The sequence below is a fragment of the Felis catus genome, chromosome D1, assembly GCF_018350175.1.
Source record: "Felis catus isolate Fca126 chromosome D1, F.catus_Fca126_mat1.0, whole genome shotgun sequence".
NCBI lineage: Eukaryota > Metazoa > Chordata > Mammalia > Carnivora > Felidae > Felis > Felis catus.
Window position 1 is genome coordinate 1426377 of NC_058377.1, and position 144179 is coordinate 1570555.

Consider the following 144179-nt stretch of genomic DNA (forward strand, 5'->3'; position numbering starts at 1 on the left):
CAATGGGCTTCTGGGATAGTAACCATCTGTACACCAGGTGCTGAGATTCTGTGCCTTCTTTATCTTTTGTTTTCTCACTGGTGTTCAACCCACCATCCTGTGGGTTTATCGCCAAGTTCCAATCTGGTTCCCAGGTCCTGCTTTCCTTCCCCCATCCCCCAAACTAGACTCGCTTCCTGTAATGCAAATGGACTCTGAATTTCCAAGGCAAGAGAAATCAAGCCAGTTCTTGAACATCATCCTGGGATTCAGCGTCACGTCACCTTTAGGGCTGGGCTTGTCTTAACATGGGTACAAGTCTGCCCCCCGGTGCTTGGCCTCCGCTTGGTGTTAAAAAACACGAGCGAATGGCTTGTGGGCACACAAGCACACTCCAGTCCTTCTGGAAAAAGATTGCTTGGGGAAATTATGGAAGGGGGCAATAGCAGGTGTGAGGTCCCCCATTGTCCGTTATAATGTCGGATAGCACAGGGGAATTTAGAAAGGCCAGATGTCAGATGTAGATGCAAGAACCTTGGCCTTCTGGCTGTGAGAGTTTTAAATTGTAGGATTGAGGAAGAATCAGCCTCCTTTCTGTGGTCGTGCGGTATGATAGAGCACAACGTCTAGTTCAGAGCGGAGTCTAAACTCAATAAGATATGGCCATCTGGGCTGGGTTATTGTCGGTTACTCTAAACAAAATAAGAACATGATCTTTGGACCAGGAAGAAAGGAAATCAGGTCCTGACTCTGCTACTTGCTCTGTGACCACGGCAGAGTCCCTGAGCTGCTCTCAACTTGCGTTTCTGCATGAGGGAAACATGGCCCCGACCCAACGGTCCTTACAAAGACCAAATGGATGCTTCACATCAAGCCCTGGGCAGTGCCTGGAAAATCCAGGCCTTCAGCAAATGAATAGTTGCTTGGTTCCAGTTCCCCAAACCAGCAAAGACACGCAGAAGGATGTGAATCGGGTCTGGTAGGACAAGGAACATGTATATTGTTTCCCTCCCTCCCAGCCCAACTTCGAAGCATTATCTGTACGTAGTGCTTCCACTTTCTCACCTGTGCAAGCCTCTTTGTGGTGGATGGACACAGATTTCTGCCTCAGTGTCTCCCCCGACCCCACTCCTGCGGCACCGTGGCTGGGTGAGATGGCTCTTCTTCACCACGGTGACCGTTACGGGATGACCCCACCATTACAAAAGATCCAAACAGGGGCGGCTCAGCAGTGTGGTTTGTGGTCAGCGCTTGCTTAATGGGGGGAGGTCTGACGCCTGGGGAGCTACCACAGGCGTCACCCCCCCACCCTGAGGAGCACCAGGGTGAAGGTGCGGCTCACCCGCCGGCCAGCAGGGGGACCAGAGTGCGGGGAGGGAGCTGGGGCCACAATCGCAGCGAAGCCACCATCTCCACGACCACTGTGCTTTTAAGTAATGTGAGTCCTCAAGCTCGTTTATTTTTACTTTCATTGTTTTACTTCTTAACATTTTTCCCGAGTTGTCGCGAGGTACGATTGACAAATAAAAATGCTGTATATTTAAGGTATATATACAGCACGGTGCTTGCACATTTGTACACATCATGAAAGGATCACTACGGTCAAGCTAATTAACACATCCACCACCTCACAGAGTCACCTTTTATTGTGGGTTTGTGTGGTGAGAACAGTGAGGATCTACCTTCAGCAAATTTCAAGTCTACAATACAGAGTTAGTAGCCGTGGTCACCACGTGGTACCTCATCTCTCCGGAACCTATTCGTCTCACATAACCGAAATTTTCTATCCCATCACCAAAATCTCCCTATTTCCTCCACCCCCTTGGTCCCTGGCAATCACCATTCTTCTCTCTGCTTTTATGAGGTTGACAATTATTTTTTTTTTTCTGATTTCACATCTAAGTAAGATTATGCGGTGTTTGTGTTTTTCTGTCCGGCGGATTTCACTTAGCATAATGTCCTTGAGTTTCATCCGTGTTGTCGTAAATGGCAGAATCTCCTTTTTTTTTTTTTAGGGCTTAATAATATTCCATTGTGGGGGTGCCTGGGTGGCTCAGTGAGTTGAGCAGCAACTCAGTTCGTTGATTTTTGCACTTTGACTCTGATTTCAGCTCAGGTCATGATCCCAGGGTTGTGAGATTGAGCCTCGCGTCGGGCTCCATGCTGAGCCCTCCCTCTTTCCCTCTCCCTCTGCCCCTCTCCCTGACTTGTGCACATGCTCTCTCTCTTTCTCTCAAACAAAATAGAAACTAAAAAAAAAAATAGTATCCCATTGTGTATACATACGACATTTTCTTTATCCAATCATCCATCAGAGGACACGTAGGCTATTTCTGTGCTGGCCATCGTGACTCATGCTGCAAGGACGGTGGGAATTCAGGTATCTCTTTGAAATATTGATTTCATTCCTCGGGATACACACCCGGAAGTGGATTTGCTGCACTGTAGTGTGGTAGCATAGTAGAGATGGTAAGGTAGTTCTATTTTGAACTTCTTGAGGAGCCTCCACACTGTTTTCCGCAGCAGCTGCACCCGTTTGCACCCCCACCAACGCTGCACAACGGATTCCCTTTCTTCACACCCTCACCAACACTTTTCTTTTGTCTTTTTGATAAACTCTCTTATTTTTTTTTCAACATTTATTTATTTTTGGGACAGAGAGAGACAGAGCATGAACGGGGGAGGGGCAGAGAGAGAGGGAGACACAGAATCGGAAACAGGCTCCAGGCTCTGAGCCATCAGCCCAGAGCCTGACGCGGGGCTCGAACTCCCGGACTGCGAGATCGTGACCTGGCTGAAGTCGGACGCTTAACCGACTGCGCCACCCAGGCGCCCCAGAAACTCTCTTATTTTTAAGCCAGTCGGCAGTTACTGCTACCTGTAACCCAAGGCATCCCAACCTGCCAATGTTTGTGCCCTTTCAGCCAGCATTCTGCTTCATCGCTGCACCCACACTGCTGGAGTAGATGGGGTACAGCGACCTGCAGGGTGGAGACCCCCCCCCCCACCAGGCCCCCTGCTCCTCCTTCTCTTCGCAGGCTTTGGAGGCTGACTTTTTCACCAGATGCACAAGTACATGTATGGGAAGGACAGTAAAATATTGAAAATAACCTACTGATACGTCCCCAGCCGAAAATAATCTTCGAGTCCACATAATTTTATTTGATGCATTTTCTATTTTTGATTTCAAACAAATTATATTCAAATATATTTTTCAAATGGATACTTTATATATCATTAAATTATTTTCCTTATAGAATATTTCTATTTATGTCAGCTATATTTATTTTCTTCACTTTTGATGACGTTGTATTTTTAAATTTCATTTCTTCGATGTATGCATTTATTGAAGTATTGATTTAGTCACCGAGAGGGGACTGAATACACAAATTACGTGTTTATGTCATAGACGGCGGCCAGCGAGAGGATGAAACATGTACTTGTGTGGAATGGTTGCCAAGATGCGTTAAGTGAAAATAGCAAACAGCAGTGCGAATTTGCACGCCACCATTTTAGTTTCAAGAGACAGTGGTGATGTTTGCGTCTCTACAAAACAGCTCTGAAAGCTGCATGTACGTGCCTGTGGTTATTTGCATGCGCTCTTTCTTGCTGGACTATAATCTCGATGAGGGCAGGGGCCGGGTCAGAATAGCTCTCCATGGTGGCCTCTGAGAAAATGCACTAGCTGTCGGTGATGGGTGTGAGAAAGGTTAACTGCAGTTTTCTACCTTTTGGAATTGTGTTGTGACCACATAGGACCCTGCAAAAAAAAAAAAAAAAAAAAAAAAAAAAAAAAAAGGAAAAGAAAAGAAAAAAGAAAAAAACTTAGTAAATTCAGGTGATTTTGAGATAAAGAAATGCTCAATTCCTAGCAAAATGCAATCTCACATGTAGTCTCTTTTGTATTCATGGTTTTAAGGAGGATCTAAATGCTGACAATCCGTATATTTATACCTCCCCCTTTTTTTTTAACATGAAATTTATTGTCACATTGGTTTCCATACGACACCCAGTGCTCATCCCAACAGGTGCCCTCCTCAGTGCCCATCACCCACTTTCCCCTCTCCCCCACCCCCCCCCCCATCAACCCTCGGTTTATTCTCAGCTTTTATGAGTCTCTTATGGTTTGCCTCCTTCCCTCTCTGTAACTTTTTTTCCCCCTTCCCCTCCCCCATGGCCTTCTGTCAAGTTTCTCAGGATCCACAGAAGAGTGAAAACATATGGGATCTTTCTCTGTATGACTTATTTCACTTAGCATAACACTGTCCAGTTCCATCCATGTTGCTACAAATGGGTAGATTTCATTCTTTCGCATTGCCAAGTAGTATTCCATTGTATATATAAACCACATCTTTTTTATCCATTCGTCAGTTGATGGACATTTAGTCTCTTTCCATAATTTGGCCATTACTTAAAGTGCTGCTATAAACACTGGGTACAAGTGCCCTGTGCATCAGCACTCCTGTATCCCTTGGGTCAATTCCTAGCAGTGCTCTTGCTGGGTCATAGGGTAGATCTATTTTTAATTTGAGATACAATCGACATACAACATTGTACTCATTTTAGGTGCGTGAGGTGAAGACTCCATACATGTCCATGTTACAAAATGGTCACCACCGTGGGTGTGGTCCACACCCATCACCTCCCACAGTCACTGTGCCTCCTCTTTCCAATGTAGACTCCTTATGTCATGGCCTACCTGGGTATCTAACAGACATTTCAAAACTTGGAAAACCTAAGCAACTCTTCCCAATTCTTACCTTTTCCTCACGAAGCTGTGCGTCTCCAAGTCGTCCCCCACCTCAGCAAAGCTGCCGCCACCTGTGACATTTGTCCTTAGGCTCTAGGAGGCCATCTGGGAATTACTTCTCTTCTCAGCCCCATCGTGAAGTCCTGCTCTCTTCCGTATTCTTGTCTGACCCTGCAGTGTGACCGCTTCAGTCCCAGCCACGATCCCCTCACCCGGTTTCACACCTCCCTCAAAACCTCCCCAGTGCCATTCCCTCAAACGTTCAAAGCAGCCCAAAGCAGAGTAGATCTCCCTATTATTCTGTCAAAGACACCGATGGTTTTCCTTTATGACACTTATTACATTGATGGTTGCATGTACCTTTGTGGCTATCTGCCTATATTTTTTCTTGCCGGATTATAATCTTGATGAGGGCAGGGCTGTGTCCATTTTCTGAGATCCCGATGCCTACAACCCAGCACAGTGCCTGGCACACGGAATATGATCGACAAATTATTCCCCAATGAGCAAGTTAAAGTGTGAGTATGCTCTTACTGTGTGGTTGCCCAGACATGCCACTTAGGGGCAATAAATCTACCTCAGGATAAGCATTTGCCCGTGGACTTCTCGCACAGACAGCCACAAAATGAGTACAAGAGGATACTTTCATGTGTGGGCGGACAGGAGCAGACCACCAGGTCAGGCAAAGGGGCTCCACGGAGGGAACAGATACGTCAAAGGAAAAGATGAAGAGCGGGTGTGTTGGATTTTCCCCACCTGAAAAACAAAGTGCACGAACGAGGTGACTTGTGCTAACTGTAGGATCCCACTTCACAATTTTCTCTAGAGCCTTCCCTGCAAGATCACTTCCCTAGATCCTTCTCCTGGGGTATAGCAGGAACACATACGACGTCTGGGGGGTGGACATAGGGACACCTCTTCGTCCCACACCAGGGGAGGACAAGGGGCACATTGTCTTCAGTTCGGGATGGGCTCATGGTGAGGCTGCCGCCATGGAGACCCTAGTACTGACACCACTGGCCAAGGATCTCAGGCTGCCTTCTGTTTCGCCCCTACCCCACCCAAGATTGGGGGGACGACTCATTCTCGAAGCAAACGAAACAATAAAGCAACTGGCTGATCGTCTTTATTAAATAACAAGCAAACAGTCTATATACAGTCAGTCGTCTCGCACACGAGTGCTCTCCCTTCCCCTGGGGAAGCTGCTCCGTGTGACCCGAGTGCACGCCGAGCAGCCTGCTCAAAGGGCCCGTCATAGGTGAGGCTGACCGGCCAGACACGCAGCTTATACTCAGGTGAAGAATCATCGGCCTCGCTTCAAATGCCCACGTGGTGCTTCTAGACACGTCAACAGTTCAACCAGCTGTTGGTCTTCAACACGTGTGTCACTTTCTTTGCGTTGGGGTCAAACTCCAACTGCGAAGAGCCACTGAAGAAATAGTAAAACCCTGGAAATGCAGACAAGGGAGATAAGGGGATATCTGTTCAAAAACAGAAGTTGGCAACACGCAGAACTCAGAATAGTAGATGATGAAAATTACAGAGCGTTTATGGAGTTTCAATATGTGTCAGGGACGATGCTAAGCGTTTTAGATGATTGTTTTTTCACTGATTTCTGCAACAATCCTATGAGGGAAGTGTATCTAAGTCCATTCTATAGATGAGCAGGTGAAGGCTCACAGTCTGCTTGCCCGAGGTCACCCCTGGGGGGGCTGGAGACGGCACCCCATTCCAGCACAGTCTGGCAGTAAAGCCAGGTTCAGGCCATCAGGTTATTCTGCTCTGATCAGACAAAACTCTCTGCTTCTGTGGAAACTGTGATCTCTTTACTTTCGTTTTTCCTGACAGCCCTCCTCCCCTCTCCTCGCTTCATAGCCTGAGGGTCACGTGTGGCCCCAGAGAAGCACAGAAACTCTTTCCAAACACCACAGGACCCTTTACGGCTCTTCCATCATGGTGCTTGGGTTGCCTTTCGAGAAGGATCACCGGCCACCAGCCATCTCTCTTTGATTAGGGGAAAAAAAATGTATCTTTTTAAAAAACTTTGTGCACACGCCAAAGCAATGACAGTAAGGCCTTGGTTTGTGAGCATAATTTGTTCCAGAATCATGCTTGTAATCCAAAGCAGTCGTACATCAAACCGAACCGCAAGGACCATTGGCTCAGTTGCGATCATATGACATTCGGCATCATGTACTACTCGTATTGCAAGACATCACTCATGTATCAGGTTAAAATGTACTAGAAATGTTTGCTTGTCTTGCGGAATACGCACAGAACAAGTGACTCACAATCCAAGGTTTTACTGTATTTGCAAGTGAGCCCTGTGGGCAATGGCTGACTACTCAGGAAAATCTCCCAACAGGATGGAGGGGAGGAGAAAGCCAGCCAGTTAAGAAACTTGGCCGCACTCCCGAGGGGTTTTATAACGACATGGGAATCTGAAAGACAACAGCTCTAGAGGTGAGGAAGTGACCCTCAAGCACTTTGGTTTTATCCACACGGACAAAATATAGGGATTTGTGTTGATTATTGTTCTGATTCAAATCAACGTACTATATAAAGTCGTCATAGAAGTGGTACAGAACTGCTAATTGAAATCTAGCGGAGGGAGGTGGAAACTGGTTAAAGGAAACCCGTCATCACAAATCAATCCAGCTGCCCCCTTCCCTCTGACACCAAGTGGCCCGTTGCCAACGGAGCAAGTACCCTCTTACCAAATGCTTCAAAAGCAGCATCAACCTTCGAGTCAACCCCTGGAAAGTCGTCTGCTATTTTCTTGGGAAAGTCTGGCTCCATGGACTGTATCTTCTCATCAAATCTGCATCCAGTCAGAAAAACACAGCTCAGCATTGCACGGAGGCCACGTTACCCACATTCTTAAGTCATGTTTGGTTTCATGCGGAATTCTAGTAAACTTTCTAAGTACTGCAAATAAATGTCAAACGTGTTTAGCACTACAGAAATATGGGACTTGAATGGAACTGCACACTTAGTTCTTAGAGCTGTGTCTCCACCAGGACCAGAGTCAACAGCCCGATCTGGAAGATGTTTGTTACCGTATTTCTTAAGCCTGGACAGAAAGAACCTTAATCGTCTTTCAACCACAAAGACACGAAGGTATGTACGAACAGGTACATACAGCGAATCGGCTCATTTATCTCAAATACACATCTCAAGTTCTCCAGCATGCTTGACTCCTATACGTCCTCCCCACCCTGCACATCTGGATTTCCTACGGCAGCCTGTTAGGAAAAGGCAGAGTGGCGAGAAGGAAATCACAGCGAATGTGTTTTGGACTCAGTGGCTGGACCTTGGTTGGGCTGCCCAGTTGTGTGGGCGGTCGGCCCAGGAATCAGCCTCTGTGTGAGTCCTGGGTTCTATCCATAAAACTTAAACAGGCAGCACTAATGAGGGGTGGAGCTTCAGGGAAGCCCTTCACAATCATAGGGTAAATTTGGGAAGATGAGACAAACACCCAGGGAGGCAATGAGTCCACAGGAAAGGAATGCTAAACTGTGGCCTGGGTTCTTGAGGCTTCTTTTTTTTTTTTTAATTTTTTTTTTCAACGTTTTATTTTTATTTTTGGGACAGGGAGAGACAGAGCATGAACGGGGGAGGGTCAGAGAGAGAGGGAGACACAGAATCGGAAACAGGCTCCAGGCTCCGAGCCATCAGCCCAGAGCCTGACGCGGGGCTCGAACTCACGGACCGCGAGATCATGACCTGGCTGAAGTCGGACGCTTAACCGACTGCGCCACCCAGGCGCCCCTCTTGAGGCTTCTTTCAAACCCATCTGGGTTTGGAGTCCGGCAGGAAAGGTCCATGGGGGCGGTGCGGGGACTCGAGCCAGGACTTTAGGGTGAGTGGGCTGGGGGGAGGGGCGGAGGAGAGAAGAGGCCGTCCAGGCGGGTGGGGCAACAGCAGAGGGAAGGTCCAGCCTGTGGCACAAGGGCTCAAGGTAGGAGCGCTTAAGAAATGCCGATTACCAGGCGCTGCTGCGTTGGAAAGTAGGCGTGTATCCGTCCTCCTCGGTGAGACGGAAGCAGGGCTGAGAGTGAGGTGGGGGTCCCTCAGGGAAAGAACCTAACGTCCCTAATCAGGCTCCATACAGAGTCATTCCAACCGCGTCTTACCGCCAGTATTTGTCCTCTACAAAGAAGTACGTTTTCTCCTTTTCCTTATCAAAAAGAGCAGCATCTATTTTCGTTACACTCGGAGGAAAACCCAGGGTGTGGATGCCTTTCGGATAACCTGCTTGGACCTCGGTTCCTCTGATGGCCCAGAACTGATTTCCTGTTAAGAAAAATAACTCACGGAATTACTTCATTATTTCTACATTATTTACCTAGTTACTTATAAACGCATTGAATTTGTAAAAGTTAAGCCTTTGAGTTTTAGAAATACTTGTTAGCGCCTTTGGTTTTCCTAGTAAAAATGTCATCCCCGGCTCAAAGTGGGCATTGAACAACAATGTGTGGATTGAATGAATGAACACAAATCAAAGAAGGGAATTTACCGCTCTGAGCCACGTATGTTGCTATGTTCATTTCTATCGTTTGTAAAACATAAAGAAAATAACATCCCTTCCCTTCTTCATTACCTGAGAGCAACAATGTAGACACAATTTGTGATAGTAGAGAAAATCAAAGTCCTATTCAATTTTCCTGTGGAAGGGTTTATTTCAACCAGTTAGAGAAATTATCGTATGATAATTACCTTTGAAAGTGAAAACGATATCCTTGCGAGTCTCTTCGTATGCGGCATCCAAGCCCGAAGGTAGAGAAGGCCAAAACGAGGAGATCAAATAAAACCCAGGTTCAGGCGTCCTGAGGGATTTGCGCCAAAAATGTCTGCAATATGAAGAAAAAGAAAGGAAAACTGAAACCCAGACCTTCGCCTGTAGCACATTTTTCTCATTGACCTGCCTCACCCATCTTCCCGCATTCTCTCATCCTCTGGCTGGATGACAGGCAGAAATTAGGTGTACTTCCAATGGGAAAATATGTTTTCTTTCTCCCGGGAAGTCTGCACCAGACCTCCTGGCAAAGAAAAGTGATCCTGCGGCGAAATTAATTAGCCAAGTGTAACCTCTAAATACCTACAATTCACGCACACTGCTGTGTGTGCGACAACATGGCTTACATTTTCTTTTTTCTTTTTCTTTTTTTTAATGTTTATGTATTTTTGAGAGAGAGAGAGAGAGAGAGAGAGAGAGAGAGAGAGAGACAGCACGAGCAGGGGAGGGGCAGAGAGAGAGGGAGACACAGAATCCGAAACAGGCTCCAGGCTCTGAGCTGTCAGCACAAAGCCTGACTTGGGGCTCGAACCCACGAACCGTAAGATCATGACCTGAACCAAAGCCAGACACTTAACCAACTGAGCCATCCAGGCGCCCCGTGGTCTACATTTCTGAAAAGACAGACCGGTGTGTGCATGTGCGTGTCGGTGTCTGTAAGTATTTTTTGGTATATGCATGGAAACCTTCTGGAAGGAAATACAGGGGTCCTTGAGTATGGGGATACCCTAGGGAACCCAGATTAGTGTGGTGAGGGAGACGTGCTTTCTACTTTCTGCCTGTTTGTGCAGCTTGAATGTTCTCTTAAGTGCATGTGTATCCGGCAGACAGGAAATTATTGATTCAATGTAACACTCTCCTGACTCCGTTTTTAAAGGAGGTAAAGATAAAGTTGCGATTCTGAAGTTGGACTTTTGAAAAGCAAGCGTGACTTAGAGGAACAACAAGGAGAGGACAAGAATGTACGTCAAAAGAATAGATAGGGAAAGAGAATCTTCTAGTCTGACCTGTCTTTAAAGAACAGGATTTCTCCCCTCAGAGAGCTGACGGCATCGAAGGACAAAGCAGGATCGCACGTGGCTGGTGTCCCAGGTTCTGGAGGCACAGATTCCGTGGGCACCGCGGGGCCATCAGGGGATGACGTAGGGGGAGGTCCTAAAGGAAACAGATGTGGGGATCGAACATGAGGCGAAATGGGATGCTTCCGTCGATTTCTATGCTTTGCAAACACTCCCTGAGTGCGTTGAGACGAATTGCAAATGCTTTATGCAGCATTTTAAAGCTTTCCCGAAGACCGTGGCTGCAAAGCTCCAATGCCTCCTTTCTCCAGCATCACTCACCATACAGGGACTGGATGCCGTTCACATCATCTTGGGCAAGGCGGAAGCGGGTCAGGTCTGTGCGTGGGTTGTAGACGGGATACATCAAAGCTGTGGGGTCGGCCGAGTGATAGAGACCCAGGGAATGGCCGAGTTCATGAGCAGCAACGAGGAATAAGTTGGTCCCTATTTAAGAAATCATAAATAATAGTTCCTAATCCCTTAAGCACATGTACATCACACAAGTCAGCTGTATTTTATTGGCTTACTTACTGGAAGCACAGAGGGCCTTCTTTGCCTTGTTTTCTGGTTGACTGATCGATTGATAACACACTTAACGGAAAGCCTAGCGTTTTTTAATGCTTCTCATTCTTGAAATCAGTCTTCGAGACAAAACATCCAGTGTGTCCACCTACTGCCCTCTCCCACCTCAGAAGCCTATTTACTTCATGAAAACAAGGTCCTCTTTCTCGTACTCCGGAAGGGAACCGACCCACTTATTTAGCACATTCATAAATATTTCTCTTCATTTGTCAATGAAAAGCTAAACACTGTCTCAACGTATTAATGTTTGCCAGTTATAGTCTCAGTTAAAGGAATCACAATTTATTCAACTCAAATCTGAAACCCTAAACAATCATACTTTTGTATGCAGACTGTTGCCTGCATAATTTTTCAACCCCAGGATTATTATTAAGTACACATTGGGTCTGGAAATATTAGTAATGATAATTGTCATAGGGCTTGTTAAGATTGGTCTAAAACATAGCATGCCTAATCATGCCCAGCATTTGTCACAAAAGAGACTTTGACCACACGAACACTAGCTGCATTCATATTTTCTTTTTCTGCGTATTATTAAAAAAAAAACCCAGGATGCTGACATTGGAAATCGTTGGGTAATTACGTTTGACACACGAAGTTTACTTTTGCGAGCATTATCTGTGTAACTTGTGATCCTACTAAAGTCCTCATTTGTGACTTTGCAGGAAGAAGTTGTTAATTCGATCAAACCAAAGAAATTTATCCAGCACTAACCTCACATTTGTACTCCCTATAGATATTCTGTTTGCATTTTGATTATAAATCCCAGAAACTTTCAGAGGTTAGTATTATTTGTTTTAGCCAGTTGTTTGAAAACGTTGGAAGTCAGTCCTCAAAGTATACACCTATGAACTGAGAAATACTGTCCCACCTAAAAAAAATTGGACATTGTATTTGGGGGCTAGAGTCTCCCTTCAGAACAAGTCCCTAAAAACTCCTCTTAACCTAGAGAGAGTAAAAGTCTGATTTACTAGAAAAACCTAAACGGGGACCTCAGTTTCTGGAATTTAACTCCCATCTCCATTTTGAAGAGTATAGAAGACATTTCCCCCAATTTGGATATAAGCACTATCGAGGGCCCATGTTAGCACAGAGGCAAGGCAACACGTGGTCCCTTGGATATCTGCAATTCAACGCAATGAGAAAATACTCTTAAGGATGGTCCTAAGGTCATACTAGAAGCATCGTCCTCAAAGAAGTACTTTAACGATGCCTCCGTAGCGTGCTTACCAAGACAGAGAATAAACTTTTTGGACATCTGAAAGTGTTTTCAATAATGATCAAAACAAAAATACATTCTATTTCTTGAGCCATTTGGGAAATCTAGAACACACCACTTCTCGAAGATTTGTAGCCTCTCAGAATTTTCTAAATCTAAAAAAAACAACAAAAATAACCCACCCAAATCATTCTGAGAGATGTGTGACTCACCTGATGTATCCTTTGTCCACTGCTCATCATCGTCAAAGTGAGCGTCTCCATTAATGCCGGGCCCCGGCGCATAGGCATGACCCAAAATATTTCCAGGTCCATCAAAAGGGATAAAGTCTCCATGATCTGATGGAGAAAGTGTTTTTATTTGAAAGACAGGTAATTAAAACACCTTTGGAGTCTTCCTATCCCCACCCCCCACAACAGCACTAAATAAATGGATGCATTTCATATAGTTTTTGGTTTTTACCTCTAACTGCAAAAAAGATCATTATGTCAGCCTCTCCTTCGTAAATCTTGGAGAAAGTAAGTGGTGTCACCTCCTCCCAGGCTTTCAGAGCCTTCTCAAAGGCAGAGTCAACAGCCTCTCTCGGCAAATCCAGTGTATAATTCACAATCCTTTAAGAAAAAAATTGAAGAGATTATTTTCTCCTGAGATGGTACTTGGTAAAATCGCATTGTGATGTGAACACCTCTTTGGACCCGTTACCTGTAGGTGAGGTGAGTTTTCCTCCACTTTGGCAGGCCAGGGAAGGTGGTGAACTGGCCCACGTCGGGAACGCCGCACCGGGGCCTGCGTATCATCGCCAGAGTGTCAGGGTCCAGCTTCCCCGTCACCTCCAACCCGAGGAACTTCTGCATTTCTCGGATTTTTTTAACGACAGGTCCGCTGTCCCTTCTTCTGACGAACTGTTTCACATCCTTTGCGAGGTCGTAGTAGTTCTCCAGGTATTGCTAGTGGGGTAGTAAGTATAGTCATGATTTTTAGCCTTTCGTGCTAAATTGCAGCTGCAGCCCTCATCTAGTTCTGGTATTCCTCCAGTGGCTAAAATCAGAAAAAGTGTCATATTCCATTCCATTCTTCAATTACAGATTCTTCCTTGCGTCTGTTTTGTCTCTGTAACCAACTAACATCTGGAGCTTAGTCTACTCCCCAAGCAATGACAATGGCGTGGAAGCTGAGACCAATATCTAATGAACTTAAGGCAGAAACACAAAGCCAAAAGGCTTCTTTGGGCATATTTGTGTTTCAGTTACACTTATTCAAGCCCTTCAACTTTCTACTTTGTGCTTCCCCCGGGGACCTGACTTACGAGAGAAAGTTGGACAGATCTCTGGGTCCGAACACAACACTAGCCATGTAAATACCTAGCTTAACTTCCCCTGGATTAAAATACCTAAAGAAGTTCCATCACAAGATGCATTTAATTACACCCTCCTCTCGTACTCCTGCCCCTCGAGCCCCAGTGTTGCTGCTCCCAGGGGGTCAGGATCTTAGGCAAATACCTAAAGTTTCTGGCCTCTGTTTGCTCCTGCATGAAAGGAGACACAGTAGGCTGGGGAGACCCCTCCACATCCCACACTTCCTAACCCCCTGTCCCTGAACTTCTCCTCCACAGTGAGCCCGAAGCATCCCGTGTGTTTATGAATGGAAAGCAGGGGTGGTGTTCCCACTCGGCCCTGCCAATGCCTGTGGGAGATGCGTCCATCAATTACCTGAAGGAGGTCCATGTTGCTGTCCTTGTCCTCTGCGGCTCTGTCCACTGGATAGGCTGAGCACACGGCCACACAGAGCAGCAGTAGAGCCGGAAGATTCTGCATTTCCACTGGCTCTCCTTGGCTCTCTGTCGTCTTAGTGCTTTCCTCTCTGCCTACCTTCTCCTGGGTCCGCCGAATGGAGCCCTGACTTTTATAGGGCGACAGTGTTGGTTTAGGTCACCCATAGCTTGACTCATGACTGCTTTCATCCGAATGGCAGCAGGACCCTGTCCAAAAATTCCAAATCCAAAGTAGGATGATACAACCTACTTTACTAATTTCTCTCAACCTTTCCAATTTTGCAAATCAAAACAGTGATTAAGCTCCAGGAAATGCTTCCTGTCTTCGTAAGATGAAAACTAGGGCTTTTTTTTTTTTTTTTTTTTTTTTTTTTATTCTGGAAAGAAAAAGTGACTGGAATTTACTAGACAGTTTCTGTTTGCGGTGTTTGAGAGGAGAAATAGGCTGACTCGGTAAAAAGTCAGAATTGAGTAGGACTTCTAGATGCGGTCTCATTTTAAGAAAAACGTACTTAAAATCAAATGTAACGAGATGTGAGTAAATGAAAAGCTGTGCATCCGTAGCTAGAGTCTTATTAGTTTCTGTCAAAACGGAAGAAGCAAGATCTAGAATAAAGCTGGAAGGGAGAGTTCAGTTTGTGAGTCTTTGATTTGAAATACGTGCTGTTGGTATCTCCTTGGGTTCCTTAGTTTTTGAGGAGAGAAAGCTCAAGGGGAGGAGAGAACAAAGATCGCGAAGAAGGGAGTGTATCCTTCTCTTCTGGTCTGTGCGGGTCTGTGCCCGGTGTATGCTCACCTTCTGGTCTGTGAGAGTCTGTGCCCGGTTTATTGGCAGGTGGCCTTCCTGGAACAGGGGCTCTGTGAAAACAGTGGCAGCATCCAATGATTTACTTTGCGCAGGACTGGAATTCTCTGTCAGTATCTCCTACACGTTTCTTACTCTCTTTCAATCCCTTTCCCCCCACCTTCCATTCAAATTCGTAGGTAGTTTGAACTTCAAAAACAAAAGCCACCCTGAATGGTCTCCCCAGGGTGCTCACCTGTTTTTTCTCTCTTCTTCCCTTTCTCTCCCTTCCCCTCCCCTGCCTTCCTCTCACTCCTCTTCTGTGACCTGCGGAGTGCTGCTCACGCGGGCTGTGTAACAGGTGCTCCTCTGGAAGACAGGAGACATCCCCAGGGGGAGACCTGGTTGAACGTCTTAACAATCCTCCGGCCCCCTCTCCCCGACCCACCCACCTCCCTTACCCTTAGGAAAATAAAACAGCGAGAGAAGTGCAAACCCTAGAGGGCGAAATTCACAGTTGCTAAACGTTGGCTGAGGGCACATTTTATCCGTCACCACACTTTGGTTTTCCTTTGTCTGCTTGCCTATCCGCTGGCCACGCGACAGACGGCCGGCCAGTGCGAACCTGTGAAATGACCCACGTGCTGTCCGTGTCCAGAACATTCAGTAAGGGCAAGTGCTGCTCTCGATGCCTTACTGGCTTTACCTTTTGTCTGTTTCTGAATAAACACCAGGGGTAGCTCATCGAACGTGCATCAGAGATGTGGCAAGACCCTGGATGGAGGCGCCCAGGTGACCGATGGCCACCGGGCAGGGGCTGGGCATCGAGTGTGAACACTGGCGTTCGGACTCGATTCTATCGAAAGACACCTCATTCCTTCAGAGGAGAGAATTTGGACCTCGTCTTGACCGAAATCAGGGGGAACGCTGGTCCTCACTGACGTCAGCATAGCTGAGGGGGTTGGGACTGGGGAAGCGGGTGGGTGGGCAGGGGAGGTGGGGGGGGGACGTGAAGCACAGGTCTCGATTCCTTCTGGATCAAGGGTTTTTTCTACATTTTCTCTGGTGTCATAACTCAGAAAACACGTTTCAAGGTTACGGGGAAACCTTACAGACATCATGTTTATTTTCCCAGATGTCCAAACAGGATTGGCACAACGGGCCGCGCTGTTGTTCCTGAAATAAACGCAAGAGTCTGCTCGTCCAGAGTTTGTCCTCTTATAAAACGGCGTCTGAGAGGTCTCGGGAAGTCTCGAGCCTCCAGAAGAGTTCGTTTTTGGTGTCTTAGTGGTGCCTTGCACCCACGTCTCTTGCGGATTTTTCCTGCTGGACTGTTGACCTGTCTGCCTCCCCTCCAGCGCCAGGGCTCCTCGTTCATCTCTGAGCTCCTAGGGGTGAGCATAGTGTCTCGTGAAAAGCAGATACCCCAGAACTGCTGACAGAATTCATTAATGTTTTAGTTATGAATGAAGGGCTCACAGGAAAAAGCAAAGAGGTGAAGGAAAAGTTAAAAAAAAATACTCACAAATCAGGCAGATGTTTCTAACTCCCCAGAACCTACATGTCATATTTGCCAAATACCCTATTAACTGAATTCTTTTGCTTCACTGTCTTTGGAAAAGAATCAGGCAATCATCTTGAGTCTCTCTAGTAAAGAATAAATCGAAGGCTTGTGTACTCATATCCCTCGTTCCTTTGTCTGTAAAATACTCAAGATAGCAGCGGCAAGGGATTTTTCTGACAATGGGTGAGAGTCAATTTGCATTTTGGAGATTAAATTTTAAAAGGCAATGCGTTAATGAGGAAGATAGGTAGGTTATGAGGCAACTGGGTGGAAGAAAGAAGGAAGAGACAGAGAATAAATACCCCAAAGGTGGAGGGGAATCTGTGAACACTAGGAGAAAAACACTGGCTTTTCCAGCACAGCAGTGAGAACGGCCATTCGCCGGATGACCATTTACCACAGGGCTGAACACGTACAAGGGCCACACGACGGCAGGTTGCGGAAAGCTAGCCTGAAGGGATCGGGCCTGGCAGGAAACTTAAATTCGATCTGATCCAAACTTGGGTTCAAAAGCTGGCAGCCAGTGCAAACCTCATTCCTCCCGATAACTTCTCCCTTCTGTCTTCCCACTCACCACGCTTCTCCATGACTAATGAGACAAGATAATACACGAGGCTTGCTGCGGCCAGCTGATACAATCATCCCTTCGGCTCCAAACTCATTTATCTTGTGTCCGAGTCTCTGTCTTGAATGTTTCAGGACTCCCAAACTAAGAGTCTACATTTGGAGGTAATAAGCAAAAGAGAAATTCAGAGAAAACGTGACCGAATTATCTATTTAAAAAGAGGAAACAAGGAAGGGGGAGATGAAATGAAGGAATGAAGAAAGACAGACAGGGAGGGTGCCATCTAGCTTAGGTGATTCCTGCATAATTAGCTCTGCACGGAATAAAGAGAGGAGGTGTGTGGGAATTGTGCATAAGGGTAGATGTTTCCTCCAGGAAAAGCCCACTGAAAGAAAGCCGTGGAGGAGCAGACACGGAGGAAAGTCCGGAAACAGAAGAAACAACTATGCAGAGTCAAGAAATCTGAACGTCTGTTTGGGAAAAGACAGAATTAATTTTTACTGAAATAAAAAGTGTGTGAAGGGTAGTAGTGAAAAGTGAAAAACGAAGTTGTGGGCAGGCAGGCTGGAGCTCATTCGTGGAAACCCGTCAGTCTCCAGCTGAGACGTCAGTTTATTCTGCTGGTGATGGGAAGCCATGTTTCTACAAAGTGTTTAAAATAAAGTTTTATGTCTTTCAATAAAATTTCATATTTTTGTTATAGGAAAATACAGAATATAGAAAAAGTTAAAAGTAGAAAAGAAATCATAAATAGTCATACCACAAAGAGAAAAACACAGTGAACGCTTTACTGTACTTCCTTCTAAGTTTTAGTTTTTTACATCATGATGATCAGGGGGAATTTAGAAAATTGTATCCAATTTTTTCCACAATTGTGAATCTCACCAGCCAGAAAGGAGTACTTATAAGATAATATATCTCCTTTGAATTATAGGATAAAGCATGTTGCTAACAGGGTTTTTTTAATGTATGTTTTTCATAGTTGAAATCTGACCACATATGCTAATTTTCACAAGTATTTTGCCCCAGAAACTTCCAAACATTTTAGTTGGAAGATGAGCCAGAACAGAAAACGGAATTAGGAACAGATAACATGGGCACGTGGATGGCTCAGTCTTTCTTCATTTCTGAGAGCATAATGACTCAGATCACCCAATGTGAGTGGTAAAAATGTCGAAATCCATCACTGACATTCCTGGGTGGTGGCAACGGCCTTTATGTGGCTCCGGGCAACTCTGATATTATGGAAAGAAGGAGAGTGTTTTGTAATGTTCTTGGCATAAATATTCCAGTTATGCAAACAGAATAACATGAACTGAAGTTTTGAGTGGTACTCCGACAGGCAGCATATTCCGACCGATGGAAAAGACGCCTGAGAAGCACGTTTTCTGATGTGATGGTCACAGGGGCGACAGCACGGTGGGGGCACGGCCATCTTTCTGTTAGAAAACAGACTTGCTGGGGCATCTGGGTGGTTCAGCTGGTTAAGCATCCGTCCAAATTCGGCTCAGGTCATGATGTCACAGTTTGTGGGTTTGAGCCCCGTGTCGGGCTCTGTGCTGACAGCTCACAGCCTGGAGCCTGCTTCGGATTCTGTGTCTCCCTCTCTCTCTGACATTCCCCTGCTGGTGCTCTGTCTCTCAAAAATAAATAAACATTAAAAAAAAAGAAGACAAGAAAACGGGCTTTGCCAAACTAACTGTGGAAAGAAAGCTCTGTTACCCTTCCTAGAGCCTGACCTATACATTCTGGAAATGTTCATTTTGAGCCAATTGGCCCCAATTTATGCCTGTATGTAATTTTTTTCCAAGGGTGGTTCAAGAGTGAAATTTGCTGATTCCACCATGTCTGAGAGCCTCTTTCATTAAGCTCTCCTACAGGAGGTGCCTGGGATGGTTATGAAATGGGACACAATTTTTTCTCTCTTTCCAAGTCAACACTCATCCAGTAGAGACATAGCTTCATGCTGTCTAGTGAGAAGACAGTGATAGAAGTAAGTGTCCTGTGCCCGAGTGCACATGTGAGGAACAAAAAATACCTTTCTAGTTCCTTCCAATTACCAGAGTTCCCGAGGTTTCCAAAGACAAAGAGGGGCCTTTATTCCAACATAACTTCACAGCCTCTAGAAGCAGCTGAACAATTCATTTAAAGAGGAAACTTTGTTTTCAATGTCACAGCTTTTGTTTCTTTTCATTTTGTGTGCAAGTCTGGGAAGGGTTCCTTCAGTGACTCCTAGCCAGGGTCACCTTTTTTTTTTTTTTTTTAAGAAATGCTTCTTGTAAGGATAGATATAAATATAGAGACAAGTAAGTTTCAAATTTCTTTCTATCTTGGAGAGTAAATTAACATCTATATGGGCTGCTTCCCTTCAATAGATCCTATCCGTGGAATATTAGGGTTTTAGGAGAAGGACCACTTCATTTTCTCACATTAACTTTTTTTTTATTAAAAAATTTTTTTCAATGTTTTATTTATTTTTAAGACAGAGAGAGACAGAGCATGAGCAGGGGAGGGGCAGAGGGAGAGGAAGACACAGAATCCGAGGCAGCCTCCAGGCTCTGAGCTGTCAGCACAGAGCCCGACACAGGGCTCGAACCCACGAACCGTGAGATCATGACCTGAGCAGAAGTTGGATGCTCAACCGACTGAGCGCCCAGGGACCCACTCACACTAACTTTTTAAAAAGGACTTTATTATTTCAGAGAAGTTTTGGTTTCATAGCAAAATTGAGGGAAGGTACAGACATTCTCCACATACTCCCTGCCTCCAAACATGCACAGTCTCCCCAGTTGTAAACATCTCCCACCAGAGCGGTACACTGGTCATCACCGATAAACCTGCCCTGACATGTCGTGGTCGCCTGAAGTCCACAGTTTACATGTGGTTCCTCTTGCTGTTTGGACAAACGTATAACATGCATCTGTCATTATGGTATCATGCAGAGAGAATTTCCACCGCCCTAAAAGTCCTCTGTGCTGTATTCATTCCTCCCCTCACTTCCACCCCCTTGGCAACCACTGATCCTTTTACTGTTCCCATAGTTTTGCCTTTTCCAGAATGTCATGTGGTTGGGAACATACAGTATATAGCCTTCAGACTGGCTTCTTTCACTTAGAAATATGCATGCGAGTCTCTGTCTTGTGACGTTTTGACAGCTCATTCCTTTTTAGTGCTGAATAATACCCACTGTCTGGATGGACCACAGTTCCATCGCCTATGGAAAGACATCTGGGTTGCCTCCAAGTTTTGAAAGTTATGAATAAAGCTGCTAGAAACATCCACGTGCAGGTTTTTGCGGGGACGTAAGTTTTCAACACCTCTGGGTAAGGATCGAGGATCATGATTGCTGGATCATATGGTAAGAGTATGTGTAGTTTTGTTAGAAACTGCCTGTTTTCCAAATGATACCCGTTTGCATTCCCACCAGCAATGAATGAGAGTTGCTATCGCTCCACATCGTTGTCAGCATTTGGTGTTGGCAGTGTTCTGGATTTTGGCCAATTCCAATAGGTGGATGGTGGAGTCTCGTCATTTTTAATCTGCATCTCCCTGACGTCACGTGACGTGGGACATCTTCTCGTACGCTTGTCATCTCTGTATTCCCTTTGATGTCTGTTAAGGCCTTTGGCTTTTTAAAGGCTTTTTACATTGGGAATGTTTTCTTATTGTTGAGTTTGAAGAGTTCTTTATATCTTTTGGATAATAGTCCTTTCATCGGGTGTGTCTTTTGCACATATTCTCTCCCAGTCTGTGGCTTGTCTTCCTGCTCTCTTGACACTGTCTCGCACTCAGCAGAAATGTTTAGTTTCAACGAAATCGAACCTAACAATTCTTTCTTTCATGGATTGTGCCTCTGATTGTTGTATCTAAAATGTCATTCTACACCCAAGGTCATCTGGGTGTCCTCCTGTGATTTCTTTCGGGAGTTTTATACTTTATGTTTCCCACTTAGGTCTGTGATCCATTCATTTTTGTGAAGGGTGTAAGACCTGTGCCTGGATTCACTTTTTTTGCGTGTGGACCTCCATTGCTCCAGTGCCACTTGCTCAAAGTGTTATCTTTGCCCCATTGCACTGCCTTCCCTCCTTTCCCAGAGATCAGTTGACCATGTTTATGTGGGTCTATTCTGGGCTTTCTGTTCTGTTCCATTGATCTATGTATCTTCTCTTTCTCTTATACCACACTGACTTACTTTCAAGTAAGTCTTGAAATCAGGTAGTATCAGCTCCAACTTTGTTTTTCTCCTTAAATATTGTGCTGGCTATTCTGGGTCTTTTTCCTCTCCATATAGACTTTAGAATGCAATTGTTAACGTCTATACAATAACTTGCTGGGATTTTGATCCAGATCACTCGTCTTCCTAGACCGAGCACTTTGCCAGTTAGAGTTCCTGGCTAGGTATGTGACAGCACCAGAACTATGTTCTAGAAGATTTATCTGGTAGCAGTGGTTGAGGTAGATCAGAATGTGAGGAAAGTGAGGTCGATGGGGTTACAGGCCATTACAATCATCCCAGCAAACTAGAAGGAGCACCTGAAGGACTACAGACACAAGTGAAAAGAACTGAGAAAGGAAAGGGCTGGTACATAGAGAAAGGACAGGCAGGAGGGAAAAGGCAGGACATGGCACTGAGTCTTGTCAATTGAGAAATATGGAATCCAGCTGGTCTGCAGTTAAGGGTGAGTTCTCTCTTTGGGACTTGGCACACTTTTGCCTGGTGTGGAAATAAATGAAGACCAACCAAATGAGAATAAGAAACGGTTATTTGTTCAGAGCTGGCGGTAACAAGGGAGTCAGCCACCATCACTTGCGTTTTGGCAGACACGCAACGGCAGACAGAAGAGTAGGAAATGTTATTGTGGAAAGAGAAAAGGCTTCACATACACCTTGATCAGAGCTGTTGGCATGAGGAGGCTGGAGGTGAGCTAACTAGAAGCCGGGCTCCCGTGCTGTGTGTTTGGAGCTCGTATTTGGCTTTTTCTGACTGATCTGGACTTGGAAACAGGGAAAGAATTAGAGAAGCTATCAGTTGTCAGTTAAGTCCTGGCCATTGTGGACTGATTGTCACAGAAGTGACTGTTTAGATTCTTGGATTATTACTAGAGATAACAATTGGGCTTCCTGCAAATTTGATGAGTGGGCTGGCTTCTGAGTTGTTTATTGTAGATAAGAGAATGGGTTTCCTTGGCAGGTTGCTGTGGATTGTGGGTCAAAGTTCTATTTTTATATAGGATCTGGCCATTGTCCATGTTATATTATATTCAGACTCTCACTGGAAAAGTTGTTTCCAACCTATGGCTTATGTGGCTCTGTAAGAGATCAAAGTCTTGGGAATGCATCCTTGGCTGAATGGCTTCTTCTTTTGCTATCCACGTATCTTTGCTTGAACCCTAGAATTCATAAGTGCTTTACTCCGGGGAGTAGGTCTCTTCACATTTTTCTGAAATACCTGAAACCAGTAATGCCCACTGCCCTGACAAATCTGTGGACCTGCGGTCCCAGGCACTGCTTCGCCACAGCTCTGAGACACCTCACTTTCTTCTGAGTCATGAGTTGTTAATGTTGACACTTCTTTGGAGGGGTCACATTATGTAAGAATGACAAAATGAAGTTTTGTATTGTAGTCATAGCTAGAAGGAAGGTTGGATAGCTACCAAGGCACGGCAGACTCACAGCCTCACTGGTGGCATTGTTCCAGTTTATTCTCCATTAAAACTATACCGCGACAAAGATGGAATCAAGGACCCTGAACTTCCATCATTTTATATAGTTTTAGGTAATAAATGTCTCTGGGTCTTCCAGCACGTGTAATACAAACAGATGTCTATTCAGAACCATTCTTTAAGGAAGGAAGAAACTGCATATCGATCATCTACTATGCATCCCACGTGTTACACGGAGTATGTCTTGGCATTACACCTGCACTGCAGGTCAAGATCAGTATCCTCATTTCACAGGTGAAAACCTTGACGCTCAGGAAAGTTAAAACACTTGCTCAAGTCCATAAGCAAACTAAGTGGCAGAGATGATGCAAATGTTGTCGAATCAAAACCCAAACAAACAGGAACACGAGTTTGCAGTGTCTGCAGACTAATATTCTGCCTCTCGTCTGTTAGTAAACCCTTCTGAGCTTGGACTTAACTGTCCCACAAATGTTATCTCTCGAGCTTTCACGTTCTTGAAAACTGAATCCTCTATGTGTTTCTTAACCTGGCGTCTGTCTGATAATCAGGCTTCAGTTTGGGGGGCAGCTAGCTCTCATCGATTTCAGACCCCTGACTTCTGTCTTCCCTTCTCAAGTCCAGCCTTTCCTGCTCATTTCCTTCACTCATGCTGCCCAGATGTGACCCAGTTAGGACACATATCTGTGAGCAGTCACTATGCATCAGTAAGATTCAGAAATCCACAAAGCCTCCTTATTCACCAAGGTTAGTCAACGTTCCAATTCCTGAAAAAGTTAGCAAAATTCTGCTGGCCACGAATTCCTGAGTGCTTGTCAAAAAATCCAACTCTAAGGTTCTGAGCATAAACACCCAGTGTGATACCTTTGTGTCCCAAAACACATTTCACAATCCTTGTTTCTTTTCAAAATTGTATGTTATTCAGCGACGAGAGGGGAACATGCTGTTCTAAGTCATGAATTCAGAGCTTAAGTGGAAAAACTTCTCTTCGAACCTTATTTTCACATCTCCCTTAAGATACTTTATTGCTAACTTGGCTGCTCCAAAAAAGCACAAAAGAGGACTAGAATTTTTGGTCTGGATGATAACTTATTGACTATTTTATCTTGCCGTTAGTAATGGGACCAAACAGTATCAGATCACGCTCCTTGTTAGTTGAAAGATTATCAGCCAAGAGAAGGAGAGTGCCGAACTAGAACGAGCATGAGTTTGGGGCTGAACGGCCCTCCGTTCCAGTCTTAGTCTGGCACCTGCTAGCCCTGTGACACCAAACAGAGTGCGGTCTTCTCTATGCCTTTTCATTTTCATTCTAGAAATGTTAATAAAAATCTGTCCTGTGAGCTTGATATGTGACAGAAGATACATATAAACTTCTAGGCATATAATAAACATTATTATTCATTAAGAAATGGAGATCTAGAGTGATAACAACAAAATTAGGTGACTCTAACTTTGAATGGTCTTTAGTAATTGGGGATGAAGGAAACATGGAGAAAATGGAAGAGGGGCCCGGTGAGCTCCCTGCCTTTCCTGAAAGAGAGGTTCTTGGGTGTGAACATGCCTATGGGGGAGGGGAGCAGCAAGTCTGGGAGATTCTGGGTCGGGGGAGTTGAGATGGGAGGAAACAAGCTTCAGGTGAGGAGCTACGGAGTGTCAGGAACTTCGCCTACAGTATCCCTCAGAACAGACCCACGAGACATCTACGGTTTTCCTGGAGACTCAAAGAGGTCAATTACCTTTGTTTCAGATCAGACAGTGAATCACAGCGCAAACTGCCTAACTTATCAATTTTAAGGGCTTTATACAACAATTCACTGCTGACATCTCTACTTTCCAAGACTTTCGCAGCTGGTCAAGAGAAAAGCCACGCTTTTACTTCCTGCAACCTAGCAGATGATGTACTCCAAAGGGTCCTTTCACTGTAAGACAACCTCACACTTATTAAAGCTTACTTTTCTATGCTTTCTTGGGCTTGAAGGAGATATCGGAAATCTCTAGGGCTCCCCCAGCCCTGCTACACACACGCACATGCATGCACACAGTGAGCTGAAGCTAAATTAAGGATGAAAGCACAGGTGAGCAGCTAGCCAGAACAAATGGGGGGAAAAGGGAAATTCTCCACGGTCAAATGCTTATGTCAGAAGGACCTTGAGGGTACTAAATCCTGAGCAATTTGCAAGGTAGAGATTCTGCATCTAAAAGCCCCAGCCACAAATCCTAGAAAGAGACCCAAGAAAAATCCTCTTGCTTCCTAATAGACGCAATAACCACTATTCTTTTTTTAAAATATTTTTTTTTCAACGTTTATTTATTTTTGGGACAGAGAGAGACAGAGCATGAACAGGGGAGGGGCAGAGAGAGAGGGAGACACAGAATCGGAAACAGGCTCCAGGCTCCGAGCCATCAGCCCAGAGCCTGACGCGGGGCTCGAACTCACGGACCGCGAGATCATGACCTGGCTGAAGTCGGACGCTTAACTGACTGCGCCACCCAGGTGCCCCAATAACTACTATTCTTAAGAAGAAGAAAAAAAGAATTACTCCAATATGGCCAGAAACAAAAATGCTCCTTGGAAGTCATATTTATGTACACATAATATCCAGACCTTTTTACTGGGCCTGGATGCCATACCATTGTCTATCGGACACCCTCTTCTGAATATCCTGAGGCTCCCAGACTCAACAGATCCAATGATCTCCACTGCACCAACCACATCACTACCCTCTCCACGACCCACTTTTCCTGGTCTCTTCCCTATTCAAGATAATTTCTTAAACCAGATCCTTAAAGGTCATCCTCTATTAGTCCTTTTCAGCCATAACCCACATGCAAAGCAGTCACCAGACTCTATTAATTCTCTCTTGTAGTGTTATAATATCCCCTCTTGAACGTCACTTCCACCCTCCCCATGACTTCACTTCTCTTGCATGGTCTAGTGGTGATAGCAGAGAAGTTGTTCTCCTTTGCATCTAGCCCTAATTCCTTCGGATCTACTTTTGAAACTTCCATCACAAAAGATCTTCCAGGAATGCGTGGGTGGCTCAGTCGGTTAAGCGTCCGACTTCAGCTCAGTCATGATCTCACAGTCCGTGAGTTCGAGCCCCGCGTCGGGCTCTGGGCTGACAGCTCGGAGCCCGGAGCCTGCTTCGGATTCTGTGTCTCCCTCTCTCTCTGCCCCTCCCCTGCTCATGCTCTGTCTCTCTTCGTCACAAAAATAAAAATAAAAAACATTAAAAAAATGTATAAAAAAGATCTTCTGTATGCAATTTGCTCATTTCCATTTTAAACCCCTCCAATAAGGCCATGTCATTTACGAGACAAAGGTCAAACTCATGGCAGGAAAGGTCCTTCATGGTCTGGTGTCTCAACTCTTGTCATTCCTTCCTTCATATTTCACGCTCGAATTTTGTAAAAGCTACTCTTTGTGCATTGGGGGCCTCTGAAGAGGCTTCTGCCACTGCTCTCAGTCCCCTCAGCCGAACACTCTGCTGCCTGACAACATTCTCTCATATTTCAAAGCACAGCTCCGATACTGTTTTCCACAGCAGGCATTCTGTGTCCCTGAATTTCTGGGCAGAGACTGAGTTTTCCATCTTGTGCTTAAACTTCATTTACTAGGGGCACCCGGGTGGCTCAGTCGGTTGAGCGTCCGACTTCAGCTCAGGTCACGATCTCGCGGTCCGTGAGTTCGAGCCCCGCGTCAGGCTCTGGGCTGATGGCTCGGAGCCTGGAGCCTGTTTCTGATTCTGTGTCTCCCTCTCTCTCTGCCCCTCCCCCGTTCATGTTCTGTCTCTGTCTCAAAAATAAATAAATGTTAAAAAAAAATTAAAAAAAAATAAACTTCATTTACTCTGCCCACTTGACAACATGGCAATCTGTCATTAGAATGTCTGTCATCTTTTGTGCCTTTGGGGGCAGAGACTCTCCCAGTTCTCTCTGGGCTTCTCATACCCATCACAGGGTCGAGAATCCAGCAGATGATAAATATTCTTCAGCGGATGAACGAAGGCAACACAAGTGAACGGGCAAACTGACTGCCACCCAGAAGTGGCACGCTTTTCCCTTCTCTTCTGCAGCGGTGACGTCCTTCGCTACATTAGAGGGCAGGAGGGAGACAGGATCTACATTAGAGGGCAGGAGGGAGACAGGATCAGGAAGACTAGCTTCTGGTTCTGTCTGGGTTGAGGATTTGCTTTAGTGGCATGGGGGCTTCTCTACCTGGTGGCCCCAATGGTGGGCAGCCTCTGCTCCTTCCTGTTGGCTAACTAGCGCCGAAGCGTAATTTTCAAAAAAGTTAAAAGTGTCTTTTGTGTACATAAAAGATGAACACGTTGGAGATATTATCCAACTCACTAACTAGCGAGGGAATTGGTTTTAAGAAAGATTTGAAAAATACGTATGCAGTAAGATATGCTGAAATGAATTTTCTTTTCTTAAAGTTTACTTTTGAGAGAGAGAGAGAGAGAGAGAGAGCGAGCAGGGGAGGGGCAGAGAGAGAGGGAGAGAGAGAATCCCAAGCAGACTCCAGGCTGTCAGCATAATCTGACACAGGGCTCAAACCCACTAACAATGAGATGATGACTTGAGCTGAAGTCAAGAGTCAGACACTTAATCGACTAAGCCCCCCAGACGACCCTATAATGAATTTATCTTATAGGGCTATGAAATGTAATGTTTGGGGTTGTCTCTTCTACAAGGCAGAAATCAATTATATTTATTTTTTTATTTTAGAAAGTGAGAGAGACTACGAGCAAGGAAGGGGCAGAAGGAGAGAGAGAGAGAGAGAGGGAGAGAGAGAATGAATTCCTGACATGGGGCTCGATCCAACAACCCCAGAATCATGACCTGAGCTGAAATCAAGAGTCAGAAGCTCAACTGACTGAACCACCCAGGAGCCCCTCAATTAAATTTCTAAGAGGTAACATTTATTTGCATTGCTACAGAAAGGAACAATTTGCATTATTGCCATTTTTATACTATTTCTATCTTTACAGATTTATGGATAGCCTGGTCGGTGCCAAGTCAGAGGTGCTCACCCTCGTAAAATCAGCTGTCCTCCAGAGGATCTGCTAGACAATGTGAGTCACTGTATCGTAAAGACAATCGTCATTTCCAAGTCTTGGGTATTTGCTCTCTGTCATTAGCAAGATAACGCTACTACATTTCCCAAAGCAAAATGATACTCCGTGGACTGGACAAAGAATCCTTATGACATATTAAAGACCTTGTAACTGAGAGGTCAAGTGGAGGTACAAAGTGGTACAGAGTGGGTACTTTGATTTTTCTCCACGCAGTGATTTTAAAAGGCAGGGTTTTGTGGTGGTTAATAACACAGATTCTGGAGTCAAACTGACTGGCTTTGAATTTCAGCTCCAAGACTGTGTAGCCTCGGGCGAGTTGGGTTTACCTCTCGGTGCCTTGGTTTTTTTCATTTGAAACAAAAGAGAAAGACAGCATTTGCCTGGAGCTTGGGATGAAAGCACTGAGGTGTGTGTGTGTGTGTGTGTGTGTGTGCGTGCATGCACGCGCATGCATCACTTAGAACAGTGCCTGGCACACGGTTCCCATTCTAAGGATTTGTTAAACAAAATTTAAAGATGCAGCACAAACAGAGGTAGAGGGAGGAAGGGTCCACCTGTAAATCTGTGGAGGCATTTGGCACGAGGGCCGCTGAGACTGAGAAGGGCACGCTCTTGGCTTTTACTCCAGCACACTCATCTGTTAAGGGAAATGGCTGCCCCTGAATTACCTAAGGCCAAAGACAATCCAACCCAGATACCACTGTTTTCTTTTGATGTTAATCCCGTGGGGAAGTTTCTTCTTTTGAAGGATGTCCAGCGTGTAGTTTGCTGTGGGGAAATAACATTCCTTCTCAGAATGGCTTGACCCTGTGCCTTGCAAAGACAATGCCAGGATTATTATACTGAAAAAGCACTTACTAGAGAATGGATCTAAGCCCCGAAGGACAGAGAACTCCATCCCCATCTAGAATCGATCGGCTCCTCATATTTTCTGACCTCGGTTCCTCCCACCAATCAAAAGGGATCATCTGAGCTTAAATGGGACTCACTCTTGCTTGGATCTTGCCATCAGCAGTGATGGTGTGCAAATAAATGGAAAGCGACAAGCATTCCACAAACCCGTATCGTACGAACTGGAACTTTAACATGTGTATATGCAATCCAGAAATAGGGAAAGTGGGGGTCAAGGCAGCGAACAAAATCGACACTAGGCAGAACAAGTTACCAGCGTGACGTGCTCATCATGCATCTTGTTTTCTCAATGAATAAAAACCTTGAAAGAAGGTAACACTTTCTAATACTTTCTGCTAAATTTGGGGAAGCTTAGATTTAATGCCTTGTCAAGGTGACACAGTAATTACAAGGCCCGCATGGGGAGACTCGAGCCACAGTGGGAATCACAGGAGACCAGGAAGTTCCCATCACATCTTTTCTCTCCAGGCGCATGGTCGTACACTGGGCGTGCCCCTAGGGGTCACACGCAGTCCAGAGAATGCTTTCCTGCCTTGAGACCAGGGATTTAGGTAGCCTTAGATAGGTGGCCACGGCAAATATGACCTCTCCCATTTGCCATACTCCCGTTCACACCTCACTCATGTAGAGACTCTTTATTTAGGAGTAGGTCCAAAACTATTTTCAAAATACAGTTTTTCATGAAAAAATTCCCAGGAACCAAATACTTTCTTTCAAAGTTTTTATTTCAGCAAAAGAAAATATATATATATATGTATACTTCAGATACGATTTAGAAAAGTCAACACTGACAACAGAATAAAATAACATTATCACCATAATTATATAATTTACTTATATATTACTTACATTAATTGCCATTTCCTGGTATATTCTGTTTTTACTCCAAAAGAATTAAAAAAATGTACTTGTTGAAACCTTCAATGGCCACAGAAACAAATTATTTCTTAATATTAGTTAAGGCAAAGAAATCATGATAATGTCTCAGTTGTGGGATGGTCAGGGACCAAGATAGTCTATGGCCCCTTGAAGGTGTCTGTTTTGAAGCTGAATAGTTGAATCAAGTAAAAATTGACAGTGAGGGTTTTCAAAATCGAAAAATCTTATGCAATTTGTATGACCATTTACGTGTATGATCGTTTATCTCTGGCCTATAGACTTTACCTTATTTTATGAAACGCACCAGCATGCACTGGTACGCTGGCCACAGAGCAAGTAAGCAATAAATTCTTATTTAACTGAAGTGAATTGACAAACATTACTAATTACACCCTTCCTAACAACCTAACTTGATATCGTGTTTCAGCCTTTTGGTGACACGATGGGATAGGACATCATATTCCGATACATGAGATCCTTGGAAGAAATAGTAGTGTCCTGAAAACGAAAACACATTGAATAGCTTAAATCCCCACTTGCATTTTTAAAAAAAAAAAGGTAACACACATCTGTGTTTTTACAGAATATCTATATTAGACCAGACTTATAGATGGTTTATATCAGACATTTGAGAATATAAGCGTTGGGTCCTGGCACTGGGTATCCTGTCCCTGGATATGTGTTTATCATCATTTCACCATTAAGTATCTTTAGTAATTTTATTGAGAAGATTACTTGGTCTTAGAAACCGACTATTAAGAGGTGAGTTTTTGAAAAGTCACACTCCAGGTGGAGAACTCAGAGTGAGAGGAAAGACACTGGGCCCAGGCAGGGCACACGGAGGCCTTGATGGAGAAGGAAGACAGACAGGGGCATTGGCATAGAAGCCAAACGCCTTGGCCCAGCCAACAATTTGCTTAGGCTGACCTTGCCTGAGGATATTCCTCAACACAAACGCAAACAAGCTCAGCGTTTTTTTTTTTTTAATCCCACCCTTAGCCCTGCCCCATGAAAACCCACAAAGGGTGGAGGGGGCTGCCAGGAAGGGAAAAAAATGCAAGGCACAAATAAGTGTGTGAGTCCAGCTTGCCCGAGACTTGCCATGTGCCCACTTGCACAACTGCAAAGCTTGATGGGAACAGCAACTCCAGAGACTCAGACACATAGACGCGGCAACAACCATATGCTCCCACCTGCTAGACCACCCTAGAAATAAACTGTTGGTTCTAGCTCCCTCATTCTTCAAGCCTACCGATTCTCAACTAAGCAGACTATGAATTTTCTGTCCGTGGCCCTGTGGAGAGATTCAAGGTTCTGTTCTTTTCTGATTTGATTCCACATCCTCTGACCTTGGAGCCTTTATAATCTTCAGTGTTTTAAAAAGGGATTCCCATAATCTACTTACTGTTATTATAGTAGACTGCATCGATTTTAGGCCCAATGCCCGGAAAGGCTTTGGTAATGAATTTGGGATAACCGGGGTCCATGAGTTGTCTCCTCTCGTCGTACCTGAGCAAAAAAACAATCAGTAGGACCTCCATTGAAAAATGGATTTCATGATGTAGACCTTGATATTTTATGACATGAACCACAAAACCCACCTATTCTCTCTTGAAAGGCTTTTTCTGAACAGGCTTAAACTGAGCTGATAAGAAGATCAAAGACCTAAGCAGTTCACTGATTTATTCCTAGTCCCCACAGGACTCGGACCCTAGGAGTCCCAATTTCTGGTCAGGAACTTCCCTCGCTCCTGCGCAAGGCCTGCACCAGGACCTGGTCTTGCGTTACAGAGCCAGACTGTCTAATCTCCTGTTAGGGAAGACCTTGCAGGATTTGCTGTCACTCAGAAGATGGTCTCCTCATTTTGTCTTCCTGGGTCCAAGGTTATGAAAAGGAATCTGAAAATACCCACAGTCCCTAAAGAAACTGTGTAAATTCTGGGTCTTGTACATTATACCACTATTTCCCAATGTGTCTGCACTATGATTAATAATGGAACATTTTATTTAAAGTGTTCCTTTAAAAAAAAACACATCGTGTGCCATCTTAAAATCAGAATCCAGAAGTCCCGAGAACTGACCCAGGATGATAATTAACTATTCCAGACGTATGTTCTCTTGATCTCTCTTCTAGGAAGGTCAAGGATCCTTAGGAATTTAAATAGAAAAACTACCTACTGGAGAACCCCACTCCCTGCCCATTCCACAAATTTTAGGAGTCAAATAACCAATCATTAAAGCTCACCTCCAATATTGATTACCTACAAAGAAGTAGGTCTTATAGAGAAGTGGATTAAAAACAGCTGCATCAATTTTTTTCATAAAGTTAGGAAAGCCCAAAGAACGTACATTCTTGGGATAGAGTCGTTGTGGTCTTAAGTTGCTAATTACCCAATACTTATCATCTGTGAAGATAAAGAAAAAGAATACACTGGAGTCATATAAAAAGAGTCACAGAAACACTGACTCACTACAATGTCATTCTTTATCCATAGTTCTAAAACATACTGCTCTTTGCTCTTGAACATGATTTGTCTCCAGTGGTTCTGTATATTTTTCACAAGTATTATGATCGATATTTGACAAATTTTTCCTGAAATTTTTACACATTACCTAGGTATTTAAGCTATTTTTGGCTCATAGTTAAGACTCACCATTAATTAGATCTGGGGTATTTTTTTCTATGTTTATAAAAATTAGTAGTATTTCCTTCATGTATTCTCTTCCTTGAAGTACACTCAATAGCAAACTAAACATGAGAGTTACCTTTAAAAAGAAAGACTTGATTTCTGTCTCCAATTTCATAAGCAGCTTGAATGCCAGATGGTAAGGTTGGCCAGAAAGAAGAAATTAAACTAATATTGCTCTTTGGACTCTCAGGATTCCTCCACCCAAAGTATCTGATGAAAAACATTTAAAACATGTTAAAAAATCACTGTAGACTCAAGAGCCATGAAATGTTCAGTGGGAATGACCTAAAACAATGCTGTTTCTCAATATTCTTACATTCTGTTCCATGAATGTCTCCCTAGGAGCACGAGGAAAGGACCTTAATCAAGTCTTTCATAATAACAATGATCTGAATGGGCAAACCACCATATGCAAGCTTTGATACTTCAAGGGATCTAGGTTTTCATCTGCACCCACAATTCATTCACCAGTTTTGTAATCTAAATGAAGTTATTCAACCTAAATGTCCAGTTTTGGGATCTCAAGAATGGAGAATAACGAAACCGGAAATCATTTACAAGAAGAAAATTGGGAAAAAAAAACCCACAAATATGTGGAGACTGAGTAAGATGCTACTGAACAACCAATAAAGAATGAAGAAATCAAAAAAGGACTTAAAAATTGCCTTGAGACAAATGAAAATGAAAACATAACAGTCTAAACTCTTAGGGAAGCAGCAAAAGCAGTTCTAAGAGGGAAGTTTATAGCAATATAGGCCTACCTCAAAAAAACAAGAGAAACCCCAAATAAACAATCTAACTTGACATCTAAAGGAACTGGAAAAAGAGCAAAGAGAGCCCAAAGCTAGTTAAAAGAAGGAAATAATAAAGATCAGAGTGGAAATACATGAAATAAAGACTGAGAAAAAATTTACAAGATTAATGAAAGTAAGATTTTGGCCTTTCAAAAGATAAACAAAATTGATAAGCTGTTATCCAGACTCACCGGAAAAAAAAAAAAAAAAAAGAGGGCTCACATAAATACATTCAGAAATGAAAGGGAAGTTACAATGGATTCCAAAGAAATACAAACAATCACAACAGACTACTATTAACAATTATGTGTGAACAAACTGGACAACCAGAAGAAATGGATATAATTTCTCAGAAACATACAATCTTTCAAGACTGAATCAGAAAGAAATAGAAAATTTGAACAGACACTACCAGAAATGAAATTGAGTAATCAAAAGCTCTCAACAAACAAAAATCCAGGATCAGGCAGTTTCACAGGTGAATCCTGCCAAACAATGAAAGAAGACTTAATACCTACCCTTCTCAAATTATTCAAAAAAAAAAAAGAAAGTGAAGGGGAAGGAATGCTCCCAAACTCATTCTACAAGGCCAGCATTACTCTGATACCAAAATCAAACAAACGCACTACAAAAAAAGAAAATTACAGGCCGATATTCCTGATGAACATAGATACAAAAATTCTCAACAAAATATTAGCAAGCCAAATTCAACAACACATCAAAAGGATCATATACCACCATCAAGTGGAATGTATTCCAAGCATGCAAGGATGGTTCAATATCCACAAATCATTGCAATATATCACATGAACAAAACGAAGGCTAAAAATCTACGATCGTTTCAATCGCTGCAGAAAAATAAATGGACAAAATTTAACAGTGATTCACGATCAAAACTCTCAACAAAATGGTTATAGAGGAAATATATGTCAACATAATAAAGGCCATGCATGGCAAACCCATAGCTGGCATTATACTAAATGGTGAAAACAGAAAGCTTTTCCTTTACCATCAGGAACAAGACCATGAAGTTCACTCTTATTGGAAGTCCTAATCACAGAAATTAGGCAAGAAAAAAAAAGGGGGACATCCAAATTGGAAAGGAAGAAATAAGACTGTCACTATTTGCAGATGACATAATACTACCTATACAAAACCCTACAGACACCACCAAAAAACTAGTACAACTAATAAGTGAACCTAGTAAAGATTCAGGATAAAAAACCAATACACAGAAATCTGTTGTTTCTGTACATTAATAATAAACTATCAGAAGAAATTAATAGTACATTCCAATTTATAATTGTATCAAAAAAATAAAGTACTTCAGAATAAATTTTGCCAAGGAAGTGAAAGACCTGTACTCTGAAAACTTTGAAGATGCTAATGAAAGAACTGACGATGACACAAATAAATGGAAATCTATTCCATGCTCGTGGATGGCAAGAGGAAATATTACCAAAATATCCATACTATCCAAAGCAATTTACAGATTGAGATCTCTATCAAAATAGTTACATCACTTTTCACAGAACTAGAACAAAGACTCTTCAAATCTGTATGGAACCACAAAAGATCCTAAGTAGCAAAAGCAAACTTGAGAAAGAACAAAGCCGGAGGTAAAATGCTCCAGATTTCTACACAGCAAAATTAATCAAACCAGTATGGTATTAGGACAACAACAGTCACAGAGATCAATAAACAGAATATAGGGCGCAGAAATAAACCCACACTTATATGGTCAATTAATTTATGACAAAGGAGCTGAGAACATACAACAGGGAAAGGACAGTCTCTTCAACAAATGGTGTCAGGAAAACTGGACAGCTACATGCAGAAGAATGAAACCAGACCACTTTCTTACATCACATACAGAAAAAAACTCAAAATGGATTTTTCTGTAGAACCGGAAACCATAACACTTCTAGAAGAAAACATAGGCAGTGAGCTCTTTGACACTAGCTTTAGAGACTTCTTTTTTTTTTTTTTTTAATCTGTCCCCTCAGACAAGGACAACAAAAGCACAAATAGACAAGTGGGACTGCATCAAACTAAAAACCTTTTGTACAGTGAAGGAAACCATCAACAAAAGGAAAAGGCAAACTATTTAATGGGAGACTCTTGCCGGAGATATATCCAATAAAATGTTAACATCCAAAATATATAAAGAACTCATACAACTTGATATTTAAAAAAAAATCAATCTGATAAAAAAAAAATAGAGGCCTGGCACAGATATTTTTCTAGAGAAGACCTACAGATAGCCAACAGAGACATGAATAGATGCTCAACACCACTATCAGGAAATGCAAATAAAACCACAATGAGCTATGACCTTACTCCTGTCGAAATGACTGTCATCAAAAAGACAAGAAATAACAGGTGGTGGTGAAGATGTGGAGAAAAGGAAGCCCTCAAGCACCGTTGGTGGGAATGCAGATTGATGTGATTTCACTCAGATGTGGAGTCTACAAAACAACAAAAACAAATGAACAAACAAAACAGAAGAGAAGCAGACTCACAGATACAAACTGACGGTTGCCAGAGGGGAGTCAGTCGGGGTAGACAAAATAGCTGGAGGGGATTCAGAGGCACAAACTTCGGTGATGAAATAAGTAAGACACAGACAGGTAATGTACAGCATAAGGAATACAGTCAATAATGTTGTAAGAACTTTAAGTGGTGAGAGATGGTAAATAGACTTACTCTGGTGACCTTTGGTAATATACATAAATATCAAATTACTGTGTTGAGCACCTGAAACTAATACGATGTTGTATGTCAATTACTCTTCCATTTAAAAAATGGAGAATATTTGTCCCGTCCATCAAATACTAATTTTCTCCACTCCTCATACCTCCAATACCTGCTTCAGTCTGTGCTCTAAGGCAGAAACCATTAAGTTATCCTGGAATTACTTTCTCTGTAATCAGGAATCAAGACTTTTAATAGGTACTGTCACACCTGTAGTCCCAGACTTAACCATTTTTACCTGTGATTAAAAAAGCCTTGTTCCACTTCTTCCTGTCTTGTCTTTCCTCACCCCAGATTCGTACTGTAAATCTTTTTTCTTTTTTTTTACTTACTAATCTTATCATTAAACACAAATACAATCACACCATTCTCTTCCTTCAAAACCTTCAGGCTGTCTACTTCCTACAGAATTCAGTCCAAGTCCCTCTTCATTTTCATCTACGTCATTCTCCATCATTTTCCACGATTCTCTGACCAAAAAAAAACAATATAAATCCAAGGACAGAGCCTCCCATATTGGCTAGATGTAAGGAGGATTCTTCTACCTGTCTTTAAAGAATATGATTTTATTTCCCACAGTAGTGGCAGCGTCAAGACTCAGAATGGGGTTGCAGGTGGCCGATTCTGTACTGTCAGGATGTGATGGGGGTTGGCGCCTTTCTGGACCTCCTGTAAAATACATTTCAAGAAGCATTAGGGGAAAAAATCTGCATTTTAGCTGCTAAAGGGAAGAATCATTCTTTTACAACATTCACTTTTCGGGATGAGAAATGCATAAAAAGCAACTTAGGCTTCCTATAATATTCATAGGAAGCATATAATAAAGATCTTTCTCCCACGTGGTTGCAACATCATGGGAGGAGAAAAATCTGATCACTCCAGTTTTCCTGTTCCGGTCAGATTACTTCTCTGTGTGCCTTCGTCAAAGACAATGGTATGTTGGACAGAAAGAACATGCTTGAGGCCAGAAGACTCAGAATCTGCCCCTGTCACTGGCATTAGCACACCGGGTCTCTGTGCTTTTCTGTAAAATGAAGATAATATCTGGGTGACCTACCTCACAGGGTTTTCAGGGGGCTCAAGAGAAAAGATCCATGTTAAAGTTTTTTCAGATGCAGATATTATGAGACTATTCATGAGAGTGAGTATCTTTGTGAAGCAAAATGGTAAAGAAATTCAACTCACCATAGAGAGACTGAATGCCACGTACGTCATCAGAAGAGAGGCGAAAGGTGTTGGGGTCAACGTAACGGTAAGTAGGGAACATTATGGCTTTTGGATCACTGGAATGGCCAAGACCCAAGGAATGGCCAAGCTCATGAACAGCAACTAGGAACAAGTTTGTGCCTAAGAGGAAATCAGAGGGGGGGGAAAAGAGCAGTGAAATGTATTTGCATCCAGAGGACAATGACACAACTGAAATCTGACACAATGAAAGGGGACGCATTTGCGAATACTTTACTTATTTCCTTTCTCTCTTACATAAGGTTTTTTGATGTCAGCACTATTGACTTTATAGGCCAGATAATCCCTTGTTGTTAGGGCTGTCCTGTGTATCACAGATGTCTAGAAATCTCTGGGTCTGCCACTTAAAATTCTTTCTTGTTTTTTAACATTTATTCATTTTTGAGAGAGAGATAGAGAGCGTGAGCAAGGGAGGGGCAGAGAGAGGGGGACAGAATATCTGAAGCAGGTTCTGTGCTGACAGCAGAGAGCCCTTTGTGGAGCTCGAACCCACAAACCGCGAGATCATGACCTGAGCCAAAGTCGGACGCTTAACCGACTGAGCCACCCAGGTGCCCTCGGGTTTGCCACTTAAATTCAAGTAGCATACTCCCTCCACTTTGACAACCAAAAATGTCTCTCCACACCATCAAATTTCCCGTTGGGGGCAAAAAGGATCACAGCAGCAGCTCACATGACATGTGTTCTGTCGTGAACACTTCTAGAATGTTGTCTTGTCGCTGTGTTTACTGGTTCTCACCACTTCTACAACATTCCCGTTCCATTCCGCAGGTATGCTTGATCAGACTTCAGTGGATATGGAAATGCCTTTACTAACCATCCTTTACTAAACCCAAATAAAAGGCCAAATTAAGTTCCAGGTCCTCTGAGCCACCAAGGAATGTATCATACCCTCTCTGTTCCTTGTGAAACTTGAAAGGAAGCCAGCACTCAGTCTATTTATGGACGAGGACACAGTATCAGCAAGATTAATGGACCAAATTAAGGGCTTGAACCAAGAATCACATCTAAATGTCTTGGCTCAAAAGCTCCTTTTTTTACTATACATGACTCAAAATGAAGGCAAAGTCTATGCTTACAATGTAGACACAGTGACGTCACCAAGTTACAGTCTCACCTGTTCATTTTTTCTGTATGTTCTAGAGAGATGCACATTTGTAGGGAAGAGAGAAGGGGCGTGTCCTTTCTCTCACATTTCTCAGTTTTCAGAAGATTTGACTAGCCCTGGACTGTTATGATTTTTTTTTAAATCTCTGTTCTACTCGCACGCCTTCATTTTTATCTTTCTTTTTCTACGGCACAACTGAAGCTCAGAAAAATAGATTTTCCCAGAGTCACACGCCATTTAGCTGCAGGGTGTGGCCAGTACCCAAGAGTGAGCATCTCTGGGGGGCTCTTCAGGAACACAGACCCCCTAAGCATTCCCTCTAACACTGGGCTGAGCAACTGACTCACTTCTCTCCAATAATGAGAAAGAACCAAAGACTGTCATTCTCTGCATTCTGCCTAAAACCGGGAAAAGTAAACAAAACCTATTACATTTTGACCTAAATCCTAAATCTATCCTAGTCTCCATCCCTGTAATGTGTTGCACACAAGACCACCACCGGTCCTTATCTCAAAATCCTGGGTGTCTGTCTGTCCTCTGTTTCCCACCCCATCGTGTGCTTTTTGTCTCAGTGCAAAACTCCTCTTCTCGATAAAGAACTTAATAAGCCTTGGGGCATGCATCAGACTAAAACAAACAGCCTTTCTGGTCTGTAAAAACATTGCCATCCGATGCATGTAGTATCGGCCAGAGAGAGGGGGATGCTGAGAGAAGCTCATTCTTGAAGACCTTCTCTCCAATGACTTCCCTCGTGAGTCAGTCATACAGCATAGAATTTCCCACAGAGAGACTAGGAAGGCTTGTGATAGGATGGTTTGAATTTTCCAATGGGTAGTGATTCCTTCAAACAGGGGAGAGTAGTTGTTCCTCTTCCCCAACTGCCTGAGAGGGATGGTGAGTTACAGCCTCCTCCGTAAATACACACAAGGTATTGCTTTGTTCAAGGGTCAGCTGGGCATCCTGAAATTTCTATCCCGGAAGCTCAGGAGACTAGTGACCATATAACCTTGTGTTTTGCGACAGGCATTTCTAAACTTTCTATTATAGAACTTCATCTTTCTGCGCCACTAGAAACCTAAGGAAACGTCAGCATATGATGACATGTGTGGATGACCACGTACATGAGGACGGCTGTATGCCCGGGGTTGGCATCTGCTTTTGCTGGACTTCACGGACTGTGCCGTCAAGAACTGACCGCCTAAATGCTTTTACCTTTCCAAACTATGGCTTCTCAGCTTCCCGAGTTCACACTCCGGGTGAGCTTTTATTTTTGCCTACCTCTGTAGTTGGCAGTCCAGGTTTCAGCCTCGTCGAAATGTGTGTCTCCCCCAATACCGGGTCCGGGTCCGAAAGCATGGGCTATGATTCCCCCTCTGCCGTCAAAAGGATTGAAGTCTCCATGAGCTTTTGAAAGAGTAAAGACAATTAGTCCTTCTTTACAGACAACAGGTCGTGCCAATGACACAGATGAAAGAAGTCCACCTCCTTTACCTCCAGAGGCAAATCCGATCATAATGTCAGCCTCTCCTGAGTGAATTTTCCTGAATTTCAGGGGAGTCACATCACTCCATACTTGAAAAGCTTTTTGGATGGCATAGTCAACATCTGCAGGCTTCATGTCAGGAGTGTAACTGTTGATTCTGTATGAGAGGGAGAGGGAGAGGGAGAGGGAGAGGGAGAGGGAGAGGGAGAGGGAGAGGGAGAGGGAGAGGGAGAGGGAGAGGGAGGGAGAGAAATATATGGGAACCATGTGTTAGTTCTTATTGTGACACCTCACTTCTGTCTGCATCGCTGGAGAAAGAATCACCTCGTAAATCGATACTCTGGATAACCAAACCCCACATCATTAACTACTAAAACATGTATCCTTGGACAGCTTCCTCCTGAAACAGAATCTAACTGGATTTCTTCTCATTTATGATTTATGGGTTTTCTCTGCGAAGGACTTACATTCATAGAAGCCTATGCCTTTTGTCCCCACTCCCAGACGTCTGGATTTATCCATCTTGACTATCCTATAAAATGCTCTCCTGTCTCTTGTTTATCATAGATATAGCTTGATTCTCCTTTTATTTGAAGGCTTTCTACTCTGCTCTGGGTGGACAAGCCAAACAGTCCCTCTTTGAGTGAACAATCCCCCCTTCCAGAAAGAACGAATTTTAACACAGGGATGGCGTTGACAATCGAGAGAGGCTTCTCACCTACTCTCAGACTTGGGGCTATATCTAAACAGTTCGGGCTTCTGGAAGTCAGACCTCAGGGAAAGGAGAAAACCGCCACGACGTTACCTGTAGGTGAGAAAGCGTTTCTTCCACACTGGCCTCCCTGCCAGTGTCCTGAACTCGTGGACATCAGGGACCCCACATCGGGGCATGTGCATCATGTCCAGAGTAGAGGCGTCCAGTCTCCCAGTCACTTTCAGCCCCAAGAACTGCTGCATTTCCTGAAGTTTATTCTTCATCAAGTTCGGACCGACTTTCATTTTTGTCACTGGAACTCCATCCATGACAAAACCGTAAAAAGATTTCAGGTACCCCTGGAAAGATGTACTTCGTTAGATGCTCTACTTTAGTTAGACGTTCTACTACACGGAGAGGATTCTGAGGCACCTCTGTATATATGACTCAACGGTACACTGATGCTTCTGAACCAGGTATCAGACAATTAATTATAATGAGAAAAAAAATCTTTATTTTCTGTGCCATCAAGCTGAAGTCATAAACCATTAGCGATATTGATTGTTGGAAGCCCACTGAAAACACCTTGATGTCTCCCTACCTCTCTGAACGGGCTTCTATTTTTTTAAAATATATTTCAGCATCTAGCACATCACAGCATCAAGTAAAGAGCAAGACCTTCATTGTCAGGATGCACAAATTATTAGTTTAAGTTGGGATAAAATTTTCCTGCTTACAAATCCAAAGCTCAACACAATGGACAACCATGACAAGTTCAAAGTGAAAAGAGTCTTGGAAAACGGGGAGAGCATCCAAACTCATAATTAGAGGAAAAGAGACAAATGGAAAAAAAAATCCTGTTTTTTATTTTTAATTTTTTTTAACGTTTATTTATTTTTGAGACAGAGAGAGACAGAGCATGAATGGGAGAGGGTCAGAGAGAGGGAGACACAGAATCTGAAACAGGCTCCAGGCTCTGAGCTGTCAGCACAGAGCCCGAACTCACGGACCGTGAAATCATGACCTGAGCCGAAGTTGGCTGCTTAACCGACTGAGCCACTCAGGCACCCCAAAAAATCCTGTCTTTAAAAAAAAGCTCATGAAGAAACAGCTGGGGGGGCGCCTGGGTGGCGCAGTCGGTTAAGCGTCCGACTTCGGCCAGGTCACGATCTCGCGGTCCGTGAGTTCGAGCCCCGCGTCGGGCTCTGGGCTGATGGCTCGGAGCCTGGAGCCTGTTTCCGATTCTGTGTCTCCCTCTCTCTCTGCTCCTCCCCCATTCATGCTCTGTCTCTCTCTGTCCCAAAAATAAATTAAAAAACGTTGAAAAAAAAAAAAAAAAGAAACAGCTGGGATGAGTGAAGGTAACAAGTCGTCTTGAAAGATCATGGCGGGCTGAAGTGGTTAAATAATGAAGCCACTGTTTAAACCTCAGATTGTTAAATGACATTAAACGATGATTGTAAAACATGGACCAGATGTACGACTCCAATTATTTTTTAACTAAAACTCTTTGGCCACAGCATTTTAGCAAAAGAAACAAAGTCCTACCCCAATTTTATAAAACTTTCAAAACCAGTACTTCTCCTACATTCGTCTTTGGCAAAGAAAAATACAGCGTTCAAAGCAAAGAGCCGCCTAAACCAGTTTGCAGCTAGTCCGTGTCAAGAGAAAACTGGTCAATGCGATCAATTTTGAAGACAAAAGTCAGGCTGCGTAAATGCTGTGGGGTCAGTACTTACTTCAGCGAAGAGCACATCATTCTCCTCAGAGCCTGTGGAGTTAGTCACAGGAACGGCTCCAGAGGCAGTGGCCTGTAGGACCAGCATCAACAGAGGAAACTTCATTCTCCACTTCTGGAGGGTTCTCCCCAACTAACCCTGTTCCTCCTCTGTACAAAGTTCCTCAAATGTCCCTGCTTATATAGCCCTTAGGCCCTGTTCTGTGAATATGAAATCCTGGGTGACTCACAGTTGATATCATCCCTTATCTCAAAAACCCGCAAACACAAGCACAGATATTTTTCTAGGACCAACAATTGGTCAATTTGCACCGAACTCATGACTCAGGCAATTCAGAGTATATTTCCTCAAAATAAAGAGGCCCTATGAAATAAGGCATTATATGAGGACCACTAAGCACTACAATGTTACAGTAACTTAGAAACTTATGTCTAGAAAGCTCAGTGTCTGAATTTTTGCTATAATAATTTCCTTATATTTATTATAGGCAAAATAAGCTTTTTAAAAAACATGTAAAAAGTTGGATGCATAAAGGCCTTTTTTCTAACTTGGAAGAATCCTCTCCAAGCTGAGTCTAGCTCCCTAGAGAACTGTGATGTATGGAGACATCGTGTTGAACAAGGAAAAGTCTGTAACATCACGATGCTTTGATGTTTTGTTCTGTGTGCAGGCTGTGGAGACAGATCCCAGAGGTGGATCCCCGTGCCTCCCTAACTGGCTGGAGTCAGCAGCTTAAGGTCAACTGTGTAGGGTAAACGTTTGCTCCCGGAATCGATCTCCCTCTCCCCTCAGCTCCCCCCTTTTCCCTTGATGTGGTTGCTCTGTTCGCACAGCATCTGCCTCTCAGTCAGTAGGGAATGCTCGAAGACGAGCATTAGATTCCCTCTAAGAATCCAGGAATAAACCACGATGGTGGAAGCGTGAGCGGTGGGGCTGTCCCCCGATTCTGTGTGAACGGTCTGGTGGTGGAGGGGTCGCATGACACTGGGTTAGGGTTCAGCCACTGCTGTCACCCGCCTCCCAGTGGGTCCCCAGCACTTCCCTGAGGCTGATGCTCCGGGCAAACAAGGGATCTGTCTACCCTACAGCCGGCATCCCACCTCCACCTCTGCCCTTTCAGGCTCTCCGATTTGACCTCTAGGATCTTCAGCTGTTTTGTCTGAAATGAGGCTGATAACCTTCACCTCCTTATGCTTTTGTGATGATTACACAAGACGGTGTATTATAAATACCAGCTCATAGTCGTATTATCCGTCTATAGTGGTATAGACGAATATTCATGTCCTTTCTCTTGGCCCAAAAGGAGAGCATCATGCACCTTTAGGGTGCACCCAGGTGAGGCTGTATGTCCCACGAAAACGAGGATCAAGCAGAAGTATTGGAAGGCAGTTCTGTCAGATACTGAACTTAAGAATCATTGGAGAAGCATGATGGTCTGGCTAGGAAGCAGCAGAACATGGGATTTAGAGAAAACATGGGAGGGGCTGGTTCTCTGGCCGCAGAGCGTTGCCCCATGAGGGCAGGGTCTGGCTGCATTGTTCAGCCTGTATTTCTGGTGCCTAAAACCACCTTGAGGTCAGTAGGTGCTCAAGAAATAGGTATGGAGCAACCTCGTTGGAGAATAGGGCCGGTAGAACAACAGCAGTGAACCGTCTTTGTGGGAGCCGTTGTTACACAGCAGGTGTGCCCCTAAATCTCACTTGAAAGCACACGAGAACCCATCGTATTCCTAAGCAGGAAGGGGTCGGGTGCGGGGAAGACTTTCAGGAAGTCTAGAAAGCGTAGGATGTAAAATACAAGGTAAAAGCCGCCCAACTACAAAGGAAGTGAAAAATGTCCTCACTGGAAGCTGTCTTTAAAAGCAAAAAACAAAACAAAACAAAAAACTGGGGTAGCTCGTGGCTCAGTAGGTTAAGTGTCCGACTTTAGCTCAGGTCATAATCTCACGGTTTTCGGGTTTGAGTGCCACATCAGGCTCTGTGCTGACAGCGTGGAGCCTGCTTGGGACTCTGTCTCTCTCTCCCTCTCTCTCTGCCCCTCCCCCACTTGCTCCCAATCTGTCTCTCTCAAAAATAAACAAACATTAAAAAACAAAACAAAACCCTATACTCAAATTGTAATAGTTTCTGGTCTTGGCTTGTCAAATGCCCCAGATGGGTTAAGTATGAGCGATAAGGGCCATTTGGGCAGCCAATGAAGGTTACAGGGGGTGCGACCTTAGGCTCTGGGGTCAAGTCAACAAACTTGAGAATCTGAGCTCATGTCACGATCTTTCGCAATCACTGAGCTCTTTAGGACTTGATGTCTTCGTTTGTGAAACTGGAATAAAAATAGCAGCTGCCTGCAGAGTCGTTACCTTACATTACAGGGAAAAGTACTTAGTCTAATGCCTGACACACCTTATGGTTTCAGTGAGACTTCAGGAAGTCTTGCTTCCTTTACTGCACGCTTAGGCGACACACTTAAAAGAGGGTGGTGTTGGGGACGAGAAGGGAAATCACGTGCATGTCCAGACCTCCCTCCCACGTTAGGGTCACAAAAAGATTGTGATCCAGGCCCAGCCTGGGAGCTGAGGGTCCCAGCAGGCACATGGCTTCCAGGGGATGCACTGAGGGGGGTCAGAATCAAGGGCAACGCTCCCTGTAAAGAACAGTGTGTCTACGCAAGTACAGAAAGTACCCCAGGTCGGAGACCCTCATAACGGGGACAACTTGCTGGAAAGACCTTCTTATTGAAAAGCAGATCCAATAGCACAAAGCTTCCCTATTACACTGTTTCCCTCCTGAGCCAGATACCAGGACATTCTGAGGCATGTCCCCGATATAATCACCTTCAACTATTCGGGGCATCGTCCCTAAGGATCTAGAGGCAAAGGGCAGTGTGGTCATCGGTGAGGACCAGGGAGGAGACACGTTCCCCAAATATAGAAAAAAATCCCCCAGCTGACCCTTTCACCAATTGCGGGGAGAAAACTTCAGCTAGTTAATCCTCTCCTTTTATGGATGAAAAACTGGGAGTCCAGAGAAAGGAAGTGAATTGCCTGAGGATGCATCAGGGAGGTCTCCTGACTGTCCTCACTTGTTGTTACAACAGCCGTGGTTCTGTCACACCTCACGGGTTTTTCTGCAGATTTCTGTCTTCCCGGGGTTATCTTACTACCACAAACCACTACGCGTGTCCCTGTGATGCCCTCAGTCCTTTCCGTTGAAGCCACGCTCTCCCCTTGGCTGCTGTGGGGCCCGGAGGAAGCAGGCAGCCTGAGACACTGTAGGGGATCTGGATGCCCAGCAAGGTGGCAGGCCCCGTCCATCCCTGGAGAATCACCTCGGCACCCCTCCCCCCTGCCCTGGCCCGGGCAGTGGCCACTGCCAAGGTGGCTAGCTGCCAGAGCCCCCCAAGAACTGGCCCAGAGCACCCCCAAGAAGCGCGACGTGAAGAGTCAACCAGTTGTGCGCACTTAAACCTAACTTCTCCATGTCCCTGCTTCGTTTCCTTCATGGGTAAAGCGGGGACGATATTAAGGTTGTGTGAAGAACAAATGACATAATTCGTGAAAAGCATTTATCTTCCTATGACAGCACCTCAAAAATGTTCATTCTTTGCCTTTTCCCTTTCCCTCTTGTCCCTGAATGTCGGTCATGTTAGGGTTGGGTTAGACCCGCTAACTTTTTCCACTTGGGAGAAGAGTTCACCTAAAGACCAATTTTCACCCACAAGAGTATCCACGTACATCCAGCACTGAATCGAAAACAGCCTGGAGAAGAGTGGATGTTGGTGGGGGAGACAGCTTGAAGAGTCCCTTCCACCTTCTTCCAGAATGACCCGGAACTTGACCCGACCTGGAGCTGCTACTAAGCCCTAAGGCAGAGAATGTCAGAGTGACTGGTCAGAAATCTGCTGCCTTCAAATGGCTGCTCGGCCCCGCATCGTACCCCTGAGTTCACCAACCCCAAGTGGAAGGTTGTGGCGTGTTGGTGAGAAACCCAGAGCATGTTGGGTTCGGGAGTGGGGCCGGCCCCACGGGGTGCAGCCCGCAGAAGGGGCGCAGAGGGAGGAAACACAGAAGGTGAAGGTCGCCATGGTTTCTTTCCGTGGTCCCTTTCCTTCCCCCTGCAAGTGGCTCCCCCTCAAGCGACCATAAGCCAAGGCACAAACTGCAGCAGGAAGCCAATGTCTGACGCGCACATCACAGAGCAGACACGGTGTGAGAACATAAACACGCGTGCTGTTAGCTGTCTATTTTCCTGTTCTTGCTTTCCAACAACACGGTACATACCCAGGGGTGGAGATAAGGACGCAGATATCTCCCCACTGGCTTCAGTTGTAAGGCCTGGCTTCACAGGAGGTTCAAAGCTTGGGAAAGAGACTTGGCCTCAGATCTCGGCTACGCGACCTACGCACTGTGTGGCTTTGGGAAAGTTATTAACATGCAGCTCCCAGATCCATAAACGACTGTTGGGAGGATGAAATAAGACGATGCGTGGAACCGCCGGGCACTGCTCCCGGCACCTGAACGGTCTGTCCGTAACCTCTTGTGCCACCCAGGCAGGGCCCCCCATAAACAGACAGTTGAGACCTTTCCCCATGAAATGTTCACACCAGAGATAAACTGTATCTGTTCAGGGGCGCCTGGGTGGCTCAGTCGGTTGAGCGTCTGACTTCGGCTCAGGTCATGATCTCGCGGTTTGTGGGCTCGAGTCCCGTGTCAGGCTCTGTGCTGACAGCTCGGAGGCTGGACCCTGCTTCGGATTCTGTGTCTCCCTCTTTCTCTCTGCCCTTCCCCCACTCACTCTCTGTCCCTCAAAAATAAATATATGTTAAAAAAATTTTTTAAACTGTATCTGTTCATATGCCACATGGATGTCTGTCCTTTATACATAAAAAATAAGATTTTTTTGCCCCCAGGGACCAATTTCACCCACCGAGGAGTGCACTGCTCCGCTGAGAATGTATGTCCTATATGGCACATACTCCACACTCCCGGGTCAGTACCAGACCTCTGATACCACTTCTGCCTGGCCTGACACGACACCTCACGGCTGATCTAGGCAGTGTCTGGAGGAGCGCACCAAGCCCAGAGGCCTGGATCTCAGAGAGACTCTTTAGGCCACAGAAGGCAAAGCTGTTGAAACGTCACTGAAAAGTATCTGCATCCGCAGAAAAGACGGACTGGCTGTATTTGTGGGCCAGATCAATGCAGAGGGAAAACAAACCAGTGGAGAGAGAAAGGGGAAGAGATTAGAGAGAATCCGCACAGTTCCCTTCGAGAGTGGGACAAGGTAATTTTTAAAAAAAAATTTTTTTTCAACGTTTATTTATTTTTAGGACAGAGAGAGACAGAGCATGAATGGGGGAGGGGCAGAGAGAAAGGGAGACACAGAATCGGAAGCAGGCTCCAGGCTCTGAGCCGTCAGCCCAGAGCCCGACGCGGGGCTCGAACTCACGGACCGCGAGATCGTGACCTGGCTGAAGTCGGACGCTTAACCGACTGCGCCACCCAGGCGCCCCTCGAGAGTGGGACAAGGTAATTTTTAAAAAAAAATTTTTTTCAACGTTTTTTATTTATTTTTGGGACAGAGAGAGACAGAGCATGAACGGGGGAGGGTCAGAGAGAGCGGGAGACACAGGATCGGAAGCAGGCTCCAGGCTCCGAGCCATCAGCCCAGAGCCCGACGCGGGGCTCGAACTCACGGACCGCGAGATTGTGACCTGGCTGAAGTCGGACGCTTAACCGACTGTGCCACCCAGGCGCCCCTCGAGAGTGGGACAAGGTAATTTTTAAACTACGTGATGTTTTCCTACGTTTCTCTCCTTTCCTTCAAGCTCCACTCAAGCCGCTAGCCAACTCTGTGGTTTTTGCCTCAACCTTTGTGACGTTGAACATATTATTCTCATTCTGACTTTTCCCCAAGAATCGAAATCCCCCGAAATGGTTACCGTTTGGGAAGAGAGGGATGTTTTCTTCACCGAGCCAGTGCCGGAGGTGGTTGGGGAGCCTATGGGTTCCGGGCACCATGATGAACTGGGCCCCGCTCAGTGGGATGAGGTGGGACCACAGAAGCTATCATCGCAAGGTGCAGCAACGAAGTGAAACCCCGGGCCTGAGGCTCTGGCTCCCCTCAGGGGTCCGGGTCCTGTGGCCACAGGAGCCACAGGCAGCAGAAGTCAAGAGCACGCGGGCTGGGCGAATCGATACGGAGGGCGCGGAATGCCAGCATGACTGACTGAATTTCCTGCCAGCCCAATGATGTGGAAGCTCAGACTTGAAGTTAAAAATTTAGGGGTGCCTGGGTGGCACAGTCGGTTAAGCGTCCGACTTCAGCCAGGTCACGATCTCGCGGTCCGTGAGTTCGAGCCCCGCGTCGGGCTCTGGGCTGATGGCTCGGAGCCTGGAGCCTATTTCTGATTCTGTGTCTCCCTCTCTCTCTGCCCCTCCCCCGTTCATGCTCTGTCTCTCTCTGTCCCAAAAATAAATAAATGTTGAAAAAAAAATTAAAAAAAAAAAAATTTAAAAACGATCGTACCTGGCACAGCTGGACTGAGGTTCAGGCAGGCTACATGTGCCAGCTACCTAACACGATCCTTTCTGCAGAGTGGGTGTGGCCTATCATCACCATCATCATCGTTGCTATCAGCATACTTTAAGCATAATTTTTTGAATGTTTTGTCTATCTTTTCCAGAAAGTGTATATATTTTATAAACTAGCAATTGTTGTAGACCCTGTCTCAGCCCTCAAAGAACACAAAAGGATAGTGTTACTAAAAAGTCAATACCTAGGCATCTGAGTTTAGAGGAATTCAAATAGAAACATGGAGGTGTCACCATAGCCCAGGTCCTCTGGGTCCTCTAGCCTGGACCTAGAGGAGGCACAGGCTTACATTTCCGCAGCAGGAGTCTCTCGTCTACGCATGTCCTTAAATCAGGGATGATCCCAGGCAAACTTAATGAAATATTGAGATGCCTGCCCACCTCAATTCCTGAGCTGTTTCCATCCAAACAAGTTAGAGCCCTCGGAAGCCTCTCTTGCTCTCAGCTGCCTTTCAACAAACTTTTCTACCAGATATTGTTCGAGGTCCCCTGAAAGAGCTACAGTATCATGGACCTTTTCATTGCCATAAAGCACTCTAAAAGACATAAAGAACTTCAAAATATTGACCTAAGACTCTCCGCTGGAAAAATGTGCAGTCATAACCAGTCTCTACTGGAAGATTCGGAGTCAGCACAACTAGCCTGTGAGGGAGATGGTTTCTGAGTGAGGACTCTTCCATTGGAAGCCCTCTTATTATCCAAAGTTGGGATATGCCAGGGTCGTGACCAAAAGTGCACCGTATGGGATCCTGCTGGACAATGACATGGGCCCACACAGAGGAAGGGAAGGAGGGCACCTAGGGAAGGGAAGGCAAAAAGAAGGACGGGGACACACACACACACACACACACACACACAAGGAGGAACCGAATGAAGCCACCTGGGCATGGCTTTACAAAATTCCGTGTGGAACACTCTCTGTGCATGACGGCTACCTAACGTAACTTAGACAAACACAGAGAAAGATAGGCTCTTCCTTAGCGCCAAGGAAATTCATGAAGTTTCATATCTTAGTTTCACTATGAATAACAAAGCTCTTGGGATTTCCAACCCAAGGTGGCCCTAAAAAGATCTACTCTGTGGAGACAGCAAGAAACTTCCTCCTTTCCAACACCAACTCGATCAGATGATTAATAAGTCCTGCAAGGAAGCATGAATCATGCTGAGAATTCATTTTACGAATGGAAAATATCTCACAGTGAGTGACAATAATGTCTAAACAACCATGATTTAGGCATCCGTCAAGGAAGTTCAAGAAGGTCCCTTATGCATCTAATCACATTCTTGTCTGCTTCTGGAAAGACCAATCCTGCTGTTCATCAGCCCCAGGGAAGCTGGCCTTCCGGTGCCTCTCCACAGGTATGTTCTGGTCACACACCACCCGCGAAGCCCACTCCTTTGCTTCAAGCCCTGCTCAAGCCTCTAGCACGTTCTGTTTCCCGCTTCCACATTTGGGACCGAGCAGATGATCCTCCTTCTGACTTCTTTCCCGGAGCCTAATTCCACTGAAGGAAACCAGATTATGTCACCCCCAAATATGTCTCTTTGGCATGAAAACTGTTTTGGGCTGAAGACGATTAAGCAACGGCAAAGGCAGAAAAAGTTCCCCCTTTTCTGCCCAAGGGCAAGATCCAACTCCTCCTTTTACCGGAGTCAGGAGCCCGCACACACAAACCTCACGCCATTAACTTCCCCCCGCATTTGCCTTCCCACAGCTTGCCGCCCTGGGAACACCAAAACCGTCTTTCTCTGTCCTGTCATTTCTCTGCAAACAGGCTGTTCTTTGTTGAACGTGGACGTACGCTGGAATTCTAAGCCAGCGTTCTGAGTTACTTCTCTTCTAGGTTTTTGCTGTGTGCAGTCCACAGCTGCTGCTTTTCTCTTGGGAAGTCTCTCCTACTGTTCAAGAGCTCCGGCTGAACGCCTAAGGTGAACAGAGGTGAAGTTCTGCCTCCCCTACACCACTAATGTGGACTTAGTGGGTTTCATCTCAACTTTTAATCTAGTCCGTTGGTGCCAACGACATGCCATTTCCTTGTTGAATCTGCCCAAACAAGTTGCATGACACAGAGACCAGGATTTATGTGCTTTCTATGTCCAAGTTCTTTACATGATACTTTTTTTAAGTTATTATCTTGAGAGAGAGAAAGCACGGGGCAGGGGCAGAGAGAGAGACAGAGAGAATCCCGAGTAGAGAATTTCTGTGCTGACAGGGCAGAGCCTGATGCGGGACGCGATCCCACGGACTGTGAGATCACGACCTGAGCCGAAATCAAGAGTCGGGCACCCCCTGAACATAATTAATTTAATGGCTACTGGATTTATACACTGAGAATGAGAACTGCCACCTGAAATAAAAATAAGCCAATATTTTTCATTTTATCACAAGGAAATTTAAATGTTTTTCTCTGATTATATAATAACGCATGCGAGTCATAAAATATTTGAACTACAAAAGATATAAGGAAAAGAATGGGGCTCAACTTTGTGAAACATGAAGAATAGAATATCAGTCAACATTCCATGCGTGAGATCACTGCTACTGTAGTCGCTGTGCTTTGCATGTCTCCATGCGTAAATGCACATGCAGCTAAGTCCATTCAGAAGACTTCATACCGTGCATGCAGCTTATATTACGGACACCTTCTTTTTTCAGGGCAGGGGACTTGTTTGTTAGTGTGTTTCACACGTGTGCCCCTCGTTTCTTCTCTCTCCACTGAATAACTCACCTCTTCCTGCTCTCTGGTGCCTCTTCATTAACAATCCAGATACAGACTTCTATATTTTTCCTTCTATATATATTCTGTATTTTTCCTTCTTGATCATATTGTATCGTTAAAAAGCCATTCATGAATCAGGCAGCATCCCATCCAGCATGTAGAGGGGAGCTCTACAGAAGAACTCTGTCGAGCTACAGAAAAGGAAAGTGTTTTCAGGAGTAGGAAAAAGGAAATTATTAGCAAAGGATGTGTTGTTTTAGGCGAGGTTGCCTTCCTAGGGGTCGAGGGGCAGATTACCTCCTTGTGTTGACCAGGACATTCCAGGCTGGCTGGGTAAGGTCACACTCCGGGCACACTTCAAACTGTAGTTAAGTTAAGTATTAAGTCTGAGTTTACTGAGTGAGGTGTTAGTGTAAGCAATGCCATTGCCACTGTGGGCCTGTGGTTTGCCTTTTAACAGAACACACACACATCTAAGGGAGAAGGAAGTTTGTCATGATTTGTTCTATGAAATGGAATTATATTACATACATTTCTCTGATTCTTGCTTTTCTCACTAATGACTGCCACACAGAAACACCTCCAAGGCCTCCAGGATAGATTCAGACCGCCCTTAAAACATCCCATTACTATACTCCAAAGTTTAGGCGCACTGCACTCTTCAAGGCTTTTCTCACCGGCACATGTGTGCTCTGTTTCCAGCTCTTCCCGCCACAGAAGGGAAGGGGATCCTAAATCCACAGTACCGGAGCACTTGCCTTCCCTCTGGGTCACAGATTTGGGAAGTAATTTCTGTTCTTCTCCATATGGCTGTCTAGTGACTTTCGTGGAGCAGTGGCTCAGAACACTTGGAGATTACGAGTGTCTTCAAAAGCCTCTGATGTGGTTTGTACATACAATGGAATACGACTTGGCAATGAGAAAGAATGAAATCGGGCCGTTTCTAGCAACATGGATAGAACTGGAGGGTATTATGCTAAGTGAACTAAGGCAGAGAAAGACAGATATCATATGTTTTCACTCATGTGGATCCTGAGAAACTTAACAGAAGACCATGGGGGATGGGAAGGGGGGGAAAATTACAGAGAGGGAAGGAGGGAAGCCATAAGAGACTCTTAAATACTGAGAACAAACTGAGGGTTGATGGGGGGTGGGGGAGAGGGGAAAGTGGGTGATGGGCATGGAGGAGGGCACCTGTTGGGATGAGCACTGGGTGTTGTATGGAAACCAATTTGACAATACATCATATTAAAAAATAAATAAATAAAATAAAATAAAATTCAATCACTAAAAAAAAAAAAACCTCAGCAAAGTGATAAAACCTCTTAGGAAAATGTACTCATCTTTTTAAAATTACTTATAATTTTAGTGGCCTTGGTCCCTGGTGAAGAATTCTTGAAATTGAGGAAAATCATGCACAGCAAAGATGATTCTGCCATGGTCCTAATCATCCCCTAAACCTCCAGACCTCTTCCTTGTGATGGTGGCCTGTAGCAGATGACGGGCTCGTAGCACAGAACAAGCAGGCAGCTGAGAAGGCGATGCCCACCCCCTTCTCTGTAGAAGGAGCAAGGGACCTCACGGGCCATTGGACAAATGTTCCTGCACATCCCGACATGTGTGAGCTTAGAGGCTTCTAGCAGGCGATTGCTGCCTTCCATGCAACCTGATTAGTAAGCTCTTATCACTTGCGGGTCCCTTTATTCTCACAGACTGTCATGCCACCTGTCACTGTTGATGTTGTTTCGGTTCTCATTCTGATAGCGACAATGGGCACGATGACTCCTTAAACCCAGATCATTCAATGATGTGTAGGGGACAAGGACAGATCCGTCCGACACTGGTCACTTTGACATGCAGATTATTTTGAGCTGAAGCGATCAGGAAGAAACTTTGAGCTTCCCCCTCACTGCCTAAAAGAATAGAGGGGACCTGTTCCAGGAAGAGAACGGTCACCACACATAACCGCGTTACGATGTGAACGAGTGACAGTGGACAGGGAGGAACCCGGCGAGGCCTGTTCGTTCAAAGCCTTCTCTGCGTCCCACTCTTTCTGATCACCCAAATTCTGTTATTAAACATGTCCTTTTTTTCATCCTCCTGTGAATTCATTCCTCCCCTTTGAAGGCCCCTACCTCTACTGCCTTCTGCTTTTCCAGGATGACGTTTATACCTCACTGTGCCTGACTGCCTTTAGAATCTCATGTCTGTGTGGGTTCCCCACACAAACGAGATTAAATTTTATTTTCTCCTGTGAATCTGTCTCCTGTCAATCTGATTCTTAGTCCAGTTAGAAGAATCTTAAATGGCAAAGCAAAATTTTTCTCCCCCACAGATGCACACAATCTGAATTCCCCACACCTTTGATGCTTGCCTGTTGGCTCCAGTTCTAATGGCAAAACGTAATCCCAAACTCCAGCCAAGAGCTGCCTTCACCCCCCCTGTTCCCATCTCCATAGGACAGGAAGAGCACTGGTATCACAGACTGATGGGTGAGAGACCAAGAGCCTTCCTGAGTACCAGCCCCTGTTTCTGTAGTAACAATCAACAAATGGACTGGAGATGCTAAGGTCAAAGTACTAGACTCCATGTGTCACCTCTTCTGTATGTTTCCCCTTCCTCAGGTGTCTCTTCAAAGGTAGAGGCTGGCCCAAGGCCATAGGGCATCAGGGACAGACCAGGTCAGATGTTCCACTGAGCCACCACGGATGGAACCCTGGTATCCACAGGTGGTATCACCATTGGAGTATCGTTTGCATTTAAGCACTATGTAATTTTCAATAACAAATGTCCTCTAAGTCACAGTTTGGTGGGATCGATCATTACTTTACAATGAAGTGAAGGGAAGGAAAATTTCTTCCTCTGACCTTCAAGGTCTTCCAGCTGGACTAAGAATTAAATTTACATGAGACAAATTAACAATAGAAAAAACCAGTTGTATAACGTGTACGTGGAGGCCCAATAATGAAATTGAGACCCAGAGAAGAGACCGGTGCAGACACCTGTCATAGTTTCGAGACAAAGAAACCATAAATCTGTGAGGCATTGACCGAGAAAGGAAAACTGAACTGTGGGATTTTTAATTAGTAAGGAATCCTCAACAGACTTTGGACTGGGGGAGCACATCAGTAAAAAGTAACAAGGGTTGTTTACACAGCCTGCTTGGCTCTGAACGTCCCATCTCTGGTGATGAGGATGTGTCTTTACGTCCTGGTACAAGGACGGCAACTTTCACCTGGAGATGTATTCCTGTGTCCAGAGCGGCAGAGGAGGGTCTCGGTGTCCTTCCTGCACAGGCTATCTCTTAAGTAACTTATTTCAAATAACTGATATGCCAAAGTGGCACATTTTGGGGCAGCCTGCCCTTGGCCCCCACATAAGAAATACACAAAGAGAAAAATGCCACCTACTGGGGCCTAAGGTGGCACAGTATTCAAGAAAACAGCGACCTCCTCACCCCAAGGAGACGAGGTATCAGTGGGGGACCACTGAACTGGTGATGTGTGACGAGGAAGGGATCCCTCAGGTCACCCACCATTCAAGCACACCAATCTGCAGCCTACGGCCGGGGTAAACCTGACGTGAAGAAGGCACAGAAGAGGAGACACGACGAAGGCCAGGAGGGTCCCCAGGGAAGGAAGGGAGGGAGGAACCTGGGAAAGTTTTAGAGCTAATGACCGTGCAGATTCTATTGTTAGATGAACCTTGATCGAGTTACCTTAGGCACCACGTGAGGGAGAGTGGACAACTCGGGGGAAACCATTTTAAGAAAAGCAAGTTCATGTCACAGGCTGCTGACGACAGGATATCCCAATTCCCCAAAACCCCATGTCAGAAGATGGCACACACGAACGTTGCCACTGAGTGGATTTTAATGAGTCAACCAAACGTTCCTGTAAGACTGGTACCGGAAAGTAACCCCAGATTCCCTGCTATACTCATACCCTGGGAAAATCCACTATTTTCATAGATCATATTGCCGTTTTTTGACCTACTCCTCCTAGTTTTCTGTGGGGAAAATCTGCGCGGTGAGCAAATACTCTAATTTCAGCTTCTCTTGTTATCGTTGGCACCCGGGCGGCAGCATCTGGCCCGGTTTCGACAGTGACAGGGATCCCTTCACATTTTCCTTGTTATTCATGAGTGCCAGCACCTGGCTGACCTCGGCTCCTCCCGGGGCCTCTCCTGCCTCCCAGTCCTTGGCATATTTGCCCCTTAGCATCTCTCTTTGGCTTCCCTGGGAGCTCAGACGGAGGAAAGCCCACGAAGGTGGGAAAGAGGGACATTGTTGGAGCAAGTGAGGACCCAACATTCATGAGGGGGTTCTGTGCAGCAAAGCCTCGACCGGACACTGTAAACACGTCATCCTGTTCAAGCCCATAATGACCCCGAGAGAGTGATGTTATTCCCATTTTGCAGATGGGTTCCACGAAGCTCGGAGAGTTTTAACAATGTGCCAGCGGTCAACCAGCCAGTGAAGTGGAATTAGGATGTGGTGTGTCCCCATTGACCGAGCCCAGAGTCTGAAGCCTGGAAAGCTGCCTCGAAGGTTCTGTCCTAAGTCTGCAACCGTTCTCCTCATCAGAGAAAGAGACGGATTCTCCCGGTTTGTTGTGTTCTTGTTTTTTTTTTTAGAAGACGCTGTATCCACAGCAATTTTGCTTTTAGATAAAATTTGTATTTCTATGTAATATATGTACAGAGAAAAGTATCCAAATCCTAAATCTCAAATGATTGATCTCAAAGTACCACTCATGTAACCCTAATGGGGCCATTTAACTTATTTAGTGCTTTTTTCTTCTGAAGTTTCTTTAATTTTCTAGCTATTGACTATCAAGGGACTTTTTTATTAGTGAGACGGATTCCCAATCTTCCTCACAAAGGAATCTGGCCCGTTCACATCTGGCACCAACGAAAAAGTAGCCATTGCACAATCAGGGGTTTTTATGCCTCTGTCTCAAACAAGGGTCTCCTATGTCTCTGGCCAGGAAGATGCCATCTCACCACATGTGTCACAGCCCTGAACACACATTCCTCCCATCATCACCGCATATGCTCGGGGGGATTGAAGGAATAGGTCTGTGCTTTGAACATTCTTTCATGGACTTTTTTTTTTTTAAGTTTATTCCTTCGAGAGAGACAGAGAGAGCATCTACAGGGAGGGGACAGAGAGAGAGGGACAGAGAGAGAGGGACAGAGAAAATGCCCAACAGGCTCCACACTGTCAGCGCAGAGCCCTCCCCACATGGGGCTTGAACTCATGAAATCACGAGATGATGACCTGAGCCATAACCAAGAGTCTGAGGCCTCACCTACTGAGCCACCATGGCGCCCCTTTCAAGGACATTTTAGCATTCCTCGATGGCTCTCCAGGCCTAAATCTGAGAGCTCTCCCAGAGGCACCACATTCCCACCACCAGAGCTGACTCTGGACAAGGCTGGGGGCTTTGCTGATGTGTTCACTGATGCACCTGTTACCCTGAGGACGAGGGGCTGCGGTTCAGGGGACACAGGTCCAGATCGAAACCCAAGCAGTGCCCCCACATGCAGGGTGGAAGCAAGGGGACGTGTGAGGAAAAGGAAGACACAGCTACATGACCTGGAGGAAAACCATTTCCTACCGGGGCCAACGGACTGAGCTGTTCTGTGTTACACGGTGATGACTCCTGGCTGCTCCTCCAGAAAGACCACAACCACCAGTCCACGATCAGCATGTCTGTTCTATCATCAACTTCTCAAGAAGTTGCTTAAAATGTGGTCACCGTGGCCAGTGCAGGGGTGAAGGCGAAGGGCAAACAAAGCCGTGTGGCCATGTGGTGGCAGTTCTTCCGCTTTCCCAGTGAGCACACCAGTGCCGGGTGCAGAAGACATGCCTGATAAATATTTGATGAGGGAAGAGATGAGGGCAGGACACCTCCGTTCACCCAATCTCAAAATCTTCCATTTATTTAGCTGCGTATTAACCTCAGGTCAGCAGACGGTCCTCCCACTGGCTCACCACCGCCCCAAATCAATTTCCAGGCCCGGCCACCAAACATCCTGGTAACCACGTGCATCTCAGGCCTCCCTTCGTCCCATCTGGTCCACATGCTTGTCATTTTATACCTGGGAGTCTGGACCCTCTTCTAACTGGTCTTTTAATCCCATTCTCTGTGTGAGACACGGTGTTGCCCGAAAGATCCCACAGTCTCCTTTTTACGTGGTGTCCCCTTTCTCAAGATTAATGCATCAACTAAAAGGGGCTATCTCAGAGTAGGGGGGATTACAGCTGATTTGAACTTCTTGCCTTGGGCATTGTTGTGCTTTCCAAATTTTCTAGAATACAAGTTTTATTTCAAAATTCCAAAGTATATATTTTTTAATTTTTAAAAAATGTTTTATTTATTTTTGAGACAGAGAGAGACAGAGCATGAGCAGGGGAGGGGCAGAGAGAGAGAGAGACACACACAGAATCCGAAGCAGGCTCCAGGCCCTGAGCTGTCAGCACAGAGCCTGACATGGGGCTCGAACTCACAAACTGCGAGACCACGACCTGAGCCAAAGTCAGACGCTTAACCGACTGAGCCACCCAGGTGCCCCATATTGTTTTTTTTTAAAAGGTAATATTCTTTCAACCACTAATTCCATAAATATTTGCTGAGTGTATGCTAGGCCTGGTGTTAGGTTCTGGGGACACAGTCTTGCTCTCAAGGGGCTCACGGTGTAATGAAGGAGGCTGTCCTGGGGTAAGTGCCCTGGGGACCCTATGGGGATCAAGTAGTGAGTATGTTGTTGTGGAGCCTGGGCAACACACAGGAGGGGCAGGAAGGGCTTCCCAGAGGAAGTGTAAGGGGAGTCTTAAACCAGGCGAGCATATAGACGGAAAGCAGGGGCTGAGGCCTTAAGTGAACTGGGAAGAGAGTGTGCAAAGCCAGAGAGAATGGCTGGAGCTGAGGGGAGTGTGTGCTTATGTATGTGCAAGCATGTGTATGCATGCTTGCATGTTAAGTGTGTGCATGCATGTGTGCATGTGTGTGTGTGTGCATGTGTGTGGGTGTATGTGTGCATGCATGTGTGTTGGGGAGGGAAGGTATCTCTAGGGATGGGACTGCAGAGGAAATCAGGAGCCTTGATGATGCAACGGCTCCAATTCAATCCTAAGGCACTAGGAGGAAATGAAGAATTTAAGCAGAGGCAGGAAAGGGTTGAATTTTCATCAGAAATGTCCTTCTGGTGGCTGTGTAGAGAATGCATGAGAGAAAGGTGGAGTTGTAGCCCAGTTTTCCAAGGTCAAATTTCTTGGTCATTCAAAGTATGACAAAGACATCTCTCTGATCTGGCCCCTCCCTTCTTTTGCGGACTTCTCCCACATGACCCAGGAAGGGTATGAAATACCCACCTGAGATGGGAGTGTCCCCAGCGGTGGGTGTGGCGGTACTGGGTGACTTCCTGGGGGTGGGGGGAAAGCTTCCTTTCCATCTAGGTGAACCCCTAAATACTTACCAGAGGATCACCCTATTAGCTCACAAATTATACTCCCTCTTAAAGGCTCATTCCTTAATGTGAACCAAAGCTTTTATCAGTTATTTTTACTTCAATTTGAAACAATCTTAGATTCTTTTTTAGTGATTCGATAGATGCTTTTTTTCTGCTTTAATCCTCTTTTGTCCTAGCCAGAGGACAATGATGACATGGTTTATTGTCCTACAGGACAAAACCACCACCATCGGGGTTATCTTTCCTACTGGACAGAAACCACTGATAGTGCTGAGAGGCAAAAATTATAAATTAACACGTTGCTTCTCTAAGCCTAGATTTTTTTTTTCAACGTTTTATTTATTTTTGTGACAGAGAGAGACAGAGCATGAACGGGGGAGGGGCAGAGAGAGAGGGAGACACAGAATCGGAAACAGGCTCCAGGCTCTGAGCCATCAGCCCAGAGCCTGATGCGGGGCTCGAACTCACGGACCGCGAGATCGTGACCTGGCTGAAGTCGGAGGCTCAACCGATTGCGCCACCCAGGCGCCCCTCTAAGCCTAGATTTTAATCAATAGTGAATAACAGTTCAATAAAATTGCATTCTCCTACCTGATTAAATAACCCATGAGCGGACCCGTCACACGATGCCCTGATAGGACACTAAAAGGACATGCTGTCTTCTGCCCGAGTTACAAGTTTTGTCATTTTTTAAAACAAAGGCTTTGTTCCCAAAAAATGTCAAGAGGTGAGAATGCCTATGGGTTCTTGGGCCTGTGTGGGAGGCAAAGTGTTGAAAAGTAGGAGCCAGGAGAGCTGGCCGTCCCTGGGAGCTGGGTGTGGGGTGCGGCTCTGGCACTGCCTTCCCGTGTCTAAGCAGCTGTCCCCTTCTCGGTCAGGTGTCCAACGTACACTATGCATTTGACCTTCTCACCCAGTAGCCCCCACCTTCCAAAGGAAATAATAAATTTCACATTATACTTTGAAAAGCACTTAAGGAGGCAACGTCCAAAATACACCCAAAGAACCAAAGAAATGAGAAAGCGAACCCGTGTTCGCCCATCTTAGCAGTACAATAACGGCATCTTATTCCTGGCTTGATTTGAGGGCTACTGGAGAGGTTCAACATTTTTACACTCATGCTTTCCTCTGCATTTCCTGCTCAGGTCGTTAGTTTTCACATTTCTTTCTTTCTTTCTTTCTTTCTTTTTTTTTACTGAGTTAATTTCTCTCATCTTACAAATCTGTAAAAGCTCTTTTATAATTATAAAGGAAATGACTCTTTATATTCACAGCCAATATTTTCTCCTGGTTACCATTTTGAGTCTATTTATAATATCTTACGGCATTCCAAAGAGTGGAGAAGGTTTTTTATGTGATAATACCTGCCCATCTTTTCTCTTTTGGCTTTTAGTTTTCCTACATTGTTTAAGTGCCTCTTCTCCACTCTTAAAGTGACCGGCATATTCTCGTAAACTTTCTTCTAACATCTTTTATATTTGCTTGTATACAGCTCTTACATACGGATCTTTAACCAAAGCTGAATTTAATTCTATTCGTAGCATGAATAGGAACCTCACGTTTTTCTTCTCATAGCCAATTGTCCCAGGATTGTTTTTCAAATTAACCATCAAGTCCCCAATAGAATTAAAATGCCACCTTTGTCCTACACCAAGTTCCCTTGTACGCTTGCCTCTTCTTAACTTTCATCTTGCTATGGATTAATTCCTAAACTCTTGCTAAAATCCCCATTTTGGACACAGGCCAGAGTTTCTTCAGGTTCCTGTAAGTGTGCATATGATTCACTACTCACAGCTGTCTAGACATGTCCACTGGAAACAAGCCTGGTTTCCCCAAAGCTCTGGGACCATACAGCTGTCCGGCCGAATAACACCACTGTGGTTCTCGGTTCCACATCCATCTCTACATGGGTTCTTTCTACAGGTTAACCCTTTCTAAACATGACTCAGCTAACGAGCAACATGTTTGAAGAAAAGTAGATAAAACATCAACATCTGGGTTGTGGTTACCAGGGGTGCTGTTTCAGTGTGGACACTGGGTGAATGCACGTTCACTGCGCAATGTTGGTTCCGCACTGAGCACGGGCTGTGTGACAGGTGCTTCCCAGACACTGAGGATACAGCAGTAAACAGAACACACACCAATCCTTACCTCATACCATATACGGCCAAGCACACGGCTCACTTAACATTCACATATGCATATACCTCTGTAACCGCCCCCCACAGCAAGAGAGAACGGTCCCAGCCTCCCAGGCTTCCTGTTCTCCCTCCCTCCACGGGAAAGACCCCCCCCCCAATGTAACTACTACCTGACTGGTATCAGTAAATATTTGTTTTGCCTCAATATCAATAGAATCCTAATATGTACTATCTTGTGTCTGACTTCTTTCACTCATGTTGTCGCGCAGAGCTGAAATTTATTCTTTATGTTGTGTGGTATCCCATTTTATGAACATGTCATCAGTTTTTTAATCTATTCTAGATATGTCATTATGTCCAGTTTGGGGATATGGGGAATAAAGGTGGTATGGACATTCTTCTAAATGTGTATGGGTGATCATATAACTCATCTCATTTCTCTGAACTCAGGAATGGATTGGGCTGGTTCAATTATACATATGGTATATTGATATATACAGTCAGTTATATATAGTCAATTATACATGCTATCTATATAGTATCATCTGTAATATGATGTCTTGGTGTCTTTTATCATCCTGAACACCAAAAATTTTGGGGGGATGTGTGATGGTATCTGTCCACCTTTTCTCTTTTGGCTTTTAGATTTCCTGTGTTGCTTATAAATCTATCTGTATGTTTGTACATATAATAAATGTATACATGTGTTACATAAATGACAAAGAATTCATATACAAAGTACATAAAAAACTCCTACCGATCAATAAGAAATTGGTAAGACAATTCAGTTTTTTAAAAAATGGGCAAAAACCTAGGACACTTCATAAAATAGAGACTATCTAAGTGGTCAATAAGCATATGAAAACCTAGCAGTTGGGAGATGCAAATTAAGATCACAGTGAAAGACAAGTACCCAAGCTACCAGGATGGTTAAGATGAAAATGTCTCAGCACACTGCCCAAAGCCAGCTAGAGATTTGGAACACTCCCCATCCAAGCACCACCAGCACTGTTCACAGAGGTAGAACAATGAAATTTGTATGCAATCATAAAAGTCCTCAAATAGCCAAAGCAATCCTGAGAAAGGAAAACTGGACGCATCACAGTTCCAGATTTCAAGTTATATTATGCAGTGGTAGTGATTAAAACAGCACAGTACACGGGGCGCCTGGGTGGCGCAGTTGGTTGAGCGTCCGACTTCAGCCAGGTCACGATCTCGCGGTCCGTGGGTTCAAGCCCCGCGTCGGGCTCTGGGATGAGGGCTCAGAGCCTGGAGCCTGTTTCCGATTCTGTGTCTCCCTCTCTCTCTCTGCCCCTCCCCTGTTCATGCTCTGTCACTCTCTGTCCCAAAAATAAATAAACGTTGAAAAAAAAATTAAAAAAAAAAAAACACAGCACAGTACTGACAAAAAAAAAAAAAAAAACGGACACATAGATCAATGGAATGGAAAAGAAACACAGAAATGGACCCATAACTATATGGTCAATTAATCTTTGACAAATAAGAAAGAATAACCAATGGGAAAAAGACAGTCTCTTCAACAAATGGTGCTGGGAAAACTGGACAGCAACATGCAGAAGAATGAAACTGGACCCCTTTCTTACACCATACCCCAAAATAAACTGAAAATGGATTAAAGACCTAAAAGTGAGACCTGAGGCCATAGAAATCTTAGAAGAGAACACAGGCAGTAATTTCTCTAACATCAGCTATAGCAACATTTTTCTATATAAGTCTCCGGAGGCAAGGGAAACAAAAGCAAAAATGAACTATTGAGACCTCATCAAGATAAAAAGCTTCTGCACAGTGAAGGAAACAATCAATAAAACTAAAAGACAACCTATGGACTATGAGAAGATATTTGCAAATGACATAGCTGATGAAGGGTCAGCATCAAAATATATAAAGAACTGATACAACTCAATACCCAAAAAACAAATAATCCAATTACAACAATGGGCAGAAGACATGAATAGACACTTCTCCAAAGGAGACATCCAGATGCCTAACAGACACATGAAAAGATGCTCCACATCACTCATCATCAGGGAAATATACATCAAAACCACGATGAGGTACCACCTCACCCCTGTCAGAATGGCTCACATTAACAACTCCGGCAACAACAGATGTTGACGAGGATGTGGGGAAAGAGGAACCCTTTTGCATTGTTGGTGGGAATGTGAACTGGCGCAGTCACTCTGGAAAACAGGATGGAGGTTCCTCAAAAAGTTAAAAAGAGAACTACCCTGTGACCCAGCAACTGCACTACTAGGTATTTACCCAAAGGATACAAAAATATAGATTCAAAGGGTTCCATGTAGTCCAATGTTTATAGTAGTGTTGTCAACAACAGCCAAATTATGCAAATAGCCCAGTGTCCACCGACTGATGAATGGATAAAGGAGATGTGGTATGTATGTATACACACACACACACACACACACACACACACACACACACACACTGGAATATTACTCAGCCATCAAAAAGAATGTAATCTTGCCATTTGCGACAACATGAAAAGAGCTAGAGACTATAATGCTAAGTAAATAAATCAGCCAGATAAAGACAAATACCATATGATTTCATTCATATGTGGAATTTAAGGAAAAAAACAAATGAGCAAAAGGGAAAAAAGAAGAGAGAAACCAAAAAATAGACTCTTAACTATAGAGAACACACTGATGGTGGGGTGCCTAGGTGCCTCAGTTGGCTAAGCGTTCAACTCTTGCTTTCGGCTCAGCTCATGAGCTCATGGTTTCTGGGACTGAGTCCCACATTGGGCTCTGCACTGACGTGTGGAGCTTGCTTGGGTTCTCTCTCGCTCTCTCTCTGCCCCTCCTCTGCTCTCGCTCTCTCTCAAATAAATAAACATTTAAAAAGAGAGAGACAACACACTACCAGGGGTAGTGGGAGGGGAGGCGTATGGGGAAAATAAGGGATGGGAATTAAAGAGTACACTTTAAAAAAATTTTCAAAAGAAGAAAAAGAAAATAACCTCATAGCTCCAAAGGTTGGATATGGTTTGGAATAGTCAGAATCTCCTACTTGCCTGGGAGCTGCGTCAACGGGTACAACCATTCTGGGAACAAAACTGGTAATATCTATTAAAGCTGAACATGCCTTACAGCTGAATAATAAATAGAATTTTTCAAATTTAAAAAATACAGTGTATAGTGTATTTGACGTTTACATACCAGGAAGAAAAACAAAGCAGTGACAAAGAGCAGAGAGGACAGGGAGAAGTCTGAGATGTATTTTCAGGGACACGGCATTTGCCACGTGGCAGGTCTCATGTAAGTAACTGGGTCTATAACAGAGGGACAGGATGAGTCACCTGTTGCTCATGCATTCCCAAGAAGAGACGGCCCATGAACTACCCCTTGCAGCATCGTGGGACGAGTGTTCCTCTCCACCTGGCATGGCTGTAAGAAGGGGCATCACGAAGGTCTGGAAAATTCAGTCCAGTCTCCAGTCTGAAACTGTGCAGGAAGGCAGAGCTTCGGAAGGAAAACTGAAAATATGAAGCCAGAGGCAACGTCACGGAGCCTGTGGAAATGTGACAGGCCGTGTCCAATGCTTCCAGGCGAATTTTGACTTTTTCTCGAGGCAGAACTGACACAGTATTATGCTAGAAAACAAACACAATCTTTCTTTCCAAAAGAGGGAAGGATGAAGAAGGAAATCAGTCTTGTCACAAAAGTTTAGGGTCCGATGGCCCTGAGTCATGTGCCAGCCTTTCTAATGTGACAGTGTTGGTCTCCAGGTCTGCTGAGAGCGGCCAAACGCGTCTTGGAGCTGGGTGTCATGCAAAATCTGAGCTGCATCAGCCCTCCCAGGATTGAGGAGCCAGAGAGCGAGCCTTCTGCTAGGCCAGCCTCAAAGGAAGAGAGAACAGAAGCATCCTAGGCTGATCTCCAAACCATACTCTTCGGGAGCTTAAATGTTACCAAGTAATTTTCAGTCAGGCACGCCATTACCCTAGAGCAGTGAGTCAACTTCTAGTTCAAACAGAAAACTCCGGATCCCTGGGACGTGGGGAGCTTCAATGATATCTGTAATATTTTCTTTCTACCATAAATAGACTATTTAGGGTAGACATAAAATTATAGAAACAACGAATGCAACAAATTCTTACAATATACGTTAAATATACGCATCATAATACATATCATATATAAATATATAATAGATTAGTTTTTAGAAAAATAAAGAAAACAAGGGCGTGAGGCAACTACCACAAACTCAGAGTATCTAACAACACGCCCACTGCCTGGGTTTGCAGGATATGAACTGGAGTTTGCCTTTTGTGACAGTGGATCGCGGGTGGCAGAGGCGAGGTCCATGACTGGACGGTGGATGGTGGTGGGACGGAGACCCACGAGGAGGAAGTTGAGACTGCAGAGCGGAGGCTGGAACCAGAAGCCACCGCCCAGAGGTACGAGCGCTGGAGAAGCATGAGGAAACTAAGCCACAAGCAAAGTACGATACGAACAGATGGCAGGACGCTCCTCCACCAGGGCTCCGCTCTCATGTGCCGCACGGGCACCCGGTTGGCCAGGGAGAGAGCTTGGCGAACATGGAAAGCAAGGGCCATAAACACCTGATTACAGGAGATTTATTGAAGGTTCCTGTTTGTATCTAGTTCACGTTAGGCACTGCCAGGCTCTAGCAAACCGTGGACAGTAGAAATGAGTGATGCAATTAGGTTGGGGGGAGAAGGACAAAGTGTCGAAAACACCAGTCTAGTCGGCATTTCAAGCATCCCGAATGTGGACTGGAATCGACACAAATGCTCCGTAATCAGCCAGATAAGATTGTCGGGTGAGAAGAACCAATGGGAATTCTTGTCCAGGTGACAACACTCAGACGATGGAAAGCTGTCTTTTTTCTTTAGCTCTTTCGAAGCTCACTTTACGAGTTGCTGGATTATTATCATCCCTGTTGACACGAGGGGGGGGGGGGTGGTAGACAAGGCTGAGACCGTCTGAGACTGCACCGCCCCTAACTGGCAAAGTCAAGGATCTGACTGTAAGGTCTGGTTTTCTTCACTCTTTTGACAGTGGATTATCAAAGAAGAAGACTACATCCATTCATTCAAAGAAATGTTAACGAATGTCCACTACGGATCAGACGTTTGTTTAGGCACTGAACAGTGGTACATGTAGGATGCAACCCACTTTTTATTTAGAAATGGTGATCCCTACGTGACTTCCTCACCGTCCTGAAAAAGAGAGTGTGGCTGGAATCAATTTTGAGAATAAAGAGGAAAAAAAAAAAGAAAGATATATATATAGCCTATATATCAGAAAATTTTGTCTATGCAAGGCTATTTTCTAAGTGGAATTGAATGACAGATATATAAATTGTTTGGTGCTGAAGGATGGTTTCTAGAAGCAGTTTACAACATACTGCTGGTTTACAAATTTTTTGTGACATTAAATTTTTACGAACTTATTTTCGTCTCATTTACTGATGTATGATTTTCATACGGTAACATGTGTATTTTGGTGAATTTGGGGAAATGGACACAAACCAGCACCACAACGAGGACATAAACCGCGTGTGCGGCAATATCAGCCGGACAGCAGCGGGGACACCCCCACACTCGCCCTCCCCACCTGCAGACACGGATCCAACACCACCTCCCGGGCCAAGTCCGTTCGTGAGAAATCCGGAAGGCAGCTGAGTGGCTCCTGCATCCCAATGAGGGCAAAATTGGCAGGTACTCCCCAGAGGACCCCCCTCCCCGGATCGGCACGGCGGGTAAGCAGAAAAGTGCCAGCTCCCAGCGCCTCCCTTGGGAGAAAAAGACTAGACACTGTTCAGGGGGCCGCCAAGGAACTGGTCTCTGTCTGGCTCCACTCCAAGCACTGGCAGGAAGGGGCACAGGTGTGGGGGCCCCTGAGAAGGAAGGGTGCGGTTGGGATGCTCATCACTCCGCCCGCCTCCGGCTCAGCGCCCTCACATCGCAGTACTGGTGCACAAAAGACATACTGATAACTGATGCCCCCCAAAGCAAACGCGACACCTGGGCAGCAGAAGCCGTCCTGAGCCACAAGCGGGTTCAGAGGGAACTCGTATCTGAAGTCAGGTGGACTTTGCTGAATGAGTCTGTCTGCTGACTCCACACACTCTTCCTTGCCTGTCTCTGGTGGACTGAGTCCGGTCCTCTCCGAGCCCAGGTCCTTCCCCCACAAGACGGGAAAGGCAGCAATGTGTGCACCTGCGACCTAGGGAAACACGGTTTGCGCTCCTGGCTGGAGTGCGGAACAAGAGCAAATATAAGCGTCTCATCCGAATCGCTGGCTTCAACCCTGCCTGTGCCGGAACACGACCACTAGAATCTGAGAACACGAGCACTCGCCCGTCCTCGCCCCTGACTTTGGCCTCAGAACCTCCAGGTTTGTGCTAGAGTGTGGGCATCTAAAACACGGCGGTTGGCCCCAGGGAATAACCAGAGTTGAGAATCCCATGTTGAAATTCTCGGTTCTGAGAACTTGAATTCTCTAGTGACGGGAGACTCAAGCTTCATCTCTTCTCAGCTGTTTCCGCCTCTTTTCCCAAGATAAGGCAAAGACTTGGGGACAGGTCGCCCGTGGAGAGGCGGGTGACATCCACATCCACACTCTGTAGAAGTGGCTGCAGGGAGTCAAGAACCACGACCCTGGAGGGTCCCGGGGGGCCCATGACCCGATCCCGCTGCCCCCATGGAGGTGGGGGGCAGTAAGGAGCCAGTGACAAGCACGAAGAAAGACCGAGGTCAACTTACTGGCTTACTCTTACGCACGGCACAGGACTCACGGTGATACGAGCCCCACGGCTTTACGAAGGATGGTTAGGTCTTTGTGACCAAACTGCTGGGCTGAAAACTGGGCAGACGAGTTTGTGGGCAGCTTAATGAGCGGATTACAGAAGCTCTGTAACTCACATTATGTGTGAATTCTACAAAAATAGTCACTACAAGTGCCCCAAACTATTGTGTCATGCAAAGGAATTAATCTGTTGTCTATATATAGACATGGCTTTTATCCCCTGTCTTAATTTTCTGGTGACCATCGGAGAGGAAGTGAAGCCATTCCCGGACACATGAGCCATTGCTGATAACAGAGTGAGTTTACAGTGAAATAGCTGACCACATCTTCCTAAATAATCTGAAACACTCTACAGCGGGTACTGAAGTTTGAAGAGTTCTTATTTTTCCTTCCTCTTTTGCAGAAGACTCCGAATGATCTAATTTAGACTCTTACACCTTTGCTTAGCTGGCGTGGTTTAGGCGGGGATGAGAATAACTGCATACATGACTTAAAGCAAGTGGGCCTTCAGCGGGCGAAGGGAGGCCGCAGGTACGGGCTGGGCGCTCTGAATGCCCAGCTCGCAGCCCCTGTGCAGCCAGCGCCCAGCATGGTTTTCTCAGCCAAGGCCGCCACGCTGCTGTGGACAACTGACCTGCCCTTGTGGCCACAGAGGTGCCACGACGCTCGTGGGCTGGCAGATGGTCCGGAGACACGGGCACCGGAGGTCTGCCCCAGTGGGGCTCCGGACGCGGGGTGCTCAGCCAACCGGCAGGATCCCCTCGGAGGGACCTTGGACATGAGCAGCTCAGGCGGGAGTGGAATCTACAGAAGCACATGTCCAAAGGCGAGTGACTCCCTGAACAGCAGGTGACACGGAGTAATGATGCCCAGTGACCTCTAAGGAGCCAACTAGCACAGAGTCCTGGGCTATGAAGTGAAATCCCATGGGGGGAGCACCAGGGAGGATGCAGTGGACGCCCACCTACTCCTCGTCTAAATACTGAGAGGTTATAAATCCGCTCTGATCCCCGCCCGACAGCCCGCGGCAGAGGTGGGCTCACGGGCCGTGGCCCCACAGGTGCCAGCGGTCTGTTGGCACGAATGTGGCACACGTCTGCTGGGGCAGGATGGAAGCTGGACTCTGGCCAGGACCCTGGGAGCCGCGGGCCCTGTCCAGACCTGCGATGGGGCTCACGCGGCTGAGCACTTCGGGCCCCACCCCCCCAGTGCCTCACTTTCCTGACTCAAGATTTCCAGACTACGTGACACCAACAGAGGAGCAAAGGAGAGAAGGTATCTGGGGGCCATCTGCAGAGATGCACACGTCAGAGACGAGGGGTCTCCCCACCACACGCACACACACAGCCACACCCCAGCCGTGCCTCTCCCAACGCAGGGGCCGTGTCCATGTGAGCGTTCCTCTTCAAGATGCGGCTCACTCAGGGGGTAAGAGACTTTCAAAACACCTTCTAGGGATGTCACGTAGAAAGAAAGCTTCTCTATTTCAGTGTTTCCATATTCAAGACTCCCGACAGCATGGGGCCCAGTTTGGGGCCCAGACGGTGGCACTGGCTGTGTGCCCATCTCCTCCAGCCCACAGCAACCTCCCCGTGAACTAACTCCCTCTCTGGGGTACCCCAGGCTTTCCTGCACCCAGCACTCGGAGGGACCTAAGGACAGGGCACCGGATCATGAGAAGTGACACAAATCAGTTTACCTCTTTCCTGTTCAATTTGTGCACATATGTGTGTGCACACGTGTGTGTGTAAGCATATACACGGCTCTCACCTCCCTGCCATAATCCAAGTTTACGATCTTAGCCAAGAATATGGAATAGAAAACAGGCAATTATATGGGAATGCAAGCTGGTATAGCCACTCTGGAAAACAGTATGGAGGTTCCTCAAAAAACTTAAAACAGAACTACCTACGCCCCAGCAATTGCACTACTAGGCATTTATCCAAGGGATACAGGTGTGCTGTTTCGAAGGGGCACAGGCACCTCCACGTTTATAGCAGCACTATCGACAAGAGCCAAAGTACGGAAAGAGCCCAAATGTCCATCGATGGATGACTGGATAAAGAAGGTGTGGTATATATACAATGGAGTATTACTCAAGCAATCAAAAAGAATGAAATCTTGCCATTTGCAACTACGTGGATGGAACTGGAGGGTGTTATGCTCAGTGAAATTAGTCAGAGAAAGACAAATATCATACGACTTCACTCATATGAGGACTTTGAGACACAGAAGAACATAAGGGAAGGGAAACAAAAATAGTATAAAAACAGGGAGGGGGACAAAGCATAAGAGGCTCATAAATATGGAGAACAGAGGCTTACTGGAGGGGGTGTGGGAGGGGGGATGGGCTAAATGGGGAAGGGGCATTAAGGAATCTACTCCTGAAATCATGGTTGCACTATATGCTAACTAATTTGGATGTAAATTTAAAAAATTAAATTTAAAAAAATTAAAAAAAAAATCAGAAAACAGGCAATTATAATGAAAAAAGGAGTCACACCCTTAACCCAGACCTAAGGTCAGGCGAGGCTTCCCAGATTAAGTGACATTGAAAGTGAGATCCGGGGGCACCTGGGGGGCTCAGTCGGTTGAGTGTCCGACTTCGGCTCAGGTCATGGGTTCTAGCCCCGCGTCGGGGTAGCCCCGCGTCGGGCTCTGTGCTGACACCTCGGAGCCTGGAACCTGCTTCGGATTCTGTGTCTCCCTCTCTCTCTGCCCCTCCCCTGCTCATGCTTGCTCACTTGCTCTCTTTCTCTCAGAAATAAACATTTAAAAACTTTTAACAAAAAAAAGAATAAAGTGAGATCTGAAGGTTGAAGAGGGAGTTAGCTGGGACAGGAAGAATGGCAAGTAGGGGACAGGTGTGGAGTCTTCAGGAAACTCAAGCAAGAATCAGAGAAGCATGGAGGGCGCTGGGAAGGGGGAGGGACATTAGGGGATGGAGCGCACGGAGCCAGAGACGGCGGCAGGTGCATGGGGTCAGAGCCCGTTTGTAAACCACGCGGGCGAGTGTGCCTCTAGTCCCGACAGCTGACTGGAACCACTGGTGGGTTTGAAGCAAGGGAGTGACACATCGTTCAAGAAGGAGGAAGTGCCCGGACCCTCCCCTCTCCTCCCTGAACAAAAGCTATCACTAGTGCCTGACTTTGGCCTCTGGTGTTTGCACTCCTGACTAACTTAGAGCCGATTTGAAATTTTGCTTTTCTGTGAATTATTAATAAAAGAAAGCAACGGATAGGCCCTCATTTTAAAGTAGAAGGAAGCAATAGTTTCACCTCTTTAGATCATGTTCTAAGTAGAATTAACTGAGCAAAACGATGCCTGAGAAAACAAAAGGTTTTAAAATTCCGTTTTATGGGGTTTTTTTTTCCCAGTGTGTTTTGAATAATCTATATAAACTTGGAAAACCTTCTCCGTTTTTCTGAAAGGTTCTTTCAACCTAGAAGGTACTTCCGTCTCATTCACACCCAGCCCTGACATTCACGTGACGAGCACGAAGGAACAGTTTCTACCGACTTGTGGCCGATAGGGACCCCTCCGGCATACGTGTGGACATGTGAGGTCTACCTTTAGGACTACAAGCATGTCCTGACATCGGAGATTACGACGTCATCAGAGGAAAGAAGGGGAGAGGAAGGAAGCCCGGCCAGGAAAGCACCCTCGGGGCAGGAAGCCCCATCTCACACCGCAGGAGTTGTTGCCTCTTGCTGTGAGGCCCCTGGGCGCCCACTGGACGCGAGCCCCTGGGGTGTCACCTACAATCTGCATTCCCGGTAAGGACCCCGTGTGAGACACACGCTGCCTTTCGAAGGAAACGAAAAGGAAGGAGCGAAGATTTCATTTTCCCACGGTCAAAGCGGAGCGCAGGGTCGGGTCGGGACGAGGGAGGGATGAGTCAGACTGTGGAGGAACCCACGGTCTTCCATGGAACCTCTCCCTTCCCTCGGATCGTCCCCTGTTTTAGATGTGGGCCAACCTGTCACGAAGGAAACCCTGATCAAGGAAATTTTCTACTTTTTAAAAAAAAATTTTTTTTGTACATTTAGTTTTTGAGAGACATAGAGAGACAGAGCACAAGTTGGGGAGGAGCACAGAGAGAAGGAGACACAGAATCTGAAGCAGGCTCCAAGCACAGAGCCTGATACGGGGCTCGAACTCACAAACCGTGAGATCGTGACCTGAGCCGAGGTGGGACGCTTAAGTGACTGAGCCACCCAGGCGGCCCAGAAATTTTCTACTTTTGATGTCTGTGGCCCTGCTCCTGGGCTCCCAAGGAAGCCCTACGTTAACATTTGACATTTTCCAATTTTTTACGTTAACATTTAACATTTACCAAGGTCAAAATGATTCCGTGAAACCTCACAGCACGGGCTCTGTTTCTGTCCCAAGCACACATTGCAGATCTGCTTTTTTATTATTTAAAAAATATTATTATTATTTGTTAAAAAAATAAATAACCAAAAAGCAGCATTCTAAACACAAAGGTGAGAAAAACCAAGAACCTCCCTGGCTCCCCTAAGATTACACTTGAACATACTTGCACGTATTGAAAACGTAACATAAAGTGTGTAACTTTCTGGAACGTCCCTCGTGAGGATGATTTGTAAGTCTTTATGTAAGAGCCATACATAACCCTGTGCCAAATGTCCCCTCCCGGGAGCCTCTCTTCTTTGTGAAAACCGTGTAACCCAGGCACCTGTCCCTACCGTGGCTCGAATAACGCTCTTTTCCATTCTCTGTGACATTTTTAGAAGGTTTGTCCCCCGCGGGGATGCGGCAAGGAGCGAGACCACAGCTGTTAGTTGTGAAGGCCAGCGCACAGGGCAGGGTCGCCTGGGTTCCCAAAGGACCTGGATTCTGTCCGTTTCTGACTGGTTCTGCCCGGATGCCTCTGGCCCCTCTCCAGGCCCGCCTTCTAGGAACGCGAGTGACACGCGAGGTGTCCCTGAGTTGGGCGCATCCAGCCCGGCAGTGTCACCTCCCGGGAAGGAGTCACAGTCTCGCGGCGAGAGGCAGGTTCCGAGTCCCTCCGGCCCGGCCAGGTGGCGTCGAGGCTGGGACCGGGACTCCACCACCTTCGACCCGCAAAGGGACAGACAGTCCCCGAGGGCCTTATCTTCATGTGAACCCCAGATCCGTCTAAAACGTGTTGCTTTTACTTAACGTTTCCGTCTATGTGCGAGAGTCAAAATAACCCAGTCTTCTCTGTGCACGGAGACTTGCTGTCTACAGAAGGGCCCCACGCACAGCCCAGGTGTTTTTCACGACCTGAGACGTCCCTTAGTCCACGGACACGGGGTCCACCGGACCAGCCACCGAGGGGATTCACCTGAGGGTCATTTTGCTTTCCAGACTTCCTTTCCGCGACCGTTTGCTTCCTTGCCGCCGTCGGTAGCCTGTCCTCCCTCCCGTCTTGGCCAGCGCGCCTATAACCTGTGTCAGCTGCGGTTTTCTCCAGGGTAAGGGGGCTTAGTTAGTAGTTAGTAACACAACTACCACCAAAGTCAGACGACACGCGGGACGTAGGACGGACCCTCGGCCGGTTCGCAGCTCGCTGTGTGCTAAGTGTTCTCCAGAAACGGGAATCTTGTGAAGGTCGGAAGGTCAAACAGACTTGGTGACCGGACCCTGCCCTGGGGGGGGGGGGGGGGTGCGTGCTACCCGCCTCCGTGGGCAGCAGCAGTCGCGGGCAGAGGCCGGCGCTCCGGTTCGATGTTCTGTGTTTGCCTGCAAACATCCTTCCCCCTTCCAGAAGCAAAACGCAGCCTTCCTTGGTACAGAGCGGCTCTGCTCCCCGCTCCCCGGGGTCACCCAGCTGTGGAACTGAGCGTCGGTTCCGGCCCGGGGTGGCCGAGGGGTTCAGGCCAGGAGAACTGGACTCTTCCTGGCCTGTGACTCCCTGGTGGGGCAACGGAGGCTGGAAGCAGTGGGTGGAATCGTCCCCTCGCCGCCCGACGAACGCCGGCCCCCTCCCTCCTGCGTCTCTCAGGACTGTGTGGGCCTCGCGAGGTGGCGCTGGGTGGGAGGGTCCCAGAGCCTTCCCACCAAGGCCCCCTCTTACCAATGCCCCGCCCTCCACACGTGCCTTAGGGGGCCTCCCGGATGGTGCACAGAGTGGTGGGGGAATCACCCTCCATGCCTCCCAGGTAAGACTGCTGCCCTAACAGGCAAAGTGCATTTTCTCAGGGCTCCCAGCTGATCAGCAGGACGGTGGCCCAGGTTTCCTAACGCACAATCCACTGGTGGACCGTTAGGGCGCACGGCCCTGCACGGGTGCTGGGGCTGCGATGTGACAGACCAGGTGGGCAGGGGGCAGGGTGGCCCGTCCGGGACCCGCCGGCAGTGCGAAGAACCAGGGGACTGGGCTCCACGGAGCAACGGCAGGTGCAAGGACCCTGAGGCAGACACGAGCGTGCTTTGTGCCAAGAGCAGAAGGGCAGAGGACAAACGAGGGATAAATGCTACGGGGCGCGTGGGGTCCGAGGAGCAGACTGGAGGGTCAGGCACCGTCCTGCTGCCTGAAGGCCGGTGTGCCAGCAAGACTGCTGAATGCCCCGGCGCGCTCCTCCAGGAGGGCTGGCCCCTGGAGCAAGAGGGGCGTCCCGGAGGGTCGCCAGGCAGGGCTACACAGGCGGTCCTGGAAGGACTGGGTTTGAACGGCACGGGTCCACTTCTACGCTCTTCTTTCTGTGAGTGCTGACGGCAGAAGCCTCAAGGCCTTAGTTCCCAACCGCGCCTCCTCCCCACTCCGTCCGCACAAGACCTTACCAGTCCGGGAGCGCGGGGGTCCTGTGCGCCGACCCTTCGCACCGGGGAGGAGGGGCCTGGGCTGCAGGGGCCGGTTCCCAGGGGAGGTCAGGCCTGGAGACGCTGGGGGCCGGGTCCTCCCCGACTGGGGGTCCTCCGGGGCTCCCCGGTCGGGGTCTCCGGGGCTGCCGCCGCCAGGCGACCACTACACGTGCGGGCAGGCCGTGCGGGCGCCTCTGCTCATGCGCAGTGTCTGGCCCAGCCCCGCCCAGCCCGGCTGTACCGCCTTCCAGTAAATACACCCGCGGGACTGTAAACGTATTTTCCTTCTTTAGGGTTGTCTTAACCACGTTTCCTCTTCTCTAGCGGACTTCATTAGGAGCATACAGTATATAGTACATATAACATACAAAATGCGTTATCGTTAATTGACTGCAATGCGTTGCTGTGGTTAATTGACTGCACCGTGTTGTTATTGTTAATTGACTGCATTGCGTGATTGTTAACTGACTGCATATGTGATCTATCTATCCTAAGGCTTCCCGGCAACGGTAGGGTATCAGTAGTTAAGTTTGGGGGAGGGGGAGTCAAAAGTGAGATGCAGATTTTGATTAGGGTACCCGTAACCCCCACATTGTCCAAGACCCTCCTCATCGTCTTGTTCCGAATCTCCTGGATGATATTCCACCCTCCTGGAAGAGGACCTTGATGGTAAAACGCGTGTTCCGGGCTGGTAGGTCAGGTATGTGGACTGCCACAAGAGACACAGCATGGAGCACGAGTGTCTGGGTTATTCGTGAAGCATTTGCTTTAAAGCATATCTCTGTAATAAAATTGGCTTATGCTGTAAATTGGTTTTCTTTTTTCCCAAATTAGTCACTTGTAACACTACAAATGAGGTACAAGCTTCAGCCTGTTCCAGGGCTGTATCGTCTCGGTCCAGTTTGTCTTGGCTCAGCCATGATGCAGTAACAAAACTCGTCCTAATTCATTGTTACCACGAGATGCCCACTCGAGAGTCAGCGGGCTTTCCAGAAATAGGTTTTGCAGGACTGGAGACAGAAAGGGCAGAATATTTCTCACTGTGGGCAATACACCAGGTGCTCTTCTGTCAAGTAAATGAGCCCGAAATGCAGTGGGTGGGCTCGCTGTGTTTCTCTTCCTTCCTATCGGTCAGGGTCTGATACCTGAAGAAAACTTGGGTTAACTGTGGGAGGAAGAAGCTAACTCATCAGAGTGAGAGAGTGTAACATTAACTTCCGGGGATGGACGCTGACCTCCCCTGTGCATGGAGCCAAGCCCTTAGCTTGCGGAGGATGTAGGATGTACGCACCCCTCCTGTGGCCCACGCTGTGGTCTAGACGCTCCCAGCACCTCCCCTGCCGAGTGCACACACACAACACGCCCCCAACAACACTCTCCACTTCTGTGCCTTTGAATCTGTCCGACTTTGGGCAGATGCATTTCCCAGGTGTGATTTGGGCACAGCTGTCTCCAGCAGGATAAAGAGCTGCAAAGAACAGAGGCCTTCTAGTCTCCAGGACCCTCATGCCCTCCACCCCCAGGACCCCCCGGGTCCTGGGAGCGAGCCCCTCCTCCAGGCCACTGAGCCTATATATACACACAACATATACGAAGGTCTTTCCAAGTTTGAGCCAGGAGACTGGGAGGCTTTGCAGTCAGTCTGATTCTCGCACAAGTAGCCCCAGTGACCATGGGGACCAGCAGCCATGGGGACCAGTGACCATGGGGACCAGCAGCCATGGGGACCTACAGACATGGGGACCAGCAGTCATGAGGACCAGCACCCATGGGGACCAGTGACCATGGGGACCAGCAACCATGGGGACCACCGCCCTTGGGGACCACCGCCCGTGGGGACCACCACCCATGGGGACCAGCAGACATGGGGACCAGCAGACATGGGGACCAGCAGACATGGGGATCAGCACCCATGGGCACCAGCAGACATGGGGACCAGTGACCATGGGGACCAGCAGCCATGGGGACCACCACCCATGGGGACCAGCAGCCATGGGGACCACCGCCCATGGGGACTACCACCCATGGGGACCAGCAGACATGGGAACCAGTGACTATGGGGACCAGCAGCCATGGGGACCACCACCCATGGGGACCACTGCCCATGGGGACCACCACCCATGGAGACCAACAGACATGGGGACCAGTGACCATGGAGACCAGCAGCCATGGGGACCACTGCCCATGGGGACCACCACCCATGGGGACCAGCAGCCATGGGGACCAGTGACCATGGGGACCACTGCCCTTGGGGACCACCGCCCATGGGGACCACCGCTCATGGGGACCAGCAGCCATGGGGACCAGTGACCATGGGGACCACCGCCCATGGGGACCACCACCCATGGGGACCAACAGACATGGGGACCAGTGACCATGGGGACCAGCAGACATGGGGACCACCACCCATGGGGACCAGCAGACATGGGGACCAGTAGCCATGGGGACCAGCAGCCATGGGGACCAGCACCCATGGGGACCAGCAGACATGGGGACCACCACCCATGGGGACCAGCACCCATGGGGACCACCACCCATGGGGACCAGCAGCCATGGGGACCAGCGACCATGGGGACCACCACCCATGGGGACCACCGCCCTTGGGGACCACCGCCCATGGGGACTAGCAGCCATGGGGACCAGCAGACATGGGGACCACCGCTCATGGGGACCAGCAGCCATGGGGACCACTGCCCATGGAGACCACCACCCATGGGGACCACCGCCCATGGGGACCACCACCCATGGAGACCAACAGACATGGGGACCAGTGACCATGGAGACCAGCAGCCATGGGGACCACTGCCCATGGGGACCACCACCCATGGGGACCAGCAGCCATGGGGACCAGTGACCATGGGGACCAGCAGGCATGGGGACCACCGCCCATGGGGACCACCGCCCTTGGGGACCACTGCCCTTGGGTACCACCGCCCATGGGGACCACCGCTCATGGGGACCAGCAGCCCTGGGGACCAGTGACCATGGGGACCACTGCCCATGGGGACCACCACCCATGGGGACCAGCAGACATGGGGACCAGCAGACATGGGGATCAGTGACCATGGGGACCAGCAGCCATGGAGACCACCACCCATGGGGACCAACAGACATGGGGACCAGCACCCATGGGGACCTACTGCCCATGGGAAGACACATTGAAGTTGCTGTCCTCTGCTGCAGATAAGGACTGAAACTGCCCAGTGCCACATAAAACCATAAGCACCTGTGTCTAGTCTGAATTTGGTGACTGCCTGGACATTACATGACAGCTCCAGGGCCCCAGGGAGCAGCTGGGTAAAGACTCACTGGCCCAATCAATTCCAGGGACACATTACTTTCCACCCCCCTCACCCCTTGAGCGCCAACTGTGTTCCCTGTGGTCAGGGGCTTTATTCACCTACTGTGCACGGCTGTCCAACCCTCTTTTTAAAAATAACCTGATCTTTTGTGACTCCAACCTGCACATCAATTCACATGATTGACTAATTATGTTTCTGTCACTTTTTACTTGAACTCCTTGCTTGGGTGGCTTGGCTCAGGTTTACATCCAAACCTAATTGCAGCTCCTGTCTGAGAAATACACCAACAGCCTCAGTAAAGCAGAAGTCGGCTATGTACACAGAGTTACCGCAGAAGAGGAACGAAGTTGAATTTTACTCTAAGAAATGTGGGTGACAGGTAGTCTGGAGGGCATCTAGCGAGGGCCTTGCCGAGCGTGACTCAACTCTGATTGCTGTGATTTCGTGTTCACTAACAGGCATTCAGCGGGTGTAAAACCCAGGCTCCTGCTGGGTGTGTTTCTGCCCCCGGCACCAAAGCCTTAGCTCTTCTTCAGCACGTAAAGACTCATCAGTGATTGTACTGCCAAGGGAAACACCTTCTTCTTTCTCTTCCCAGGGAGGTGGGATTAAGGAATCGAAGGCTGGAGATGGGCACAGAGATGGGCCAGCACATCCCCCCGGCAGCGCTGGACAGGCTCCCCGTGCCGTAACTGAGGGTGAGGCCGTGTGAATGTGCGGATTATGGAATGACTACATCTACTCCACATGGTTTTATGACAATGGGATTAGACTCCGGATTTGGTGTTCTGGGCTATGTCATGAGTGCTCAGTTGATTGAGTTCCCAGTGCGCAAGTAAAGACAGGCACGTGGTTGGAAAACGTGACTGCCTTGTGCTTCAGCGGACGGGTCACGGGGCATGGCTGAGCTGTGTGGGTGCGGGAAGATACGGGTTTAGTAAAGGACCAGATGCTAACAGCCCCCCGTCTGTGCCCGTCCTGAGGGCTCAACAGGGTTTGAGTCTCAGGTGGGCCATATCCCAGAGTCAGCGTCTCCATCACCCCATCGAGTCCTTACCCCTCCTTGGGAGAAATCCTTCATGACCGGCTCATCTCTGTGCAGTTAGAAGCCACTGGGTCTTTCCCCTAGGATAGATCTAGGAAATAACAGATCAGATTTGAAACTAGCCTAAATAACACATCTAGTTAAAAAAAAAAAACAAAATCTATTTCCTCCAATAAGCCTTAAGACATATTTCACAGACAAATAATGGCCAAATAATAATAAATCCTTATTGGATACTCTTGCCTTTTGTCTGCATAGTGTGTTTCTGTGCGGACATCCGCTCTCGGTATAGACTGCACGATTGTTCACCAGTCGGTCTCCACCACCGTAGGAACAACCCTCACTTTGCCCAGAACCAAAGGGAGGCAGGACTTCTGACTGTAGAGAAGTGGATGATGGATGTTTTTATTGTTAATTCCATAGTGCTCCTTCTTGGAAGTTTTGAAATAGAATTTCAGATCCTCAAGAAGCAGAGCAGATACACAAACACTCATTCAACCAGGCCAAAGAGAAGTGGCCTGTACGTTGTGGGAACAGGAAGTGCTTACAAATCGCGGCTGCAAATCCGAAAGCGTGACTTCAGTTCCTGCTCTGACCATGAGCTCCACGTTTGCGTCTCTGGTTTAGCAGGAGCCGTGACTCCGCCGCCCACGGCCCACTCCCACCCCCACCCGGTCTTCCCCAGTGTTCAAGTAGCAGCCTGGTGCTTGTCCTTGCTACGTGCCTGGGGGTCCACGGAGGGCCAGACCAGGCATTATTTCAGTCTGAATATCCGGGATTTAAGTCCCAGGCCTCCCCCAACAGCTGTATGAATGACTAAGAACAAGGCCCTTAACCTCTCTGTGCTTGGTTGCTCACTTCTAAAGTAGGAAGGGAAACGGAACTTCTGTGACAGTAAGTAAACGAACACACGTGAAACACTTCAACAGTTGTGGCAGCTGGAAAAGTATCAACGTCCAGTACTGTGAGTACAACCTCATTTACGACGGGATGTGCTCTATAGCTGAGACCCGAGAGGCCGAGTCTCCCTGCGGGCTGTGCACCAGGATCCCGGGTGGGTTAGGCACTGCCTGGGTGCACACAGTTTCATAGATGGTACCTGTACCCGTTGCAGCACCAGCTCTGGCCTCCCCGGTACAGTGTTCCCATCACCCACTCATCCTCCAGAGGTGGGGACTTCATACTCCCATGGTTGTGCAGGTCCCTCCAACAGCCCCTCTGCATTCGGGACCTCAGGAAGAGCAAAAGGTTGGTAGGCTGGGGTGACAAACTGGACAAAGGAGCTGAGGGCTCTCATCAGTTGGGATTAGATGTGGAATCACAAATCTAACTTGGAAGACAGCAGGCAGCTAATAGAGGAGAGAAACTGAAAGGATGGACAGTGAGAGGCCACAGTCTTCCACGGTGCCGGCCACGTGGCCTTCCTGCGTCCACACGCTTCCTGCCGTGTCTCTTTCACAGCCACTAGGCTACTGAGCCCTGGACATGCGGTTAATCAGGACTGAGATGCGCTGTAAGTATAAAAATACACACTGGATTCCGAAGACTTCATACGAAAAACACAATGTAAATATCTCATCATTAATTTTTAAAAATTTTAACTATATTTGAAATACTGATATTTTAGATATATTGAATTAAATAAAATGTATCGTGAAATCTCATTTTATCTGTGTGTTTTTAATTTGTTTAATATGGCTACTACAAAATTTAAAATTATGTATGTGAATTGTGTTTTATTTCTTGTTGCACAGAATTGCTCTAGATCATGGGTCCCCTGAATTCCCTGCTGCCATGGCCTGGATGGGCTCCTGCACTGCCCTGTTCAACCAGGGTGGGCCCCTCAATGATGTGTTTGTCCCGAGTGCTGGCTGAGTGGGTGGGGATGGTCCATAGGGTCGGGCGTCCATACCTATGGGTTGAGGTTTCCTGACGTGCCAAACAAAGCCACAGAGAGGGAGAGAAAAGAATCTGCTAGAAAGAGAGGCTCTCACAGATGTCAGAGACAGGTATACGCTTAAGGTGGTCATGAGGGCATCAGAGAACCTGGATAGTTCTGGATAGTTCTAGGAGCCGACACTGATAGCTGGGAGGAGCAAAGGTTGTGATCGGCTTTGTGCTGACGCTGTCCAGAGTAAAGCTCTGGGTTGCATGCCCGAGCATCGAGCAGGGGCAGGTCTTTGCAGCTGACAGCTATTTTCTTTGTGAAGAAGCTGAGTTGACCTCAGAGAGCAAGAGGGGGACGAAAAATTTAAGATGTTCAGGATGGACCAAACAAAGCTGAGACAGGTGTATGTATTTGTCTCAGTATTTATGTCTTCACCGAAGGAAAAGGCCAACCCCTCATTGATAAATTGGGGGACCCAAACTCAAGGTGGAGGCAAGGACCAGAACTTGAGTTACCCAAGTCTGGCAAATCACAAACAGAATGCGCTGGGCACAGAGTATTGAAAAGTGGGGACTACGGTATGGGGAGTGAAGAGGGGTACAGTTTGTAGCCAAAGGAGGGACCCCAACTCAAGAAGAACACAAAAACCGAGTTGTCAAAATTGGATGCAAAGCCAAAGTTGTCCTGGCAGAGAAAATATTTCGCTGGGTCCCAGGAGGCTGAACTGGCTCTCCCTCAATCGCTCCTGACCAAGGTCAGTCAAGGTCAAATGACCTCGGCTGTGGGGAGATGATGAGCCACAAAGGCTGAGAATCTGGCCCGGACAATTACCCAAAGTCATATAGATACAGCTCCCCTTGAAACATCGCATTGCTGGTCTCCTTTCGGAAGAAAGAAGTGTGTTTCGTGAGCTTTGACGAGTCGTGGCTGTCTCCACACATAGTATGCTGGCCCACGGAAGGCGGGGGAATTGACAAGCCGAACAGAGACAGGGCGGTGATGATTTCTATGGAAAGTCTCCAAGACAACTGTATGATCTTGGAGAGACCATTCTTTCCCTCCGGGCCTCAGTTTCTCATTTGTAAAATGACAGACTTGAATCAGATGATCTAGCCGGTTCCTCTAATTTTTTTCATCTTCGGTAAACAAAGGACACACAATATTGTCATATCCCCCCACCCCCAAATTGGCCGCATTGGAAGATTTCAGGAAATGTTTTAAGCTTAACTGTAAAACATCAGACGGAAACAAAACACGTGTACACGGTGCATAATGCAATTCTAGGAAAATAGCTGACTTGTGAGTTCCTTCTCCAGCTAATCCTACAGAAAGTCCTGAGTCCGTGTGTCGCCCAAATAGCCTGCTTCCATTGCTGCTGCTGTAAAATATGGCCCAGCATTTCACTTCCGCGTGGCCCTGCTTCCTTGGCCTTCATTTTATCTTGCTGTTACTCAAGCCATACATCAGTTTATAAGTTCCCTATGAAACTGGGAACAAAGTACTTAGCAGGGATCTTACTTATTAAGGGGTAAAGCCTGATGAGTGGACTCCGAAAAGTGAGCGTGGCTAGAGGCGAAGATTCTGTTCAGTGTCCAGGCCTGCAGCTCAGCTTGAAATGGTCCAGACCAGGACTTTCCAGAAACAGAGCCAACGTAAGCATACACACAGTACCCCATGTGCTCAGAGGTACTTAGAGCTCTCAGAATCCTTTTTCCCTCTCATTGCTTTGCCAGCGCAAGCCACTGGGGACCCAGCCAGCTGAGGCACAGGCGGGCTAAATCATACGACCCGGAAGGTCCATGCCTTTAACCACAGAAAGTAAGTCCTTTTCAGATAGAACTGGAAGGGCCACAGGGGTGCCTGGGTGGCTCGGTCGGTGAAGCGTCCGACTCTTGGTTTTGGCTCAGGTCATGATCTCGTGGTTCGTGAGTTTGAGCCCCACATTGGACCCTCTGCTGTCAGTACAGAGCCGGCTTTGGATCCTCGGTCCCCGTCTCTGCCCCTCCTCACTTGTGCTTTCCCCTAAATAAATAAATATTTTAAAAATAATAATAATAATAATTAAAAAAACAAATAAATGAAAACACACTTTCATTACTGATTTTTTTAAGTCTTTTTGCATAGGAGGTAGGGACATAGCTAGGGAAGCTTGGATGATGTCTTGAACCCAGTGTGGAGCTCGAAAAACAGGAACCGTAATATCTTCATTCCTGAACAACTATTAACATTTAGCAGGCGGATCCGTGTGAACCCAGCTCCGTTACAACCAAGACTTCAGACGCTCAGCAACTGGCTGGATACCGCGTACTTAACGATGTTTCTTGTTCCGTTGACGTGTGGTGACATCATGAAAAGATTGGTTCCAGAGTGGGTTATAATGAATTTTAAACATATGCACATTTTCCTTCCCTGGGTATGTAGTCTTAGGGCATAATTCTGCCCATCAGGTGGAATCAAAGTGCTCTATGAGCAGTGAGGAATTCTAGATCAGCATTTGGCACACTCCGGCACATCAGGTATGAAAAGTCCAAAAAAATGAGAAAAACTAAGTCACGTGGGAGAAGGAAACTTTGGAAACCTCAAGCATTCTCTTTCTCGGAGAAGTGATTGTCCCAGGTGGTCGGCCCAGAGGTTTGGGGACTTCTTCCTCTTTGCTGCCGGCTGCTTTGTTTCCTCTTTAGCGGGCAGCTCCGTGTCCTGTGAATGTTGTGTATTTTTGTGGTTCGCTTTCCAGTCTACCCTCCAAGGCCTGTGGTGACTCACAAGTCCCGGCTCCAAGCGTTGGCCACAGTCTCAGTGGCTTGGCAGGACATCCCACTCTGACTCCCATCTCCTTGAAGGAAGCCTTGTAGCTGAGGGGGTCCATGACAGGGGCACAAACCTTACCCAAAATCGATGGCATTGTGTCAGGAATTAAACCATCGGTGATTTGGCCGTGCTTCTCATCCCCACACTAAACAACACAGCACTATTTTGGTGACTTAATCCAATTACAGTCTTTGAAAGAGTACTGTCAGTGCCACCTAGTGGAACTATTGTAAATCCCACCGCCTCGTGATGAGTCCCTAAAATCAGGTTGTTTTCCGGTTTCAAAACCGTCCGGCCTACGGATTCACGTCAAGAGGTTCTGCAAACTTGTCCCCCGATTATGTGCTACACAGAGTCTTACTAGCCGCAAGGCCACTTGAGTGATGTTGGACGGTAGCTCTTACTCGGCCTCTAACGTTTGTGAACGTGATAGTGCTTCTCAAGAAAAAGTCGCTTCGGTTCCTCACGGCATTCACGGATATCTGTGCGCACAAGCCGGCTCTCTGTGCTTTAGCCAACATATTCTACAGCAGATCCTACAAGGACCAACTGCCCAACTCATAACGAGCTTCTCTTGAATACCACGCTTACCCCCATCGGTAAGCTCCAAAGAGACATTTGGTATTTGGATCTGATGATCTGGCCACAACGGAAGGACACTGATCCAAGTAACACCAATCAAATTGGGAATTTGGAACTGAGACTGGAGCAGAGACAGGAGTTGGGAAATAATCCTGATAGTAGGTCTGTATCTATTTATGTCTATGTATCTACCCATCTATCTATCATCTGTCTATCCATCTATCTATCTATCTATCTATCTCTCAATCATCTAGCTCTCTATCTAATCTAGAGAAGAGAAAACATACAAGCAAATGAGGAAGTTTTTTTCTGAAATCAAGTTAAAGATTCTCTTTAAAAATGAAAGGGAAAGAAAGAAAATGACCTTCCATGTTCAGATATGTTTGGGAAATCTTGTTCCACAAACTTAAACAGTTTATTCTCCACGGGACCACTTATAGCCTTTCATACGCCAGCGCGCACCATGAATCTTCTGGAAGAGGGGTAGAACACTGATCTCAAGATCTTTCCAGGAAGCTGGGAGCCCCAGCAACAGTCATGCAATCTCTCAGAAGCGCTGCTCAGAGTGCTTCCTTAAGTACTTCCTGAGGGCCCGTGGAACCCCAGGGCTTACTCACACATAGATTTCCGAATCCCAGGCAGGGTCCCTCGTGCAACAGGTCTAGGGTGGTGCAGAATGTGCTTTTCTAGCAAGTTCCCAGGTGATGCTCATCTGCTGGCCTGAGGAACACATCAGAGAAGAACTCTCTAAAGCAGCCTTTCATATTCAGAGAGGAGCTGGAGTGTCCCCCAGCGCGGAGTCATCTGCTGAAGACCGAGTCCGGGGGCAGTGAGTGGCCTTGAACCACACCAGGGCAATCCACTGGCCCAGGACTAGAGAGAGGCCACCAGGAGAGACCTCGAAGCTTCTTACAGAGACAGGTGCCCACCTTCTTCCAGAATAATGTTGAAAATGCACCCGTGTGGTCAACAAGTCAGGATTTCCATCAAGTGGCTAAATTACTAAGAACTAGATAGTCATATGCTGATCCTTAGAATGACCTCCCTGTATTGTTTTTTCAACTAACAGGCCTTAGCACTCCATAAACTTTCGGTTTGCTTGCTTGTATGTTTGTCACAGAGAAACGTGCAGATTCCTCCGTAGCTTCGGGAAAAGTAGGAGGGACAGGGTGGAATCCAGGAGCTCCTTGGTATAGTTTACCCATTGCGGGCTGCGCAACTCATCATAAACACCCCCGTGACTCTCTACTGGGCTCCAACAAGTCCTTTTTAGTCTGGAGGGCTGACCTGGAGCCCTTTCCCTGAGTCTCTTCGCCACCCCAGAGATGCTCGTGCTGGATGCTCTTGGGCGTCTCTTCCACGGGGAGGACTTCCCCGAGCTTCCCTCCTGCGCCCCTTGCCCCATTCATACAGTAGGTAAAATCCCTCTTCCTGGAGGGTCTCTGAGGACTGTGTGTCTTTTCTTTACAGTGTGTATCATAGTTGTATTTCATGCTTATTTGATTAATGCCCATCTCAGCAACCAGACTGTGAGCCCCAAGAAAATAATAAGGTTCTACTCTGCATCATATCCACAGCATCTACTGAAGTTCCTGACACAGCAGAGGTGCTCAAGTAAGATCTACTGGGTGGATGGAAGGAGGGAAAGGGAGAGGGAGGGAGGGAGAGAGGGGAGGATGGACGGATGGATGGACAGATAGACGGATGGACAGATGGATGGATAGATGGAAAGATGGATGGATGGATGGATGGATGGATGGATGGATGGATGGACACATGGACGGATGGATGGATGGATGGATGGATGGATGGATGGATGGACGGACGGATGGACAGATGGATACACAGGTGGATGAACAGATGGATGAACGGGCATGTTCTACTCCGATAGCAAGCCTTAGAAATCAGGAACCCTATGGTACAGTCAAGGAAGACAAATGCATGGAGTCCGACTCTGAGGGGCGCCCTGGGAGCAAATAGCCAGCATTGCTTCTGCACCCGCAGCCACCGGTCATGCTCTCCTAAAATCATTTAACTTACTGAGTTTTGATCGTTTTGCCTCCACAGTAGGATATAAGTTCTCCAGGGGGTAGGGAGCAAGTTTTTCTTGTCAGTCTCAACGTCTCGGCTGCCTGACCTGTAGTGGACCCTTACCGAATGTTTGGGGACGGCAGTGTTTGCCCTCCTCCTGAGAGGCCCCTGTCCCCCGTATTCCCACAACCTCACCAAGTGGCACCGGTCTCGTGGTAGACATCACGACAGTCAGGCCCCAAGAGGTTCAAGAACTTGTTTAGGGTCCCCCGCCAGGGGTCATGGCAGAGAAAGTGGCAGAACTCTGTCTTCCTTGCTCCAGATCCAGGGACCCTCACACTTCATTCCCAACAGTGCTCTCAGCAGGGAGAGTCTGAGGAACCTGTGCTCCACGCAGGGAGCTGCCCGCCCACCAACCCCGCCAGGGATCTTGTTAACACAGCCTGGGACAGTTCATTCTAAATTCTGGATTGAGTCTCCCTACAAACACACAAAACAAAAACAATGAGCGAACTACATTCACCGAGAGATGGGCAAGAAACAGGAATGATTTAAAAGGACCCTCTTTGTGTGAGTAAAGTCTAAAATTACACCGAAAGGCAAAATACACTGCTCTCTGTTCAAAACATGTTTTTTATTAGAAACAACATAGACGCTTCCTAACACATTCTGCAAATATAATACACTTTATTTTCTTTGCCTGAACTTCTGTGAACAAGATGTTCCTCCCTCGGTGGTCATTCCTATATTCAGTGTGAACTCTGTGCCAGGTAGGGAAACGTGCTGAGGGATCACAGGAATGGGAACGAAGGAGAGAGAAAGCTAGTTCACACCCTCAAGAAGACTGCGGTCGTGTTGAATGCAGAATGCTTTTATTTTGGATGTGTCCGTTTTAGCATACTTCCAGTTTATAAGATATGTTCGAGTCTCTATCTTCGGAACATAGCCTGTGTATCCAAGGTAAACTGGACAATTAAAACAATTATCTGGGCGAAATAGGGCTAAAATACGACTTTGAGTGTTAATCAGATGAGTTATGAAAGAGTGATACCATGGCCTTAGATCATCGTGATAAGAATTTTAATGCTCTGATATTTTTGAGAGACCTGAAATGTTTGGATACAAAAAGAAACTGTCTCTCTTTATCTTCTATAACAGGCAAAAAACGCCTTCTTTGACAGTAGCTCTGGAATCACCGTCAAAGGGAAAATTAAACAGAACCCACAGGCACATGTATTATCCTTAGCCTTGGCCTCTGTCTCTCCTCTTTAGTGACTTTGATACATCCTAGTGTTATGAACGGGGCCATGTACATTCAGATGTTGTCAGTGCAAACCCAAAATGGCTTCTTTGGAAAGTTGCCCTACAGTATCTTTACGACAGATAGTTCCCTCTGGTTTTTGTCTTTTCTTGGTGCCTTACGCTCCTGGCAAATTCCACTTTCATACTCTTTGATGCTTTTTTCATAAAGATGATTCATTAATTACATAACTATGATTTACTTCTATACCTTTGCAAAGTTTCCTTATAAATATATTTAAAAAAATGATGCTAACTGTCTCTGACACCCCATATGTCCCATTTCTGCTGCGGGAAGCACTGTGGAGTACGACTTCTGCAGTGCGCAACAATGAGGCGATCCTTACAGAGGATCCGTTCCATCACTTGAAGATTCACTGTGGTTCCAGCCACGTCTAGCTATACACATCCCACCCATTCAAAGATAAGTTACTGACGCTTGTTCACGGAACGAAGCTCTCCCCTGACACCCCGTTGTCCCCCACACCCAGTATCACTGGAAGTGTTATCTCACATGCTCTCCAGGATTTAAATAACAACAGTATTTAACACCACAACAGGGAATTTGCTGGCAGGACGCGAACAATACGGTTGCTCCAGATGCTGTATTCAAACTGGAGGGGCCCGTTGAAAAAATAGATGTAACCTGTAAGAAAAAGACCAAAAAGAAAATTTCACCGTCTGGAAACAATAAGGGTTTATGCCAGCTCACGTTAAAAGTGCAACCTGTGGGGTCCCATTTTTTTTAACATGGCAACGTTTATGTTTAAACCCTTCTAATGCTTTACTACATTGCTGATAGTTTCAGGGAGGAAAAAACGTACAAGGTTTCCCGGGTCTCCTGAGTGGTCACCTTGAAATCGTCACCTTGCCACGAGCTCCAGTGTGGATGCTTCACGTGTCGATATTAGTTATTTAAGTGGGGAAAAATACCCCTTTTCAAGATTAAAGCAAAAACAACAATATAGTGATTGGGGTCGTTTTCCTTATAAATGACACCCCACTCTGCCCCTGATTTTTTTTTTAACGTTTATTTATTTTTGGGACAGAGAGAGAGACAGAGCATGAACGGGGGAGGGGCAGAGAGAGAGGGAGACACAGAATCGGAAGCAGGCTCCAGGCTCTGAGCCGTCAGCCCAGAGCCCGACGCGGGGCTCGAACTCACAGACCGCGAGATCGTGACCTGAGCCGAAGTCGGATGCTCAACCGACTGAGCCACCCAGGCGCCCCAATGCCCCTGATTTAAATTATGGCAATAATCTTTGCCTCTTGGCACGGTTAAGCACAATTCAAGATAATGTTTCAAGTTCGGCACCCTTTATTTGGAGAATTCGCAGTCATTTAAGCACCGTTTTCATTTATTCTAACTAAGCGTGTTATGTTTTGTTTGCTGCCTGTGTGAGTAGTCACAGTAATTCCTTACCTGCCACACATTTACTAGCACATCTAAGTCCTGGATAAAACTCCTGTGTAGGAGAAATGATCAGGAGGGGTACAGAAGCCCCCCGTTAAGGTCCGTGTGATGGAACTCGTTACCGTTTTTCTCGTAGACGGCGTCCACTTTATCACCAATCCCTGGAAAGTCCTCTTCGATCAGCCTGGGGGAGTCCTGATCCATGGCGTGGTTGCTGTCATCATAGCTATGTGGCGAGGAAAAGGAACTCTTCAGTAGGTCGTATTGCTTAGAAATTCTCTTAAAAATGACTCAAAGGATATCAGGACGCCTTTCAAAACTGACAAAAGTATTAACATTTTAGGCGCGTTTAAAATATCCGGGAGCCTTTTCAAATGAGTAATTACGATACGGAGTGCGCGGTGGGTGTTTCCTGAGTATTTGCTGACTGGGCAAAGGCCATCTTTATAAAGACAGTTACCAGCTCGTCTCCATCTCCCAAACGGCATATCTGTTATAAAAGTGGGTTATTAGGAAGGGGTTCTTAAAGCGAAATAAATCCATGCTTGTGCCCTGAAAAACTGTGTCCTGATCTCCAACCGTGGGTGAGACGACTCACTAAGTTGCAGTAAGGGACGCAAGGATATTGGACGTGTACTTTCGGTCACTAAAGAGTCACAGGGGCACATGATGGCACTGACGCTAGGGAGGGGAGCACAGCACTGCCCCCCATAACTACGGTTCAGCATCCGCCACCCCTGCACGGGCACCCCCGCCAACCACACACATCCTGAAGTCAACCTAGAGCGGCCGTCCATCATGTACTACTGTTACTGCTGCTGATGAGTCTCTTGTCCTTGAGGGACGTTCCGATTGGTGATAGACCAGAGCCGCTGACCTATGGAGACGGCTAGGACCTGGGCACACCGCAACACTAAGCAACAGAAGCTAGGCATCGTGACAAGGACGCAGAAAGTGCCATGAGAGTACATGGGGAGGGAGAGAGCCTCAAGGGTTCCAGAAAGACTTTGAGGTTAAACGGTATTTCTGGTTAATTCGAAACAGTGGGTAGAGTTTCAAAAGGGAGAGATGCAGGGAAAGACCCTCCAGCCAAAAGGGGGGATGAGAGCACGGTGCGTTTGTGATCTGGTGAGTGATACGCCCTCAATGAACCACAGACCTTGTGTCGGGCATGGGGACCGGCATGGCAGCACTAGGAGAACTTTAGAGAGTAGTGAATGTCACTGTCAGAAATACAGAAGTCAAACGGCAAAGAGGACACATACAGGGAATGAGTGTGTGTGTGTGTGTGTATGTGTGTGTGTGTGCATGCACATGTGAGTCCAGATAAAGTAGAGCTACTGATTTAAACATTTTAAGTATGGGATCGCTGTGAGATATGAATATTCTCTCTCTCTCTCTCTCTCTCTCTCTCTCTATATATATATATATATATATATATATATATAGGCATGCCCTAGCCAACCAAAGACATCCTAAAATCATATATATATATATATATATATATATGAAATATATATATTTTCATCTATCTACTTATCTATATCTATATCTATGTCTATGTCTATATCTATATATCTGTCTATCTGGCTCTAGAATCTTCAATGTTGCCAGTATCAAAGCTGCCTTGGTATCTACGTATGTTCTAAATATTCTAACTCCACCTGTCCTTCAAAAAGGGGGCTGACTTCAAGAATCGTAGGCCTAGCAGCTTCCTGGCCAACCTCCCCTTGTGTCTGGGTGAGCAGACACGAGGAAGGGGCGGCCTTCTCTCTCTCAGTCTTCTCCTCCACCTGCTCTTGTGTCTTCTCCGGCCACAGAAGGTGGAGCTGCCTGTGAATTACAAGCTGACAAGAAAGAGGAGCCAGGAGAAAGACCAGTGGGAACGAAGATGTCCAAGTAAGAGATGGCTTCAGCAGGGCTGAGGTACAAGTGGCCAAGAGAGAAAAGAACGGCTCCGAGGAGGTGGGCACTGTGTGTATACATGTGTGTTTTCAAGAGCACGGAGACGATTAAATCCCTGCCACGGGATCTGCCCCCAGGCAAATCAGTAAACATGGCGGCCATACCTCCAGACCTGGTTTCCCGAGAAGAAGAGCGTCTTCCCTGTGTCCTCAAAGTGGACAGCAGCACTTATCTTTTTAACATCTTTTGGAAATCCCAGTTCGGATATTTTTTTGGGGTAACCTTCCAGAATGTCATAACCATTAAGAGCCCAAAATTTTCTGCCTAGAATAAGTGAAAGAACGGTTTTATCACGCAAGGGAATCTATTAGGACACATTATGTAGATACGTACGTTAACAAAGAAAGACTCATTTTATACATTTACAAATAAATTAGCATTTGTGGCCACCATGTTTATGAAGCAGAGAAATAAGAGCATTTGTCAAACAAAAACAGGATCTAAGATACTAATTTCCTAATTCTGAGCATAATTAGCAATGAAACCCCATCATTAATTGGTTATTTATTACCTTTGAATGTTAATCTGGAGTTGGGTGAAAAGGACGTTGAGATTTCTTCGTGAATAACAGTGGGAACAGTACATTAGATTGAAAGCTCAAATATTAAACCAGATAGAAAGTTGTTACATCCTTCTCTTAAAAGTGACTTTATTAGAGCGCTAATTATAATGGTGAGACAACAGAAACAATGTTAGTAGAATGCTTGTAGCCTTTACAGATTATGATCACGAGGACAGAGTAGCAGTTTGGAAAACTGTGATTTTATGTCAAGGGAACAGGTAAAATATTAAAATGCACATATGCTATGACAATAAATATTCAAAAATATACACTACCTATGGCGAAGAACTACTAAAACAAGTAAGGAAATGAAATAAATTGACTTTTCAGAAGTGGGAATTATGGATAATATCTTTTCCCATTTTTCTGATCAGGTTTGCTCAGCAAATAATTTCTAAGAGGAAATAAGAAAAAACTGGCATGATCGCTATAAAACAAACAGTAGATTTGTAACGATAAGTAATACCGCAGACTTTTCACTTGTCGCATTCGGGGACGCTTGGTAGAAAGGTTCCAGGTACGTTCGGCTTCCTATTTTGTTACCGTGGGTTCTTCTTTGGGGTACTTTGGAGGAGGGTCATTTTGCTACGGCTCTCGCAGCATCAGGCTCCTCCCTGCCTCACTGGGGAAAGGCTTACCTCTAAAGATGAAGATAAGGTCACGGGAGGGGTGCTCGTAGGCGGCGTCGATGCGGTTGGGAAGTTCCGGCCAAAAGGATTTTGTTAAAAACAGCTCTGCGTCCACCTGCTGGGGGTGCAGGCGCCAGAAGAATCTACCGGAAAAGGAGAAGCGCACAGTTTGCTGTCACAGTCTTGAAGTGTAGGTATTTCTGGTCCTGCTAGCCGCCCTCCCCCCCGTCTCCACATCCACACAGGGAAGTTGGGGCGATCATCCCCCTCACTTGTGGACGTTTCCCTTCCGTGCCAGCTGGAAAAGCTGCTGTCTAAAGTAGGAAGGTTTGAAATCTCACAGACCCTCGAAGGCCCCGCGGCCTTCGTGAGTTACGGCCACGCTTTGTTCAGTTTTGCAAATGGTGCAAGTGGTGCGCGAATGCGCCAGGCGCTGGGTTAGGCTCCGGAAAGAAACCCGGGGTTACAAAAACTATGTCTTCCAAGATTTTGGGGCCTAGCCGCAGATGCCTGAGAAAATGCCTGGGCTACAGTGTAACCAGAGCTCTACTAGGGGAGGTAGGAAGGCTATTGGACCACAGATAAGGGATCGGTTAATTGATGGATGAATAAATGAACAAGTTAACAAATCAGCATATGAGAACAATGTTCTAAGGTGAAGTTAAAAATTCATTGTTCGCTCCCCACAGGGAGGTCCAGGTTTTAAATAACTCGCTCTCCCAAATTCCCACATACGTTACCAGAAAAAAAAAGTCTTCCCAAACCAAAAGGAATTCACGTGGACACTGTAACCACTTACTAATACAGGGATTGATTTTAAAATGCGTGTTTTTAAGACAAACAACCTGGTTTTCTACATTTACTTGGTTATCTTTACAGGAACGAATGTAACCAAAGTCATAAAGAGAGGCTGTGTTAGGCCAAGAATCCCCATTGAAAAGTAAGGTGTATATCTAGGAGTCATTCATTTCATCCGAAACACGTAAAAAAAACCACCAAAAACCGAAAAAGAAGAAAACCAAACTGCCCACAGATGTCTTATTTTCGCTGTTAACTTCACGTGTGGAAATCTGCCTGGATGTGCGGCAATGCACGGGTCTAGCTGATGAACGTCTGTGACCCGCAAGTTGTGCAAAGTAGAATCACAAGCACCTGTCTTTAAAGATCATGGTCTCTCCTCGGAGACTGGTGATGGCGTCGAGGGTCAGGGACGGGTCACATTTGTCCGGCGTTTTGGGATGTTTCGGGTTGGGGTCCTCATCTCCCGGGCCTGCAGTCGTGACACAAAGGGCAGAAGGTGACGAGGATGGCCTCTCGGATGACCCAACCCCGCTAACGCACAGCAGGCGGGTCCCCTCCAAGGAGGGCGACAGGTCCTCAGCCTCTGCGTCATGATGCACACACGATGTGACCCTGCTCCCTGCCCCCACTCTTGCGGCTCCCCCTGCTCTCGTCCTTCCAGACCCCTGGACACCCTTCTCAAGTACAAGTTCAGGTTTGAGGCTGGTGTTAGGGATGGGTGGGCTGCGGGAGGGCACCCTCCGTGGGCTTTGCCCCAGTTGCAGACGGGCTGCTGCCGAGAGACATATTCGAGCCACTCCTGGGGGCTCGTCATGCCCAAGGGAGCCTCGCCCCAGCTGTCACCTGCTGGCAGCGTCCCGTCCGCGCTGGCTGCCTCCCCAGTCCACCCCAGCACCGCTCTCCATGCCCAGCCAGGCCCCCCGGCCACACTCGCGTGCCACGAGCGTGTGGCCCCCGCACCCCCTGGCTCACGCACGTGCCGGGCACAGTGACAACTCTGAGCTGCCTTTTCCCCACTGAGTTCATCCTTTGCCCCATCAAGCGCCTCACTCCCAACCCTGGAGAAGTAAGGAGAAAGGCTGGCCCATGCCCACACTGGCTGCCCCCGCAGACTTGAGCGCACAGGGGGAAACAGGAAGTGTCCCGAGCTCTGTGCTCAGAAGCGTTTACACCGACGACCCTCCACTGCGGCTTTAGCCCTCTTTTTTTTTTTTTTTTTTTTAACATTTATTTAGTTTTGAGACAGAGAGAGACAGAGCATGAACAGGGGAGGGGCAGAGAGAGGGAAACACAGAATCTGAAGCAGGCTCCAGGCTCTGAACTGTCAGCACAGAGCCCGACGCGGGGCTCGAACCCACGGACCGTGAGATCGTGACCTGAGCCGAAGTCGGACGCTTAACCGACCGAGCCACCCAGGTGCCCCGCTTTAGCCCTCTTTACAGCAGGCAAGTGTGCTTATTTCGGGAGAGGTTTAATTGCTTTGTAAACGTGGCTGAAAATTTGGAAGGAAGAAAGAGGAGATTCTTATGACAGTCGCTGTAGATGTTGGTTAAGTCCCCACAGGCTGCTTGAACGGTTTCTGTGGTGGCAAACTGAAGGGGGGCTGAAGGAATGCCCAAGATTTACAGAAGCCGGTCAAGACCTCACTGTCACTCTTGGCCCCTGTCCTGCAGATTCTCTACTTAAGCTCCGGGGCGTAGTTGCTTCATTGGCCAAATGGGGAATTAATTAAATATTTTCCTTCCTTATGTCAGAGGTGTCTTAAGGGTATCAAAATACAAATAAGAATCTGCAAAACCTTTGGAGAATAGAACACTTTCTACTTGAGCAGGTAGTCTGATTCAGAAAAAAAAGAAAAAAGGGTATGTTTTTCTAGGTTCTAATAACAACCAGGAGGTGCCTGGGTAGCTCAGTCAGTTAAGCATCCGACTCTGGCTCGGGTCATCATCTCACGGTTTGTGGGTTCTGGCTCCGTGCTGATACTCAGAGCCCGGAGCCTGCTTCAGATTCTGTGTCTCCCTCTCTCTCTGTCCCTCCCCTGCTCATACTCTGCACCCCCTTTCTCTCCCAAAAGTGAATAAACGTTAAAAAAAAAAAAAAACACCAGAACCAGGACAGTAATATTGGTCATGAGAAATTCCCTAATGATTTTGAAAATAAGTGCCTGTACCTATTCTGTTTCTAAACTGATAAATTAAGAGTTACCATAGAGAGACTGGATCCCTTGTACGTCGTCATCAGGAAGCATGAAGTGGCTTTGGCCAGTGTAGGTGTAGATGGGAAACATGAGTGCTCCTGGGTCCTTGGAGTGGTCGAGACCTAAGGAGTGGCCAAACTCGTGGGCAGCGACAAGAAACAAGTTGTAACCTATGAGGAAACAAGGAAACGATGAGAAAACCAGGTCGTCTGATGACCAGTGGACAGAATGCTATTTTCTTCATGTATTTCTCTTTCTTGGTAATTTTACTGTTTTTTTAACATTAATATTCAGTTGATTGAAGGAAGATTCAAAATATGGATTTAATCCTTATAAAGAATGGAGTGTTTTCTTTGATTATCGCTGCCTACATAATTAGAGTATCAACAGATTGCTCTCGAATAAGTAGTCATCAGTGGGGATTTACTGCGAAGACACTAAAAATCATTGTTCTCTCAGGCCACGTGAGGAAAGGAGACAGTGGTGGCCTCAAAGGAGGAGTCACGGGAAGTCACATAGGGCGGTACAGATCAAGGGTGTTTCTAGAACATCATCAGAACAAGAAGCACCATGACAAGGGATGACGGCCAAGTATGGTGGATGCACTAAATAGCGTCTCTGGGAATCTACTTGGGAACAAATCCCAACCAAACGATCCTTTCCAGAATGTCTGTAGACGCTACAATTTAAGAAATACAGGCCCTGGAGATGATCGGTCCGCTGTCCCCTATTTTAGCAGGCCACTGTGTCACCGTTTCTACGTGACTTCCTCTAGTCATTCTTTCTGCCAATGTCTGAGCCTCTTCGTACTAGTATTTTAAACTGGAAAATATATATATATATAAAAGGTTGGAAAAAACACATGGAAGCTGGAGTCGGTGGTTTAAGTTTGACCTTAAACACCACTTGCCATCAGAGCCTGTACTCGAAGAAATGTACAACCAACTTAGTAACACGTGCAGACCGTAGGAGCAACGAAAGCTCACGTGATCTGAGTGACAAGAAATTCTTCACTGAAACGACCAGTGGTAGAGCCATTCCTGGCCTTCCCATGAAACCTTAATCGTGGTTTGTGTGTGAATATTTTCCTTCATTTCAGCTAAATATTTCAAACCCAGGATTTATGCAGGAACCCAAAACTCGGGTTCAGTGTGGTTCTATCTTAACAGCACTAGATGTTATTCTGTCTGCCTAAAATCATTCTTACCTGTGTAATAATTCAGAACACAAATATGCAAAGTCTCACCTTTCCTTCCAAAGATAGCTTGGAGGCATTGGAGCTCAGGCGTTGGTCAGGCAAGGCCCAGTTTTACTCTTTGGAAAAACAATCCATCTGATTTAAGTGAAGAACTTTAGCCTCTATGAGGACTACCTCTAATTATCACAACCAACAGTCAATATAGCTCCATACTTAAGTCCTAGTTGGAACAATCTGGCCTTTCTTCCTAAATTAATATTTTGAATTCTTTTCAGTTTTGAAGATTCAACTACCGACTGAATTCATTCAACAATGGGTTTCACTTTGCTCTTATATGCTCTGTATATTTATCTGTTTCATGCCGTTTCGAGTAAGACATATCTCGATCTGTTGTAAGGGTGTTTATAAAATCAGTGACATACACATGTCTCAAACAAGTAACGCATATAACAGAAAACAGAAAATTGACTGCACTTGTGCTATTTCTGTCATGGAAAAAAAAAACTATTTCGACTCACATCCAACTCATCTATGACTTGCCTATCCAGCCCTAATAGTTTTTAGGTACGTGTTTGTAACAAACTGTACTTCCTTAACATGCCAAAAGGTAATCTGTAGTAACACCACCTTGGCTGACAGAAAGACATGTTGGTCCTAATTTAAAGTTACTAGTATCCCTCAGGCCGCTAAACCGAACTGCTCACTTCTAATATTTCACACAGGTTTGTAGAAATGTCACTTATAGAGACTAATAAACATAAGACACATTTGTAATTGTTTTGAAAAATAGAAGCAACTATCAAATATAATTTACGGTATGCTCCGTAATTTCTTGTCAACGGGATCACTGTCTCATCTAATCTAGTAATCGTGACATATCTTCATCAGAAATATTACCTTTGGAAGTACTTGTCCATGTTTCGTCATCATCAAAATGGGCGTCGCCTCCATAATTTGGCCCAGGAGGAAAAGCGTGAGCCAGCAGACCAGAGGGTCCATCAAATGGGTAGAAGTCGCCATGCTCTACACACAAAAGCAAGAGTTCAGAATCTAATCATACCCACTAGTGCCCGGCACAATGCTGGGTGGATTCTGTAAAAAGTGATGAATGACCAAAGGAGGGAAAAAAGAATGGAGACAAGTAAGGGGCAGCGTGTAAAAATGTCTCCACAATGTCATCACCTTTAGTTCCAAAAGAGATCATGATGTCAGCAGTGCCGTCATGGAGTCTGGTGAAGTTCAGTGGTGTCACATCAGACCAAACTTTGAGGGCTTTTTTGAATGCCTTTTCGACTTCAGAATGAGTCAGATCAGGGGTATAATTCACAATCCTATTTAACAGAGAAAGTTTCGATTACATTTCTGGAAGGCAAAGGGTATTTGAGAACATATTTTCTTGGAATACTGCTTTTTGACCCTAATGCCATGCCTTCTCTGAAAGTTCTGGTAGAGGTCCATCATTTCAAAGAACTTAGCAATTATGAGCCCATTCAAAGGTAACAAAATGAATTCAGTCAGACATTTGACTATCTCCAAATATCTGACCACTTGGAATCTTACATTTAAAGTATTCACATATTTAATTTAAAAAATTTTTTTAATGTTTACTTATTTTTAAGAGAGAGAGACAGAGCATGAGCAGGGGAGGGGCAGAGAGAGAGGGAGACAGAATCTCAGCAGGCTCCAGGCTCCCAGCTGTCAGCACAGAGCCCGAGGCGGGACTCGAGCTCACGAACTGTGAGATCATAACCTGAGTTGAAGTCGGACGCTCAACTGATTGAGCCCCCCAGGAGTCCCAAAGTATTCATATACTTAATAAAACTTATACTGAATGATACAAGTTTGCAATTGTATCGCTATACCCCAAAAATGCAATAGCTCTGTGAAGTTCCTAGAGACAGCAGGACTCTCCACTTTTAAGCACTATTAGTAAATATGCCTGATGTAGTACATTTGCAAATTTTATTAAACCTACTTTTACTTCTAATTTGATCTCTTTTCTAAAAAAAACAATACTTTGAGGTTTTTAACATACAGTAGTGCTGGGTTAACGAAACAATAATAGATGTTAGGGGACGTTCTCACCAATAGTATTAACGTCATCAGTGGAATTCTTTAACTTCTAGTTAAATATTTAAAGCTGATCTTTAAAAAACAGGACCAAACATGTTCTGTCCCCTACAGCCTGTGCTGAAAATTAGGCATTTCATGCTGTTTTCTAAAGTAGCAAATCTTAAAGAAAGATAACCTCTGACATACCTGTAGGTTAAGTTCGTCTTGGACCACTTGAGCGTTCGGGGGAAAACGTTGTACTCGCCCACATCGGGGACCCCACATCTCGGTTTCTTCATGATGTCTAAGGTGTTGTCATCGAGCTTGCCGGTGACCTCTAAGCCAAAAAAGGCTTGCATTTCTCGGAGCCTGTCGGCCACGGAGCTCGTGGCCGCTTTCTTCAGGATTCCAGCGGGATTCATCGGGTAGTAGTAGGATTTCAGGTAGCGCTGGAAGAGAGAACAGAAGCACCTGCTGGAAAAGGGAAGGGCGTCGGGGAGACGGGGCGCACCGCTGGGACCGGCCGGATACTGTACCTCTGCCAACTGGAAGTCTTCCTCGGACAGGTCGTCGTCACCATCGCTGGGAAGGGGCAGGGACCGACAGCGAGCCCAGCTCCAGAGGAGGAGGGCGGCGAGGAAGGCCCGGTGCATCCTGACGGTTGTGCCCGGAGGCTGCTGGCCGCCCGCAGACGCGCACCTTTATTTTATAGACCTGCAGGGGTGACTCATCGTCTGAGGACATGCTCCGCTTCCTAGGGAGCTGAAAGTAAACATGCTTACAGGGCGACTTTTCCTTTCCTCCCAAGAAGTGTGGTTTGTGGGAGAATTTGAGGGAAATAGGAAACGAGGCCATCTCTCATTTCAGCAGGGGCCCAAAAACCATCTGGCCAAACAAACGGCCTCAGCACATTTAGGGATGCGGTGGGAAGAAACAGACTAGTGAGTTGTTCACTCCACTGGGAAAAAGGTTGTTCCCTCCGTAGGAAAGCAGCCACTTTTACTTTTTTCGGAGAAGAAAATCAAGACGCTGCACTCCTTCCTTACAGGCACACTGAGTCCTGCTTCTACAGCATCTGTACCCCTGTGACCTGCAAACATCACTGTCCCCAAAGCAATTACAGAGGGCAACGCCGTCTACCTGAGGCCGCAGACTGGACCAGACCCACGCTCGGAGCCCCGGAGGCACCAGGGGACATCCACGGCGTTGATGCGACGGTTGAAACCTAAAGGCTCTGGTGTGACCCCTAACAGACGTGGAGTCCTGCTCAAATGCCCGGCAGGTCCAGGACGAGGGAGGAGAAGATTCCGGAAGACAGCGTAACGGCTACCACATATTGAGGGATCACTACCCGTGAGGCTTCAAAGGCATGATCTCATTTAATCCGTATGACAGCCGAGGGAAGTAGGGACCGCTGGAAGGCTTGTTTCCACCGTACAGATGAATAATCTGAGACACAGACAAGTTAAATGCTTGCTTTGGGTCACAGAGTTAATAGACGGTCCTCTCGGCATTCCAATCCAAGCCACTAGACTCAAGAACTCGTGTTCTTCACCACCATCCAGCCCGGCCTCTACCCCATTAATTCTCAGAAACCGAACTGCTTTGTTCCCACACGTCTGGGAGTATCCAGGAAAACTGGGGGGGCTGGGGAAGCTCATGGCCATTGTCAAGTTTCTCAATTTTTATTTTTAAGTTTGCACAGTAGAAGTGCCTTAGGTCCAACACTCAGGAAAGCCGTCCACGAGGCCTATTTCTATTAACCCCTTCAGAACCTCACACAGTGAGTTCCATGAAATCAGAACGCCGACTTTTGTCCCCCGGCGATGTAAATGGACGGAAGAATATGAGTCATGATCTTCAGATCGAACGACAGACATTGATGCACGTTAATTTAAGTGACCAAGAGTCAGGGCTCAGGTCCGGAACAGGAAGAGAAAAAGAAGGAGCGTGAATACAGATTCGGGTGGGTCAGGAAGGGGCACCCGCGTGTGAGTAAAAACGCCATCACCTCCACTGGCCGGTACCTCAGGGTGAGCAGAAAGCCTGTGAAATGTGGGCGATCAGTTGAGGAATTTGTTTTCTGTTTTGAGAGAGAGAGAGAGAAAGTGCATGCAAGTGGGGGACGAGCAGAGACAGAGACAGAGAGAGACAATCTTAGGCGGGTTCCACACTCAGCACAGAGCCCCACGTGGGCCTTGATCTGATGACCCTGGGATGATGACCAGAGCCAAAATCAGGAGTCAGATGCTTAACTGACTGAACCACCCAGCTGCTCCACTTGAGGGAAATTTATGCTTTTCCCAAAACAGAGCCAAATAGATCCTTACAATAAATATTTCTAATGAGTCCAAGATGAGTTTTGGACTCAACCAGCAATGCAAAACAATAACTTCAGTCTCTTTGCAACAGCTTATTTTAGATTAAGTGATAATTATCCAAAACTTTGATTCATGTACTAAGCGTCTAGGTAATCAGTTCATTAGATACCATTTATTTTTACCAATAAAATAAGGCTTTTCAAGCCTCAGATATTTAAAAAGAAGCCCGAAAGACCTCTGGAAACAAATGACATTTTATGTAACATGTGGAAGGGGGAGAGACACATCACATAGGTTAAGTACTTGCAAGTTCTCATTTACCTGTAGACATGTTACCACGTTAAGCTAGAATGTTTTAGTACATAGGGGCATCTGGGTCAGTCGGTTAAGTGGCCGACTTCGGCTGGGGTCATGATCTCATGGTTTATGGGTTCGAGTCCCGCCCTGGGCTCTGTGCTGACAGCTTGGAGCCTGGAGCCTGCTTCAGATTCTGTGTCTTCCTCTCTCTCTGCCCCTCTCCTGCTCATGACCTGTCTGTGTCTCAGAAATGAATAAACGTTAAAAGTAAAAATGTAGAGTGTTTTAGTCTATAAGCAATGAATCATGGGAATCTACCCTCAAAACAAAGAGCACACTGTACACACTGTATGTTAGCTAATTTGACAATAAATTATACTTTTAAAAAAAGAAAGAAACAAACAAACAAATAAACCAGAATGTCTTAAAAAGCTGCTTTAGTTATTAAACCAGCGACTACTGATTGGGCATCAACTCTGCGGGATACTGTGCTAGTCCCTGCGAAGGTAGAATGAAGATAAGAGCCTTTTTCTTGGGTTAATTACAATATTACCTCCCTGCAAAGACACATTTTTTAATGAGAAATGACAATAAGTAAATGTCATGGTATTTCACCTTCACAAATAATGCTAATTACAAACACGTTAGTATTTTATTAGTCTCATTCCACTTGAGAATATAAACGGCGCAAAATAAGAAACAGGTTGATGAGAACACACTGTCCACTTTCTGTAGTGTTCTTGGGAAGGTAAATAAAAGTTGCTCAGAAGGTTAAAAGAGAAATTGATTCCTTAAGAAAACAATCAGACTGCTTATCTGTGGGCTACTGTTCACAGAGGAGTGCGCTTGGCCGGTGATTAGGATGTGTCATCACAGGGAAACGTGTGGGCAGATTGCTTGTCAACACGACTCCTTATCTCTGGCTCTTAAGCGTTGGAATGAAAGCCAGTCTTAACCGCCGGTGAAGTGGTTTATGGTGTCAAATGACACCTTTAACACAATTAGCTGAGCTGGTATTTACAAGCGGTTCTAACGAGCCTACTGGACACTGGAAGTTTGAAAAGCTGTAGAATGAGCAAACAACACTGGACCCAGTGAGAAATGTGTATCTACTGCTGATTCAGACAGAAGCAATATGGGACTTTTTAAGACCTACATCATCATCTAAGCTCAAGACATCACCCAGGACAGAACCAGAGATGTCCATGACCAACCCCTGAGTAAAGCACAGGAAGGTTCCAGAACAGGAAAACCGGGAACAAAGGGTCAGCTGCGTTGGATTACAATTCTGAAAATTCTAGAAGTCAAACAATCTTTAAGGCAAAAAGCCTGGTTTCAGTTTAGAGCGTGGTAAATCGACAATGTTGGTGGTGACGCTTGGTGTCTTCATTCTTCTGCAAGTTAAGGATTTGAGTGTGCAGAAGCAGGAAGCAATGGTTGGTGGAAACACATCCGATGGTTGCCTAGTTTCTGACCCCCCTGCAGCCCCACGGCGTGGGTTCCATGCCTTTAAAAACAGAATTTCTGATTTAAAAAATAATACACAAAAAAAGTAAATAAACTTATTGCATGGTGGCTGGAAACTAAGGAGAAACCTAGAAGGGAATATTACCGTAATACCTCAAGATTTTTTAGATAATCCCCTACATATATATTCTGAAAGTTGATTTATTTAGACAATAGTCAATCTCAAAGGTTTTTTTTTTTAAAAAAACAGTAGTTTCTGTTTTTTTTAAAAAACTTGCCAAGTTTAAAAAACTTGCCATGTTGTTGCTTTGTTGAATCTGCCTTTATTTTCAGTTCCAGGAAGGCGACGGGAATCAATCAGGTACGTGCTCCCTGGTTCGCCCTTCCCTGAACTTGTCGTAAAACTGAGAAGGAGCTCAAAACTGCACACGATGTATCTTAATAGTACTATGTGTTAAAGAGGTTAATACCTGAAAAGTTTTCATAAGCTCCAGTTGGATAATTCCGGAAAACCGTAGGCAGGAAGTATACACTGTCAACGGTGACTCCCCGTGAGTCCCGCTACCAGGCTGGTTCACACCTCCATGCGCAGGAAGAAGGCAGTCATCCCGGCCTTAGGATCGGGGCCAGTGTCCGGGCCTCGGGTGTGCACTAACTTCACTCATTTCCTTGGGGCGTCCATCAGCGCGATGTGAGGGCCCCCAACTTTTTCCCTGTTAATGACAATGAGTCAAAGAAAGGCCTTAAACTTGGCGGGAAGGTTATGACCAAGCAATTAAAACACGTCTCAGGCAAGGAACATTATAAGCTGACATCTAAATGGAAAAGGAATCCTTTTGAGCCACGGACTGCAGGATGGGTGTTTGTTTCTTTTCCCTCTCCCTCGATTCAGCTCTTCGCTGAGTCTGCGGAGACCATGCAGAGGGGCCTTGACGACCGTTACACCCGCCCCAATCCCAACCCTGCCATGCATTAGCCCTGTCACGCGTGCCACTTGCTGGCTGTCACTGATACAGCAGTGAACAAAACACGTCGGAATCCCGGTCCTTAAGCGGCTAACACTCTAGTAGGGGGAGAGAGGTAATTAGAGAGAAAAACAGAGCAGGAAAGAGAGAGAGAGAGCGAGTCGGGGGTCAAGGAGGAGTGTTGCAATTTATATAAGGTGGCAGAGGGGCTCGCTGAGAAAGGGACCTGTGAGTAAGAATCTGAGGGAGATGAAGGTTAGTGAGTGATCTGGGGCAAGAATGTTCTCAGCAGAAAGGAGACAAGTGCAAAGGCCCTGAGGTGAGAATGCGGCTGGCATACTTGAGGAAAGCGTCAGGAAGGCCAGTGTGGCTGGAGCAGAGTGGGGAGGAAAGGTATTTTCTTCACTTTACAAATGGGATCATCACAGGACCTATCTTACAGGTTACGTGATCATTGAAGGACGTATGGACTGGAGACCGTTTGCGACCGTGCCTGGCACATAGTAAGCGCTTGATACATTTAACTAATTCGCGGTAAGTAACCACAGAGCACCCAGCAAAACCTGGGCTCAGCACAGGGGCCACGTCATCACCAGTGTCCGCGGGGAGATATTTCAAGGAGGTATGTTTACAACCAAGCCTGGAACGACACCCGCACCTACAGATCCGCAGGTCTGCCACCCCACCCCTCCCCTGAACATCCGTAGGTCCAGCACCACCACCCCACCCCCCATGCCCCCCACCTGCAGATCGCTCAGCCTTGGACTTGGTCATGTCACCTGCTCCCGGGTCCCCGAGGCCCCAGGGGCTGCTGGGGCTTTTGATGTTTCTAATTTCTAGGTTGATTCACTCTTTCCTGTTTATCTTCTTAGCTCTTCCGTCACCTGTGAAACTCAGTCCTCTGTGTAATGCCTAGAGTGGCTTCTGGTCCTGATTGGATCCCGACTGATACAGGTGACAAAATGAGGAATAAAATGGGAAACAGAGGTCCATTTTCAGTCCCAATCAGCACTGACTTACTGTGTCTTCTTGTATAATGTAACGTACATCTTCATGTAGGAATTATAGATTTATTTTCAGATATGAATAAGGATAATAATAGCTCCCTGTTCTTAAATTTCAGAGAGTGAGAAAACCATATGAAATAAAGGTTTTATTTTGAAGTCAAATGTAATTCTGTTCTACCTTATCCCCAAAGCGTACGAGCAAGGAACATCTTATCCTGGTCTGGCCAAAGACCGAGGCCGTGTTCCTCAGTAAAAACATTGCACATTAAGTCAGCCATAAATTCCCGAGATGGGAAAAAGACTCAGAGAGGCTTAGACCAGATGTATAAAGATCATTTAACGAGTACAAAATAAGTTCTTTGAGACTAGTTAAAAGTTGGGAGGAAAAATAAATGGAGGCCAAGCTGCTAAGCCTGATTCCCTCAGATCCAGACGTCCCAAAGTCAGGGAGAAAGACTCCTCACTGGTGTATGTCTTAGGACTGCATTTCCCACAGGGGTGCTTGGAACCCCAATTCCATGCGATGTCAGAGGTGTTCTGCTAATATTGATAATAGGAGGAAAGGAAGAGGGGAATTTCTATGGTCGAGCAAGTTTAGGAGGTATTCAGTCACACAACCATGAGCAGTTTTTTCCTGGAGGACTCCTCAGGGCTTCAACACGGCATGCAAATCTAGGAGGGGCCTAGAGCTTAGAACATGCTTTCAACACGGCGTGCAAATCTAGGAGGGCGCGAGAGCTTGGAACACGCTTTCCAGGTAGCTTCTCGCAGCACTGGGGCCCCGCGGCACACAGACCGGGGGAAGCTGTTTTAGGGGATTCGCAAGGGAAATGAATCTTCAGGAATGGGAAGAGTCAAACGGTAGCAAACCACAGAGAGCTAGAGGCCTTTGACGTCAACCCCGAGAAGATCCTTCTCTTGCCAGGGTGGGTGTGCACCGAGCGGTACCTCTGAGCCTTGTGGGTCCCTGCAGTGACGGGAGCCCACGGCGTGGCCAAATCCAAGCGCAGCAACAGCCAACAGGTGCAAGTCCACAGACACACCGTGGATGAGCTACACAAAAGCCACCCAAAACCAGCTCTTCTAAAAGATACTTTCAGACGTCTTTTCCAGGCCTTAATTACGGCCCTCCCATATTGCACATTTAGGGAAGGGGGACAAAAGGCAAAACCTGTAAGGACACCCCCCTCGGTGGCCTGCGGGAGTGACCCTGACCCGGCGTAGTGTCCAAGGGGTGCAGGTTGGAGCCGCTGAGACTGCATCGCTGAGGTGTGCGTCCGGACGGCTCAGTCGTTAGGCAGTAGTGAACGAGAGAACGGTCATGGCCGCTTTACTTCCAGCGAAAAAGTGGACCACATGGGCACCACAAGCTTTAAATTATGTTTAAACAAACTGAATTCGTTTGAAGTATGTAAAAGAAGCAGCCAACCCTGTGCTGGTAACAGGTACGGGCCCTTTAGCCAGGGAGGCCAGAGTGCATTTCCTCATTTGTGCAGGGGGGATAATAAAATCAGCCTTACAGGATTAGTGACGGGATTTAGTTGCCAAGCACACGGCACATTATAAGACTTCAATTAGCTTTTGTTGTTACCTATATGATTAATACCCACAGCACCCGGCAGTTAGCAAATGCTCAGTGTAAACTGTCCGCAGAGATTAAAATCCGAACTGAGTGACTACGGAGTTTCTCCAAAGTTCGGTTTTTTGGTGCTATGTTTTAAAGCAACACTAACATTTGCATAAAAATGATACACATGCCAATTGCAAGAATTTCTGTTGATTCAGGAAAGCCTTCTGGCAGAAAGCACTTGGCAAATACAAATATTAGTACCCGGTGGATAAACACACACACACCTTCCTAATTCCATGCTTGCCCAAGTTAGGGAAATTTTTACGCCCGGTTTCCTGAAGCTGGCTAGGTTACTATGTGGGATGTGTCTTCTGGGCCAGCTGGGGCCACAGTGACACGTTCTGTTTCTAACAAACAAGTAGAGAGGTCGCAGGGAGACACTTAATGCCTCTATTGCCTAACTCTCAATAATATAATATTTGATGATATAATATTTGATGAAGGGAAGGAAAGTGATAGCAGCGAAACATGCAATAAATATCCTTGCTTTATATCTGAATGACGACATGTTCTAGCAGCAAATCGCTATAAATAATTGTCACCGCATGAAGTTTAAATGACCAACAATTGGTAAACTCTGTTACACTGTTTTCAACCACAGGGGGAAACCGGGTCAGGATGAACTTTCTAGTGTGACCACACACCCCCTGTGGTGTCAGCTCGACCCTCCAAGACCCCAGAGAGCATGTGGGTTGATCCTGTTTTATTGTTGTTTGGGGACAGGAGATGGAAAACACAATGTTTTGGCCCCTTGTGTACATGAAACAAGCAAAGCCATTTTCTCCCAAGGGGGAGAATTCTGTAACTTTGACCACTCTCCATGTTCAGTGACTACCCAAGCCCAGTGACCGGGATCACACAGTCTTAACCGAAGAACGTTCACCGTTACCTGAGGAATCACTTGCCTGGAGTTCACTGTCATCCCAGTGAACCCTGTCTCCCAGGGGGGCACCGGGAGGAAAGGCGGGAGCCGGCTGTCCAAAGGACCCGCCAAATGGGACAGGAAGCTCCATGTTGTAACAGGGACACAACTCAGAAAGCAGCTGGGAGAATTGTCAAAACAAGAACAAAACCTATCTCTTCGAGGAGAGTGCGTTAGAAAATTGGGAAGTCTTCAGTAAAGACAATCCGTTCACCATCACTCTCTGTCTCCAAAGAAGGTGTTGATGCCGGCAGTGTCCCGGAAAACTCTAGAGCAATTGGCTTGGGTCTCATCTCCGCAACCTTGATGCTTTGACAGCAAAGACCTGGAATGCCACTCGCTATTCTGACAAACACACGTGCACACAGAGGCGTTTCAGGAAGCCCCCGAGTGTCACCTTTTAAAGACAGTTGCGCTTTGAGCATCTATCCTTTTGATGATTCTTTTTTATTTCCTTATGGAATCAAAAATCTAAGATACACCACGGTATAGTAAAGATGGCCTCAAGTTTGATGTGTTTACAAGTATTCTTGGTTAAAAAGAAATCCAAACTGTACTGTCATCATCCAAGATGTAACCACTGTGAGACATTAATGATGTTAAGTAAGAATGGGAAAATTCCAGTTATGATAAAACATGTGAATTTTGTTTTAATTTCATCAAGGTGTCAGGCCAGAGATAACTGAAAACAACTAATAAATCAGTCTTCAACCTACCCCACGACCAGCAAGTGATACATTAGAAGACTGAACAGGTGGTCCTAGAGTTCTGAGTCACCATCTCAAAGAAATACTGTTTTAAAAAGCTGAAAATCTTTACATTTATAGATTCTTAGAAAGAATCAGCTCCTGAACGCTCGCTCACTTTCCCTTTCAAGGACGACGAAACGTTAGCACATAAAGACACTGACATGTTTCTTTCTCCAACATTTTGCTGAGACTTACACACACTATGTGTGTAAATGTATGTAACCATGTTATGTGTTTAACTATGTATGGACTTAAATGTATGTATTTAACTATGTTATCAGCCTTTAAGTCGATGCAGGTTTACTTTAAATTTTTTTTTTTTCCAACGTTTATGTTATTTTTGGGACAGAGAGAGACAGAGCATGAACGGGGGAGGGGCAGAGAGAGAGGGAGACACAGAATCGGAAACAGGCTCCAGGCTCTGAGCCGTCAGCCCAGAGCCCGACGCGGGGCTCGAACTCACGGACCGCGAGATCGTGACCTGGCTGAAGTCGGACGCTTAACCAACTGTGCCACCCAGGCGCCCCGATGCAGGTTTACTTTAAAAGGCATTCACCAGTAGAGAAATATCTCTCGGATGCATTTGAAATTGAACACAAAGTTTCTTACCGATCTTTACATCCTTAAGGATTTGGCTCATGCTTCTCACACGTTAGGAGCTCAATTAAGATGTGTCGAATGGATGAACAGATGAAAAGAAAAATGAGTGGACACAGATAAAAGACAGCCTCAGGGTGATTATCTACAGCTTTCTTGCTGAATTATCTCAGTTCTGTTTGCTTCCCTTGAGGTGTGATTAAGCTCGCTTGAGAAGGAACCCAGCACAGAGGGGCTGTGGCACGTAGCTGTCCCACACCCTGCAGACACCTTTGTCTGGGGTGTGGGTTTGGGGGGAGAGAACTTGAACAGCCGCCTCCCTGAGCTGCTTTTACAGGGTCAAAACTTAGCATATGATTTGTTTCTTGTCCAGATTTTGTTTGCATTAGTTTCTGTTCAAGGACGGGGCAAGTCTCGCACATTTGTTTTTATCCAAAGGAGAAGCTTATCAATAAATACAGAGGCTTCAGTCTCTGTTTCATGACCTTAAATTGTAGAACATAGCTCTGCTTTTTTTTTTCTGGAGGATTTTATCTGTCAAATTGGTTATGCAACAGGGAGCTTGTTATTTGCTCTGTGATGGAGGAAGGGAGGGAGGAAGGGAGGGAGGAAGGGAGGGAGGAAGAGAAGGGGGAAGGAAGGGAGGGGAGAAAAGAAATGGTATTTATTCCAAAACAGCCAAGGGCCAAACACTGTCCTTCTGTCTTCCCTCTTACTCACTGGAGAGTGGCCAAGAACCTGAGTGGGGCCGTCCCAGCACCCGGGTGAGGATAGGAACTAGACAGGACCGCAGGGCTCGAGGAACTGTCCCAGCAAGTGTCCCTGCTAGTGTGGCTCAACATGGACCCCATCTAATCACCTTGCTGCGAGGACCATCTTCACCATGGGCCCAGCCCTCAATGGGATAACTTCATCCAGATGTAGGAAATGAGCCATTTGCCCGGTAAAGCATCGTTAAGGCTATGTGTCAAGTTTTTCCAAAACCAAAATTCTTTCCAGAATTTCCAAAACACTGACAAACACAAATGATTAAGTGCAAATGTCCAGCTGATGAGATTGATCAAGAAAGAGGTTAAATACTGAATTTGATCTATTCTTCTTCCAATGATATACACATTTACACATTTTGGAAAGTTCTACACCGGCTGGCTTCCGGCTACCTTGCGAGTGCTTTCAGCTCGAAGGGTCAAATATGTTGCATAACTGGTAAAAATGGAAATATTCATCCTATTTATTTCATTTGCTCCCAGGGTATTTTTCCATATCCGGATTAAATACACGATCTGAACCCGTGTGTCCCATCATTAACCAGGATCGTATTACAGAACCACGTCAGTTGATAGGGACGGAGGCAGGTCATAAGCCCCCAAATTAAGATGACCCTCTCCTCCAAAGTGAGGCACGAAATCAGGAAGCGGTTCCCAGAAACCAGTGGTGGTCACACATGGCTTGCTGGTGAGAGCTGGGTTCACTCATCCATTCTCAACCTATTTTCTGCCGTCCCAAGGGACGGCGGACGGTCAGATGCACATTTCCTCAAACTGTACAAGGCACTGCCTTTTTCTCTCCGTTGCAGTGACAGTGACATCATCATAAATGATAACCCAGGAAATGACACAACAAATTTTAAAATGTCATTCATTTTATTATTATAATGTCAGCACTTTATTATTATTATTCCCCATGACTGACCTCACATAATTAATGGAGACAACGTATTGAATTATAACCAACATCAAAGTGGAAGATTTCCCCCAAAATGTAGGATATGAACATGAGAATATTGAAAATCAATGCGGGAAAACTTGATCTATAAATGTTGAAATGAAAGGCTATGCAAATAATTTGGTCTTTTATTTTAATAATACCCTTTTTAACTATTTTGATAATTTATTTTGGAAAGATAACACATATTTCAGTGTTAATACATTTTATGTTCTATAATGTTCATAAATTTTTAAAGTAAAATATATTGGGGTGCCTGGGTGGCTCCGTCGGTTCAGTGTCTGACTTCGGCTTAGGTCATGATCTTGAAGTTCATGAGTTCGAGCCCTGCATCGGGCTCTGTGCTGACAGCTACTCAGAGCCTGGAGCCTGCTTCGGATTCTGTGTCTCCCTCTCTCTCTGTCCCTCCCCCACTTGTGCTCTGTCTCTCTCTGTCTCTTGAAAATAAATAAATGTAAAAAAAAAAAAATTTAAACTCTCTCTGCCCTCCCCCACTCGCACTCTGTCTCTGTCTCTCAAAAATGAATAAACGTTAAAAAAATTTTTTAAAAATTTGAAGTAAAATGCATTAACTATTTAATTTCAATGATTTTTAAATGTTATGAATTCTGAACACATTTTTAAAAATATGAGTATTAAACAGAATTTTACAAACCAAGTATTCTCATTTTGTTCATTTTAGAAATTTATTGAAACCTCTCATGCGCTAACGGATCCTCCTAATCTCTTGGGTTCCATTGGGCCTTACAAATCTTATTCCTTCTATATCATTTTTAAAGAGGAAGGTTTATATATAGGCAAATTTGCCTGCAGCACTCGCTGCGGTCTTCGGCCCGGGTGCCTAGTCTGTCAGGGAGAAGATCAGGTCTGAAGGAGGCATCCCGTAAGGTCACGCAGGGCCCTTTGCTCTGCCTTCAGATAAGCTATAAAAACCCTACTCTTGGTTCTATTTCTCACATATGTATCTGTCAGTGGAAAAGAACATGCAGATTACTGGATAGAATTTTCCATTAGTCGTATTTGTCCCTAGCAATTGCGTTCCTCGGTCCATATGAACACTGAGGTGCTGACCCGTCAGCTGCTGGTGAATATTTTGGGTCCACGTTGTGCTGCTATGATGTGAAGGTGGTCTTCAAGGTAAGGGACGTTAGAGCAGAGGAGACACAAGAAGATGTTGAGGTCCCGTCTAGACCAGCCTGACCTACGTTCCCTGGGCAGAAGCGTATTTACGTGCCCTGCCACAGAAATGTGGCCGCCCGTGTGGTGTACATACACGTGAGCTTCAGGAAAACCGACAGCGGACTGTGACACAGCTCCCTGGTCAGGACACGAGTAATCAGCAGGAGTCTGAGAGACTGATTGTCACTGTCTGAAGAGAGTCCTCTGTGAACCTCCTGATGATTCATAATCGTCTTCCCATGGGCTGTATACTATTTGTAATTATTTTTTTAAGTCTTGAATTATGAAGTCGGTGCTCAAGAAGGACTTGGTCGATAGATGGATTAAACATGAAAATCACCTAGGCCCAGTTTCCATTTAAGTTGTAATTAACGTAATATCCAAAATATATAGGGCACTTATACGACTCAACAGAAAATAACCCAATCCGATTAAAACACAGGCAGAGGACCTGGATAGGCATTTTTCCAAAGAAGACACCCAGATGGCCAACTGACACATGAAAACATGCTCAACATCAGTGACCATCTGGGAAAGAGAAATCAAAACCACGATGACATATCACCTCACACCTGTCAGAGTGGCTAACATGAACAACTCAGGAAACAACAGGTGTTGGTGAGGATGCGGAGAAAGGGGAGCCATCTTGCACACGTGGTGGGAAGGCAAACTGGTGCAGCCGCTCTGGAAAACAGTATGGAGGTTCCTCAAAAACTTAAAAGTAAAATTACCATACGATCCATTAGTTCCACTACTGGGTATTTACCCAAAGAAAACAAAAACGCTAATTCAAAAAGATACATGCACCCCTCTGTGTGCCTTATTTACAATGGCCAGGATATGGAAGCAACCGAAGTGTCCACCAACAGAGGAATGGATAATGTACGTACACGTGCGCGCGCGCGCGCGCACACACACACACACACACACACACACACACACAGATATGCATCCTTACCAAGAAGGATGTGATTGCGCCATGGGCTGTGACTTGGATGGAGCTACAGGGTGTTAGGCTAAGTGATACAACTCAGACCAAGAGAGAGGCAAATACCATGTGATTTCACTGGTAAGTAGAATCTAAAAAAAACCATGAATAGACAAACAAAAAGCAGACTCAGACCTATAAATACAGAGAACAACCTGAGGGTTGCCAGAGGGAAGGAGGTGGGGGTTGCCCAGCATGGGTGGAGGGCAGCGCCAGGCCCAGCCTTCCAGTCACGCCATGAAGTCAGGGGCACGGAAGGCACAGCACGGAGAGCACAGTCCGCGGTACTGGAAGTGTGTTGCACGGTGACAGGTGTGGCACACGGGTGGTGAGCACGGCATAGCCTACACACGTGCGAATCACTATGTCATACGCCGGAAACGGTTGTGACCCTGTGCGTCAACAGACTCAAATCAAAATGATCAATCCAGAAGTAAGCCAGTTGTAAGTAACCCTCTTGATGAGAGTGTTTGTGACCTAAATACTGGTTTTACACTATTGACATGAACACGTACGGTTTGAAAAAGCTGTCTATAATGTCTTGTACGTTGATAAGATTCAAGGCACCCAGAGTCACCGCACAATATGAGTCACGTTGTGTGACTTCGGCTCCAGACAGTATTTGTGGTTTGCACTGAAGGCAGGTATGAACACTCTGTGGGCCGCGCCCTTGGGGTAGGCAGCACAGAGGTGTACACCTTTAGTAGAAACTTTGAGGTTGGTTTTATGTGTCTGAATCACCACTGGACTTTCCAGAACTGCAAAATAGGGAGAGAACTCTAGATAACAAATCAATGATTTTCTGTTTCCTTCAAAGCCATTGAAGGAAGAGACGTCTTAGCTCAGAAAGGCAGAATAGTTTCAAAACAACGTATAAGGTTGTTAAGCTCACATTTCAGTCTCTAAGTCACAGCAGCACCTGAGACACAGAGTCCCCTCAGAAGAGCACGGAAAACGTGAGCCATCAGTGTGCAAGAGAAGCAGGCACCGAGTTTCCTCTCGATCGGGGCACTCGAAAGCTGTGCCACTTTGGCAAAATCACGGAACCTTTCTGACTTTCATTTTCCCCATCTGCAAACTAGGAATGAAAAATACCCTTCTTTCAGAATAACATGAGGAACAGAGACGAGATAAGTAGAGCCAAGCAGCGTATCTGACACAGGGCAGGGTCCCCATGTTACGTCGTTGGCGTCACTTACTGCTGCTATCTGTTACAGCGAACACTGGTCACCGCACGTGGGGCGTCAATCATGCACAAAGCACGGGACTTGAGGTTTCAGAAGCCACACGCGAAAGAGAAGATGGAGCTTCTCAGACACAAAGCAAGGGAAAATGCGGGTGGACGGAATCCTCTTTGCAAAGCAGGATTTCTCTTAGCACATTCCTTGATACGGGACGGCAGGAATAACCAAGAGCTGGCACACGCAGGGGCAGGCCTGCCGGCTGGAGGCCGTGAATTCCCATCACGTTCTGCGGGGATCTGGAGGGGGGCTCGGACCGCCGGACAAAAGGGCCAAGAGCATTTTAGGTGGCCAAAACGGCACACGTGGCCGTGTACGGACATAAACGAGATGTCTTCCGGTTGATAAATCACGTGCTTTCTTGTTTTAAGGCAGTCACAGGAGTCTCCCCCTTGACCTTTCTCCTCCCAGTCTGTACCTTGAGTGCACGGTGCACGGGGGTTTCAGGAAGGCCAATCCGGGAGGTGACTGAAGGTCAGGGTCAGCCAGGTGTACCTGCCAGATGCTTGAACACGGAGGCCCACAGGCGATGGCAGTCTGCTGGCCAAAGAAAGGAAGTAAGGAAATTACAGAACGTGGTCGTCTGTGAGGGCCAGCACTACCCAGAGACTGACGGTCTCTCTCCGTTTTTCCCCTCTCCCTCTCCCTCTCCGTCCTTCTTTCTCTCTCTCTCCCCTCCCTCCTTCTCTCTCTCCCTCCCCCTCGAGCTCTCTGTCCCTCTCTGATATACTCTGAGAGAATCCGATTGGTTCATTTAGACAGTCTCCAACATAGAATCGCTCCTCCTGCATGAAGTTTTCCGCAAGCCTATAAATGGCTCCCTTTGGCTCAGGGTCCTGCTAGAGCAGGCGGCCCAGATGACGTTATGGCGGTCGACATAAGGTGTGGCAATGACTCTGTTGGGCGTCAGTCTTGGGCAGGCCGCTCTGGGCATAGTCATGAATTCCCCTAAGATTCTGCGGCTTCTCAGTCTTCACTGGGGCTGGCTGGTCTTCCTGTTAGAATACAGAAGATGGGGTAAGATGACCAAAGAGGGAGGGTCAGGCTAACAATTCCCAGAGAGACAGCCCTTACACCAGGCTCGTTTGTGCTGAGGAAATTTCTCATTGTCTAACGTGTCCCCACAGTGGTGCTGCGTTAGACACACTCATAGAAATTAAATAAGGGTGGTGACAATAGCTGCTGATGCTTATTTAGTCACTAGGCCAGAGAATCTCATTCTATTTACGTGACAACATATAACTGCACTTTGTTATTACTTTCGTCCCTTTCTCATGGATAGTAACACTGGAATTCGGAGAGGTCAGTCACACGTGTCAAAGCTAACGAGCGCAGGTGTAGGATTTGAGCCTCGCTCTCTCTGGCACCGAAGCCCACGGGCTTAATCGATATCTTACGGTGTTTCGAACCTGAAAGGAAGAATATGGCGGGAGGGAGCATATCTCACAGAAGAAACCTGAGACTAGAGATCGGAGGGGGGGAATACGAAGAGATAAACACTCAAGACTGGGAGATTCAAAAGATCTCTCCACAACACTCGGTCAGCGCCATCGATCTGGTCAGGGGTAAACACCAGTCCAGTCTCTTTGTGCTCGTGATCGACAATGTATGTGGGTGACTCGGTTACCCGTTTGCTTTGAGAGTCTTGAGGCAGCAAACAACAGCCCGCATCGACGGCCAAGCTGCGAAAAAATGAAACGTGTCCCAGATTCACGATTCCCTAATAGGTGTTACCCCAGTACCTCGCACCCCCTGGTATACACTAACGCATTTTGCCACGATCACAAGTAGCTGTCTTGAAGACATAATGCACACCTAAGTGTGCTGTATAATTCTGAGCTTGATCGTGTCTTCCCTACAAGAGATTTTGTCTTGTAGGAAGCCAAATGTGTCCACATCAAAATTAACATCCCCCGTGGCAATGACACACAACGCTACCTGTCAGCCTTTGGGGAAACCTGCCCCAAATAATCACCGGGTAAGAGCTCTTCCAACTCCGGGCAGAAAAAAATTCCAAGTCAAAATAAAGAGGGCTTGTCGCCCAGGTCCCATTCTCTGTAAAATCACCAGCAACAAACCGACCAGGAGAAAAACACGAGACTGACAACAAGCAAAAGGAATGAAAGGTTCATCAAGGTCCCATTACAAGGTCTAGAATATTGTTACTGAGTCAAACATTTCACTGCTTCTGTTTTGAAGAAAGTGTCACATTAGGGAAACAGTTTAACATAATATTTTTCTTTAGGTTCCTGGAAGCCACTGTGCCACCAAAACCTGGCATCACTGTACTGCGGGATGAGATGCCCCCCACTTATGGCTTTTCCTCTTTCCCATACACCACAGCATATAATTGTCACCATACAGACATTGAGCAATGCAATGGGTCTCTGTTTGTCTGGGAAGAAACCTGACGAAATTTCTGTATTTGCTAAACCATTGGAGGGTCTCTCTGAACTCCTGATTCCAGACAACTCATGAAGCTAATGGAAATTGGGGCGTAAACCACCCAGCAGCTCTCCCTGTTGACGGTTCACCTCTTGTCCCAGCCCTTGGGAGGCCACATTCCTTGGGCTTTTCTTTTTTTAAGCCCAGAGGGTAAGAATTCAATACCGACACTAAACTGATCTCCTGACCTCATTCTAGCCCTGCTAACTGCGAAAAACAAAACATTCCTGACCTGAATCTTCACCATGTTGACCCAGTTCCTATTAGCGGTCACCTGTCTTCTCACTGGACAAAGCCACAAGAGATCCATTCAGCCACTGGGTAGGAAAGTCCCCCGGGGGAAAAGTCAGGATCTGAACCATCAATCAGGAGACAAAACCTGGGGGTGGCAAGTCACTTTCAGGAGGCTGAACACGGGGGTGGCCAACTGATAGGACATTGCTCATTGCAAGTCTGAAGACCTGAAAAACAGCCTAATGGGGCCTGTCTCGGGGCTGGCCCATTCCATTGAGATAGCAAAGAAAGGTTACAGAGCAAAGGATTATGACTCACATCCTGGCATCAACATTAGACAACACCTCAGGGTTAATTAAGGAAATAAAAAACAAGTACTCAGGCAATGTCATAGTGTATTTTCAATTTGCCTTGGCAGCAGGTTGGGCGTATTCTCGTTCTCATCTTACGAATTACTTTCTTTTTTGAAGAGTTGACATGAACACAACGTCTATACAGCAAAATGGCCCTAGTTCCTGGTTCAGTTCTCTTGTCCCCTCTGTTAAACATGTACTAGGGACAGACAGGAGTCTACTGCTCCGCCTTTGTGTCTTCTCTTCGCACACTACGGTGTGTGTGTGTGTGTGTGTCACATTGGGTCAGGCACCCTCTGCCACGTCCTCAACCGTAGACGTGTGAGTTCTTTAGCCCAAAGAGGCAGTCCTTCTTACCTTCTCACTACTGCCCATCATTATTTCTACACATATTAGGTCAAAACATACAAAACTGCCATGTTTCCTAGGTAAAAAAGGGTCAGTGCCGGTGGTGGGTGAGCCTGTGTATGGATTATATTATGTGTGTGTTTGCACGTGTACGTGTGTGTGAGGCGGAAGCCCTGTGCATCCTTTACTTCAGTGACTTTTCACAACATCCTATCAGGCCGGTCAGTTTCTCTAAGGTACACGTGTGAAAACAAGAGTTGGGAAAACACAGTAACTTGTCTATCTCTCGCATTCCGAGTTCCAGCCCCGGGTCACATACTCCCTCTTGGTTCCCCGTATGGAGCCGAGAGCAGGGTCTAGTTGGTTCAGACTACGGAATCCTCTCGACTTCAGAGGCATCTTGAGAAGATACCCGGCCGAGAGTTCCCAAGCTTGCAGACCTCTCTTCCCCCATCTTTTCCCGGGATGTGGCATCACACAGGGGGCTACGTCAGCATGTTCCCTGTGTGCTTGGCCCACTCGCAAACACTGCTAAAACTAGTTTGCAACGTTTCTATGACTGAATGCTTATTTCTACAAGAACCTGGGAATAAGTTCTTTAGATCGCTTTTGGGGGGAGGCCCAGGTTTGGGCAAAATCTTGCATTTACTTCAGAAGAATGCTAGTTTTCCCAGAAACTTGAAGGGGAAAAAAAATGTGCTTAGGATATAGTTGAGCAAAGGTGTCCAAACACTGTGAAATCTAGTTTCTGTCTTCTCCCAAATTACAGACCGTGAGAAGTGGTTTCCTTGGCTTCCGGTTCCTGCTCTGTGCATTTTGGGAAGTGAGACCACAGAGTCTAGATTTACATTGTTGGGAGGTTTTTTGTTGTTGTTTTTTTCAGTAAATTCTGTACAAATCCATCCTTTCCTGTTGGCTTTTGACTAGTTTGCAACTCACATTCTTGGCTGAACTGAAGTGATTAAAGAAAAAAACCCTTTCACTAGGTTACAAGAACATTGCATTAAACCCCACTCATGGCTCACGTTTTTAGGACCACTGGCAGCAAGAAAGCTGCGTTTGCAAGAGAAATCACACCATCTTGAGGATTCTCTGAGCAGGGAGTAGGACAAGAAGAGGTCAACGTAACACAGACGAGCACAGCAGAGCGATGACACCAGGTATCTCTGTCCCAATGATCTCGTTCACGAACTGAAAAGTCAGGAAGAGAGAGAGTCACCCCCAGTGCAAACCTTCGGGACCACACTGTGGTCAAACTGAGTTCACTGCATGCTCGCTGGTTTGTTCTTAGGGGTCTGCAAGGTCCCCGAGAGATTTTGTGTGTGTGTTCATTTTAATGGGCACCTAAAACTAATCAGCATAAGTATATCCTGGATGATCTGGATGATTGGCCGCCTCGTAACCAAGAACTAGGCAGGATTTCGGGGCCCATGTTTGAAGCTGTCCTTACAAATGACTGAGAATCGTTGAAAAAAAGAACAGGGAGAATTGAATAGGGCCAAACAGTGTCAGGAGCATTATGGAGGAAGTTTCGAGGGGAGCAGAAAGGTGAGAGAAATGCATCCCCGCCCCGTACACTGAGGAAAGTCAGAAACATAGAGGGGGCGTCATGACATACATAGTTGAGGCAAAATTATACCAATTGTCACACTAATTTAATGTAGATTATTTAGAACTGGTTGGACTTATAACGTTAAGTGCATGCATGTTGTACATTTGTGTTGCTTTGATGGGTATGAAAGGGCCATAAGCACTTGGAGTGTGTGACCAGTACCAGTCTGTGCAGCCATAAATGTACTCGTTTGCTAGAGCGGCTCTAACAAAGCGGCTCGGGCTGGGCAGTTCTGGCTACAGAACATCGCATCTCACAGTTCAGGGGGTTAGAAGTCCAAACCAACGCGTTGGCCCTGAATCCGCCCTGAAGGCGTCGGGGAAAGATCTGTTCCAGCTCTGTCTCCTGAGTCTCGTAGTTCCTTGGCTTATGATAGCGTAACTCTGGTCTTCACATGAGGCTCTCCCTGAGTGCACGTCTGCGCCCAAATTCCCCCTTTCTAGAAGGATGCCCAGTCACACTGGAGTAGGGACGCACCCTGCTCCTTTGAGCATGACCTCATCTTAACTAATTACATCCTCTACGATCCTATTTCCAAATAAGGCCACACTCAGAAGTACCAGCATCAGGACTTTGCCATATGGATTGGGGGGGGGGGGGGGGGGGAGGGTCACAATTTATCTATAACAGGAAATCACACAATAAAAATAATTTAAAACATCATTAAAGAGCCCAAATATTTTTCCCTTTAAAAGTAGTCTACATATTCCTCATTTTGAGGAACCAGGAATTATAACTTCTCATTTGCCCACAAGAAACCTTATAACAAACCTTTAGCCATTAAAAATAAATTCCTGATGGATCAACTCATAGAAAATCTGGAAAAAATATAGAATTGAACATTCAGTCAGACCTCTTCAAAAGGATGAATCTCTCAGCCTAGAGGGAAAAGAAGAAATTATGACGGAAAAAAGACAAATAAGCTTAATGGTATAAAAATTTTGAGGGCGCCTGGGTGGCTCAGTCAGTTGAGCTGTCGGCACAGAGTCCGACGTGGGGCTCGAACCCACGAACTGTGACATCGTGACCTGAGCTGAAGTCGGACGCTCAACCGACTGAGTCCCCGCCCCCAGGCGCCCCGTGCTCCAGCACAGCTTAAAGGTCACATTTGCTTCATTCCATCCAGAGAGCACACATGGAGCACCTACCATGTTAATCCCTGAGCCAGATGTAGTAGAGACAAGATGACTCTGACACAGTCTCGGCTCTGGAAGTTAACAAATAATGCTGAGAAGACAGGAATGAAGGAAGCCCAGTAAGTGGCACGTCTCCTCCGCGAAGCTTCAGAACAAACTGAGAAATAGCATCAACAATAAAAAGTAGGTAGGTAATATGTCAGCTGTATCAACAACAAAGACCGGGTTGAGAGCCAAACTGGGTGCAGCTTTTTGTTTTTCTCACCGCGTTCTGCCTTTCCTTTATCCTGTAGTCTAGACCTTGGAACAGCCCAACAGAGGGGAAGCTTGAGCCTGCAAAGTAGTCACACACACTTCAAGTCTTACCTCCCACTGGCCCAAGTGGACAGGAAACGAGACAAGAGACCAAACAGGCACCCTCAGGACCACTGGTGGGTGCACTCCGTCCAGCTAAGATACATGGACCAAAACTGGCACCCAGTGAGCAGGACTTCCTCCATGAGGAAGAAAGTCGGGGAGCAGCAAGGAACCAGGAATGTTAAGGGAAAAATCCTTCTTGGTGGAAACTAGGAGTGGAAAAGAGACCTTCACCCCCACGAAGACATACACACAATTCTGCACCTCCGGTCTGACTATGATGTCTGTTCTTTTTTTTTTTTTTTTTTAATTTTTTTTTCAACGTTTATTTTTATTTTTGGGACAGAGAGAGACAGAGCATGAACGGGGGAGAGGCAGAGAGAGAGGGAGACACAGAATCGGAAACAGGCTCCAGGCTCCGAGCCATCAGCCCAGAGCCTGACGTGGGGCTCGAACTCACGGACCGCGAGATCGTGACCTGGCTGAAGTCGGCCACTTAACCGACTGTGCCACCCAGGCGCCCCTATGATGTCTGTTCTATAAGTGGTATAAGCAAAGCCCTTTGGAGACACAGAAAGGAAAGGAATCCATGCTGACGGGGGGAGCTGTACTGTGTGCACAGGAGGGGGTTGTGTAACTGCATGGAAAAGATGAGTGGGGTTGGGACAGGTCCGACCAGGGCAGCAATGGTGGGGGGAGGGGCGGACTGCAAGGCACAGGGAGCAAGGTGACTCAAGGTTCACATGTGAACGCTCCCGGAGAGCTAAAGACACAAGTAACCAGAGGAATGGACGGGGTCATTTCAGGAGGCCAATTTCATCTGGACGGTTATGGGGTTGGCCTAAAAAGCAAACTTCTTTCAACGTTTTAAATTGTTGAGCAGTGGGCAAATGGACTTCTCATGACACAGGACGGGGTTAGGTTCGAGGCTGGGGGAGACTCAATTAGGGACGTGGGAGCCAGAACTGGCGATGGGAGAATCTGTTGTCCAGGTGACTGGATGATGAAAAAACAATGATGGGTGTCATGATGTGGCCATTTTGAAAGTGGATTGGTCAAAATGTCTCTGACCGCCCGGAATAACCTTTAAGCGAGTTTATAGTTTGTTCCATAGAAAACAGGAAGCGAGAGAGGAGTTTTGAACAGTTATTATATGGCAAGTGCCATACTAGTCACTGGCATAAAGAGACACCAGCCTTCCAAGTGTTCGTATTCTCAAGAGGATCCACACGTACGGCAGTGATTTACGTGCACGTGCGTGGAGGCATAGGGTGACGCATCAGGCACGTGTCAGAAATAGCCCTCTGGTGACAGGGAGAGCCCTTGGTCGCAACGGGGACCGGAGGCAAGGACTCTGCACAGAAAGCAATCGCGACGGGCCAGGCAGGGATCGAGAGGATCGCACGGTGGGCTGGGGAAATGAAACCAAACAATAACCCCACGTCATGTCACCTTTCAGATGTGCATGACTTAAAAGGCCCTTTTCACGTTTTGACTCAACAGGCTCTTTTTCAGAGGTTGCGATGGAAAGTATTCAGACCAACTGCTCAGATTCCAAGCAAACAACCTCCTTTTGTGTTGATTTAACTCCAATCTGACCCAGCTGTGAAAAAGTAACTGCGTTGGCCAGGCTGTCTGTTTGTACACTTAGAAAAGTATAGGTTTGGTTCCCAGAGGTTTTTATTTTGCCAGGAATCAGAACCACAGTGGATGTAAAATTATGAAACTTGGCGGTCAGGAGGGAAAGTGGCAAGCTCATCGTGAAAGGACAGGGGGGAGGGAAGCACACGTGTCCGTGGGAATCAAAGGTGGCAGACCCCCCCCCCGCCCCCTCCCCCCCGTGAATGCTTGGACAGAAGCCACTGTCCGCAGGTGGCTCTTCAGCTTCCCCTGAACAGCTCACAACATCAACCGCCCGCAGTGACCCCATCCGTTCAAATCTCAAATGCTGGTGGAATGCCGACAGTGATTCAGGCATTCTTCCAGGGATAAATAGAATAGTGAATGAATACTAGACCAAACATGCCCTCAAGGAACTTATATTTCAGGAAAGAAGGCAGATGAGCGAACCTGGATAATGGCAGGAATAACCAGTATGGGGAGGGTGGTGACGATTATCGAGGAAACAGCACGGAAGGTTGGAGGGGACGGCCACTGCCAGGGTGAGTGGCGCGTGGAGAATCTTCCCTGGGAGGGTGACATTGGCACAAAGACCTGAGGGACGTGAGAGAGTGAATAGGCGATGCTCCTCCGCCCGAGCACCCAAAGGCACCCGAGAGTCTGCAGGCTCAGGACTGGGCTCACCCCCCCCTTCACGGTGAAAATCACGGGCGTTCCCTGGGTTAGCGACAGGCACCAACACACGCTGGCTCCCAAGCGGTCCTGACCTTGACCCTTCCGTTAGCTCCACACTCGGGCTTCCACCAAGGCCTGCCTACTGCGTCCTGAGCCCCTCTCTGCTTTGTCCCTTCATCCTAAGTCAGCATCAGTCTGTCCAACCGCAAAGGCCCCCAAGCGTCTCTCAGGTCTATGCTCCACACCACAGCCTGACTGATGCCGCCCTGTCGAAGCTAAATCCCCACCGCGCCACCGCCTTGCGTAGAAGGCCGACCCACGTCCCCATTACCTCTGAGACATCGTGAAGCCCTCCGCCACGGCCCACGAGGCCTCGCAGAGGCGAACCCTTACAAGTTCTCCAGCAAGGTCTTCTTCTAAACAAGTAAGTGCTCCTTCCCAACACACACCATGCTCCAACACTGCGGCCTACTTTGGTTCCTGTGACGCCCTCTGCTTGACTTTGCTCCGTCCGTCCACGTCTGCCTGTCGAGAGCTTCCACACCCAGCTTGAGCACCCTTCTTACAGACTGTTTATGCGTACCTCCTTTTTGCATTCTCCGGGCCGCAGTGTTGCTCTCTGAAGATGTGCCCATCTCCCCGCAGAGCTCAGCAGTCCACGGGCAGGTGGACACGTACCCTTCCTCACAGCTCGTAGCATATTCCCTGTTGAACTTTTCAAATGAACTCAGTCAGGGCTAAGGTTCCTACGGTACAGGAAGTGCTTATACTTTAGACCAAAGTCGGAGGTTTTCTGTACTTGTAACTCTGTCTACAAAACATAACCTTGGGGGGGGGGGTGCAGAACGGTTCGTTCTTCCCAGTGCGGGAAGCGGGAGAACACTGTTGTTCGTAACTCTCTCCTTGGGCTCAAAGCAGAGGCCACTCTGTGGCCTGCATGTGGGCAGCGCTGGTCTGTGCAGGACAAGGGAGAGAATTTCCTATTCCAGAACTAAGATCGGAGCGGTTGAGGGGTTCAGGGGTGCCCGGGTGGCTCAGTCGGTCAGGTGTCCGACTCTTGGTTTTGGCCCAGGACATGATCTCACGGGCGTGGGATCAAGCCCCGTGTCGGACCCTGCAGTGACACTGTGGAGCCTACTTGGGATTCTCTCTCTCTCCTCTCTCTGCCCCTCTCCCGCAGGTACACGCTCTCTCGTTTTCTCTCAGGAACAAAAGCAAATAAACATTAAAAAAAAAAGAATCGGAGTAGTTGGCCATTTCAGGTTGAGCTGGGAGAGAGAGGAGACGGAAACCAGGGGTTGGCAGAAGGCCTTAGGTATTCACCGTGAAAGTCTTGGTAACTTTTCAAATCTTACCGTGTCTATAAAATGCGTGGTGCACAAGTAGGCGGACCGTGTGCACGTGAACATGTGTGTCTGCATGTACAGGTGGGCACAGTTTGGGAGAGGGGCGTGGGCTCGTGTGCGGTGACGAGGGGCACGGGAGAGACTGGGTGGAAGCGTGCAGGAGTGCAGACGCTGGGGGCCCCGGCGCTGGCAGCGTTTGGTGTGTTTGAAGCAGGGCAGGCCCCACGGTCTATAGTGATGCGGGCCTTTGGGTCAGAACGAGGCGGGTTCGGGTCCCCACCCGGCTTCCATCAGCCGCTTAACGTCTCTGGGACTTCACCCACATAAAGGGGATAAATCAGACTGCCCTGGGCTGCTAGAGAGACGAATGAAGCACTCGGTGCTCTGCCACGGTGGTGGCTTTCGTCGGCTCTGTGCTGTGGGGCGGTGCATCTGGTGGCGGTGCCACCGTGGACGGAAGCCTGGAGAAAGTACAGACACGTGACCAGACGGCAGCAAGCAATCCCTGCGGAGAGAGAGGGTTAGGTAGCCAGACGAAGAGAGCCGGTAAGGGCAGGACTCGGCCGACCGTGTAAGCATACCCGAGAGCAAGGAGGGTCTTCCAGGGAGCCGCAGTGCTGTGCATCTGTGACATGGTGGGTGTTCACCCACCCTGCTCCCCCCGTGTTGGCAGAGCCCCCCTCTGATGTTGGCAGAGCCCCTCTGTGTTGGCAGAGCACCCTCTGTATTGACTTAGCCCCCCCGTGTTGGCAGAGCCCCTCTGTGTTGGCAACACACCCCTGGTGTTGGCAGAGCCCCCCCAGGGTTGGCAGAGCCCCTCTGTGTTGGCAGAACCCATGTTGGCAGAGCCCCCCCCGTGTTGGCAGAGCCCCTCTGTGTTGGCAGAACCCATGTTGGCAGAGCCCCTCTGTGTTGACTTAGCCCCCCCCGTGTTGGCAGAGCCCCCCATGTTGGCAGAGCCCCTCTGTGTTGGCAACATACCCCGTGTGTTGGCAGAGCCTCCCCATGTTGGCAGAGCCCCTCTGTGTTGGCAGAGCACTCTCTGTATTGACCTAGCCCCCCCGTGTTGGCAGAGCCCTTCTGTGTTGGCAACACACCCTGGTGTTGGCAGAGCACCCCCGTGTTGGCAGAGCCCCCCCATGTTGGCAGAGCCTTCTGTCTGGCACCTGCTGTCCTTTGCTCCCTCCCGGAGACCCCTCCTGGCCCCTCCAGGCTTAGCTCTTCATTCCCCAATCAGTTCTGCCCTCCAGTTGCTTAAGGACTGGGTACATGACTATGCTTCCTTCTTTGGGTTTTATATCTGACGTGTGAACTAAATTTCCCGTGCTCTGTGCTGAGAACCAAATCTCAACCATTTTTCTATCATTATCACAGCCGGATGGTCCACACCTACTCGTGGCTTCTGTGCCCTCACACTGACCGCTTCCTTTGTTCTGGACCTTCCCCAAATACTTGAGACTAAGCATATAAATCTGCATGCATGGGAGCCTCATAAAGAAGAGAGGAAGTTTAAGCAAGTTCAGAGGAGAAGCAGGACGGAAGTCCCAGAGAACTGACAAAACTGGCTCAGTACAGATATTTTGTACTCACCACCACAGGCCCCATCGTGACGACCTCCACTAAGGTTTACTGGACACCTGCTATTTCTCAGGTACAGGGATCACCCCGTCTAAACCTCCCAGTAACCCCGTAAGGTGGGTACTAACACTATCTTCATCTCATGGACCAAGAAATGAGATCTGACTTCCAAATGTTAACAGCTAGTGAGCGATGGGAGATAGACACTCTCGATATTGTCATCCGACTCATTGAGTTGTGCTGGTGACCAGATTAAAGTAACTACTGAGGAGGGAAGTGAATGTGAACCTGAGCCAGGGTGGTGGAGAGAAGGAGCCTAGGAGTCACAGGGCTGGATCGCTAGACCTCCGTGTCCCTCACCTGGAAAATTAAGGGGCCACAACAGACAACCCTCTAAGATGGATCCCAGCCCCACAGTTCTCTGTAGAAACATCACCTACTCCTTGATGTGATCAGAGCAGCACTTTTGAAGACAGATGCTTATATTCTAAGGGGTTATTGGAATTATTAGGAGCAGGTTAATCTGGGAAGGTCCCGTGAAGTTTTGAGAAGTGTTTTGAAACCAGAAAGGAAATGGCATGAAGTACAGACATAACAAAAGGTCAGGCGAGGATATGGTCAGAAAAATGACTAAAAGGAAGGGGTGGATGAGTCATGTGCACAGGATAACCAGCAGAATCTCCCGGTGGCAGTGGGGTCCACCGTCACATCAGGAAAAGGATCAGGTGGTCAACAGTCGTGAAACTGAGGCACTGAGGTCAAAAATTAGTAATTGGGGAAAAAATCTCTACCCAGCAAGGATTTTGAACTTGCGCCGATAAAAGATCATTAGATACATTAATTTCTTCATTCATTAATTTATTACCTGGGTATAACAGGAAGACAGCTTTCTAACAGGAGCCTTTGGAAATGAAAGGTAGGGAAGGGGACACTGCTCTGGTGTCATATTCTACAAGCCACTGGAGCCAAATAAAACGCTCTGGGGATGCAAGGCTTAGCCCTCCTCAGGGCATGTTTACGAATGTGTGTGTGTCCGGAGGGCAGGGTGGACAGCATTGTCTGAGTCTGGTACGTGCACAAGTGTGAGAGGAAACTGCTGAGGTCTGCGTGCTAGGGGGGTGGCTTTTTTTAAATGATGGCTGACACATTTCTTACTTTATTTCCAGAAGGTGAACTTCCCCAATGCACCACAAAGTTTAAACTTGGCTTTACCTTTCTAAAATCTTAGTAGTCAGTATAAGGATCTTTATCCAAGAGGAATATAATTAATGAAACTATGAATTTTTTTTGGAAGATCGCTCTTCTTTTCAATTTAAAATCCTAATAAAATGTTTGGTTTTGATAATAAACTAGATATGCTCGTTCATATCAGACTCAAACATTCTTCCTGGAAAAATACATCATAAAAATACTTACTTTCTGCTCTCCTGTTTCTGAAATACATTTTCTTAAATTATATATGTGACATAGACACACTTAAGATTTGGATTTTCACTCAGATTTAAGAAACAAAAGAAATGAACATATGGGGGTGGGGACAAATGGGGAAACAGGCTCTTAACTGTAGAGAACACACTGAAGGTCACCAGAGGGGAGGTGGTGTGGGCTGGGAAAGAGGCAATGGGGATTAAGGAGGGGACCTGTGGCGAGAACCAGGTGAGGTACGGAAGTGCCCAGTCACTACATCACACATCTAACCTTAATATCACACTGTATGTTAACAAACTGGAGTTAAATTTTTGGGGTTTTTTTTAGTGTTTTTATTTATTTTTGAGACAGAGAGAGACACAGAGCATGAGCAGGGGAGGGGCAGAGAGAGGGGAAGACACAGAATCCGAGGCAGGCTCCAGGCTCTGAGCTGTCAGCACAGAGCCCGACGCGGGGCTCGAACCCACGGCGTGTGAGATCATGACCTGAGCTGAAGTCGATGCTTAACCGACTGAGCCACCCAGGTGCCCCTGGAGTTAAAATTTAAAAAAGAAAAGAAGGGAAAGATTTAGATGGCTCAGTGCGTGTAGGGAAAGGGTTCTGGGCCAAGCTGAGCTGTGTTGGACCGGGAAAGGAAAAGGTGCGAACGTGAGGGTGCATTGACGTGCCCGGCACTGGGCTGGACACTTCTTTCACACAATTTCACTGAATCGCCGTGATGCTCCTACAGGTGAGAGCAGAGCCCTTGAGGTGCTAGTCTGAGTCGCACACCGTGTAGATGAAGCTGTAAGAACGCAGACAAGTCCCATCTACCCAACTTCAGGCCCATGACCCTTCAACCAGCAACAGATTCGTACTTCCAAGCACCCCATTTTGCCACCCAGGTGGCAAACGGGGAGCACCTGTCTGTCGGTAAAATTCTTTGGTGTTCAAAATAATATATGTTGTATATCATGTTATAAAAAGATAATATGACATTAAATGCATACAATACATAGGTGCTTTACAAGGGCTATTTAGGACCAATTCCACTGAACTTTCTCATTTGCTCATTTGCTCCCTTCAGGGTGGGAATGCAGGCTGTGGCCATGAGAAGATGAGTCACCAGCTCTCCCTTAAATCTCATGGCCGGAATCGGCTCCCTCCTCGTGGCCGCCGTTGCTACTGCCTGGACCCTGCCTCCCCACCCCTCTTGCCCGGATTTGTGCCACAGTTCTCCAGCTGATCTGCCTCATTCAGGCTTGGTCTCCTGTTTACCGGGCAGAGCATCCCGGAGGGACCCTTGAACGGCCATAACACAAGCTCCTCCACGCAGACTCCTCGGTGGCTTTCCGTCTCACCAGAGTAAGACGCAAAGTGCTCGAGGGGCTGGAAGATCCCACTTGATGTGGCCGGCGGGCATCTCTCTGACTTCATCCCCTGCAGATCCCCCCCGCCCCCCCCCCAGCTTTCCTCTCTGCCAAACAGGTCTTCCCCTCCCAGGATACAGGCACGCTCCTCTTCAGGGCCTCTGCCCTTGGCTTTCCTCCCTGCTGCCCAGCTCACTCTTCCTCAAGGTTGGCATGGCTTGCTACATGGCTTCTTTCAGCTCTTCCTGAAATGCTAGCAGCTGAGGAAGACTTTCTCCGATGACCCTGTCTTAAATTCCAGCCCCACCCCCAGCCCTGCCACTCGTCCTGTCTATCCTTCCCTGATTTACTCTTCTCCGTAGCACTATGTCCTTCCATTCACTGCGTTTCAGCTGATCACCTTTGTTTGTACTATTTTATTTTTGCATTTAAAAGTGCTTTACTTGGGGGGCATTTGGGTGGCTCAGCGGGTTAAGGGTCACTTGATTTCCGCTCAGGTCATGATCCCAGGGTCACGGGATGGAGCCCCGTGGCAGGGGCACGGAGCGTGGAGCCTGCTTGAGATTCTCTCTCTCCCTCTGCCCCTCTCCCCACTTATGCTCCCTCTCTCTCTAAAAAACAAATAAACAAAATTACAAAATGTTTAAAAATATGTTATTTCTGCATCTAAAAATATTCCCAGAAGGGACCCAATACTAAGTTGCCAACAGAATTCATGGCACAAAATCACTGAGAATCCCTGACCTACAGGTTCTACTCTTTATTTTATTTTTGCATTTAAAAATATTCCAAGAAGGGATCCAACACTAGGTTGCCAATGGAATTCATGGCACAAGATCCCTAAGGATCCCTGAACTACATGTTCTACTCTTGAAAAACAGCTTTATTGAGCTATAACTCACATACTATAAAATATACCCATTTAGAGTGTAAAATTCAGTGGTTTCCAGTATATTAACAAAGTTATGCAAACATCACCAAAATCAAAGTCTTGAAGATTTCATCACTCCAAAAAGAAATCCCATGCTCATTAGTCACTCTTCCTCCTCTTCCCCCCACTTCTTGGCCATCACTAATCCACTTTTGGTCTCTACAGATTTGCCTGTTCTGGGCATGTCATATAAAAGAAGTCATGCAATGTATGATCTTTCGTGACTGGCTTTTTAGTATAATGTTTTCAAGGTTCACCCACCTTGTAGAATACATCAGTACGTCACTCATTTTTCTGGCCAAATCATATTCTATTTTAGGAGGATATTATATTTGTTTACCTGCTCATCGGTTGATGGACATCTGGGTTGTTTCCATTTTTTGGCCATAATGCAGGTGTGAACATTGATATGCAAGTTCTTGTGTGTACATGTGTTTTCATTTCTCTGGGGCAAACACCTGGGAGCGGAATTTCTGGGTCGTAGGGCAGCTTTACGCTTGAAGTTTCTAAGGAACTGCCATATTGTTTTCCAAAAGTGGTTGCACCGCTCTCCAGTCCCAATACCGATGTATGAGGGCTCTGAATTCTCCAAATCCTCTCCACACTTGCTATTATCTGTCTTTCTTATCACAGCTATTCCAGTGGATGTGAAGTGGTGTTTTGTAGTTTTGATTTTCATTTCCCCCATGACTATGGATATTGAGCATATTTTCATGTGCTTATTGACCACTTGTATAATCTTTCAGGGGAAATATCTATTCAAATCCTTTGCCCATTTTAATTGGTTTATTAATTAATTTATTTACTAACTCCTGCAAGGAGTTCTTTTTTAATTAAATATGAAATTTATTGTCAAATTGGTTTCCATACAACACCCAGTGCTCATCCCAACAGGTGCCCACCTCAATACCCATCACCCACTCTCCCCTCCCTCCTACCCCCCATCAAACCTCAGATTGCTCTCAGTTTTTAAGAGTCTCTTATGGTTTGGCTCCCTCCCTCTCTAACCTTTTTTTTTTCCTTCCCCTCCCCCATGGTCTTCTGTTAAGTTTCTCAGGATCCACATAAGAGTGAAAACATATGGTAGCTGCCTTTCTCTGTATGACTTACTTCACTTAGCATGACACTCTCCAATTCCATCCACGTTGTTACAAAGGGCCAGATTTCATTCTTTCTCATTGCCAAGTAGTATTTCATTGTATATGTAAACCACAACTTCTTTATCCATTCATCAGTTGATGGACATTTAGGCTCTTTCCATAATTTGGCTATTGTTGAAAGTGCTGCTATAAACATTGGGGTACAAGTGCCCCTATGCGTCAGCACTCCTGGATCCCTTGGGTAAATTCCTAGCACTGCTGTTGCTGGGTCATAGGAAAAATCTCTTTTTAATTTTTTGAGGAACCTCCACGCTGTTTTCCAGAGCAGCTGCGTCAGTTTCCATTCCCACCAACAGTGCAAGACGGTTCCCGTTTCTCCACATCCTTGCCAGCATCTATAGTCTCCTGATTTGTTCATTTTAGCCACTCTGACCGGCGTGAGGTGATATCAGAGTGTGGTTTTGATTTGTATTTCCCTGATGAGGAGCAATGTTGAGCATCTTTTCATGTGCCTGTTGGCCATCTGGATGTCCTCTTTAGAGAAGTGTCTATTCATGTTTTCTGCCCATTTCTTGACTGGATTATTTGTTTTTGGGTCTGGAGTTTGGTGAGCTCCTTATAGATTTTGGATACTAGCCCTTTGTCTGATATGTCATTTGCAAATATCTTTTCCCATTCCGTTGGTTGCCTTTTAGTTTTGTTGGTTGTTTCCTTTGCTGTGCAGAAGCTTTTTATCTTCATAAGGTCCCAGTAGTTCATTTTTGCTTTTAATTCCCTTGCCTTTGGGGATGTGTCAAATAAGAAATTGCTGCGGCTGAGGTCAGAGAGGTTTTTTTCCTGCTTTCTCCTCTAGGGTTTTGATGGTTTCCTGTCTCACTTTCAGGTCCTTTATCCATTTTGAATTTATTTTTGTGAATGGTGTGAGAAAGTGGTCTAGTTTCAATCTTCTGCATGTTGCTGTCCAGTTCTCCCAGCACCATTTGTTAAAGGGACTTTTTTCCATTGGATAGTCTTTCCTGCTTTGTCAAAGATGAGTTGGCCATACGTTTGTGGGTCTAATTCTGGGGTTTCTGTTCTATTCCTTTGGTCTATGTGTCTGTTTTTGTGCCAGTACCATGGTGTCTTGATGATTACAGCTTTGTAGTAGAGGCTAAAGTCTGGGATTGTGATGCCTCCTGCTTTGGTCTTCTTCTTCAATATGACTTTTGTTATTTGGGGTCTTTTGTGATTCCATACAAATTTTAGGATTGCTTGTTTGAGCTTCAAGAGGAATGCTGGTGCAATTTTAATTGGGATTGTATTGAATGTGTAGATAGCTTTGGGTAGCATCGACATTTTGACAATATTTATTCTTCCAACCCATGAGCACAGAATATTTTTCCATTTATTTATATCTTCTTCAATTTCCTTCATAAGCTTTCTATAGTTTTCAGCATACACATCTTTTACATCTTTGGTTAGGTTTACTCCAAGGTATTTTATGATTCTTGGTGCAATTGTGAATGGGATCAGTTTCTTTATTTGTCTTTCTGTTGCTTCATTATTGGTGTATAAGAATGCAACTGATTTCTGTATCTTGATTTTGTATCCTGCGACTTTGCTGAATTCATGCATCAGTTCTAGCAGACTTTTGGTGGAGTCTATCAGGTTTTCCATGCATGATATCATGTCATCTGCAAAAAGTGAAAGCTTGACCTCATCTTTGCCCATTTTGATGCCTTTGATTTCCTTTTGTTGTCTGATTGCGGATACTAGCACTTCCAACATTATGTTAAACAACAGTGGTGAGAGTGGACATCCCTTTCGTGTTACTGATCTCAGGGAGAAAGTTCTCAGTTTTTCCCCATTGAGGATGATATTAGCTGTGGGCTTTTCATAAATGGCTTTTATGATGTTTAAGTATGTTCCTTCTGTCCTGAACTTTCTTGGGGGGTTTTATTAAGAAAGGATGCTGAATTTTGTCAAATGCTTTTTCTGCATCGATTGACAGGATCATACGGTTCTTATCTTTTCTTTTATTAATGTGATGTATCACGTTGATTGATTTGTGAATATTGAACCCGCCCTGCGGCCCAGGAATGAATCCCACTTGATCATGGTGAATAATTGTTTTTATATGCTGTTGAATTTGATTTGCTAGTATCTTGTTGAGAACTTTTCATCCATATTCATCAGGGATATTGGCCTGTAGTTCTCTTTTTTTGCTGGGTCTCTGTCTGGTTTAGGAATCAAAGTAATGCTGGCTTCATAGAATGAGTCTGGGAGTTTCCCTTCCCTTTCTAGGTTTTGGAACAGCTTGAGAAGGATAGGTATTATCTCTGCTTTAAATGTCTGGTAGAATTCCCCTGGGAAGCCATCTGGTCCTGGACTCTTATTTGTTGGGAGATTTTTGATAACTGATTCCATTTCTTTGCTGGTTATGGGTCTATTCAAGTTTTCTATTTCTTCCTGTTTGAGTTTTGGAAGTGTGTGGGTGTTTAGGAATTTGTCCATTTCTTCCAGGTTGTCCAGTTTGTTGGCATATAATTTTTCATAGTATTCCCTGATAATTGCTTGTATTTCTGAGGGATTGGTTGTAATAATTCCATTTTCATTCATGATTTTATCTATTTGGGTCATCTCCCTTTTCGTTTTGAGAAGCCTGGCTAGAGGTTTATCAATTCTGTTTATTTTTTCAAAAAACCAACTCTTGGTTTCATTGATCTGCTCTACAGTGTTTTTAGATTCTATATTGTTTATTTCTGCTCTGATCTTTATTATTTCTCTTCTTCTTCTGGGTTTGGGGTGTCTTTGCCGCTCTGCTTCTATTTACTTTAGGTGTGCTGTTAGATTTTGTATTTGGGATTTTTCTTGTTTCTGGAGATAGGCCTGGTTTGCAATGTATTTTCCTCTCAGGACTGCCTTTGCTGCATCCCAAAGCATTTGGATTGTTGTATTTTCATTTTCGTTTGTTTCCATATATTTTTTAATTTCTTCTTTAATTGCCTGGTTGACCCATTCATTCTTTAGTAGGGTGTTCTTTAATCTCCATGCTTTTGGAGGTTTTCCAGACTTTTTCCTGTGGTTGATTTCAAGCTTCATAGCATTGCGGTCTGAAAGTATGCATGGTATGATCTTAATTCTTTTATACTTATGAAGGGCTGTTTTGTGACCCAGTATGTGATCTATCTTGGAGAATGTTCCATGTGCACTTGAGAAGAAAGTATATTCTGTTGGTTTGGGATGCAGAGTTCTAAATATATCTGTCAAGTCCATCTGGTCCAATGTATCATTCAGGGCCCTTATTTCTTTATTGATCCTGTGTCTAGATGATCTATCCATTGTCAGTGGAGTATTAAAGTCCCCTGCAATTACCACATTCTTATCAATAAGGTTGCTTATATTTGTGATGAATTGTTTTATATGTTTGGGGGCTCCCGTATTCGGCACATAGACATTTTATAATTGTTAGCACTTCCTGATGGATAGACCCTGTAATTATATAATGCCCTTCTTCATCTCTTGTTACAACCTTTAATTTAAGGTTTAGTTTGTCTGATATAAGTATGGCTACTCCAGCTTTCTTTTGACTTCCAGTAGCATGATAGATAGTTCTCCATCCCTTCACTTTCAATCTGAAGGTGTCCTCAGGTCTAAAATGGGTCTCTTGTAGACAGCAAATAGATGGGTCTTGTTTTTTTTTATTCATTCTGAAACCTTATGTCTTGTGGTTGGAGCATTTAGTCCATTTACATTCAGTGTTATTATGGAAAGATATGGGTTTAGAGTCATTGTGATGTCTGTAGGTTTCGTGCTTGTAGTGATGTCTCTGGTACTTTGTGGTCCTTGCAACATTTCGCTCACAGAATCCCTCTTAGGCTCTCTTGTAGGGCTGGTTTAGTGGTTATGAATTCCTTCAGTTTTTGTTTGTTTGGGAAGACCTTTATCTCTCCTTCTATTCTGACTGACAGACATGCTGGATAAAGGATTCTCGGCTGCACATTTTTTCTGTTCATCACATTGAAGATTTCCTGCCATTCCTTTCTGGCCTGCCAAGTTTCAGTAGATAAGTCTGTCACTAGTTTTATGGGTCTCCCTTTATATGTTAGAGCATGTTTATCCCTAGCTGCTTTCAGAATTCTCTCTTTATCCTTGTATTTTGCCAGTTTCACTATGATGTGTCGTGCAGAAGATCGATTCAAGTTACGTCAGAAGGGAGTTCTCTGTGCCTCTTGGATTTCAATGCCTTTTTCCTTCCCCAGATCAGGGAAGTTCTCAGCTATGATTTGTTCAAGTACACCTTCAGCACCTTTCCCTCTCTCTTCCTCCTCTGGAATACCAATTATGCGTAGATTATTTCTCTTTAGTGCATCACCTAGTTCTCTAATTTTCCCCTCATACTCCTGGATTTTTTTATCTCTCTTTTTCTCAGTTTCCTCTTTTTCCATAATTTTATCTTCTAATTCACCTATTCTCTCCTTTGCCTCTTCAAACCGTGCTATGGCTGCCTCCATTTTATTTTGCACCTCATTTATAGCATTTTTTAGCTCCTCATGACTATTTCTTAGTCCTTGATCTCGTAGCAATAGATTCTCTGCTGTCCTCTATGCTTTTTTCAAGCCCAGCGATTAATTTTATGACTATTATTCTAAATTCATTTTCTGTTATATTGTTTAAATTGTTTTTGATCAATTTGTTAGCTGTCGTTACTTCCTGGAATTTCTTTTGAGGAGAATTCTTCTGTTTCGTCATTATGAATAGTCCCTGGAGTGGCATGGAACTGCAGGGCACTTCCCCTATGCTGTCTGGAAAAACTTGTGTTGGTGGGTGGGGCCGCAGTCAGACCTGATGTCTGCCTCCAGCCCGCTGCTGGGGCCATAGTCCTACTGGTGTGTACCTTATCTTCCCCTCTCCCAGGGGCAGGACTCACTGTGGAGTGGTGTGGCCCCTGTCCAGGCTACTTGCACACTGCCAGGCCTGAGGTGCTGCTTCGATGGGATCTGGCGTATTAGCTGAGGTGGATATGCAAGGTGCACAGAGGCAGGAGGGGCAGACTCAGCTCGCTTTGCCTTCGGTGGTCCGCTTTGGGTGGGGCCCTGTGGCACCAGGAGAGAGGCAGACCCATCAGACGGATGGATCCGCAGAAGCACAGTGTTGGGTGTTTGTGCGTTGCAAGCAAGTTCCCTGGCAGGAACTGATTCCCTTTGGGATTCTGAGTGGGGGATGGGCAAGGGACATGGCACTTCCCAGCGCCTTTGTTCCCCACCAAGCTGCGCCCTGTCATCCGGGGCTCGACAACTCTCCCTCCCGTTGTCCTCCAGCCCTTCTGCTCTCGGAGCAGAGCTGTTGACTTACAACATTCCAGATGTTAAGTCCCGCGGGCTGTCAGAACACACTCCGTCCGGCCCCTCTGCTTTTGCAAGCCAGACTCGGGGGCTCTGCCTTACAGGGTGGGCTGGCTGCCCCTCCACCGCCCCGGCTCCCTCCCACCAGTCTGTGTAGCACGCACTGCCTCTCCGCCCTTCCTATCCTCTTCCGTGGGCCTCTCATCTATGCTTGGCTCTGGAGAGTCCATTCTGCTAGACTTCTGGTGGTTTTCTGGGTTATTTAGGCCAATGTGGGTGGAATCTAAGCGATCAGCAGGACGCGGTGAGCCCAGCGTCCTCCTATGCTGCCATCTTCCCTCACCGCAGGTGTTCTTTTTGCAACTTAAATACCAGCCCCTTACCAAATATATGATTTGTCAGTGTTTTTCCCAGTCTCTGGGTTGTCTTTTTCATTTCCATTGCCTGCTCTTGGTTGTAAAGTTCACTTGAACCATTTGGCAATGTTGGTGGCACAAATTAACATACCTTTAGACTGAACACATAGAAGAGTGGAGTCTAGATCAAAATATACCTATTGGCTGCTAACCTGAGCACTCTGGAATGATGAAATCAGTTTAGGGCACCAGAGTGTAGAAGGCATACCCCAGAAAATGAGAGAAAATCTTCCCGGGTTGAACAGGGATCTGAAAATCAGTCCATGTTTCATATGAGGAACAGAATAGGAAGCAGATTATATTTAGCACCGAATAAGGATTCTCCAGCTGGTAAAGGACACCTGCGTAATCCTCTGGAAAACAAACATAAAATAAATGGACGTTTGTATCCAAAAGTCAAACAAGCTGTCTCAACAAGGATTAGGCTCCTATTAGTAAAATGTTCAATGAAGTAAAGCCATGTTGTGCCCTTGTGGCGGAAAGACTTCTTGCACTGGTAGAAAAGACTGGATGAGGTACCCTCCAAAATCTCTTCCACATCTAAGATTCTACTACTTAAAAAACCCCAATCAAGTGGCTGTTGATGGAGATTATAAGTTTTTAATTAATTTTACATTAGTAACATACTCACAAGGAAAATTTTAAGGTACAAAGGGAATACAGTGAAATATTAGATCTTGGGTTTTCCTCCCATCCTTGTGTCCCCATCACTCACCCAGTATCCCTCTCCAGAGGAGCCAGAGATGTTCTTGTTGATATGATTGTTTACCCAGAGACATTCTATATTTATGGAAGTATGTATGACAATACATTTTCACACAAACGGTAGCACGTTACACACAATGTTTTGCATCTTGCATTTTCTACTTTAATATCTACTTTGCAGGTTGTAGGTTCTACAAGTACAGAATGACTAATTCTAGTCTTATTAAAGGGCTATACAGAACCCCATATTTGGAACCACTATAAATTTAGCCAGACCTCTGTTGATGGATATTTATGCCATTTTCCATTTTTGTTATTGCAGACAATGCTGCCGCGGATATACTAATGCAGTCTTCATTTTGCATTTGTGAAAATAATTGTCTTTAGGATAAATTACTAATAGAGCTGCTGGGGTCATAAGGGTCTGCGTTTTGTTTTTGGTAGAGACTGCCAAATTTCTTTCCAGTGATGTGCCACCAATTTACTCTTTCACCCCAAATATTTGGGAATATCTATTGTCCCTTGCTCTTAACCCCTAACACAACATGGTGTTTTTATTTTTTATAAGAGACTATTAAAAACTTAGAATAGGGGCGCCTGGGTGGCGCAGTCGGTTAAGCGTCCGACTTCAGCCAGGTCACGATCTCGCGGTCCGTGAGTTCGAGCCCCGCGTCAGGCTCTGGGCTGATGGCTCAGAGCCTGGAGCCTGTTTCCGATTCTGTGTCTCCCTCTCTCTCTGCCCCTCCCCCGTTCATGCTCTGTCTCTCTCTGTCCCAAAAATAAATAAACGTTGAAAAAAAAATTTAAAAAAAACAACTTAGAATAAACTGAGGGTTGATGGGGGGTAGGAGGGAGGGGAGTGTGGGTGATGGGCACTGAGGAGGGCACCTGTTTGGATGAGCACTGGGTGTTGTATGGAAACCAATATGACAATAAATTTCATATTAAAAAAAATGTTTGCCAATATGATGGTTGTAAAATGGTATTCACTGTCACCTAATTTTCATTTCTCTTATGAGTGAGGTTGAATATTTATAGTAGTCTTTAAAATTTTAGTTAAAGAGCCAGTTGTATAATTAAAAAATATATAGATATATAGATATATCTCCTAGTTTGTGGTTATTTGCCTTTTCCTTAGTGAGTCATTTTTGAATATTATGCAGTTGAATTCAGTACTAGTGGGTTTTTTTTTTATGGCTTCTGAGATTTATTTCAACTTAGATTCCCCATTCCAGAATCATGTTAAATATTATCCTATGTATTTTTTATTGCCTTTATGATTTTGTTTTTCACTTTCTAATCTTTGCACCATCTGGAAGTTATTTTAAGTGAAGGTAGATTCAAGTTGCTATTTTTTTTTCCAGATGGCTACCAAAGATGTTTTATTGAATACAGATAATAGATACATTTCATCATTCTGAGTACAATGATCATAAATTTTCACATAAATTATCATCTACAAAAGTAGTAAATTAATAGTGGGATAATAATAACAGCAACAATAAAAGAATAATGCTAGCTATACCTACACAGTGCTTACTATGTACCAAGCACATTTTACACAAATCCTACAATTATCTCCAATCCCAAGAAATGTCCAGATTCATTAAAATGATTGATGCAAGAAGCCAGATCCTTCCTGGATTCTGGGATGACCTGGTTAGAATATGAACGAAAACAGAGAGAAAATGTCTCATCTTTACAGTGGAGCTGAGGAGAGCTCCAGGAATTAAAATAACGTATTTAAGTAGGTAAATGAATAAATACTAGTTCAGCTGGTATTTGTTGAGTACAAGGCTTTGCACTAGGGACGTGGGATAAAGACCACGTGATCAGTCAGCGCACCACAGTTCCAGCCCACGTGCCCAGTAGGGCAGACGCTCAGCGGGTACGTGTCACAGACATTCAGCGGGTATGTCCCACAGACACTCGCCGGATACATGTCACAACAGCAGCACCAGCCGGCTCTGTTCTGATGGCCACACACATATTCTGATTGGCCACTGCCAGAGCTATACTGGTGCTAAATATTTGAACGGTACCATCGGGCCAAGTGCTATGGTAATTCTTTATGTGCATTAGAAGTGCTCTAATATCTCCCTATACATTTTCTTCATAACATTTACCACAATTATATACTTGTGTATGACTAGATTGTATCTCTGCCACATTAAGACTGTAAATTCCCTAAAAGCTGGGACACATCTGTTTGGCTCAATATTTTACCTCAGTGCCTAGCATCGAGTAGGGTGCTGAATAGACATTTGTTAAGTAAATGGCTTCATAAATAGTTCTAGAAGGAAGCAGACCCAATTTCCAATTAACTCTTCCTGTGTGCACTTAGGCATGGATCGTAGTTCTCTATACTCTGGTTTCCTCACTTAAAAATGGACATCGTGGGTGCCTGGGGGGCTCAGGCAGTTAAGTGTCTGACTTCAGCTCAGGTCATGATCTCCGTGTTCCCGAGTTCGAGCCCCACGTCGGGCTCTGTGCTGACAGCTCATAGCCTGGATCCTATTCCAGATTCTGTGTCTCCCTCTCTCTTCCCCTCCTCCACTCACATTTTCTCTCTCTCTCTCTCTCTAAAAAAAAACATTAAAAAAAGGACATCGTAATAAATATTACCTAATAGGGTGGCTTTCAGAACTAAATGAAATGATGTGTCATCATCAACCACCATATTGAGTTCTTATGATACACCCAGGTCCTCTCAACCCTAGGAAGACCTCCTTGGAGAATGTGGTCCATCCAGACACTCATCCTGAGACTATGTCAGAGCGTTCAGGCTTTCCCTTAAGCCTGTGACCCAAACTCCAACATCTGAAATCCACCAAGCACAGAGTCAGAAGAGAGCGACAGACCAAGTATTTCTTTTATGTATGTGTTCTGATTTTGTCTAAGGTGTTTGTCTGAGACTTTAAAACCACAGAGGCAGGCACATGCTGCAGATAGTAAACAGAGAAGGAAGCACAGTACCTGTCAAGCAACTATAAACAACTTTGATGACAAGCCGTTTGTTCTTCCCTGAAGGTTTGTCATTAATATTGTGCAAAACTAAAGGGGCAGTGCAAGGCATCTATCATGCGTCTGCACCTGAAATGCCCCGAGGCTCCCCCTGCTGGTTTGCTTTCCGTTTACTTTTTCCAGTATGAACTTGACACTCTATCCGGAAGGGCTTTAACACCTGTGCGGAACCTATCTGCTCTCAGGATGACAATTTGACAGAGTTTAAGAGGTCTTTGGACAAAGCTATAACGCACGTTTTGGGGACAAAATGCTCACGGGAGGTCATAAAACAACTGAACTCACGGTACATCCCTCCAGTTGCCGTCACTACCCAAAGCCCTGCCTCCTAGAATAATGCACCTTAAAAATGTTCTTCGAACTCCCTGCCTGAACGCATTTTGGAAGGTAGTCGGTGAAGAGCTCACATATCTGAACTCACTTAAATGCCTCATCTGTCCAGGGAGCTCTTTGCCACATCTTGTGACTAAAATCTATTGGTTCATTCATTCCACAAATATTTGTTAAATGGCATTTCTATGAAAAAGTAATCTAGTAAGTGAAGATTTGATGAATAAGACACGTCCCTTCCCTTAAGGGGTATATAATCTAATGAAGATGACAGTTCAGTGATAACAACAGAGGTGCTGTTTTTAAAAGTTTTTAAGTGCTCAGATGAGTCACCCAGACTTTGAATTTGATCCATGTATCACGCAGCCGTTCGCTGAGTGTCTACAATACATCCAAAGCACTAAAAGGAGACACTAGGGAATCTCCTAGAAGAAGCGGCAGCACTCCTGACCCCAGGAAGCCTCTTCACTTAGCTTCTATATTTGGGAAATGTGTGTGCGTGTCCAGTCCAGTTCTTCCTCCTCGGTTTCAGGCGGATGTATTCAACCGCCCCTTGGACATCTCCACATGGTGTTCCAGGAGCTCATCCACCCGCAGATTCCAGATGGAATTCATTATCTTCTGCCTGGTTCATGGGCCCTCCGCCTGCCCAGGGACCCTCGCCAGAAACTTGGGAGTGGAGCCTGGGTTTCTGTCTCCCCTTAGTCCCCCCACAAGTAATCACTCAGAACACCTGTCAGTTTTACCATCTACATTTTTCTTGTTTCTTTCTTTGCTTCTGCTCTCCCCTGCCACTGCCTTCACTCCTGTCCCCATCATCTCGAACCTGGACAATCACCAGCCTCCTGGTCTCCCTGGCCCCAGTCAACACTTCCTCTAACTCATTCTTTTCACTACTGAAATGATGGCCCCCAGTGCAAGGGTTATCGTGACCCCTCACAGCCCCCAAACCTTCTGATGATTCCCAAGTCCAGAGGACAAAGTCCAAACAGGGCCATTTGATAAGCACACAAAGCCTTTGTCACCACCACTCCTACCTACCGCTGCGTCCTAATGTCAAATTTAAATGCAGTTGCCCGAACACCGTGCTGTTGCGTCCCTGTCTCTCAAGCGGTGCTCGTTCTGCCTAGAGTTTTCATTCTCTTCCCGTTCTCTAAATCCTCATTATCTTCAAAGACTCTGTTCAGACCTCCTCCAACTTGCCTGAACCGTGGTTGATGGCACCCCCCCCCTTATCACACTGGTGAATCCACTTGAGTCTCTGTACTTTCTCACTGGATGGCCATTTGTGTCTGTTGGTACCACATTCTAAACTCTAAGTGCCTTGAAACTGTACCTTTTATATAATTCAAATCCATCAAGCTCTCTCTCTGCCTCCCACCACTACCCTTGCCAGGCCACTATCACCTCTCCCCAGAACTAAGGCAATGGATTCCTGACGAACTAGGTTCTCTGCTTCCAGTGTGTCCTTGCTCTGCATTTGGAGTGCCTTTTTTAAAGTGTGTGTGTGGGTGTGTATACATATATGTATACGTATGTATGTACACACACACACACACACACACACACACACGCACACATCCTTCGCGTCTTAACATGTGTTAGCGCCTCCATATGTCCTTAGGATAAAGATCCGAATCTTCAGCATGGTCCTCATGCTCCTCAAGACCTCCCTGGCCTTCTTTGTGCATTTGCTCCTCCCCTCTCCCTCTCTCTACTTCTGCCAAACCAGCTCCATCCAGTCCCTGTATTCTAACATTAAACACAAGGAGGGGCTGAGATTTTCTACTGAAGGAAATAAAGTCAGTACAGATTTCCGATCATGTGGGTATCATGATGCAAGTATACCAGAAAGACGAAGAGAGCCAGATCTATATTAATCAACTGGATGAATCCTGCGTGACCGGTCGGAAAATTGGTGCAAAAATCCGGGTGTCACTTGTGTGGTGCTGGTGCACACAAAAGACACAGTAAGAGACAGGAGACATTTCAGAGAAAAGGCCTACAGGACTGGGTGCCTGGCAGGTCGTGAAGGATGACGCTTGGTTTTCCTGACTCAGAGGGAACAAGCAGAACGGGGTGTTGGTTTAGAGGTTAAGACAAAGAGTTCTGCTGGACACTCGTTAGGTCAAACGGAGGGACCCCTGAGCAAAGGAAATATTCCTACGGAAGCATAGACTGCATAGCAACACAGATCTGGAAGCATCCACGTAACACAGGGAGGGGCAGACGCTTGAGTGGATCTGCTCTTCTGGGAAGACTGAAGAAAGCAGAGGCCGGAAGGTCCAAACAGAGCCTGAGCCAGCACCCAGAGCGACGAAATGAGTCAAGAGGCAAAAAGGAAGCATCAGCAGAGAGGCAGTCAGAGACGGGAATGTGTGGTGTCTTGGAAATCAGAACAGAGGAGGCTTCAAGAAGGAGCAGGTGGTCAGTGGTACCAAGGGGAGGTCATGCAAGGTCACGGAAAACCAAAGACCAAGACAGTGCTTCTGGGTTTAGTAAAAACGACTACCGCGCTTGACTTTTGAGAGGACTTCCCAAGAAGGTAAGTAGGAGCAAAACCCAGAGGAGAGAGTGCTAAGGAATAGGTTCCTATTCGCTCCTGGAAACAAAACCGGTTTTGTGATCAGTTTAATAATTCACATATTTCGAGAAGCTGAGAAGGCGGACCACTTTTCACTGACCGGGCGTCCTGAATCACCTCTTTGTGTTCAAGAATAGGCTGCCGTATTTTGCAAGCAGACATCCAAGACCACACTACACAATTCTCTTGAAACCTCTCAGGCTGGGGAAGCTGTGGAAAATCCCAGGATGAGGTGTTTTCAGACGCTTTCCTCATCTTCCATTTCTGCTTATTCAGAAGAATATCTGCAGGCAGTTGTTCTTTGAAATGATGTCTAGGCTCTGTCGTTGCAACATGCAAAACAGGCAGCTGGCTGCATTCTTCCTGTTGATGTTTTCTCTTAAGTAAGTCCGACCATAGTCCATGTCCCCAGCTGTCTTCACAGGCTTCCTCGCGTTTTAGAAGACACCTAAACTCGTACCCTTCGTTCTCAGCCTCAGAAATACCTCTCTCTGAGCTTTCATTCAAGGAACTCAAGTGGCTGTATCCAAAGAGTCTTTAAATAATCACTTTTAATTCACCCCTCGGTGAATTTCAACGTGTGCCAAACATTATCCTAGTTTCTGGAAAGACAAACGAGTTCCCGGCCTCAAAGAGTTCATATGTGGGGATAACGTGTGCCCTTTCCTCCCACAGGAGAAGTGTGAATTCCAAGAGCAGACAGACAGACACATCACGAGTCCCAGCCCAGCGCCCCCCAGGAGAGCGAGGGAGGGGGACCTCGCTGGCTCCCTGGTGCCCAGCATTGCCCTTCCCGGAAAATTACTTTGTCATCACAATCCCTGAGTGGGGTGTGAACCCGGGTAGAGAGCCAAGGGCTCCGTGAGAACAAACATGATTTCGCTGGACTAGGCACACGGCTTACACTTGGCTCATTTCTCTTCGGAGTAGATGCGAATGATCGTTTCCCTCTGCTGACTAGGAACCTGATTACAAATGCTCTAAATCGTGCAGGGAATGAGGATTATTAAAGGGACTGGAGGCACCTGAAAGGTCTTGATCTAAATGAGCAAATGTATTCCTGCTTTTAAATGGAGGAACTCAGCTCGGTTACAGCGACTTGCTTGTCCCCGCCTCCTGAGAAGAAGTGTCAAGCTGAGGAAATCTGCCCGGTCCACAAAGCGTTTAAGATGTCTCACGTGTTCAACCTAAGCCCAGAAGGTTGCCGGAAGGATCGTCCAGGACCTGACCCTACTGTGGATCCCACTTGATCCTTACTATTTAGAGTTGATCGTTGTGTGGTATCTGTGCAGATGGTTTTTCTGCTGCCTGTATCCCTTCTTCCGCCGAAATATGAATTTAGCTCTTTGGTATTCTGACTATCAGTGACCGTGATGATGCCACGGCAAATTTCTAAATGTGTGCTTGTTTGGTACCGGTAATGTTTTTTTAAGGTTAAATTTCATTTCTCCAGTCATTATTTTAATGTACTGGCCTTCTGCCTCTTTATTCTTTATGCCTGGAAATTTCTCCTATTTTTCCGCTCTCGATTAGAAGGCACCACACACACCACAGGCTGTAGACAGTGCCGGCCTGGAGAGAGATTAGGTCCCACCTTCTTGGTAGAAGAATTCTTGAAAATTCAAGGTTCGTTAGGAGTTCCCTAAAGTGGAACAGTGGATTCATCTGGGGCCACTTTGCTTTTCTTTACATCCTGTCAGTTTAAACAGACGCAGGGGCGCCTGGGTGGCGCAGTCGGTTGAGCGTCCGACTTCA

The 144179-nt window shown here is 46.3% G+C and overlaps 3 protein-coding genes across 5 annotated transcripts; all 3 read right to left on the minus strand.

The window, feature by feature from the left end:
* Positions 1 to 5837: 5837 nt before the first annotated feature.
* On the minus strand, positions 5838 to 14373 carry LOC101081492 (stromelysin-1). Its single transcript, XM_003992307.4, has 10 exons — positions 14099 to 14373; positions 13092 to 13336; positions 12852 to 13000; positions 12602 to 12727; positions 10868 to 11032; positions 10535 to 10682; positions 9449 to 9582; positions 8866 to 9025; positions 7447 to 7550; positions 5838 to 6177 (listed from the first exon to the last, which is right to left on the minus strand). Exons 1-10 carry the CDS (start codon positions 14201 to 14203, stop codon positions 6077 to 6079), a joined length of 1437 nt encoding a protein of 478 aa, XP_003992356.2. The 5' UTR covers positions 14204 to 14373; the 3' UTR covers positions 5838 to 6076.
* Positions 14374 to 29475: 15102 nt separating this feature from the next.
* MMP12 (matrix metallopeptidase 12) lies at positions 29476 to 74865 on the minus strand. Of its 3 annotated transcripts, none has more exons than XM_003992317.5 (10): positions 42133 to 42288; positions 40505 to 40752; positions 39708 to 39856; positions 39495 to 39620; positions 37049 to 37210; positions 36409 to 36532; positions 32392 to 32525; positions 31871 to 32030; positions 31032 to 31135; positions 29476 to 30124 (listed from the first exon to the last, which is right to left on the minus strand). In XM_003992317.5, exons 1-10 carry the CDS (start codon positions 42235 to 42237, stop codon positions 30024 to 30026), a joined length of 1413 nt encoding a protein of 470 aa, XP_003992366.2. In that variant the 5' UTR covers positions 42238 to 42288; the 3' UTR covers positions 29476 to 30023. The 3 variants fall into 3 exon arrangements, with proteins under 3 accessions (XP_003992366.2, XP_019666771.2, XP_044894132.1); XM_019811212.3 differs by lacking the exon at positions 42133 to 42288 and adding an exon at positions 74648 to 74865 and having other exon boundaries at positions 29481 to 30124; XM_045038197.1 differs by lacking the exon at positions 42133 to 42288 and adding an exon at positions 51451 to 51584 and having other exon boundaries at positions 29481 to 30124.
* A 12074-nt stretch (positions 74866 to 86939) lies between these two features.
* MMP13 (matrix metallopeptidase 13) lies at positions 86940 to 101213 on the minus strand. Its single transcript, XM_023239043.2, has 10 exons — positions 98978 to 101213; positions 98649 to 98890; positions 97572 to 97720; positions 97287 to 97412; positions 95200 to 95361; positions 93346 to 93463; positions 92203 to 92336; positions 91107 to 91266; positions 89160 to 89263; positions 86940 to 88269 (listed from the first exon to the last, which is right to left on the minus strand). The coding sequence occupies exons 1-10, from the start codon at positions 99092 to 99094 to the stop codon at positions 88169 to 88171; spliced, it is 1413 nt and encodes a 470-aa protein (XP_023094811.2). The 5' UTR covers positions 99095 to 101213; the 3' UTR covers positions 86940 to 88168.
* Positions 101214 to 144179: the final 42966 nt, after the last annotated feature.

Bases quoted from the DNA above. Each gene is read 5' to 3' on its own strand.
- MMP12 (XM_003992317.5), bottom strand. From the start codon at position 42,237: ATGAAGTTTCCTCTGTTGATGCTGGTCCTACAGGCCACTGCCTCTGGA. The intron at 39,857-40,504 runs GTAACGTCGTGG...CCTCTCATACAG, and splicing joins AAACGCTTTCTCACCTACAG to AATCAACAGTTACACTCCTG. The intron at 31,136-31,870 runs GTGAGCTTTAAT...TTTTTTGCTCAG, and splicing joins GTAGGTAATCAATATTGGAG to GTACGACGAGAGGAGACAAC.
- MMP13 (XM_023239043.2), bottom strand. From the start codon at position 99,094: ATGCACCGGGCCTTCCTCGCCGCCCTCCTCCTCTGGAGCTGGGCTCGC. The intron at 97,413-97,571 runs GTGATGACATTG...TTTTGTGTGTAG, and splicing joins GATCTCTTTTGGAACTAAAG to AGCATGGCGACTTCTACCCA. The intron at 92,337-93,345 runs GTGCTTGTGATT...CTTTTCCGGTAG, and splicing joins ACCATGATCTTTAAAGACAG to ATTCTTCTGGCGCCTGCACC.
- LOC101081492 (XM_003992307.4), bottom strand. From the start codon at position 14,203: ATGCAGAATCTTCCGGCTCTACTGCTGCTCTGTGTGGCCGTGTGCTCA. The intron at 10,683-10,867 runs GTGAGTGATGCT...TGTTTCCTTTAG, and splicing joins CGGCATCCAGTCCCTGTATG to GACCTCCCCCTACGTCATCC. The intron at 9,583-10,534 runs GTCAGACTAGAA...TTCATATTGCAG, and splicing joins ATCCTGTTCTTTAAAGACAG to ACATTTTTGGCGCAAATCCC.